The sequence below is a fragment of the Chiloscyllium punctatum genome, chromosome 26 (genome assembly GCF_047496795.1).
Source record: "Chiloscyllium punctatum isolate Juve2018m chromosome 26, sChiPun1.3, whole genome shotgun sequence".
In the NCBI taxonomy this organism is placed as follows: domain Eukaryota; kingdom Metazoa; phylum Chordata; class Chondrichthyes; order Orectolobiformes; family Hemiscylliidae; genus Chiloscyllium; species Chiloscyllium punctatum.
The window spans coordinates 2,553,937-2,698,115 of record NC_092764.1 but is presented as its reverse complement, the minus strand read 5'-3'; the positions used below and the strand labels follow the sequence as shown (position 1 = coordinate 2,698,115).

At 43.1% G+C, this 144,179-nt stretch overlaps 1 protein-coding gene across 2 annotated transcripts; it reads left to right on the top strand.

Annotated features, from left to right (window-relative positions):
- The first annotated feature begins 25,118 nt into the window (after positions 1–25,118).
- Positions 25,119–139,162, top strand: cdh15 (cadherin 15, type 1, M-cadherin (myotubule)). Of its 2 annotated transcripts, none has more exons than XM_072595758.1 (14): positions 25,119–25,300; positions 81,683–81,844; positions 84,245–84,397; positions 84,712–84,856; positions 102,857–103,014; positions 111,937–112,065; positions 113,529–113,714; positions 116,873–117,126; positions 117,370–117,512; positions 123,774–124,010; positions 125,143–125,382; positions 134,255–134,391; positions 138,010–138,177; positions 138,875–139,162. In XM_072595758.1, exons 1-14 carry the CDS (start codon positions 25,241–25,243, stop codon positions 139,073–139,075), a joined length of 2,373 nt encoding a protein of 790 aa, XP_072451859.1. In that variant the 5' UTR covers positions 25,119–25,240; the 3' UTR covers positions 139,076–139,162. The 2 variants fall into 2 exon arrangements, with proteins under 2 accessions (XP_072451859.1, XP_072451858.1); XM_072595757.1 differs by having other exon boundaries at positions 25,126–25,291.
- Positions 139,163–144,179: the final 5,017 nt, after the last annotated feature.

Below are 144,179 nucleotides of genomic sequence, written 5' to 3'. Positions count from 1 at the left end.
GGCTTCTTGTGTTAAAGGGACACCAATAAGTTACATAAACCTGAAATAGTGTAATGTGACAAAATAAATTAATTAACTTAGAGTTAAGGCACCCTAAGCCGCAGTGATCACAATATGATAGACCCAATCTTTTTCCCTTCAAAATTCAAAGTCTAATATTTTAATCCTATAAAACATCAACTATGTGGACTTAGGGGAAAAAACCCAAGAGGACTGCGGATGCTACAAAATTAAAGACGAAAAGAGAAATTGCTGGAAAACTCAGCAGGTCTGGCAGCATCTGTGGAGAGAAATCCGAATTAATATTTTGGCCTTCCTCAGAACTTGAAGCTGAGCTATCTGAAGGGAACTGGCTGACTAAGCTAGGGAAGAGATGAATAGATCAGTGGTAGATATTTAAGGGGACATTTCAGAATATATATATTCCTACTAATAAAGAAAAAATCTAAAGGGAGTGTCCACCATCTTGAAGTAATTAAAGAAGAAACAGAAAGTTTGAAACTTAAGGAAAAGGCAAAAAATTGCACAAAGGTGAATGGTAGGTTAGATAGAGTCATAAAGTCATGGAGCTATACAGCACAGAAACAGACCCTTCGGTACAACCCATCCATGTCGACCAGATATACCAACGCAATCTAGTCCCAACTGCCAGCACCCGGCCCATTTCCCTCCAAACCCTCCCTATTCATATACCCATCCAAATGTCTCTTAAATGTTGCAATTGCACCAGCCTCCTCCACTTTCTGTTGCAGCTCATTCCATACACGCACCACTCTCTGCATGAAAAATTGCCCTTTAGGTTCCTTTTAAATTTTTCCCCTCTCACCCTAAACTTATGCCCTCTAGTCTGGACTCCCCCATTCCAGGGAAAAGACCTTGACTATTTACCCTATCCATGCCCCACATGATTTATAAACCTCTAGAAGATCACCCCTCAGCCTTCAACACTTCAGCCCCAGCCTGTTCAGCCTCTCCCTATAGCTCAAATCCTGGCAACATCCTTGTAAATCTTTTCTGAACCCTTTCAAGTTCACAGCATCCTTCCGATAGCAAGGCAACAAGAATTGCACAAAATATTCCAAAAGTGGCCTAACCAATATCCTGTATACCCACAACATGACCTCCAAACTCCTATTGTCAATACTCTGACAAATAAAGAAAAACATACCAAACTCCTTCTTCACTATCCTATCTACCTGCGACTCCACTTTCAAGGAGCTATGAACCCGTACTCCAAGGTCTCTTTGTTCAGCAACACTCCCTAGGACCTTACCATTAAGTGTACAAGTCCTGCTCTGATTTGCCTTTCCAAAATACAGCACCTCACATTTATCTAAATTAAACTCCATCTGCCACTTCTCAGCCCACTGGCTCATCTGATCAAGATCCCGTTGTAATCTGAGGTAACCCTCTTCGTTGTCCAATGTTGGTGACTTCTGCAAACTTACTAACTATACCTCCTATGTCCACCTCCAAATCATTTATGTAAATGATGAAAAGCAGTGGACCCAGCAGCGATCCATGTAACACACCATTATCTGTATTCTATCTGTTTCTCTTGCAGAGAGGTGTTGTGACAATGGTGTGAAAATGTCTCCTTCAGAAAGGCATACAGTTGATATACAGCTTTTGAGTTCACCCTGGCTGTATTTCATTTAAATGAGACAAAAGAATCATGAGTGCATGGGGTCAGGGCTCATATAGACTGAGGAAGGCTTTTAGCTTTACTTGCAGTTTGATAAAGGTTTTCTGCCAGCTGCTGAACTAAAAGCTTGAATTCGCTGCTGCTACAGTGAAGTCTGAGATAGTAAGGCTTCCCCTTCAGAATCAAAAGGGACAAGTTGTTTATTTATTCTGGACTGGAGAGATGAACCACATGAGAACCATAACTGTTTTACTTAATTACATTTTTTGTCAAAGGATGTGTTTATGGGATGCTGCCTATATTGCAACAGTTGATAGTTAATGGTTAGATAATACATCATCTTGTAACAGAGTTAAAGTTATGCAATTTTTTGTATTTTAAGATGTGTATTTGTGATGTAAAAATAAAATGTATTTTTTTTAAAAGCTAAATGGTGGACCAGTCAAATCACATCTGGAACACAACAACTTATACTTGCCTTTAAATAAATATAAAAGTTAGGGTCTAGGCTAACTTCTCACAATACTTTGGTAGGGAAGGGAGGGGGTGGTGGTGCTGTGGGAGTGCCTGGTCTGGTCAGTAACAAATTAGAGGCTCTCAAATTCAAGGTTAGGTTTAGGATTATTGGATTCAGTGAGTGGTGAGTGTTGGTGTTCTGTCTTCAGGCATTGCATTCAGTTGGTTTATATATGATGTGAAGGTGCCATTGTTGGGCTGGGGTGGACCAAGTTAAAAATCTCACAACACCAAGTTAAGTTCAACGGGTTTATTTGGAAGCACTAGCTTTCGGAGCGCTGGTCCTTCAGGTAGTTGTGGAGAATGAGACCATAAGAACAGAATTTATAGCAAAATCGTTTGGAATTGGTAACCAAGTTGAAGTTAGTGTTGCCTGTGTCCATGAGGAATGGGGAGGTAATTGCAGCAATCGCTCAGCACCTACAATTGCCAGAAATGCAATTGGAATAACTGGAAATGACTAAAATGTGATTGAAAATGCAGCAGCTTCAATTAGAGGCAAAAGAACAAGAGAAGCCAAAGCAAAAAAGAGAGAGATATAATTGCAATGGAACAAAGAGCAAAAAATTAAAACAGCTTGAACATGAAAAGGAAATGAAACAGCTTGAATTATGATTAAAAGCAGAAGAAAGGGATAAAGCGAGGAAAGGAAGCAATAAAAGAATTTGAACTTCATGGGTTGGCACTGAAAAGTGAAGGTTGACCTGAAATGGCTGAGGTAAAGGTAAATGGTGGGAGTAGTGATAAGGACAGCGATAAAGAGGAAACCTATCAAACCCAAAGATCTGGTGAGGATCAGTTTAAATATGTCCAAGCATTACCAAAGTTTGATGAGAGCGACATAGAAGCCTTTTTCATATCATTTGAGAACGTGTATAGACAGATAAAATAGCCATGGAATACCCACACTGACCGTGTGGATATTGTTGATTAAAACAAAGTCGGTATGTGGAGCTAATGAAGTGTTGACATAATTATTCGAGGGGTCTCTGGGAAGTATGATGAGGGGAATAAAGCCATTTTAAGAACATATGAACTAGTGCCAGAAGCCTACAGGCAGTGTTTCAGGAATCTAAGAAAGGAACGTGGGGAAAAGTACACAGAATGTGAAAGGATCAAACAAAGTAACATATATGTGGATAAAGGCATTGAAAATAGATCCAACATAACACACTCTTAGGAAGACTGTTCTTTTGGAGGAGTTCAAAAATTCCGAAGCATTGAGAACTCGTGTGGAAAAGTAGAGAGTTATAACTACAAGTGTAGCAACTGAGATGGCAGATGATTATGAGTTAATTAATAAATCAAATATTGGTTTCCAACATCAATTTCATTCTATAAGGAATAGAAATTAGAAAGAAGAGAAATCCTCAGGTGGTAAGGAAAAATAAAGATCTCATTGAAGATAGTGACGATAGTTTACCACAGGATTAAAAAAGAAACCCACGAAGGGGGGAGGAGGAGTAAAACAAAACTAGATACTTTCACTGTAATAAAGCAGGACAGACGAAGTCACAGTGTTGCTGTTTTTTACAAAAAAGCACTGGGGCGACGGAGGTTGTGAGACAGAGTAGGCCAATGGGGTTGGTTAAGGTGGGAACAAAACAACTGCAAAAGAATGTACAGCCTGGTTAGGGGTTGGTTAGTAAGAATTTATCAACCAACCTCTAACCAGATCTCTTTAAAGAATTTATTTGTGGGTAAAGTCAACTTATGTGTACCAAAAGGAGTAGGTAAATAAATTAAGATTTTAAGAGATACAGGAGCAAGTCAATCTTTGATAGTGAGTGATGAGGAGATATAGAAAACTCAGAAGGAGTATTGCCAGAAAAGATGGTAATATGTGGAATTCAATGTGAGAAGAGTGGTATTCTATTGTATAACATCTGATGAAAAGTGGTGAGAGGAGTAATTGAGAAATTCCTTCCCCCAGTACAGTTTGTACTTTGTATTGATATAGCGAAATCACAGATGGGAGTGATGCTTACTGTAATGGAAAAGCCAGTGGAAAATCAGGAAGGCTTTCCGAGGATACTTCCTGACTATGTGGTAACAAGGTCACAAAGCTACAGGTTGAAACCGGATATAAAATCAAAGAGTAAAAGTAAGGGGGGCAAAGTTCATTTATAAGAAACAATTTTATTGAGTCACGGAGCTGTACAGCATGGAAACAAACCCTTCGGTCCAACTTGTTCATGCTGACCAGATATCCTAAATTAATCTCATCCCATTTGCCAGCACTTGGCCCATATCCCTCTAAACCCTTCCTATTCATATACCCATCTAAATGTCTTTTAAATGTTGTAATTGTACCAGCCTCCACCACTTTCGCTGGTAGCTCATGCCATACACATACCATCCTTTGCGTGAAAACATTGTCCCTTAGGTCCCTTTTATATCTTTTCCTTCTCACCTTAAACCGAAGCTGTCTGGTTTTGGACTCCCCTATTCTGGGAATGAGATATTGGTCACTCACCCTAACCATGGCTGAGAAAAAAAGAACCAGTGCAGGACAAAGTGGATATTTTTAGTTCAGAGATGTTAGCTGAATTACAACAGAAATATGGAAAGATAAAGCAATTGTATCAGGAAACATACATAGAAGACGAACCTGAGTAAATCCCACAATTTTACGACCTTAAAAATGAAGGCTTGATGACGAAGTGGAGACCATTACATATTCAAGCAGATGAAAAATAGGCAGAAGTTCATCAAGTTGTATTACCGGTGGGTTATAGAAAGAAGGTTTGGAGAGAGCACATGCATGAGGCACCAGTCAGGAATATGGAAATCCCAAGCCAAAGTACAAGAATATTTTTATTGGCCTGGACTGCAAAATGAGATGTTTGAATTTTGATGGACTTCTCACATATCAGGTAATAGGAAAACCTCAGGCAGTGCTAAAATCAGCACTCTTAATACCCATTACGGTATTTGAGGAACCTTTTACAAGAACATAGAACACAATATAGAACAGTATAGCACAGTACAGGCCCCTCGTCCCTCACGCCTTAATGTTGTGCCGGCCTTATCCTAATCTAAGCTCAGACGAACCTACATACCTTTCATTGTACTATCTTCCATGTCCCTATCCAAGAGTCATTTAGTCATAGAGTCATAGAGATGTACAGCACAGAAACAGACCCTTCGGTCCAACCTGTCCGTGCCAACCAGATATCCCAACCCAATCTAGTCCCACCTACCATCACCCGGCCCATATCCCTCCAAACCCTTCCTATTCATATACCCATTCAAATGCCTCTTAAATGTTGCAGTTGTACCAGCCTCCACCACTTCCTCTGGCACCTCATTCCACACACACACCACCCTCTGCATGAAAACGTTGCCCCATAGGTCTCTTTTATATCTTTCCCCTCTCCCATTAAACCTATGCCCTCTAGTTCTGGACTCCCCGATCCCAGGGAAAAGACTTTGTCTATTTATCTGATCCATGCCCCTCATAATTTTGTAAACCTCTATAAGGTCACCTCTCAGCCTCCGACGCTCCAGGGAAAACAGCCCCAGCCTGTTCAGCCTCTCCCTATAGCTCAAATCCTCCAACCCTGGCAACACCCTTGTAAATCTTTTCTGAACCCTTTCAAGTATCACAACATATTTCCGAATGGAAAGAGACCAGAATTGCACGCAATATTCCAACAGTGGCCTCATCAATGTCCTGTACAGCCGCAACATGACCTCCCAACTCCTGTACTCAACACTCTGACCAATAAAGGAAAGCATATCAAATGCCTTCTTCACTATCCTATCTACCTGCGACTCCACTTTCAAGGAGCTATGAACCTGCACTCCAAAGTCTCTTTGTTCAGCAACACTCCCGAGGACCTTATAATTAAGTGTACAAGTCCTGCTAAGATTTGCTTTCCCAAAATGCTGCACCTCGCATTTATCTGAATTAAACTCCATCTGCCACTTCTTAGCCAATTGGCCCATCTGGTCAAGATCCTGTTGTAATCTAAGGTAACCCTCTTCGCTGTCCACTACACCTCCAATTTTGGTGTCATCTGCAAACTTACTAACTGTACCTCTTATGATCGCATCCAAATCATTTATGTAAATGACAAAAAGTAGAAGGCCCAGTACTGATCCTTGTGGCACACCACTGGTCACAGGCCTCCAGTCTGAAAACAACCCTCCACCACCACCCTCTGTTTTTAACCTTTGAGCTAATTCTGTATCCAAATTGATAGTTCTCTCTGTATTCCATGAGATCTAACCTTGCAAATCAGTCTCCCATGTGGTACCTTGTTGAACGCCTTACTGAAGTCCAAACAGATCACATCTACTGCTCTGCCCTCATCAATCATTTTTGTTAATTCTTCAAAAAACTCAATCAAGTTTGTGAGACATGATTTCCCACGCACAAAGCCATGTTGACTATCCTTAAACAGTCCTTGCCTTTCCAAATACATGTACATCCTGTCCCTCAGGATTCCCTCCAACAACTTGCCCACCACCCACTGGTCTATAGTTCCCTGGCTTGTCCTTACCATCTTTCTTAAATAGTGGTGCCATGTTAGCCAAACTCCAGTCTTCTGGCACCTCACCTGTGACTATCGATGACACAAATATCTTCAGCAAGGAGCTCAGCAATCACTTCCCTAGCCTCCCACAGAGTTCTAGGGTACACCTGATCGTTGAAGACTGCTGCACCTATCCAAACTTTATACATCACTGGTCCTGACCTTGCGTCTTACCATAGGTGTAAGTGAGGACAGTTGGTGCCAGAGATTAGAGTTGAGAGTGTGGTGCTGGGAAAGCAGGTCAGGCAACATAGAACATAGATCATAGAAACGCACAGCACAGAAAAGGCCCTTCGGCCCTTGATGTTGCGCAGACTGTCATACCAATCTGAAGCCCATCTAACCTACACTATTCCATGTACGTCCATATGCTTGTTCAATGACGACTTAAATGTACTTAAAGTTGGCGAATCTACTACCGTTGCAGGCAAAGCATTCCATACCCTTACTACTCTCTGAGTAAAGAAACTACCTCTGATATCTGTCCTATATCTATCACCCCTCAATTTAAAGCTATGCCCCCTCATACTCGCCGTCACCAAACATGGAAAAAGACTCTCCCTGTCCACCCTATCTAACCCTCTGATTATCTTATATGTCTCTATTAAGTCACCTCTCAACCTTCTTCTCTCCAACGAAAACAGCCTCAAGTCCCTCAGCCTTTCCTCGTAAGACCTTCCCTCCTTACCAGGCAACATCCTAGTAAATCTTCTCTGCACCCTCTCCAAAGCTTCCACATCCTTCTTATAATGCGGTAACCAGAACTGTACACAATACTCCAAGTGCAGCTGCACTAGAGTTTTGTACAGCTGTAGCATAAACTCATGGTTCCGGAACTCGATCCCTCTATTAATAAAAGCTAAAACACTGTCTGCCTTCTTAACAACCCTGTCAACCTGGGTGACAACTTTCAAGGATCTGTGTACCAGGACACCGAGATCTCTCTGCTCAACTACACTACCAAGAATCTTACCATTAGCCCAGTACTTTGCATTCCAGTTACTCTGACCAAAGTGAATCACCTCACACTTGTCCGCATTAAACTCCATTTGCCACCTCTCAGCCCAGCTCTGCAGCTTATCTATGTGTCTCTGTAACCTACAACATCTTTCCTCACTATCCACAACTCCCCGACCTTAGTGTCGTCTGTAAATTTACTAACCCACCCTTCTACACCCTCATCCAGGTTGTTTATAAAAATGACGAACAGCAGTGGACCCAACACCAACCCTTGTGGTACACCACTGGTAACTGGACTCCAGGATGAACATTTCCCAGCAACCACCACCCTCTGTCTTCTTTAAGCAAGCCAATTACTGATCCAAATTGCTATATCTCCCACAATCCCATTCCTCCGCAATTTGTACAATAGCCTACTGGGGGAACCTTATCGAATGCCTTGCTGAAATCCATATACACCACATCAACCAGTTTACTCTCATCTACCTGTTTGGTCACCTTCTCAAGAACCTCACAATAAGGTTTGTGAGGCACGACCCCTTCATAAAACCGTGCTGACTATCCCTAATCAAATTATTCTTTTCTAGATGATTAGAAATCCTATCTCTTATAACCTTTTCCAACACTTCACCAACAACTGAAGTAAGGCTCACTGGTCTATAATTACCAGGATTGTCTCCACTCCCCTTTTTGAACAGGGGAACCACATTTGCTATCCTTCTATTCTTGTAGACAATGACGATTTAAAGATTAATGCCAAAGACTCGGCAATCTCTTCCCTGGCTTCCCAGAGGATCATAGGATAAATCCCATCCGGTCCCAGGGGACTTATCTATTTTCACATTCTGCAGGATTTCTAATACCTCTTCCTTGTGAACCTCAATCCCACCTAGTCTAGTAGCCTGTATCTCAGTATTCTCCTCGATAACATTGTCGTTTTCTAGAGTGAATACTGTCAAAAAATATTCATTAAGTGCTTCCCCTATCTCCTCTGACACCACACACAACTTCCCACTATTATCCTTGATTGGCTCTAATCTTACTCTCGTCATTCTTTTATTCCTTAAATACCTATAGAAAGCTTTAGGGTTTACCCTGATCCTATCCGCCAACAACTTCTCATGTCTCCTCCTGGCTCTTCTGAGCTCTCTCTTTAGGTCTTTCCTGGCTACCTTGTAACCCTCAAGCGCCCTAACTGAGCCTTCACATCTCATCCTAACATAAGCCTTCTTCTTCCTCTTGACCAGAGATTCCACTTCCTTCGTAAACCACGGCTCCCGCGCTCTACAGCTTCCTCCCTGCCTGACAGGTACATACTTATCTGGGACACACAGGAGCTTTTCCTTGAATAAGCTCCACATTTTTAATGTGTCCATCCCCTGCAGTTTCCTTTCCCAACCCATGCTTCCTAAATCTTGCCTAATCGCATCGTAATTGCCTTTCCCCCAGCTGTAACTCTTGCCCAGTGGTCTACACCTATCCCTTTCTATCACGAAAGCAAACATAACAGAATTGTGATCGCTATCACCAAAGTGCTCACCTACTTCCAAGTCTAACACCTGGCCGGTCTCATTACCCAGTACTAAATCTAATGTGACTTCGTCCCTTGTTGGTCTGTCTACATACTGTGTCAGGAAGCCCTCCTGCACATACTGGACAAAAACTGACCCATCTATAGTACTCGTACTATAGTGTTCCCAGTCAATATTTGGAAAGTTGAAGTCCCCCATGACAACTACCCTGTCTCTCTCACTCCTATCGAGAATCATCTTTGCTATCCTTTCCTCTATATCTCTGGAACTATTCGGAGGCCTATAGAAAACTCCCAACAGGGTGACGTCTCCCTTCCTGTTTCTAATCTCAGCCCATACTACCTCAGTTGACGATTCCCCAAACATCCTTTCTGCAACCGTAATACTGTACTTGACCAACAATGCCACACCTCCCCCTCTTTTACCATCTTCTCTGTTCTTACTGAAGCATCTAAGTGCCTGAACCTGCAACAACCATTCCTCTCCCTGCTCTATCCATGTCTTCAAAATAGCCACAATGTCAAAATCTTAGGTACCATCCCATGCTGCAAGTTCACCCACCTTATTCCAGATGCTCCTGGTGTTGAAGTAGACACACTTCAAACCAACTTCTTGCTTGCCGATGCCATCTTGCGTCCCTGAACCATGATTTCGGACCTCCCTACTCTCAACCTTTTCTATACTCGAACTACAATTTTGGTTCCCATCCCCCTGCTGGATTAGTTTAAACCCACCCCAATAACCTTAGTGAATATCCCCCCCAGGATATTGGTACCCCTCTGGTTCAGATGAAGACCATCCTGCTTATAGAGGTCCCACCTACCCCAGAAAGAGCCCAGTTATCCAAGAATCCAAAACCCTCCCTCCTGCACCATCTCTGTAGCCACGTGTTCAACTCCTCTCTCTCCCTATTCCTTGCCTCAGTAGCACGTGGCATGGGCAACAAACCAGAGACAACAACTCAGTTTGTCCTAGCTCTAAGCTTCCATCCTAGCTCCCTGAATTTCTGCCTTAAATCCCCATCTCTCTTCCTACCTATGTCGTTGGTGCCTATGTGGACCACGACTTGGGGCTGCTCCCCCTCCCCCTTAAAGATCCCAAAAACACGATCAGAGACATCAGAAACCCTGGCACCTGGGAGGCAACACACCAACTGTGAGTCTTTGTCGCCCACACAGAACCTCCTATCTGTCCCCCTAACTATGGAGTACCCAATGACTACTGCTCTGCTCCTCTTCCCCCCCCACTTCCCTTCTGAGCAGCAGGGACAGACTCTGTGCCAGAGCCCTGTACCCCACTGCTTCCCCTCCCCCCTCCCAACAGTATCCAAAACGGTATATTTATTGTTGAAGGGAATGGCCACAGGTGACCCCTGCACTGCCTGCCGGTTCCGTTTCCATCTCCTGACTGTAACCCATTTGTCTTTTTCTTGTACCTGAGGAGTAACGACTTCCCTGTAACTCCTCTCAATAACCCCCTCTGCCTCCCAAATGACCCAGCTCTAGCTCCAGTTCCCTAACACGGTTTTCGAGGAGCTGGTCTTGGGTGCACTTCCCGCCGATGTAGTCAGCAGGGACATTAGTGGTGACCATTACCTCCCACATTCTGCAGGAGGAACATTCAGCTGCCCTCACTTCCATTCCCATGATACTAAATTCCCAAACAGACTGTTGAAAAAATAAGTTAAAAAAAACTTGTTACTTTACCAATCTGGTGCACAGGTCCTTTTCTTTGGTTAGAGGAGGAGGATGGTGGGAGACACTACCCAAGTAGTGTTTCGGGTAAAGCAACCACACAAATATATGACTAATGTAAAATATAGTAACTTAACCTACGCACCCCTCAACTCACTGCTATCCATGTGCATGTCCAGCAGTCACTTAAATGTCCCTAAATACTTCGCTTCCACCACCACCGCTGGCAATGCATTCCATACATTCACAACTCTCTGCATAAAGAACCTACCTCTGACATCTCCTTTATACCTTCCTCCTAATATCTTCAGACTATGACTTCTCATACCAGTCAATCCTGCCCTGGGGAAAAGTCTCTGGCTATTGACTCTATCTATTCCACTCATTATTTTGTACACCTCGATCAGGTCTCCTCTCTTCCTCCTTCTCTCCAGAGAGAAAAGTCTGAGCTTATTCAACCTTTCTTCATAAAGCAAACCCTCCAGTCCAGGCAGCATCCTGGTAAACCTTCTTTGCACACTCTCCAAAGCCTCTGTATCTTTCCTATAGTAGGGCGACCAGAATTGGACACAATATTCCAAGTATGGTCTCACCAGGGACTTGTAGAGCTGCAGCAAAGTCTCGTGGCTCTTAAACTTGATCCCCTTGTTAATGAAAGCCAAAACACCATATGCTTTCTTAAATGCCCTATCCACATGGGTGGCAACTTTGAGGGATCTATGTACCTGCACACCCAGATCCCTCTGTTCCTGCACACTGCCAAGAATCCTGTCTTTAATCCTATGTTCAGCATTTGAGTTCGACCTTCCAAAATGCATCACTTCACATTTATCCAGGTTGAACTCTATCTGCCATTTCTCAGCCCATCTCTGCATCCTGTCTATGTCATACTGCAGCCTGCAATAGCCCTCTATACAATTAACGGCACCTCCAACCTTTGTGTCATCTGCAAATTTACTAACCCACCCCTCAACCTCTTCATCCAAGTCATTTATAACAACTACAAAGAGCAGAGGTCCAAGACCAGAGCCCTGTGGGACCCCACCCAACATTGACCTGCAGGCAGAATACTTTCCATCTACAACCACTCTCTGCCTTCTGTCAGCCAGCCAATTCTGAATCCAGATTGCCAAATCTCCCTGATTTTATGAATGAGCCTACCATGGGGAGCCCTATCTAATGCCTTGCTGAAATCCATATACACCACATCCACTGCTTGACCATCGTCGACCTGTCTTGACACCTCCTCAAAGAACTCAATAAGATTTGTGAGGCATGACCTGTCCCTCACAAAGCCATGCTGGCTGCCTTTAATTACACTATGCTTTGTCAAATAGTCACAAATCCTATCCCTCAGAATTCTTTCCATAAGACCATAAGACATAGGAGTGGAAGTAAGGCCATTCGGCCCATCGGGTCCACTCCGCCATTTAATCATGGCTGATGGGCATTTCAACTCCGCTTACCAGCATTCTCCCCGTAGCCTTTAATTCCTCAAGACAACAAGAATCTATCAATCTCTGCCTTGAAGACATTTAGCGTCCCGGCCTCCACTGCACTCTGCGGCAATGAATTCCACAGGCCCACCACTCTCTGGCTGAAGAAATGTCTCTGCATTTCTGTTCTGAAATGACCCCCTCTAATTTTAAGGCTGTGTCCACGGGTCCTAGTCTCCTCGCCTAACGGAAATAATTTCCTATCATCCACCCTTTCCAAGCCATGTATTATCTTGTATGTCTCTATTGAGTCTCCCCTTAATCTTCTAAACTCCAATGAATACAATCCCAGGATCCTCAGCCGTTCCTCATATGTTAGACCAACCATTCCAGGGATCATCTGTGTGAATCTCCGCTGGACACGCTCCAGCGCCAGTATGTCCTTCCTGAGGTGTGGGACCAAAACTGGACATAGTACTCCAAATGGGGCCTAACCAGAGCTTTATAAAGTCTCAGTAGCACATCACTGCTTTTATATTCCAACCTTCTTGAGATAATTGACAACATTGCATTCGCTTTCTTAATCACGGACTCAACCTGCATGTTGACCTTTAGAGAATCCTCGATTAGCGCTCCCAGATCCCTTTGTACTTTGGCTTTACGAATTTTCTCACCGTTTAGAAAGTAGTCTATGCTTTTATTCTTTTTGCCAAAGTGCAAGACCTCGCATTTGTTCACATTGAATTCCATCAGCCATTTCCTGGACTACTCTCCCAAACTGTCGAGATCCTTCTGCAGCCTTCCCACTTCCTCAGTACTACCTGCCTGTCCACCTAACTTCGTATCATCTGCAAACTTCGCTAGAATGCCCCCAGTCCATTCATCCAGATCATTAATATATAATGCGAACAGCTGTGGCCCCAACACTGAACCCTGCGGGACACCGCTCGTCACTGGCTGCCATTCCGAAAAAGAACCTTTTATCCCAACTTTCTGCCTTCTGTCAGACAGCCAATCCTCAATCCATCCCAGCAGCTCACCTCGAACACCATGGGCCCTTAACTTCCTCAGCAGCCTCCCGTGTGGCACCTTATCAAAGGCCTTTTGGAAGTCTAGATAGACCACATCCACTGGGTTTCCCTGGTCTAACCTACTTGTCACCTCTTCAAAGAACTCCAACAGGGTTGTCAGGCACGACCTCCCCTTACTAAATCCATGTTGACTTGTTCTAATCAGACTCTGCTCTTCTAAGAATTTAGAAACCTCATTCTTAATGATGGATTCTAGAATTTTACCAACAACCGAGGTTAGGCTAATTGGCTTTGCTGACCAGAGACATGAGACTGACTGGTCTGTAATTGCCAGGGATTTCCCTACTCCCTTTCTTGAAAAGAGTAACAACATTTGCCTCATTCCAATCCTCCAGTATGACTCTCATGGTGAGTGAAGAGGCAAATATCCTTGCCAGCGGCTTAGCACCCTCCTTTCTCGCTTCCCGGAGCATCCTATGATAAATCTGGTCTGGCCCTGGTGGCTTATCAATCTTAATGTTTTCCAAAATTTCTAGCACATCAACTTCATCAATCTTGATCTGGTCAAGACTGTATCCCAGCTCCTCTAAGTTTTCATTTACAACAAAGTTCCTTTCCTTTGTGAAAACCAAAGCAAAAAACTCATTTAGGGCTTCCCCTTTCTGCTCAGACTCCACGCACAAGTTCCCTCCGCTATCCCTAATCAGCCCTACCTTCTTCCTGATCATTCTCTTATTCCTCACGTATGAGTAAAATGCCTTTGGATTCTCCTTAATCCTTCCTGCCAAGCCTTTTTTGTGCCCGCTCCTGGTTCTCCTCAGTCCATTTCTGAGCTCCTTTCTAGCAAACCAGACTGATCGGAGCCCGGTCGGGTTTATTGTCCCTCTGATAAAAATCAAGGACAGAGTTTCCTCAAGCCAATGAACAACATTTAGGAAACAGAGGGACTAGCTTTGTGTCAACAATTATTTTAAAATTTCACCTCTCTGCTGTAACTCAGTTAATTTATCTCAGCCAAAGATGTCTGCTTTGTCATCTATCTGCTCCTTGTTTCTGCTAATAACACTTCAAACTTGTAAACTTGTAAAAATGTTAAATTTCTAATAAAAATATCTATTAAAAAAAGAGGGTGTTGCTTAAATGGAACAGCATCCCCTATATCTACTGAACTGAACTTCAAGACTGAACTGCTCAGCTAGAGAGCTGATCACTCCCCTTTCCTTATACAGGTCACTTCTAAAACATGACCACTTGGCCTGAAGTCTCATCTGTTTACATATAAAGGCCTTTCAAAATCTTTTTCATCTCTGTACCAAACCAGACTGATCGGAGCCCGGCCGGGTTTATTGTCCCTCTGATAAAAATCAAGGACAGAGTTTCCTCAAGCCAATGAACAACATTGGTCTCTGCTAATAACACTTCAACTTTCTTTTCTTTACTCTTTGATCTCTCCTGTTTCAACTGGTGCCTTTGTGACCTCACTACCACACAGCTGGGAAAAGTCCCAGGATGTGTGTCCTGCAATAGTTCAGTTGCCTGAGTTTCCATTGGCTTTTCAACCACAGTAGGCAGCACTCTTACCTGTGAACCAGCTATATTGGTAGCAAGGACAAATTGTATTCCTGGAGCTGAGAGTTTGTCCAGTACTCTTACAACGACTTTTCCACTCTCTGCTCTAACCTGACTCTACATAATTGAGCACTTCTTGCCCCAATGTGAATTCCTGTTACTAGTACCTCATCTGGCAATAGTCCTTCAGAGATGCCTAACTCCTCATCTTTCAACATCAAAGATTGAGAGGATCCTGTAGTTCATAATATTTTAACCTCTTCACCCGCTACTCCTGGCCTGTGCGAGTAAACTTTACCGTCGCAGGTATATGGTTTAAGAAGATCTGGCACTTCCTCCTTAACCAACCTCTGACCAGCTTGTACATCCTGCTGCAACTTTCTAGCTTCCACTGTGCTTTCCATTACCACTCCAACAAAACTCACTGGCTTATCCTGTTTTCCTATTTATGGCTTCCCAGTGCTTTTCCTAACCCACCAACACGGTGATTTCATGTGGCCTGCTTTATTGCACTGAAAACACCAGAGCTTTTTAACTTCTCTTTCCCCTTTAATGGTTTCCTTTTAGCCCTGTGGCAAGATATCCTTATGAATCTCACCAAGATCTACATTCCCCTTTCCACGTGAGGATTTCTCTTTTTCCCACTTTCAGATTGAAATTGATATTGGAAGCCAAACTTTGATTTATGAACCAGCTCATACTCATCAGCCATTTCAGCTGCTGATCTTGCCTTTGTAACTCTCTGCTCTTCCACATGAGTTCTCACTACTTCAGGAAATGAATTTTTGAATTCCTCCAAAATAATTGTCTCTCTAAAAGCATCATAGGTTTCCCCTATTTTTAATGCCCTTATCCATTGTTCAAAGTTACTTTGTTTTATCCTTTAAAGCTCAGCGTAGGGGAGATCAGGTATCCCCCGCCTTAGATTCCTGAAACATTGTCTCTCAGCTTCTGGCACAGGCTCATATACACTGAAGGTGGCTTTCTTCAGCTCCTCATACTCCCCAGATACCTCCCTCTGATAGTGATGTAAATATCTCACTAGCTCTACCTACATGTTTTGTCTGGATTAACAAAACCCACAGGGTCACTACCTACTGCATTTGTTTAGCTACCTTTTCAAATGAAAAAGGCTTCTACATCCTTCTCCTCAAATTTAGGTAATGTGTGAATGTATTTACACAGATTCCCTCTCTCCCCCCCACCAGGCCTTTCGCTACCATGGATTTGCTCATCCTCACTAAGCTTCCCTTCAGCCTTCATCTCCATCCTTATAAGCTGACTTTCCTGTCTCAGTGACAATTTCCGCAATTCAAACTCCCTCTCTTTCTTTCTTTCCTCTCTTTTTTCCCTCTTTTCTCTCTTTTTCCTGTGCTTTTAATGGTAATTTAACACAGTACAAGCCCTTCGGTCCTCGATGTTGTGCTGACCTGTGGAACCAATCTGAAGCCCATCTATCAAAAGTGACCTAACCAATGTCTTATACAACCGCAACATGACCTCCCAAATGTACGCAATACTCCAAGTGTGGCAGCACCAGGGTTTTGTACAGCTGCAGCATGACCTTGTGGCTCCAAAACTCAATTCCTCTACCAATAAAATCTAACACACTATATGTCTTCTTAACAGCTCCTATCATTCTGGATGGCAACTTTCAGGGATCAATGTACATGGACACCAAGATCTCTCTGCTCATCTACACTCCCAAGAATCTTACCATTAGCCCAGTACTCTTTGTTCCTGTTGCTCCTTCCAAAGTGAATCACCTCACACTTTTCTGCATTAAACATCATTTACCACCTCTCAGCCCAGTTCTGCAGCCTATCTATGTCCTTCTGTAATCTGCAACATCCTTCAGCACTATCCACAACTCCACCAACCTTAGCATCATCCACAAATTTACTAACCCATTCTTCAATGTCCTCATCTAGGTCATTTACAAAAATGACAAACAGCAAGGCCCCAAAACAAATCCTTGTGGTACATCACTAGTAACTGAACTCCAGATGAACAATACACATCAACCACCACCTTCTGTCTTCTTTCAGCTAGCCAATATCTGATCCAAACCCCTAAATCACCCTCAATCCCATGTCTCCATACTTTGTGCAATAGCCTACCATGGGGAACCTTATCAAACACCTTACTGGAATCCATATACACTACATCAACGGCTTTACCCTCATCCATCTGTTTGGTCACCATCTCAAAGAACTCAATAATGTTTGTGAGTGTGATGGATTAATAGCCTGTGAGAGGATGCGTGCGTGGGTGTGAGTGCGGGAGGTGCATAAGGGAGAGCTTGTGTATGAGAGAGGGTCTGCAGAAGTGTGTAAGTATGTAGGAATGTGTGTGTGAGTATATAGGAGTGTATGGGTGTGTGTATGTGTCTGTGTGCATGCGCACATGCGTTTGTGTGTGAGTGAGTGTTTGTGTGTGTGAGTGAGTGAGTATATAGTGCAGTGGGGTCACCTGTAGTGTGATATGAACTCAAGGGCCCGGTTGAGGCCATCCCAATAGGTACTGAACGTGGCTCTCAGCCTCTGTTCAGCAACCTTACGTTGTTGCTTGTCCCGAAGTCCACCTTAGAGGACGGTCACCCGAGGGTCCAAGGCTCAATGTCCTGGACCGCTGAAGTGTTCCCTGACTGGGAGGGAACATTCCTGTCTGGTAATCGTTGCGCAGTGTCCATTTATCCATTTCCGTAGCCTCTGACACGTCTTGAAGTGGTTGCCATGACAGTGTTGTGGTCGATGTTGTCCTGAAGGCTGGGCAGTTTGCTGAGAACAATGGTCTGTTTAAGGTTTGGTGGTTGTTTAAAGGCAAGAAGTGGAGATGTGGGGAAGGATTTGGCAATGTGTTACAGGCTGCAAAGAACAAGGTGTAGTCTTTCAGCTCCCAGGAAGTACTGGACAATGAAAGGTACCCTATTGGTTGCAGCCCATATCTGTCTCCTGAGGAGGTAATTGCGGTTTCTTGCTGTGGCTCATCGGAACTGGCAGTCGATGAGTTGAGCATCATATACTGTTCTTAAGAGGGCATTCTTGACTATTTTCAGGTGTCTGTCACGTTCCTCCTCATCCAAACAGATCCTGTGTATGCATAGGGCTTGCCCATAGGGGATAGCTATTTTAATATGTTTCAGGTGGAAGCTGGAGAAGTGTAACATTGTGAGGTTATCTGTGGGTTGCGGTAGAGTGAGGTGCTGAGGTGTCCGTCCTTGATGGAGATGCATGTGTCCAAGAATGAGACAGATACTGAAGAGTAGTAGTCCATGGTAAGTCTGATGGTGGGATGAATCTCATTGATATCACTGTATAATTATTTCAGTGACTCCTCACCATGGGTCCAGAGGAAACAAAATGTCATCAATATACCTGGTGTATAGTGTTGGTTGGGGGACCCGTGCAGAAAAGAAATCTTGTTCGATCCTGTGCATAAAAATGTTGGCATATTAGGATGCAGATTTGGTCCCTATTGCTTTCTCTATGTGTCTGGATGAAGAACAGGTTGTCCAAGGTGAAAACATTGTGGTCTAGGATGAAGCAGATGAGTTGTAGGACGGTGCTCAGAGATTGGCAGTTGTTGGCATTGAGTACTGAGGCTGCTTCCCTGATGCCATCATTGTGGGGGATGTTGGTGCAGAGTGCGGAAACATCCATTGTGACGAGGAATACTCCCGGTTCGACTGGTCTGTGGGTGCTGAGTTTCTGTAAGAAATCCGTAGTGTCGCAACAGAAGCTGGGAGTCCCCCGTACAATGGGTTTCAAGATGCCTTTGACATAGCCAATGAGGTTCTCACACAGGGTCCCATTGCCAGATACAATGCAAGACGTGTCAGAGTATCGACACAGATACCAACATTACATGTGGGGACACCATACACCATGTACACCACAAGTACTCATGCAACTTGGTCAACGGTGTCTATCTAACATACTGTGGTAGGGATGTCCTGATGCATGGTACATTGGCGAAATCAAGTAGAGGCTACGTCAATGGATGAATGGACACTGCGCAACAATTACCAGACAGGAGTGTTCCCTCCCAGTCGGACAACACTTCAGCAGTCCTGGACATTCAGCCTTGGACCTTCAGGTGACCATCCTCTAAGGCAGACCTTCGGGACAAGCAACAACACAAGGTGGCCAAGCAGAGGCTGATAACTAGTGGGTGGCATGGTGGCACAGTGGTTAGCACTGCTGCCTCACAACGCCAGAGACCTGAGTTCAATTCCCGCCTCAGGCGACTGTCTGTGTGGAGTTTGCACATTCTCCGCGTGTCTGCGTGGGCCCCCCTCCGGGTGCACCGGTTTCCTCCCACAGTCCAAAATGTGCAGGTGAATTGGCCACACTAAATTGCCCCGTCGTGTTAGGTGAAGGGGTAAATGTAGGGGAATGGGTCTGGGTGGATTGCCCTTCAGCGGGTTGGTGTGGACTTGTTGGGCCGAAAGGCCTGTTTCCACACTGTAATTAATCTAATCTACATAATCTAATCTAAACTAAGTTCAGTACCCATTGGGATGCCTTAGCCTGGACCTTGGGTTCATGTCACATTATAGGTGACTCCACTGCACTATACATTCTCTCACACACACTCCTACATACTCTCACACACACACTCTCCTACACACTCATACACAAGCTCTTTCTCATGCATACATACATGCACCTCCCGCACTCACACCCACACACATATCCTCTCACAGGCTATTAACCCATCACACTCACACACATTCTTGACCAAGCTTACACACATATACATATGCTCTTTCACATTCACACACACTTACATACTCACACCCACTCTATCTCTCCTGCCTGCCCACACAAATAAATTTATGGGGTGGATCTGTAATTGATGAATTACAGTTTATTTTCCTCAAAAACTGCATAAATCCATGTAGGATTGTGAAAGTCCCACTTTAGAAATAAAACTGACTCAACATTGGGACAGACTTTAAGTTCACACCTTTAATACATTGTCTGAGCTATGATAACACCTATTGTTAGATAAACTGAAGCTACCTTGAGAAACCTAGTACTTCCAAATAAACCTGTTGGACTATAACCTGGTGTTATGTGATTTTTAACTTTGTCCTTGCCAGTCCAACACTGGTACCTCCACATCATTTAGCACGATGATAATGCCACACAATCTGATGGAGGGTATTCAAAATGTGAAGATGGAACTTCAACTCCAGATGGTCAGATATACATGCAGCAGGCAGATTGATATGAATGAGGACAAGTATGCTTTTCCCACTTGTTGGTTCCCTCATCACCTGCAGCACACCCAGTTTAGCAGCTATATCTTTTAGGACCCAACCAACTCCTATCAGTAGTGCTGCTGCCGAGCTATTCTTGCTTGTAGCGTTGAAATCCCCCACCCAGAGTACAATCTGTGCCCTTTCCACTGCAATGTGCTTCCTGCAAGTGTTGCTCAATATGGAGGCGTACTGATTCATCAGCTGAGGGAGGACAGAACCTGGTAATTGTAGTGATTGTAGTGGCAATGTGTTCTACAGATTCACCACCCTCCAACTGAAGAAATGCTTCCTCATCTCAGTTCTAAAGAATTGTCCCTCCACCCTGAGGTTGTGCCAGTCTCTCCTACTAGTGGAAACATCTTCTCCATGTCCACTCTAACCAGGCCTATAGTATTCTGTAAATTTCAATCCAATCATGCCTCATCCTTCTAAACTCCATCGTGTAGAGATCCAGAGTCCACAACCCTTCCTGATATGACAAACTTTTCATCTCTGGGATCATTCTTGTAAACATCCTCTGGACGGTCTCTATTGCCAGCATATCATTCCTGAGATACATTGTCCAAAGCTGCTCACAATATTTTGAATGCTGTCTACAGTCTCAGCAGTAAATCTGATATGATAGTTCTCTTGAAATCAATGCTTACATTACATTTGCCATCCTAACTGCCAACTCAACCTGTTGTGTTAACCTTAAGAGAATTCTAAACTAGGATTCCCAAGTTCCTTTGTGCTTCAGATTTCCAAAGCCTTTTCCCATTTATGAAATAGTCTGTGCTTCTATTCTTCCTAACAAAATATATAACCTCACACTTTCCCACATTGTAGTCCATCTGCTACTTCTCTGCCCACTCTCCAAGCCTTTCCAAGTCCCTCTGCAGTCTCCCCAGTTCCTCCACACTATCTGTCCCTTCACCTGTCCTTGTGTCATCTGCAAACATAGCAACAATGCCCTCAGTCGCTCCTTGCAGCGCATTAATGAGTAACCTAAATATTTGTGCTCCCAACATTGACTCATGTGGAACTCCACTGGTCAGCAACAGCCATCCTGAAAAAGACCCTTTAACCCCACTCTCTGCCTCCTGCCAGTCAACCAATCCTCTATCCATATCAGTACCTTGCCCCTAACACGATGGGCTCTTATCTTATTTAGCAGCCTCCCGTGCGACACCATGTCAATGGCCTTCTGGAAATCCAAATAGATCACATCCACTGACTCTCCTTTGTCTAAGTTGCTTGTTACCTCCGCAAAGAATTCCAACAGATTTGTGAGGCGTGACTACCCTTGATAAAGCCATGCTTATTCCCGAAACATCAATTCTCCTGCTCCTCGGATGCTGCCTGACTGGCTGCCTGACCTGTTGTGCTTTTCCAACACCACACTTTTCAACTCTGACTCTCCAGCAACTGCAGTCCTCACTTTCTCCTTGACAAAGCCATGCTGACCCAGCCCTATTTCCCATTCACATACTCCACAATCTCATCCTTAATAACGGACCCTAAAATCTTACTAGCAACTGAGATCAAGCTAAAAAGTCTGTAATTTTCTGAGTTCTGTCTTCTGCTTCCTTCCCTTCTTAAACAAAGATATTACATTAGCCATTTTCCAGTCATCTCGGATCCTCCCTAACTCCAGTGACTTCATGTTATCTGTAGTCAAAGTTGAGGATACTCAGGCACCTGTATACCACTGTGCTGCCAGCTCTGCTGGGTCTGTCTTTTCGGTGGGACAGGACATAACCAAGGGATGGTGACAGTGTTGTCTGGGACATTGTCTATAAGATAGGATTCTATGAGTATGACTTTGTCAGACTGTGACAGAGCTCTCCCAATTTTGGCACTAGCCCCCAGATACTAGTAAGGAAGACTTCGCAGGACTGCAAGTTTTGAGTTTCCTGTTGACTTTGCTGCTGCCTAAGTCAACACCAGTGGTCTGTCTGATTTCATTTCTTTATTTACACTCTTTAGCAGTTTGATACTACTGAGTGGCTTGCTTTTAACTAGCGAGCTTTTATTGAATTCATCATTTGCCATAGTGAGTCTCAAACTCATATTCCCAAAACATTAGGCTGGGACTCTGGATTACTAACCCAGTGACATTATAATATGCCAACACCTCCCCATTCCTTTCACCATTCCTTCAGTATCTACATAGAACATAGAATGGTACACGACAGTACAGGCCCTTCAGCCCACAATGCCCAGCATTTATCTTAACCTAAGATCACCCTAACCTACACACCCCTCTATTTGCTGCCATCCATGTGCTTGTCCAGCAGTCACTTAAATGCCCATAATGTCTCTGACTCTACTACCACCGCTGGCAGTGCATTCCACACACCCATCACTCTCTGTGTAAAGAACCTACCTCTGACATCTCCCTTGTACCTTCCTCCAATCATCTTAAAGTTATGACCCCTCGTGACAGCCATTTCTGCCCTGGGGAAAGGTCTCTGGCTATCCACTCTGTCTATGCTTCTCATTACCTTGTACACCTCTATCAAGTCACCTCTCTTCCTTCTCTCCAGTGTGAAAAGCCCGAACTCACTCAATCTCTCTTCACAAGACATGCCCTCCAATCCAGGCAGCATGCTGGTAAATCTCCTCTGCACCCTCTCTAAAGCATCTACATGTTCCTATAATGAGGTGACCAGAACTGGACACAATATTCCAAGTGTGGTCTAACCAGGGTTTTATAGAGCTGCAGCAAAAGCTCATGGCTCTTACACTCAATCCCCCTGTTAGTGAAAGCCAAAACATCACATGCCTTCTTAACAACCCTACCAACTCGGTTGGCAACCTTGAGGGATCCATGTACATGGACCCCAAGTTCCCATTGTTGCTCCACACTGCCAAGAATCCTGTCTTTAACCTATTCCTGTAGTAACCTTGGATGTATCTGGTCCAGCCCTGGGGACTTATCCATCATGATTCTCCCAGAATATCCAGCACATCCACTTTCTTAATATCCATCTGTTCAAGCCTATTAACCTAGTCCATGCTGTTCTCACTATCAACAAGTTCCCTCTCTCTAGTGAATACTGAAGCAAAAAACTCATTTAGGGGCTCCCCTACCTCATCAGAGTCCAGACACAAGTTCCGTCCACTATCCCTGATCAGCCCTACCCTCTCTGTGATGTCTAGGGCAAAATCCTTGAATACCCTCCCTAACAGTGTTGTGGTATCCCTGTACCAAATGGACTGTAGTGATTCAAGAAGTCAGCTCACTGCCCTCCCACTTTTAAATATTTGAATATCTGAACTCCTAATTGTCACTGCACCGTCACACCTTTTGAAGTTTATTATCTGATATCTGCTCCATCTCCTTATTCCTCTACCAAAATGTACCAGCTATATACTATCTGTCCTGCCTAAACTCCAAACCAGTCAATAATCTCCTGAAATGAAAGCAACAGATGCTGGAGATTACAGCAGGTAAGACAGCATCTGTCGAGACAGCGCAAACTAAGGTTTCAAATCCAGATGACTCACAACGTGAACTTGCTCTTTCTCCATGGATGCTGTCTGACCGTGGGCAGCACAGTGGCACAGTGGTTAGCACTGCTGCCTCACAGTGCTGGAGACCTGGGTTCATTTCCCGCCTCAGGTGACTGTCTGTGTGGAGTTTGCACGTTCTCCCTGTGTCTGCGTGGGTTTCCTCCGGGTGCTCCGGTTTCCTCCCACAGTCCAAAGATGTGCAGGTCAGGTGAATTGGCCATGCTAAATTGCCCGTAGTGTTAGGTAGGGGGTAGATGTAGATGTACATGTTGGGGTATGGGTGGGTTACGCTTCGGCGGGGCGGTGTGGACTTGTTGGGCCGAAGGGCCTGTTTCCACACTGTAAGTAATCTAATCTAATCTAATCTGATCTTCTCCAACATTTGTTGTTTTCAATACAGATTCCAGCATCTGCAGTAACATGCTCCTACATTGAGAATTATCTCCTCAAAACTTACACATAGTTATAAACACTCCTTGTTTTCGCCCTGTCTATGTTACAGTTATCGGTTGCTGGTCATTCTGGACAAGTACCATCTCAGTATGAAACCTGGCTTGATCCATCATATGTCTATTTTTTGCAGTTGGTTAAGGTTGTAGTTAGTCACTGAAACTAAAGCCCCTGGAGACAGTTAAGAGTGAACCACATGGCTGAGTCTGGAGTCACATGTAGACCTGGCCAAGTAAGAAGAGCAGATAAGTGCAGTATAGAAGAGTCACACTGACAGAACAGATTTTCAACAATGCCCGTGCAGCTTTATATAAACTCTCACCAGTTCAGCAATAATAGACTCAGTAAGCAGCGTCCTTTGGCTCCTAGTAAACAAACAGCCGAACATCCTTTAAATTGTTGCTTTTTGTTTCACTCTGGCATTGTGCTGAATCTGAGCTTTTTTACTTGAAGGACAAACTGTCTCTTTAGATTCTCTGTTTTAGTCACTATATATTTCCAGTTTTGTTTTGCTTCTAGATTTCATTTTAAATGTTTTCTTTATCTCAATTTTCGGAAGTTCCTTTTGGTTTGTGAAGCCTGATACTCATTTTGTAACATGCAGCAACATGTCCTTTCTATATATTAATTTACACATGATGATCGTGTATTTTACCCTCAGTCAACATTTGTACTCTGTGACAGTACAGTTAACCACCAGAAACCGTGTCACTATCAATTTGTGCATTAATAATTATTTATAATTTTGTTCACCTAGTCAAAATATCACAATGTGAGCGACTTTATCCTGAATTCAGTGGGGAGGTTAGAATTGGGGGAGGGTATGGATCGGGTCAGGGGCACTTTGATGAGAGCAGCTGTTTTCTGTCTATCTTTCTCTCCACAGTTGCTCTGTGTCAGGACACTAATATTTCAGTCCGCCTTTTCTCTCTCCTCAGCACATGTGCCGTCAGTCAATTGGTTTTCCAAGAGTCTGCTCGTCAGCTGTCAGTTAATTGGCATCACAGAGACAGCAGATCCCACGGAGCAGCTCCAACTCACTTTGTTTCTGTGGCGCTTTCTGTCGTATGCTTTACTGTTCTGTCTCTCTATTGCTGGGATGAGGATGGAGAACTACATTTTTCTCACAACAGTAGTGGCACTCGTTCAGGTATATGCTGTATGTGCGCTTAATTGTGTATTGGGGAGTATGTGTATTGAGGAATATGTGCCATCGAGTGTATGTCTGTGTTTCCCCAATACCCTCTATGCTCACTGACTTACATAGGCTCCTGGTCATGCAATGTCTTAAATATTAACATTCTCATCCTTGTCTTCAGACCCCTCCATGATCTCTCCCTCCCTATCTCTGCTTTCGCCTCCGAGTTACTGCGCTCCTTATTCGGGTCTTTTGAGCAGTCCCAGTTTTAATTGCCCCACAATTGGTGACCCTGCCTTCGGCTGCCTCAGTTCAAACCCGTGTAATTCCCTTCCTAAACCGTTCTGCTTCACTTTATTCCTTTAGACACTCCTTAAAACCTCTACTTACTTGACTCAGATTTTTGGTCATCTGTCATGTTTTGTTTTATATGACATCTGTAATTGCATTTAGATTTTTCACTATGTTAATGTGCAATTTAAATAGAAGTTGCTAGATGTGTGTGTACACACGCTTTGGGGGAATGTGGGTGTTTTCAGGATGGATGGGTACGTGTTTGAGGGGCAGGTGCTCTATAGGGAGCAGGCTTAGTTTAGACGACACAGACCAACATGTCTCTTGGGTGTGCCTGTGGTGGGAAGGGTTGCATGTGGTGTATATGAACTTGCATCAGAATATGTTGCTAGAGTTCATTGCAGAGTTTTTAATTATGATGATCAATCTATACCAACATATTTTATCTGTTCACGTCTTTGTTGAGTGGAAAATACTTTTGTACAATATTGCAAAATGGGAGATGGCCAGTCTGGTATTTTTCCATCTCTCCACAATTTTATTTCAGTTGCCATCAGTGAAACCAATAATCGAGAGATTCCTTTAGAGATGCTTTCAGGACACGGAAAAATGTAATATATTGAAGAAAGGTCAGACTCCTGAAGATATGAAAGTGAGAGGCCATGATCTCACTCCTTGTTACACAGCCCTGACAACGTTCCAGTGATAGTACTGATGTCTTGTGCTCCAGAATTTGCTGTTTCCCCAGCCGAGCTGCTCAAGTTTAGCTACAACACTAGTGTCTGCACCTATCTGGATGCATCACAGCTTGGTATGGCAACTGGTCTGCCCAAGACCACAATAAATTACAAAGAGTTATGAATACATCCCAGTCTATCAGACAAACTCGCCTGCTTTCCATTGACTCCGTCTACACTTCCTGATGTCTTGGGAAAGCAGCCATATTATCAGAGACCTCACCCACCCCAGTTTTATTCTCTTCCAACATCTTTCATTGGAAAGAACACATAAAAGTTTGAAAATATGTGCCACTTTATTGGTCAGTGCATTGAGTATAGAAGTTGGGAGGTAATGTTATGGTTGTACAGGACATTGGTTAGGCCACTTTGGAATACAGTGTTCAATTCTGGTCTCCTTGCTATAGGAAAGATATTGTTAAACTTTAAAGGGTACAGAAAAGATTTATAAAAATGTTGCCGGATTGGAGGGTTTGAGCTATAGGGAGAGGCTGAATAGGGTGGGGCTATTTTCCCTGAAGCATTGGAGGTTATGGGGTGACCTTATCAAGGCTTATAAAATCATGAGGGGTACGGATAGAGTGAATAGCTAAGGTCTATTTCTCAGGATAGGCAAGATAGGGGAGTCAACAACTAGAGGGCATAGGTATAAGGTGAGAGGGTAAAGATATAAAAGGACCTGAGGGGGAACTTTTTCATGCAGAGGGTGATGCGTGTATGAAATGAGCTGTCAGCAGAAGTGGTGGAGGCTGGTACAATTACATCATTTAAAAGGCATCTGGATGGGTATATGAATAGGAAGGGTTTAGAAGGATATGGGCCAAATGCTGGCAAATGGGACTAGATTAATTTAGGATATCTGGTCGACATGAATGAATTGAACCATGTTGGACAATTCTATGATAACAGATCTAAGAACAGCTTCTTCCCGTTGTTATTAGACTTATGAAGGGGCCTCTCACATATTAGAGGTAATCTTTCTCTGCACCTTCTCTGTAGCTGTAACACTATATCCTGCATTCTGTTCTATTACCCTGATGTACTAATGTAAAGTATGATTTGTCTGATTAGCACATAAAGTAATACTTTTTACTGTATCTCAGTACATGAGACAATCATAGATCACATCAAATCTCCCAGGCATGTCCTGAGCACAAAAAAGGACAAATCCAACACAGCCAATTATTGCCCTGTCAGTCTCTTCTCAATCATGGTAAAATGACGGAAAGTCAAGGGTGCTATCAAGCAGCACCTGCTAAGCAATAACCTGCCCTGTGACGCCCAGTTTGGGCTCTGCCAGCACCACTCAGCTTCTGATCTTCGTTCAAACATGGACAAAGGAGCTGAATTCCAGAGGTGAGGTGAGGGTGACCAGCCCTTCACATCAGGGCTGCATGAAGTGTAACATCAATGATCTGCTACAAAATCGGAATCAGTAGGTATCAGGGATAAACTTTCCATTGGTTAGAGTCATACCTGGCACATAGAAGGTGATTGTGGCTGTTGGAGGTCAGCCATTTCAACACTAGGATATCTCTGCAAGTCCATAGGGTAGTGTCCTAGGTCCAACCATCTTCAACCAACAATAATCTTTCCTTCATCATAAGATCACAAGTGGGGATGTGCAAACATTAGTGAACAATTTTCAGCACAAATCCCAATTCCTCAGATATTAAATCAGTTCATGTCCAAATGCAGCAAGACCTGACCAATATCCAGGTTTGGGCTTGCAAGTGGTAAGTAACATTTGTGCCACAGAACTGCCAGGCAATAACCATCTCCTTTGAGAGAATCTAACCATCACCTCTTAATATTAATGGCATTGCCATCACTGAATCCCCACTATCAACATCCTGAGGGTTACCATTGACCAGAAACTCAACTGGATTAGTGGTGCTGGAAGAGCACAGCAGTTCAGGCAGCATCCAAGGAGCAGCGAAATCGACGTTTTGGACAAAAGCCCTTCATCAGGAATAAAGCCTAGCCATGTAAGTTCTATCGCTACAAGAGCAGGTTAGATGCGAGTATCTCACCTTATGACTCCTCAAAACCTGTCCATCATCTTCATGGCACAAGTCAGGAATGTGATCGAAGACCATAAGGCCATAAGACACAGGAGTGGAAGTAAGGCCATTTGGCCCATCGAGTCCACTCCGCCATTCAATCATGGCTGATGGGCATTTCAACTCCGCTTACCAGCATTCTCCCCGTAGCCCTTAATTCCTTGAGACAACAAGAATCTATCAATCTCTGCCTTGAAGACATTTAGCGTCCCAGCCTCCACTGCAATCTGCGGCAATGAATTCCACAGGCCCACCACTCTCTGGCTGAAGAAATGTCTCCGCATTTCTGTTCTGAATTTACCCACTCTAATTCTAAGGCTGTGTCCACGGGTCCTAGCCTCCTCACCTAACGGAAACAATTTCCTTGCGTCCACCCTTTCCAAGCCATGTATTATCTTGTACGTCTCTATTAAGTCTTCCCTTAATCTTCTAAACTCCAATTAATACAATCCCAGGATCCTCAACCGTTCCTCATATGTTAGACCAACGATTCCAGGGATCTCCACTGGACACGTTCCAGTGCCAGTATGTCCTTCCTGAGGTGTGGGGACCAAAACTGGACACAGTACTCCAAATGGGGCCTAACCAGAGCTTTATAAAGTCTCAGTAGCACATCGCTGCTTTTATATTCCAACCCTCTTGAGATAAGTGACAACATTGCATTCACTTTCTTAATCACGGACTCAACCTGCATGTTGACCTTTAGAGAATCCTCGACTAGCACTCCCACATCCCGTTGTACTTTGGCTTTATGAATTTTCTCACCGTTTAGAAAGTAGTCTATGCTTTTATTCTTTTTGCCAAAGTGCAAGACCTCGCATTTGTTCATGTTGAATTCCATCAGCCATTTCCTGGACCACTCTCCCAAACTGTCTAGATCTTTCTGTAGCCTCCCCACATCCTCAGTACTACCTGCCTGTCCACCTAACTTCATATCATCTGCAAACTTCGCTAGAATGTTCCACTTGCCTAGATAAGCTAGCTCCAACAAACCTCAAGGCCTTGTCATCATTCAGGTCAAAGCATGTTTGACTAGTACCACAACCTCAACATTCAGTCCCTCCACCACCAACGCTCAACAGCAGCTGTGTGTACCATCTACAAGAAGTACTACAGGCATTTCTACAGTAGCTTCCAACGAGAAGAAGGGCAGCAGATATCTGGAAATACTATCCACTGCAAATTCCCCTCCAAGCCACACATCATTCCTGACTTGGAAATGTATAGCTGTTGTAGTATTTGTAACAAGATCAGCCCGTTGGATCTCATAGAATACGAGTTCCCTGATTGAGGCTGTTAATCTGCTTCAATCAGGGAGCCCTGGCTGACAGATTAAAAACAGGAGTATCAGACGCCCTGTTTGCATTGAGAGCTGGATCAGAGTGAAGGACTATCCATGTGTAAATAAAGGGTGACTTGATTACGGGATATCAGCCTCTGTGGAGTTATTTCAGCTATTTCCTTCAGTGTAGTTGGGTCAAAATCCTGACCTCCCTCCCTTAGGGCATTGTGTGTCTATATGCAGCACATGGACTCCAATGTTTTAAGAAGAAAGCTCATAATCACCTTCTTAATATTAATTGGAGATGAGCAATAAAATCTGGGACAGCCAGCAACACCCAAGTCCAATAATGAAAAGAAAATGTAGGGAGAGTTGGACAGTTGGATTCCTTTGTATCACTGCAGCCAAGAATAAGAGAAGATATGATGTTGCAAATGGTCTTTGCTATCCTGTAACATGATAATCCCTATCTCTAGAATCTCCTCTAATCCTGAGGCTGATGCATCCCAATCCTAACCACTCCACCATTGGCTGCTACACATCCTGACCTCTCTACTTCACTTTCTACCTTTGAAAGACTTCTTAAAACCTATTTCTTAGGCCAAATGTTTAGCCATCTGAAACAAAAGCAAAAATTGCTGGAAAAACTCAGCAAGTCTGGCATCATCTGTGGAAAGAAAGCAGAGTGAATATTTCAGGTCCAGTGATCCACCTTTAGAAACTGGTTTTTGTTTTTGTTTCTGATTTCCAGCATCTATAGTTCTTTGCTTTTTTGTTTAGTCATCTGCTCTGAATATCTCTTTATATAGCTTGCTGTAATGTTTTGTTCTATAATGCTCCTGTGAAACACCGTAGCATGTTTCATTGTGTTAAATATGCTATATGAATGTAAGGTACTGGTTGTTGTTTCTGAAGTTGGTTGATTTATTCATGTTTGCTTTCTTTGGCCACTGGTGCTGAGACTTAGTGGGTGCTTGATTTGTCTCAGGTGTGAATTGGGCTGAAAACATGATCTTTTGCAAACATGGTGCTGTTTGAGCATAATCAATACCTTACAATGGTCCCTGTCCTCCCAGCTCAATCCAACTGAATTTAATTGATTCCTTTAGACCCACGCCACCATGGTATCCAATCACTTGCACTAAATTTATCTTCTCAACACTCCTAACTCCTCTGCACAACATCACTTTATTAGCAAAAGTGAGGTTTACCCAGTGCCAAACAACTGACTCTGGCAGTGAAGGGCAGTGGTGAGGGTTGGTGATGAGGCATATTAGTAAAGATTAGCAATAATGAGTGCAAGTGAGGCTAGGCCATAAAGCAGACACGTGAGGGGCAACAGTGATGGGCAGCATTGAGGATTGCTGATGAATAAACCAATGAGTAGCATCAGTGAGGAATGTCAGTGAGGGTAGAAATGAGGGGTGCTAGTGAATAGTGTTGGTGAGTGTTGCTGGTGAGGAATGCTAATGAAGTACACTGGTGAAGAGTGCCAGTGAGGGGTAGCAGCGAGTAGTGCCAATGTTGGATGCCAGTAAGACTGGCCAGTGAGGGGCAACAGTGAGAGCCAGCATTGAGGGGTGCTGGTGAGGGCAGCAATGTCAGGTGCCATTGAGGGGCAATGGTAAGGGCAGCAATGCGGAATGTCAATGAGCACTGCCATTGAATGATGAAGATGAGGAGTCTGTCCACTGCTGTACTATTACTGTCTGCGCAAAGCCTCCAGTTTTGAGTGAAATGTTTAAATTTGAAGCTGTGTGAGGAAACAGCAGATACAGACCCGAGCTTTGCTCAAGGTAGAAACCCAACACTGAGTCTTTTGCAGAGGGTTAAATATTCTCAAACTTGAATGGAGTTAAGCACGTTAAATTGTGAGAGCAGACTGCATAAGTACTTAGACATCTGTTTTGTAGGTTACATCATCCATACTATACTGACATCTTTTTCTCAATCTGAGAATCATCCCCAAAGTGATTGACAGCTTGCCAGTGATCTCCCCATTTCCCACATTTCTGCTCTCCCCTCTTCCTCTTCCTCCCAGTACTGCATTGGGGATCCATCTTGTCCTCACTGGAGTAGTGCACTGGAAGACGGGTCCCATATTTCTGGAGTCATCAGAAATGAGAAAAGATTTAGAACCTCCATCAAATGGATTGCAATGGTTCAAGAACAAGCTCACCATCATCTTATAGAATCAAACAGTACAGAAGAGGTCCTTTGGCTCATCAAGTCTCTCAAGGGCAACTCAGGATGGACAATAAGCCCATCCAGCCAGTGATGCTCAGATCCAATGAATAACTTAAAAAGGCCTCATTTCTCCAGAGGGAACAGTCTGCAATCTCTTTTCATAATTATAGCTTCCCATTCTTGGTACCATCCTGATGAATCTGGAAAGGTAATTCCTTATGGCTTGACTATCATTTTTTACAAAGGAGCCATGTGGTTAAAGGGGATAATGGTACTGTACCATAGGATGCACTGTATGGAATGCTTGAGATACCTGGTGGAATGTCAAATTTGAAATGCCAGCATTATGCAAGTGAAATGTCATTTCACACCAGATTGACTTCAATAACTGAGGACAGCCTACACATGACTGAAGTAGTCAACATTGAAATCTCCACAGCACAGTACAGAAATGTGAAGAACTACATCTTCAGATTGCCATTGTAGCAAGGAGCATGTCCAGTAGCCTGTCCATAAATAATGGTGACCTATGATGTCCAGTGTAACCAACAATGCCTTGCTGAAACAGCACTGTGCTCCCAAATCAAAACTCATAAGGACGAGCAGCAGGTGAGAATCACAAATAATGTAAAACTAAAGAATGGGGCCTAGATCTGCACTCAGTCTCTAACTGTACCCTAACCGATGTTTTGTAAAGTTTATTATTGTAAATGTACTTCACAGGATGTGCTCTATTGTACCTTTTACTACCTTTAGCTCCCAGTACTCAAACTTTCAGAGACTTTGATATTTGAACAGCTAGGTCTTTGTTCATGTATGATCACCCAACTGACAGGCAGTGACAGACTTGAGGATTTTTGCTCAAGTAAACAGAAGTGGAAATAATTTGCTTGAGAACTGAAGGTACCATGGGATAGGACAGGAGGAGGAATGGTATGTGTGGTTTCCTGGATTATTCCACATTGCTATGATTCATTCTTTCTCTGCACTACTGTCACTTCTAACACTAGAATATAGACTTTACCTCTTGGAAAATCTCTGCCTTTATTAAATAGATTATACTTTGAACCAGTTTGTCTCAAAAACTGCTGACTACATAAACTAAGAGTGTGGAGTTTGTACTCCAGACCTTATCTTTGGCAGGAGATTCTGATTCTTCTGAATCTTTTCACAACAGCAAAATACTATCGCCATATTCCATGTACTGATTTGGTTGGGAATGAGTAACTTTCCTGCAAGACTTCTGGAATGCTCAGAACAATTTTAATTTCAGTGGCTATTGCTGAAAAGAGAGATCTGCTCTGAGAGAGTTTATGGCAAAAGAGGAAATTCTTGGCCCATCACTTCTGTCACAATCAAAACTGAGCCCCAGTCTAATCACACTTTCCAGCACTTGGTCCCACATTGGTGGTATGACACATCATGTGCATATCAAGAGATCTTTTAAATTATGACACAACCCTCTAGGATGATGCCCTGGAAATCAAACACCATATTCCCAGAGTCATCAGAAATGAGAAAAAATTTAGTAAAACTGCCCAAAATACCCATTTCCTTGACTGATGAACTCAAGTTAAAAGAAGACATCCATCAGGTTTCTATAAGGGTGTTTTATTCCTCCTTCAATAGGGGATTTGCAGGAAAACTGAATGCAAAATAGCTGGCTGCTATTAGAGACTTTCTGGTATCTCTACATGACAGAGAGGGAGAGAGAGAAAGACTAGGTGGTTTTCTGCTCGACTGACCCCACACAAGCCATGGTCCTGGTCAGGAGCCAAACAGAATGGTGTAGTCAAGCAGTTTTCCTTTACTTCAGAACCCGACGGCTCCATTGTGTCTGTTTTGCTCTCACCTTTCCAGGAAAACTCATCATTGAACACAACTCACAATGTGCTCCAGTAAACATGATTTTTAAAATTGTAACTGGTTTAAAGCAATATCTTCCTTTATTCAAGTTCACAGTCTAAAAACAAAGGCAAAAAAAAGGTGATTCTTACAGTGTGTTGAGGGTTTCTGCTTTCAGGTAGTGTGTTCTGGACCCTAATCACCATCCCAGAAGATAAAGAAATTTCCTCATCTCCCCTTTTAATCAATGATCCCTAGTCAGTGACCCTTCTAAATAGGTCATTCCCATCCACTCTATGTAAGCTACTCACCACCTTGTTTACCTTAATCAAATCTTTCATCACCCTCCTTAGTTGCAAGAAGAACAAGCCCAGCCTATCCAATCTTAATTTATAGTTGCATTTTTCCAGTCATTGCAACATCACTGTAAATCTGTTCTGCACCCTCTCTGGTGTGATTCCTTCCTTTTTATAGTACGGTCCCACAGGGAACTGTAGACAGTACTCAAATGTGGCCAAATTAGAACATAGAACATAGAACATTACAGCGCAGTACAGGCCCTTTGGCCCTCGATGTTGCCCCGCCGTCACACTAATCTGAAGCCCATTCCACCTACGCTATTCCATGTACGTCCATATGCCTGTCTAATGACGACTTAAATGCACTTAAACTTGGCAAATCTACTACCGATGCAGGCAAAGTATTCCATACCCTTACTACTCTCTGAGTAAAGAAACTTCCTCTGACATCTGTCTTATACCTATCTCCCCTCACTTTAAATTAGTGATTTATATAGCTCCAGTGAAACCTCCCAGCATTTGTATATTTTGGCTCATAAAGGAAAGTAGAATCATAGAACATTTTATAGTACAGAAGGAGGCTGTTTGACTTATCATGTCTGTACTGGCTCCCAAAAGACCTACCAAGCTCATCCCATTCTTCAGCCACATCTCTGGAGCCCTCTAACTTCATCACTTTCAAATTTATATTTACTCTCTTTTGCAACCACCTCTGGAATCACCTCCACCACTCTCCTAGGCTTCATATCCAGATCCTAACAACTTGCTGAGTAAAGAAGTTGCTCCTCACCTCCCTCCTAGCTCTCTTGCTAACAATCTTGAAATTGTGACCCCTAATTAGTGACATACCAACTACTGGAAATAGAGTATCCTTCTTTACCCTGTCAAAATTGTTCATAATTTTCATCACCTCAATAAACTCACTTCTTAATCTTCTCTAGCCCAAGGGGAATAAGCCTTTAATCTTTCTTTATATCTAAAATTCCTCATTCTAATTCTAGTAAATCTCCTTTGAAAACTCTGCAGAGGTTTCAATGTTCTTCCTTAAATAAGGTGCCCAGAACTGAATATAATACTGCAAATGTGGCCTGACCAATGATTTGTCGTGGTGTAGCATCACTTCCTTGCTTTTACACTCTAAGCCTGTATCTATAAATTCAAGGAGCAGATAAGCCACCTTAACAACTGTTTCAACTTGCATGGCCACCTTCAGAGGATGAGGTCCCTCTTCTCCTGTACTCCTCTCGACATTGTACCATTGAAAGTATTCCATATGCTTTCTTAACCATTTATCAATCTGTCCTACTATCATCACAGAGAAATCAGCAGTGGTCCTCAACCTCCCAGGAAATCCAGAAAATACACAAAACATGAACATATTCTTTAGTTTACAGAAGTGTGTATGAATACAAATACAAATGTGTATGAATTTATACCACTTCTAACAAACATAAATCAGCCACATTGCAAGCTTGACTGATGATCTTAAACTGGTTGTTAATGGAGTTATTAGCACATTCTGAATTTTTCATCAAATGCTGCTCATTCTGGGAATCATATCTAACAATAGACATTTTGTTTTGGATTTTGCAAATGCAGGTTGGTTGAATACAATGCACACTTTTCCTATTAAGAACATCAAAAAGAACATGATGTTTGGTTTCATCAGCTACTTGCTGGGCTGTTGCTGCCTCAAAGTGGGAGAGTACAGAACATAATCAACCTATCCATGGTTGTAATATCCAAACTAAACCATCTCTTGTCATGTGTGTTTCCATGATTGAGCAGCTCTGGCTGAATGATCCTGAATGTGTGAAAAACTAGCAACCAGTTTAATAGAATAATTCAGGTTCATAACATGGTTAATTTATATTTGCTGGAATCAACAAATGTTCAACACAGGGACCCAATATCTGTAAGCTAAAGGAATGCTTCTAGTTCTTATGTTCTTACTTGCTTCTAGTTCTTGTGAATATGTTGAAGCTGTGTGCACTTTTTGAAATATTCCTTCAAGTATTTGAAGCCCTTCATTCTCCCATTGCTTCGTCCATAGCAACACCTCTGCCAATCAGAGTCAACTTGCCAACCAATCAGTACTCTTTCCTCCAATAATATAAACTGTTGTGATTATTTGGAATTTGACATTCCTGTGTTTGTTCTGATGCATGTACAATGAAAGGCTTTAGCAACATTTCTCTCTTTTTACTAATATTCAAATTCTGTACAATCAGCCAACTGCTTATATTGTTTTCTTTGTTCTCAGTTATACGTTGCCAATTTTCTGACCTACCACTAATAAGCTCAGTATTATGTACAGTTTCTATCAATTAGTTTGCCAAGACTGGTTCATCCTTCAGATTAAGGTGAAGAATCCCCTCTATTGTCTTTTACTAAAATTAGGCAAATACTTTGCAGTGGGGTTGTATGACATGCAATACAAACACTGTGCATGAATCTTTCAAGGGAGGTGGAGGAGATCAATCTGTGACAGCTGCTGTCTTGTATTTCTTAGTGTGGAATTCGGCAAGAAATTCTTATATTACAGCCTGTGGGAGGTGGCCCGATTCCTCGTCTAAAAATACTGGACTCTGATCAAAATAAGTCATATTAAACTAAATTTAAATCATTTATTAGTGCTTCATGTTCAGAAAAATATTGCTCCTATTTCTAGTGAGTGTTAAACTCCCTCCTGTACATTGTTGAATTTCCCCAGTATTGAAACATGTCACTGACTGGCTTCACAGCTCTCATAGTAGCCATAATTTACCACAGCCATCTCCCAGATTGACAGAGTTCTGCTTCAACCTTCACCTTAGATTTAAAAATATTTAAACGTAGCAACTTAGATTTATATAACCCCTTCAACTTAGTAAAGGTGGAGAAATGCAGGGTTATAGGGTTAGGAGGGGTGAGTCTGATGCTCTTTGGAGAGTCGGTGAGGACTAGTTGGGCCGAATGGCTTGTTTCCCCGTTGTAGGGATTCTATAAACATTTGATACTGAAACCTACAAGGAGGTATTCAATCATATCACCAAAACCATGATCAAAAATTGGTTTTAAGGAACATCTTAAAGAAGGAAGTGAAGAAGAAAGCTGAAAAGATGTAGGGTAGGAATTCCAGAGATTGAGATGAAGGCAAGTGAAGGGACATTTGCAGCTGGTGGAGTGATGGAAATTGTGGAAATACAAGAGCATTTGATGTCACTTCCATGAAGCTCCCAGGGATATTTTACTTTACAAAAGATGCTATATAAATGCAGTTCACCAACTTGTCCAAGGAGCATGGGGGACTCAAAAGACTTGTAGCAAGGAGGACCATACAGATAGAGGATTTGACCAGAAGAAATTGGAAAACAAATTGGAGAAATTTGAAAACCGGAAAAGCTGTGGGTTCTGTAAATCAGAAACAAAAACAGAAATTGCTGGAAAAGCTCAGCAGGTCTGCCAGCCTCTGGAGAGAAATCAAAGTGAACACTTCGGGTCGAGTGACCCTTCTTCAGATGATAGCTCGGAAAATGTCTGTTTATATGCAGAAGATGGGGTGGGTGGTGAGGGGGTCAGGAGTAAATGATACATGGGGATGAAGGCCAAAGAGAGAGAACAGTTGGGTAGACAAAGGAGTGGATAACAATTTGGCTAGAAGGGTGAATAGCTGCTAATAGGGACTGTTCATGGCTAACAATGGGACTAACAGTACCCATTACTAGTTATTCACCCTTCTAGCCAGATCATTATCCACTCTGAGATAGTGAGAACTGCAGATGCAGGACGTCAGAGTCAGTAAATGTTGAGCAGGTCAGATAGCATTAGAGGAGCAGGAAACTCCACGTTTTAAGTCAGGACCCTTCATCAGGACTGGGGAGGGGAAAGGGAGCTCAGAAATAAATAGAGGGAGGTGTATGGGGCTGTGGGAAAAGTAGTTGGGATGGTGATAGGTGGATACAGGTGGGAGGGGATTGTGATTGGTAAGTGGGAAGGGTGGAGCAGATAGGTGACAAGGAAGATGGGCAGGTTAGGTTAGGTCAGGTCAAGGGGGCGGGGAGGAGAGGGAGGGCTGGATACGGGTTGACGTTGGGGTGGGGAGATTTTGAATGAACCTGGTGCACTCAATACTGAGGCCTTTGGGCTGTAAACTCCTGAGGTGGAGTACAACATGTTGTTTCTCCTGTTTGAGTGTGGCCTCATTTTGACAGTGGAGGAGGCCCAGGATGGACATGCCCACTCCTTTTTCTGCCCAACTGTTCTCCTCTTTCTTTGGGATCCATCCCAACCTTTCATTTACTGCTTACCCCCTCACCCCCACCTTCTGCATGTAAACTGACATTTTCCTAGTTACCATCAGTTCTGAGGAAGGATCACTCGACCCGAAATGTTAAATCTGATTTGTCTCCACAGATGCCTCCAGATCTCAATTTCTGTTTTTGTTGGAGAAATTTGAAATTTGGTCATTTTTGGGCTAGGAGTTGATATGAATTCAAGCAGGAGGATGCCATTTGCCCAATAAGCACAGGAATGATGAGTGCATGGGATTTGGCACAACAAAGAAATGAAGTTTTCTTTAATTCACTTATGGAACATCAGTGCCTCTGGCTAGCCAGCATTTCTTGCCCATCTCTAGCTGCACTTGAAAAGGTGGTGGTGAGCTGCCTTCATCAACCACTACAGTCCATATGTTTCTGGTAGACACACAATGCTCTGAGGGAAGGAACATGAGGATTTTGACCTAGCAACATGAAATAACAAGATGGTGAGTTGCTTTGAGAAAAATATGTAGGTGAAGGTGTTCCCATTTATCTGCTGCCTATGTCCTTTTGGATGGAAGTGGGTTTGGAAGGTGCTGTTCAAGGATATTTGGTGAATTTCTGCAGCACATCGTGCAATTAGTATATACTGCTGGTACTGAGTGTTGCTGGTGGAGGGAGCGGATGCTTGTGGATGTGGTGCTGATCAAATGGACTGCTTTGTCCTGAATGGTGTCAAGCTTTTTGAGAGTTGTTGGAGATGCACTCTCCAGACAAGTGGGGAGTATTCCATCACACTTCTGACTTGTGCCTTGGAGATTGTGGACAGGCTTTGGGGAGTCAGAAGGTGAGTTGCTTGCCATGGTATTCCTGCTCTTGTAGCCATTGTATTTATATGACAAGTTTAATTCAGTTTCTGGTTAATGGTATTCCCCAGGATGTTGAAAGTGAAGGATTCAATAATTCAACCACTGAATGTCAAGGGCAATGGTTAAATTGTCTCTTATTGGAAATTGTCATTACCTGGCATTTGTGTTACTTGCTACTTGTCAGCCCAAGCCAGGACACTGTCCAGATCATGTTACAATTAGCATGGACTGCTTTTGGATATGCTGAAATTTATGGAGGACAGAATAGAGGAGAATGGTCAAGAGAACTTTAGAATAGTTGTGTCTGGAGATAACAGAGGTGGAGCTAAGAGGTTCAGCAGCTGATGAGTTGAGACAGGGTCAAAGATGAGTAACATTGCAGAGTTGGAACCATACAATCTTAATGGTGGATCTCAAAATTCATATTTATTGAGAGCATTTAATTCTGGTGGATTTGAGCTGCCTATTGTTGAATAGAACAACAAAGAAAGAAATAAGGAGGGAGAAGATTAAATGTGAAGGTAAGCTAGCCAGTAATATTAGGGAACATTGCAAGATTTTCTTTAGATATATAAAGGGCAAAAGAGAGGCAAAAGTGGACGTTGGGCCGCTGGAAAATGATATTGGAGAACTGGTAATGGGGAACAAAGAAATATCTGAGGAATTAAATGAGTACTTTGAGTACTCTTCATGATGAAAGACATGAGTAATATTCCAAAACTTCAAGAGAGTTGGGGGGGCAGAAATGAGGCCAAGTCATTGAGTATATTTAAGACAGAGATAGATAAGTCCTTGATTGCCAAGTGGATCAAGCAGGGAGAAAGCAGGAAAATAGGTTTTACAACTCCATCAGTCATGATCAAATGGCAGAGTAGACTTGATGGGCTGAATGGCCTAATTTCTGCTCCTGTGATCCTATGGTCTTATTATATCAAAGTAATGGAAAATGTAACTTTGAAATAATTTAAATTTTATCACACAACAACAACCTGGTCGATAGCCAATATGAAGTGTTTATGTGGATTAAGGCCAGGTTTAATGACAGGAGGTTAATCTCATTTTAATTTGTTAGGTTGCTGTCAGGAGATTAGACTGTGGGAGGGACAGAGTGAATAGGAAGTCTTTGCGCCAAACCTACTCATCACTCAAAGAGAGAGAGAAATTAAAAGAGAAATCTATACTGCACAATAAAAATCAAATATTAACCCGGATGGTTGGAATCATGGGCATCTTTTCTCTTTTGTCTGTGCTCCCTCCCTATCGCTGAGGTTGTGAGCAGCAGCATTGCAGTTCTACACAATACAGTTCTGCAAGAAACTCATTAAACTAATAAAGGCAGGAAAGGCATATGGCCAAGCACCTTTTAATGGTATGAGACAAGGACTTTCAAAGGTTGATTGGAGTAGATTGTTTGCAGGTAAAGGGATGTCTGATAAGTGGGATGCTTTCAAAAATTTGATAACAAGAGTTCAGAGTCATTATGTTCCTATTAGTGTGAGAGTTAAGGCTGGTAGGATTAGGGAACAGTTGATGAATAAAGATTGAGGTTCTAGTCAAGAATAAAAAAGAATTATATATTAGATAGAGGGCATAGGTTTAGGGTGAGAAGGGAAAGGTATAAAAGAGACCTAAGGGGCAACCTTTTCATGCAGAAGGTGGTACGTGTATGGAATGAGCTGCCAGAGGAAGTGGTGGAAGCTGGTACAATTGCAACATTTAAGAGGCATTTGGATGGGTATATGAATAGGAAGGGTTTGGAAGGTTATGGGCCGGGTGCTGGCAGGTGGGGCTAGATTGGGTTGGGATGTCTGGTCGGCATGGACGGGTTGGACCGAAGAGTCTGTTTCCATGCTGTACAACTCTATGACTCTATCTATAACTACAGGTGAAGTGTCGGATGACTGGAGATTGGCTAATGTTGTACCTTTGAAAAGGATGTAAGCAGAAGCCTGGGAATTATCGACCTGTGTGCCTGATTTCAGGGGTGGGTAAGTTGTTGGAGGTGATTCTGAAAGACAGGATTTATATACATTTGGAGAGGCAAGGAATGATTAGGGATAGTCAGCATGGCTCTGTGCAAGGGAAATCATGTCTCACAAACTTTATTGAGTTTTTTTAAGCATAGAACATAGAACATAGAACAATACAGCACAGAACAGGCCCTTCGGCCCACGATGTTGTGCCGAACTTCTAACCTAGATTAAGCACCCATCCATGTACCTATCCAAATGCCGCTTAAAGGTCGCCAATGATTCTGACTCTACCACTCCCACGGGCAGCGCATTCAATGCCCCCACCACTGTCTGGGTAAAGAACCCACCCCTGACATCTCCCCTATACCTTCCACCCTTCACCTTAAATTTATGTCCCCTTGTAACACTCTGTTGTACCCGGGGAAAAAGTTTCTGACTGTCTACTCTATCTATTCCTCTGATCATCTTATAAACCTCTATCAAGTCACCCCTCATCCTTCGCCGTTCCAACGAGAACTCTCAACCTATCCTCGTACGAACTACTCTCCATTCCAGGCAACATTCTGGTAAATCTTCTCTGCACCCTCTCCAAAGCTTCCACATCTTTCCTAAAGTGAGGCGACCAGAACTGCACACAGTACTCCAACTGTGGACTAACCAATGTCCTGTACAGCTGCAACATCACTTCACGACTCTTGAATTCAATCCCTCTGCTAATGAACGATAATACTCCATAGGCCTTCTTACAAACTCTATCCACCTGAGTGGCAACCTTCAAAGATCGATGTACATAGACCCCAAGATCCCTCTGTTCCTCCACCTGACTAAGAACCCTACCATTAACCCTGTATTCCGCATTCTTATTTGTTCTTCCAAAATGGACAACCTCACACTTGGCAGGGTTGAACTCCATCTGCCACTCCTCAGCCCAGCGCTGCATCATATCTAAGTCCCTCTGCAGCCGACAATAGCCCTCCTCACTGTCCACAACTCCACCTATCTTCGTATCATCTGCAAATTTACTGACCCACCCTTCGACTCCCTCATCTAAGTCATTAATAAAAATTACAAACAGCAGAGGACCCAGAACTGATCCCTGCGGAACTCCACTTGTAACTGGGCTCCAGGCTGAATATTTACCATCTACCACTACTCTCTGCCTTCGACCGGTTAGCCAGTTTTCTATCCAATTGGCCAAATTTCCCTCTATCCCATGCCTCCTGACTTTCCGCATAAGCCTACCATGGGGAACCTTATCAAATGCCTTACTAAAATCCATGTACACTACATCCACTGCTCTACCCTCATCCACATGCTTGGTCACCTCCTCGAAGAATTCAATAAGACTTGTAAGGCAAGACCTACCCTTCACAAATCCGTGCTGGCTGTCCCTAATCAAGCAGTGTCTTTCCAGATACTCATAAATCCTATCCCTCAGTACCCTTTCCATTACTTTGCCTACCACAGAAGTAAGACTAACTGGCCTGTAATTCCCGGGGTTATCCCTATTCCCTTTTTTGAACAGGGGCACAACATTCGCTACTCTCCAGTCCCCTGGTACCACCCCCATTGCCAGTGAAGACGAGAAGATCATTGCCAACGGTACTGCAATTTCCTCTCTTGCTTCCCACATAATCCTAGGATATATCCCATCAGGCCCGGGGGACTTGTCCATCCTCAAGTTGTTCAAAATGTCCAACACATCTTCCTTCTTAACAGGTATCTCTTCTAGCTTAACAGTCCGTTTCACACTCTCCTCTTCAACAATACGGTCCCTCTCGTTCGTAAATACTGAAGAGAAGTACTTGTTCAAGACCTCTCCTATCTCTTCCGACTCAATACACAGTCTCCCACTACTGTCCTTGATCGGACCTACCCTCGTTCTCGTCATTCTCAGGTTTCTCACATACGCATAAAATGCCTTGGGGTTATCCTTGATCCTATCCGCCAAGGATTTTTCATGCCCTCTCTTAGCTCTCCTAATCCCTTTCTTCAGGTCCCTTCTGGCTATCCTGTATCCCTCCACTGCTCTGTCTGAACCCTGTTTCCTCAACCTTATGTAAGCCTCCTTCTTCCTCTTTACTAGACATTCAACCTCCCACGTCAACCAAGGCTCCCTCACACGACCATTTCTTTCCTGCCTGACAGGTACATACATATCATGGACACGTCGTATCTGCTCTTTGAAAAAGTTCCACATTTCCACCACATCCTTCCCTGACAGCCTATGCTCCCAACGTATGCTCCTCAAATCCTGTTTTACAGCATCGTAATTTCCCTTCCCCCAATTGTAAAATCTACCTTGTTGTGCGCAGCTATCTCTCTCCATAACCAAGGTGAAAGTCACAGAATTGTGGTCACCATCACCAAAATGTTCACCCACTAACAAGCCCACCACTTGTCCTGGTTCATTACCGAGTACCAAATCCAATATGGCCTCCCCTCTGGTTGGACAATCTACATACTGCGTTAGAAAAGCTTCCTGGACACACTGCACAAACACCGCCCCATCCAATCTACTTGATCTAAAGAGCTTCCAATCAATATTTGGGAAGTTGAAGTCGCCCATGACTACGACCCTGTGGCTTCTGCACCTTTCCAAAATCTGTTTCCCAATCTGTTTCTCCACATCTCTGCTGCTATTAGGGGGCCTATAGTAAACACCCAACAAGGTGACTGCACCTTTCCTATTTCTGACTTCAGCCCATACTACCTCCAGAGGCAGATCCCCCTCAAACTTCCTTTCTGCAGCCGTTATACCATTTCTAATTAGCAATGCCACCCCCCCTCCTTTTTTACCACCCTCCCTAATCTTACTGAAACATCTGTAACCAGGAACCTCCAACAGCCATTCCTGTCCCTCATCTATCCATGTTTCCGTGATGGCCACAACATCGTAGTCCCAGGTACCGATCCACGCCTTAAGTTCACCCACCTTATTTCTGATACTCATGTAACCAAGAAAATTGATGAGGGCAGAATGGTAGACCTTGTTTACTTGGACTTTAGTAAAGTCTTTGACAGTTCCGCAATGTAGCCTAATTAGTAAAGTTGGATGAAAATATAATAGGCACAGTTAGGTAAGTTTGCAATGACACCAAAATTGGTGGCATGGTGGACAGTGAAGAAGGTTAGCTAAGATGACAAAGAGGGGGACGATCCAAGATGGCGGTGATCTGAAAGGTCTGGCCCGCTGAGCTCTGTACCACAACTCAGATGAAGTGGTGCTTTTACCCTCCTCACCTAAGTTGTCTCAGAAAAATTTGATAATTAAACATTTGTGGACTTGTTATAAATCCTCTTTTTTTAGCAAGGGACAAAAAGTAAAGGTTTGAGTAAGTCCCAACACATGGGACACTCTCCGATGGCATTGGACATGACTGCAACCACGACTCTGTCCGCAGCAACAGCTTCCTTTGCAATTCCACTGGAGTCACTTACCGAACAGACCTTGACTGCAGAGTTTGTGAAGCTCCAGGAGATGATCGAGGCGTTGATCGAGGAGAGCCGTCCCAGGCTGGAACTGATCTTGGCCATGCTGCACAAACGCAATCAGGAGCTGGAAGGGCTCAGAAAGTGACTGGAGGAGGTTGAATGGTGGACTGCAGCATCGGAGACTGTGATCAGGTCCTCAACAGAATGGATTCAGGCCCTCAAGAAACAGGTCTGGGCCTTAATAGAGCAGGTAGTCTACCTCAATAAACAGAGGTTGGAGAAAGAATATCCGGGTCGTCGGGTTGCCAGGGGAGTGGAAGGTGAGTAGCCAGTAAGTTTTGTTTGAAGACTGGCTGCAGCGATTTCTTGGTTGGGAGGCTGAGGTGGGCCGGGTGAAGGTTGGCAGAGTTCACCAGGTTGAGGTGTGCAGGCCTGGTTCAGACTAGCTCGCCTGCCCTGTCCTCGTGTGGTTCCAATGCTACAGTTACATGGAGAGAGTAATGGAAGCTTCCAGAGTACAGAGGAAGGATCCACAGGGCTTGATTTACAAGGGATCCTGGATAATGTTCTTCCAGGACTTTTTTGTAGCTGTGATCCACTAAAGGAAGTCCTTTGATGAGGTGAAGAGAAAACTGAGGAACCTGGATATTCAACATTCTGTAAGGTACCCAGCGGTGCTTCGTTTTTCTCATGAGGGGTCTGTACAATCATTTGACTCTTCGGAAAAAACAAAAAAAACTTTCTGGACACTTTAAATAGACTAGATAGTCGAAAGAATATAGATAATAATGTTTTCTATTTTTTTTCGTACCTCTCTCCTTCCCTTAAAGAAAGTGTTGCTGGATGTTTTTCCTGCAGTTAATTGGGGGTAATGTACATTTGAGGGTAGACAGAGTGCTCACATTTAACTTATTTGTCAATATTACCTATTTGTCAATATTACCTATATTTTATTTCTTTTGCATGAGTTTGGAGTGCGGCTCAAGCTGGAAGGAGTTATGGAGGTGTATGGGAGCTATGGAGGTGTATGTGGCATTATGCAGGTGTATGGGTGTTATGGAGGTGTATGGGAGTTATGGAGTTTTGTGTGGGGGTTATGGAGGTGTATGGGGGTTAAGGATATGTATGGGTATTATGGAGGTGTATGTGGGGTTATGGAGGTGTATGGGGGTTATGGAGGTGTGTGGGGTTATGGAAGTGTGTGGGGTTATGGAGGTATATGGGGGTTATGGAGGCATGTGGGGTTATGGAGGTGTATGGGGGTTATGGAGGTGTATGGGGGTTATGGAGGTGTGTGGGAGTTATGGAGGTGTGTTGGGGTTATGAACGTGTATGGGGGTTATGGAGGTATATGGAGTTATGGAAGTGTATGGGAGTTAAGGAGGTGCATGTGGGGTTATGGAGGTGTATTTGGCGTCATGGAGGTGTATGGGAGTTATGGAGGTGTATGGGGGTTATGGAGGTGTATGGGGGTTGTGGAGGTATATGGAGGTTATGCAGGTGTATGGGAGTTATGGAGGTGTAAGGGGTTATGGTGGTGTACGGGGTTATGGAGGTGTATGGGAGTTATGGAGGTGTCTGGGGTTATGGAGGTGTATGTGGCGTTTTGGAGGTGTATGGGAGTTATGGAGGTGTATGGGGTTATTGAGGTGTATGTGAGGTTATGGAGGTGTGTGGGAGGTATGGAGGTGTGTGGGAGGTATGGAGGTGTATGGGGTTATGGAGGTGTATGTGGAGTTATGGAGGTGTGTGGGAGTAATGGAGATGTGTGGGAGTAATGGTGGTGTATGGGGTTATGGAGGTATATGGGGTTTTGGAGGTGTATGGGGTTATGGAGGTGTATGGGGCTTATGGAATGAGTGAGGTTATGGAGGTGACTGAGGTTATGGAGGTGAGTGGGGTTATGGAGATGAATGGGGTTATGGAGGAGTATGTGGGGATATGGAGGTATATGTGGGGTTATAGAGGTGTATGGGGTTATGGTGGTGTATGTACGGTTATGGAGGCGTATGGAAGTGTATGGAGGTTATGGAGGTGTATGTGGTGTTATGGAGGTGTATGTGGGGTTATGGAGGTGTATGTAGGATTGTGGAGGTGTATGGGGGTTATGGAGGTATATGGGAGTTATGGAGGTGTATGGGGTTATGGAGCTGTGTGGGAGTTATGGAGATGTGTGGGAGTTATGAAGGTGTATGTGGGGTTATGGACGTGTATGGGGGTTATGGTGGTGTATGGAAGTTATGAAGGGTCTGGGGTTATGGAGGTGTATGGGGGTTATGGAGGTGTATGTGGGGTTATGGAGGTGTATGTGGGGTTATGGAGGTGTATGTGTGTTATGGAGGTGTATGGGAGTTATGGAGGTGTATGTGGCGTTATGGAGATATGTGGCGTTATGGAGGTGTGCGGGGTTTATGGAAGTGAATGGGAGTTATGGAGGTATTTCGGGTTATGCAGGTGTATGGGGGTTATGGAGGTGTATGGAGGTTATGGAGTTGTATGGGAGTTATGGAGGTGTACGAGGTTATAGTGGTGTACGGGGTTATGGAGGTGTGTTGGAGTTATGGAGGTGTATCTGCCGATTTGGAGGTGTATGGAGTTATGGAGGTGTTTGGGGTTATGGAGGTGTATGTGGCGTCTTGGAGGTGTATGGGAGTTATGGAGGTGTATGGGAGTTATGGCGGTTATGGGGCTTATGGAGGCAAGTGGGTTGATGGAGGTATATGGGAGTTATGGAGATGTATGGGGTTATGGAGTTTGATGTGGGGTTATGGAGGTGTGTGGGAGTAATGGAGGTTTACGGGTTATGGAGGTAGGTGGGAGTTATTGAGGTGCATAGGGGTTATGGAGGTGTATGGGGTTATGGAGGTGAATGGGGATGTATGGGGCTTATGGATGTGAGTGCGGTTAGGAAGGTGACTGGGGTTATGGAGGTGTAGGTGGGGTTATGGAGGTGTATGGCAGTTATGGAGGTGTATGGGGGTTATGGAGGTGTATGTGGGGTTATGGAGGTGTATGTGGGGTTATGGAGATGTATGTGGGGTTATGGAGCTGTATGGGGGTTATGGAGGTGTATGGGAGTTATGGAGGTTTATGGGTTATGGAGGTAGGTGGGAGTTATTGAGGTGTATGGGAGTTATGGAGGTGTGTGGGAGTTATGGAGGTGTATGTGGGGATATGGAGCTGTATGGGGGTTATGGAGGTGTATGTGGGGTTATGGATGTGTATGTGGGGTTATGGAGGTGTATGTGACGTTATGGAGGTATATGGGGGTAATGGAGGTGTATGTGGGGTTATGGACATATATGTAGGGTTATGGAGGTGTATGGGGGTTATGGAGGTGTATGTGGGTTATGAAACTGTATGGGGGTTATGGAGGTGTATGTGGTGTTATGGAGCTGTATGGGGGCTATGGAGGTGTATGTGGGGTTATGGAGGTGTATGTGGGGTTATGGAGGTGTATGTGGGGTAATGGAGGTGCATGGGAGTTATGGAGGTTTATGGGGTTATGGAGGCTTGTGGGAGTTATGGAGGTGTGTGGGGGTTATGGAGGTGTGTGGGAGTTATGGAGGTGTATGTGGGGTTATGGAGGTGTATAGGGGTTATGGAGTTGTATGGGAGTTATGGAGGTGTCTGGGAGTTATGGAGGTGTATGGGAGTTATGGAGGGGTATGTGGGGCTATGGAGGTGTATGTGGGGTTATGGTGCAGTATGGAGGTTATGGAGATGTATGCGGTTATGGAGGTTTATGTGGAGTTATGGAGGTGTGTGGGAGTTATGGAGGTTTATGTGGAGTAATGGAGGTGTGTGGGAGTAATGGAGGCGTATGGGGTTATGGAGCTATATGGGGTTCTGGAGGTGTATTCGAGTTATGGAGGTGCATGGGGGTTATGGAGGTGTATGGGGTTATGGAGGTGTATGGGGGGTTACGGGGCTTATGGATGTGAGTGGGGTTATGGAGGTGACTGCGGTTATGGAGGTGTATGTGGGGTTATGGAGGAGAATGGGAGTTATGGAGGTTTATGGGGTTATGGAGCTGTGTGGGAGTTATGGAGGTGTATGGGAGTTATGGAGGTTTATGGGGATATGGAGGTGTGTGGGAGTTATGGAGGTGTGTGGGAGTTATGGAGGTGTATGTGGGGTTATGGAGGTGTATGGGAGTTATGGAGGTGTATGGGAGTCATGGAGCTGTATTTGGCCTTATGGAGGTCTATGGGAATTATGGAGGTGTATGGAGGTTATGGAGGTGTATGGGAGTTATGAAGGTGTATGGGAGTTATGGAGGGGTATGTGGGGCTATGGAGGTATATGTAGGGTTATGGAGTTGTATGGGGGTTATGGAGGTGTATGGGTTATGGAGGTTTATGTGGAGTTATGGAGGTGCGTGGGAGTTATGGAGGTGTGTGGGAGTTATGGAGGCGTATGGGGTTATGGAGGTGTATGTGGGGTTATGGAGGTGTATGGGAGTTATGGACGTTTATGGGGTTATGGAGGTGTGTGGGAGTTATGGAGGTGTATGTGGGGTTATGGAGGTGTATCGGGGTTATGAAGGTGTATGGGAGTTATGGAGATGTATGTGGTTATGGAGGTGTATGGGAGTTGTGGAGGTGTGTGGTGGCTATGGAGGTGTATGGGGGCTATGCAGCTATATGGAGTTCTGTAGGTGTATGGGAGTTATGGAGGTGCATGGGGGTTAATGCAGGTGAATGGGGTTATGGAGGTGTATGTGGGGTTATGGACGTGTATGTGGGGTTATAGAGGTGTATGGGAGTTATGGAGGTTTATGGGGTTATGGAGGTGTATGTGGCATTATGGAGGTCTGTGGGGGTTATGGAGGTGCATGGGAGTCATGGAGGTGTGTGGGAGTTATGGAGGTGTATGTGGGGTTATGGAGGTGTATCGGGGTTATGGAGGTGTATGTGGGGTTATGGAGGTTTATGGGGTTATGGAGGTGTATGTGGGGTTATGGAGGTGTATGGGAGTTATGGAGGGGTATGTGGGGCTATGGAGGTGTATGTGGGGTTATGTTGCAGTATGTGGGTTATGGAGATGTATGGGGGATATGGAGGTTTATGTGGAGTTATGGAGGTGTATGTGCGGTTATGGAGGTGTATGTGGGGTTATGGAGGTGTATGTGGGGTTATGGATGTGTATGTGGGGTTATGGAGGTGTATAGGGGTTATGGAGGTGTATGGGAGTTATGGAGGTCTATGTGGGAGTTATGGAGGTGTATGGGGTTATGGAGGTGTATGGGAGTTGTGGAGGTGTGTGGGGGCTATGGAGGTGTATGTGGGGTTATGGAGGTGTATGGGAGTTATGGAGGGGTATGTGGGGCTATGGAGGTGTATGTGGGGTTATGTTGCAGTATGTGGGTTATGGAGATGTATGGGGATATGGAGGTTTATGTGGAGTTATGGAGGTGTGTGGGAGTTATGGAGCTTATGGGAGTTATGGAGGCGAGTGGGTTTAAGGAGGTGTATGGGAGTTATGGAGGTGTATGGGGTTATGGAGGTTTGTGGGAGTTATGGAGATATATGGGGTTATGGAGATGTATGTGGAGTTATGGAACTGTGTGAGAGTTATGGATGTGTATGGGAGTTATGGAGGTTTATGGGGTTATGGAGGTATATGGGGGTTATGGAGGTGTATGTGGGGTTATGGAGGTGTATGTGGGGTTATGGAGGTGTATGTGTGTTATGGAGGTGTATGGGAGTTATGGAGGTGTATGTGGCGTTATAGAGATATGTGGCGTTATGGAGTTGTGTGGGAGTTATGGAGGTGTATGGGAGTCATGGAGCTGTATTTGGCCTTATGGAGGTCTATGGGAGTTATGAAGGTGTATGGGGGTTATGAAGGTGTATGGAGGGTATGGAGGTGCATGGGGGTTATGGAGGTGTATGGGGGTTATGGAGGTGCATGGGAGTTATGGAGGTGTATGTGGCATTATGGAGGTGTGTGGAGGTTATGGAGGTGTATGGGAGTTATGGAGGGGTATGTGGGGCTATGGAGGTGTATGTGGCATTATGGAGGTGTGTGGGAGTTATGGAGGGGTATGTCGGGCTATGGAGGTGTATGTGGGGTTACAGAGCTGTATGGGGGTTATGGAGGTTTATGGGTTATGGAGGTTTATGTGGAGTTATGGAGGTGTGAGGGAGTTATGGAGGTGTGTGTGAGTTATGGAGGCTGATGTGAAGTTATGGAGGTTTGTGGGAGTTATGGAGGTATATGGGGTTATGGAGATGTATGTGGAGTTATGGAGCTGTGTGGGAGTTATGGAGGTGTATGGGTTATGGAGGTTTATGTGGAGTTATGGATGTGTGAGGGAGTTATGGAGGTGTGTGGGAGTTATGGAGGCGTATAGGGTTATGGACCTATATGGGGTTCTGGAGGTGTATGGGAGTTATGGAGGTGTATGGGGTTATGGAGGCTGATGTGGGGTTATGGAGGTTTGTGGGAGTTAAGGAGGTATATGGGGTTATGGAGACGTATGTGGAGTTATGGAGCTGTGTGGGAGTTATGGAGGTGTGTGGGAGTTATGGAGGCGTGTGGGAGTTATGGAGGTGTATGTGGGGTTATGGAGGTGTATCGGGGTTATGGAGGTGTATGGGAGTTATGGAGATGTATGGGGTTATGAAGGTGTATGGGAGTTATGGAGGTGTGTGGTGGCTATGGAGGTGTATGGGGGCTATGCAGCTATATGGAGTTCTGTAGGTGTATGTGAGTTATGGAGGTGCATGGGGGTTATGGCGGTGTATGGGGTTATGGAGGTGTATGTGGGGTTATGGTGGTGTATGTGGGGTTATGGTGGTGTATGTGGTGTTATGGAGGTGTATGGGAGTTATGGAGGTTTATGGGGTTATGGAGGTGTATGTAGCATTATGGAGGTGTGTGGGGGTTATGGAGGTGTATGGGATTATGGAGGTTTGTGGGAGTTATAGAGGTGTATGTAGGGTTTTGGATGTGTATGGGGGTTATGGAGGTGTATGGGAGTTGTGGAGGTGTGTGTGGGGTTATGGATGTGTATGTGGGGTTATGGAGGTGTATGTGGGGTTATGGAGGTGTATGGGGGTAATGGAGGTGTATGTGGGGTTATGGAGCTGTATGGGGGTTATGGAGGTGTATGTGGTGCTATGGAGCTGTATGGGGGCTATGGAAGTGTATGTGGGGTTATGGAGGTGTATGTGGGGTTATGGATGTGTATGTGGGGTTATGTAGCTGTATGGGGGTTATAGAGGTGTATGTGGGGTTTTGGATGTACATGGGAGTTATGAAGGTTTATGGGGTTATGGAGGTGTGTGGGAGTTATGGAGGTGTGTGGGAGTTATGGAGGTGTATGTGGGGTTATGGAGGTGTATGGGGTTATGGAGGTGTATGGGCGTTGTGGAGGTGTGTGGGGGCTATGGAGGTGTATGGGGGCTATGCAGCTATATGGAGTTCTGTAGGTGTATGGGAGTTATGGAGGTGCATGGGGGTTAATGCAGGTGAATGGGGTTATGCAGGTGTATGTGGGGTTATGGTGGTGTATGTGGGGTTATGGACGTGTATGTGGGGTTATAGAGGTGTATGGGAGTTATGGAGGTTTATGGGGTTATGGAGGTGTATGTGGCATTATGGAGGTGTGTGGGGGTTATGGAGGTGCATGGGAGTTATGGAGGTGTGTGGGAGTTATGGAGGTGTATGTGGGGTTATGGAGGTGTATGTGTGGTTATGGAGGTGTATGTGGGGTTATGGAGCCGTAAGGGGGTTATGGAGGTGTATGTGGGGTTATGGATGTGTATGTGGGGTTATGGAGGTGTATGTGGGGTAATGGAGGTGCATGGGAGTTATGGAGGTTTATGGGGTTATGGAGGTGTATGGGAGTTATGGAGGTGTGTGGGAGTTATGGAGGTCTATGTGGGGTTATGGAGGTGTATAGGGGTTATGGAGGTGTATGGGAGTTGTGGAGGTGTGTGGGGGCTATGGAGGTGTATGTGGGATTATGGAGGTGTATATGGGGTTATGGAGGGGTATGTGGGGCTATGGAGGTGTATGTGGGGTTATGTTGCAGTATGTGGGTTATGGAGATGTATGGGGATATGGAGGTTTATGTGGAGTTATGGAGGTGTGTGGGGGTTATGGAGCTTATGGGAGTTATGGAGGCGAGTGGGTTTACGGAGGTGTATAGGGGTTATGGAGGTGTATGGGGTTATGGAGGCTGATGTGGGGTTCTGGAGGTGTATGTGGGGTTATGGAGGTGTATGTGTGTTATGGAGGTGTATGGGAGTTATGGAGTTGTATGTGGCGTTATAGAGATATGTGGCGTTATGGAGTTGTGTGGGAGTTATGGAGGTGTATGGGAGTCATGGAGCTGTATTTGGCCTTATGGAGGTCTATGGGAGTTATGAAGGTGTATGCGGGTTATGAAGGTGTATGGAGGGTATGGAGGTGTATGGTATGGACGTGTATGGGGGTTATGGAGGTGCATGGGAGTTATGGAGGTGTATGTGGCATTATGGAGGTGTGTGGAGGTTATGGAGGTGTATGGGAGTTATGGAGGGGTATGTGGGGCAATGGAGGTGTATGTGGGGTTATAGAGCTGTATGGGGGTTATGGAGGTTTATGTGGAGTTATGGAGGTGTGAGGGAGTTATGGAGGTGTGTGTGAGTTATGGAGGCTGATGTGGGGTTATGGAGGTTTGTGGGAGTTATGGAGGTATATGGGGTTATGGAGATGTATGTGGAGTTATGGAGCTGTGTGAGAGTTATGGAGGTGTATGGGTTATGAAGGTTTATGTGGAGTTATGGAGGTGTGAGGGAGTTATGGAGGTGTGTGGGAGTTATGGAGGCGTATAGGGTTATGGACCTATATGGGGTTCTGGAGGTGTATGGGAGTTATGGAGGTGTATGGGGTTATGGAGGCTGACGTGGGGTTATGGAGGTTTGTGGGAGTTAAGGAGGTATATAGGGTTATGGAGACGTATGTGGAGTTATGGAGCTGTGTGGGAGTTATGGAGGTGTGTGGGAGTTATGGAGGCATGTGGGAGTTATGGAGGTGCATGTGGGGTTATGGAGGTGTATGGGAGTTATGGAGGTGTATGGGAGTTATGGAGATGTATGGGGTTATGGAGGTGTATGGGAGTTATGGAGATGTATGGGGTTATGAAGGTGTATGGGAGTTGTGGAGGTGTGTGGTGGCTATGGAGGTGTATGGGGGCTATGCAGCTATATGGAGTTCTGTAGGTGTATGTGAGTTATGGAGGTGCATGGGGGTTATGGCGGTGTATGGGGTTATGGAGGTGTATGTGGGGTTATGGAGGTGTATGTGGGGTTATGGTGGTGTATGTGGTGTTATGGAGGTGAGTTATGGAGGTTTATGGGGTTATGGAGGTGTATGTGGCATTATGGAGGTGTGTGGGGGTTATGGAGGTGTATGGGAGTTATGGAGGTTTGTGGGAGTTATAGAGGTGTATGTAGGGTTTTGGATGTGTATAGGGGTTATGGAGGTGTATGGGAGTTATGGAGATGTATGGGGTTATGGAGGTGTATGGGCGTTATGGAGATGTATGGGGTTATGGAGGTGTATGGGAGTTGTGGAGGTGTGTGTGGGGTTATGGAGGTGTATGTGGGGTTATGGAGGTGTATGGGGGTAATGGAGGTGTATGTGGGGTTATGGACATATATGTGGGGTTATGGAGGTGTATGTGGGGTTATGGAGCTGTATGGGGGTTATGGAGGTGTATGTGGTGTTATGGAGCTGTATGGGGGCTATGGAAGTGTATGTGGGGTTATGGAGGTGTATGTGGGGTTATGGAGGTGTATGGGAGTTATGGAGGTGTATGTGGGGTTATGGAGGCGTATGGGGGTTATGGAGGTGTATGGGGTTATGGAGATGTATGTGGGGTTATGGATGTGTATGTGGGGTTATGGAGGTGTATGTGGGGTTATGGATGTGCATGGGAGTTATGGAGGTTTATGGGGTTATGGCAGTGTATGTGGGAGTTATGGAGGTGTGTGGGAGTTATGGAGGTGTGTGGGAGTTATGGAGGTCTATGTGGGGTTATGGAGGTGTATAGGGGTTATGGAGGTGTATGGGAGTTGTGGAGGTGCGTGGGGGCTATGGAGGTGTATGTGGGGTTATGGAGGTGTATGGGAGTTATGAAGGGGTATGTGGGGCTATGGAGGTGTATGTGGGGTTATGGTGCAGTATGTGGGTTATGGAGATGTATGGGGTTATGGAGGTTTATGTGGAGTTATGGAGGTGTGTGGGGGTTATGGAGCTTATGGGAGTTATGGAGGCGAGTGGGTTTATGGAGGTGTATAGGGGTTATGGAGGTGTATGGGGTTATGGAGGCTGATGTGGGGTTCTGGAGGTTTGTGGGAGTTATGGAGATATATGGGGTTATGGAGCTGTGTGGGAGTTATGGATGTGTATGGGAGTTATGGAGGTTTATGGGGTTAGGAGGTGTGTGGGAGTTATGGGGGTGTATGTGGGGTTGTGGAGGTGTGTGGGAGTTATGGAGGTGTATGTGGGGTTATGGAGGTGTATGTGGGGTTATGGAGGTGTATGTGTGTTATGGAGCTGTGTGGGAGTTATGGAGGTGTATGTGGCGATATAGAGATATGTGGCGTTATGGAGTTGTGTGGGAGTTATGGAGGTGTATGGGAGTCATGGAGCTGTATTTGGCCTTATGGAGGTCTATGGGAGTTATGAAGGTGTATGGAGGGTATGGAGGTGTATGGGGGTTATGAAGGTGTATGGAGGGTATGGAGGTGTATGGGGGTTATGGAGGTGTATGGGAGTTATGGAGGTGTATGTGGCATTATGGAGGTGTGTTGAGGTTATGGAGGTGTATGGGAGTTATGGAAGGGTATGTGGGGCTATGGAGGTGTATGGGGGTTATGAAGGTTTATGTGGAGTTATGGAGGTGTGACGGTGTTATGGAGGTGTGTGGGAGTTATGGAGGCTGATGTGGGGTTATGGAGGTTTGTGGGAGTTATGGAGGTATATGGGGTTATGGAGATGTATGTGGAGTTATGGAGCTGTGTGAGAGTTATGGAGGTGTATGGGTTATGGAGGTTTATGTGGAGTTATAGAGGTGTGAGGGAGTTATGGAGGTGTGTGGGAGTTATGGAGGTGTATGGGGTTATGGAGGTGTATGGGGTTATGGAGGCTGATGTGGGGTTATGGAGGTTTGTGGGAGTTAAGGAGATTATATGGGGTTATGGAGATGTATGTGGAGTTATGGAGCTGTGTGGGAGTTATGGAGGTGTGTGGGAGTTATGGAGGTGTGTGGGAGTTATAGAGGTGTATGTGGGGTTATGGAGGTGTATCGGGGTTATGGAGGTGTATGGGAGTTATGGAGATGTATGTGGTTATGAAGGTGTATGGGAGTTGTGGAGGTGTGTGGTGGCTATGGAGGTGTATGGGTGCTATGCAGCTATATGGAGTTCTGTAGGTGTATGTGAGTTATGGAGGTGCATGGGGGTTATGGCGGTGTATGGGGTTATGGAGGTGTGTGGGAGTTATGGAGGCGTGTGGGAGTTATGGAGGTGTATGTGGGAGTTATGGAGGTGTATGTGGGGTAATGGAGGTGTATGTGGGGTTATGGTGGTGTATGTGGTGTTATGGAGGTGTATGGGAGTTATGGAGGTTTATGGGGTTATGGAGGTGTATGTGGCATTATGGAGGTGTGTGGGGGTTATGGAGGTGTATGGGAGTTATGGAGGTTTGTGGGAGTTATAGAGGTGTATGTAGGGTTTTGGATGTGTATGGGGGTTATGGAGGTGTATGGGAGTTATGGAGATGTATGGGGTTATGGAGGTGTATGGGAGTTGTGGAGGTATGTGGGGTTATGGATGTGTATGTGGGGTTATGGAGGTTTATGTGGGGTTATGGACATATATGTGGGGTTATGGAGGTGTATGGGGGTTATGGAGGTGTATGTGTGTTATGGAGCTGTATGGGGGCTATGGAGGTGTATGTGTGTTATGGAGCTGTATGGGGGCTATGGAAGTGTATGTGGGGTTATGGAGGTGTATGTGGGGTTATGGAGCTGTATGTGGGGTTATGGAGGTGTATGTGGTGTTATGGAGCTGTATGGGTGTTATGGAGGTGTATGTGGTGTTATGGAGCTGTATGGGGGTTATGGAGGTGTATGTGGGGTTATGGAGCTGTATGGGTGTTATGGAGGTGTATGTGGTGTTATGGAGCTGTATGGGGGTTATGGAGGTGTATGTGGGGTTATGGAGGTGTATGGGGGTTATGGAGGTGTATGTGGGGTTATGGAGGTGTCTGGGGTTATGGAGGTGTATGGGAGTTGTGGAGGTGTGTGTGGGGTTATGGAGATATGTGGCGTTATGGAGTTGTGTGGGAGTTATGGAGGCGTATAGGAGTCATGAAGCTGTATTTGGCCTTACGGAGGTCTATGGGAGTTATGGAGGTGTATGGGGGTTATGAAGGTGTATGGAGGGTATGGAGGTGTATGGGGGTTATGGAGGTGTATGGAGGTTATGGAGGTGTATGCGAGTTATGGAGGTGTATGTGGCATTATGGAGGTGTGTGGGGGTTATGGAGGTGTATGGGAGTTATGGAGGGGTATGTGGGGCTATGGAGGTGTATGTGGGGTTATGGAGCTGTATGTGGTTATGGAGGTGCATGGGATATGGAGGTTTATGTGGAGTTATGGAGGTGTGTGGGGTTATGGAGCTATATGGGGTTCTGGAGGTGTATGGGAGTTATGGAGGTGTATGGGATTATGTAGGTGTGTGGGAGTTATGGAGGCGTGTGGGAGTTATGGAGGTGTATGTGGGAGTTATGGAGGTGTATGTGGGAGTTATGGAGGTGTATGTGGGTTTATGGAGGTGTATCGGGGTTCTGGAGGTGTATGGGAGTTATGGAGATATATGGGGTTATGAAGGTGTATGGGAGTTGTGGAGGTGTGTGGTGGCTATGGAGGTGTATGGAGTTATGGAGGTGCATGGGGGTTATGGAGGTGTATGGGGTTATGGTGGTGTATGTGGGGTTATGGACGTGTATGTGGGGTTACGGAGGTGTATGTGGGGTTATGGACGTGTATGTGGGGTTACGGAGGTGTATGGGCGTTATGGAGGTGTATGGGAGTTGTGGAGGTGTGTGGGAGTTGTGGAGGTGTGTGTGGGGTTATGGATGTGTATGTGGGGTTATGGAGGTGTATGTGGGGTTATGGACATATATGTGGTGTTATGGAGCTGTATGGGGGTTATGGAGGTGTATGTGGGGTTATGGAGCTGTATGGGGGTTATGGAGGTGTATGTGGGGTTATGGAGCTGTATGGGGGTTATGGAGGTGTATGTGGGGTTATGGATGTGTATGTGGGGTTATGGAGGTGTATGTGGGGTAATGGAGGTGCATGGGAGTTATGGAGGTTTATGGGGTTATGGAGGTGTGTGGGAGTTATGGAGGTGTGTGGGAGTTATGGAGGTTTATGGGGTTATGGAGGTGTATGGGAGTTATGGAGGTGTATGGGGTTATGGAGGTGTATGGGAGTTGTGGAGGTGTGTGGGGGCTATGGAGGCGTATGGGGTTTATGGAGGTGTATGTGGGGTTATGGAGGTGTATGTGGGGTTATGTTGCAGTATGGGGGTTATGGAGATGTATGGGGTTATGGAGGTTTATGTGGAGTTATGGAGGTGTGTGGGGTTATGGAGGCGAGTGGGTTTATGGAGGTGTATGGGAGTTATGGAGGTGTATGGTGTTATGGAGATGTATGTGAAGTTATGGAAGTGTGTGGGAGTAATGGAGGCGTTTGGGGTTCTGGAGGTGTATGCGAGTTATGGAGGTGCATGGGGGTTATGGAGGTGTATGGGGTTATGGAGGTGTATGGGAGTTATGGAGGTTTATGGGGTTATGGAGCTGTGTGGGAGTTATGGAGGTGTATGTGGGGTTATGGAGGTGTATGGGAGTTATGGAGGTGTATGTGGGGTTATGGAGGAGAATGGGAGTTATGGAGGTTTATAGGGTTATGGAGGTGTGTGGGAGTTATGGAGGTGTGTGGGAGTTATGGAGGTGTATGTGGGGTTATGGAGGTGTATGGGAGTTATGGAGGTGTCTGGGGTTATGGAGGTGTGAGGGTTATGGAGGTGTATGGGAGTTATAAAGGTGTATGGGAGTTAGGGAGGTGTATGTGGAGTTATGGAGGTGTATGGGGTTTATGGGGGTGTGTGAGGTTATAGAGGTGAGTGGGGTTATGGATGTGAGTGGGGTTATGGAGGTGACTGGGGTTATGGAGGTGTATGTGGGGTTATGGAGGAGAATGGGAGTTATGGAGGTTTATGGGGTTATGGAGCTGTGTGGGAGTTATGGAGGTGTATGGGAGTTATGGAGGTGTATGTGGGGTTATGGAGGTGTATGGGAGTTATGGAGGTGTCTGGGGTTATGGAGGAGTATGGGAGTTGTGGAGGTGTGTGTGGGGCTATGGAGGTGTATGTGGGGTTATGGACGTGTATGTGTGTTATGGAGGTGTATGGGAGTTATGGAGGTGTATGTGGCGTTATAGAGATATGTGGCATTATGGAGGTGTATGTGGGGTTATGGAGGTGTATGGGCTTATGGAGGTGAGTGGGGTTATGGAGGGGTGAGGGTTGTGGAGGTGTATGGGAGTTATGGAGGTGAGTGGGGTTATGGAGGGGTGACGGTTATGGAGGTGTATGGGAGTTATAAAGGTGTATGGGAGTTAGGGAAGTGTATGTGGAGTTATGGAGGTGTATGGGGTTTATGGGGGTGTGTGAGGTTATAGAGGTGAGTGGGGTTATGGAGGTGAGTGCGGTTATGGAGGCGTTTGGGGCTATGGAGGTGTGTGGGGTTTTGGAGGTGTCTGGGGGATATGGAGGTGTATGGGGGTTGTGGAGGTGTATGGGAGTGATGGAGGTGTGTGGCGGTTATGGGGCTTATGGAGGTGTTAGGGGTTATGGAGGTGAGTGGGTCTGTGGAGGTGTATGGAAGTTATGGAGGTGTATTGGGGTTATGGATATGTATGGGAGTTATGGAGATGTTTCAGGTTATGGAGGTGTATGTGGTGTTATGGAGGTGTATGTGGTGTTATGGAGGTGTATGGGGTAATGGAGGTTTGTGGGAGTTATGGAGGTGTGTGGGAGTTATGGAGGTGTATGGGGTTATGGAGATGTATGGTGTAATGGAGGTGTATTTGGTGTTATGGAGGTGTTTGGGAGTTATGGAGGTGTATGGGATATGGAGGTGTATGGGAGGTTATGGGGCTTATGGAGGTGAGTGGGGTTATGGAGGTGAGTGGGGTTATGGAGGTGTATGGGGCTATGGAGGTGTATTGGAGTTATGGATGTGTCTGGGAGTTATGGATGTGTATGGGAGTTATGGAGGCAAATGGGAGTTGTGGAGGTGTATGGGAGTTGTGGAGCTGTATGTGGAGTTATGGAGGTGTATGGGAGTTATGGAGGTGTATGTGGGGTTATGAAGGTGTATGGGAGGTATGGAGGTGTATGTGGGGTTATGGAGGTGTATGGGAGGTATGGAACTATATGATCAAGGAAAACCCTCAGGCATTCTATAGGTATATTAAGAAAAAAAAGAATGATTAGAGTAAGATTAGGGCCAATCAAAGATAGGAGTGAGAAGTTGTGTGTGGAACCTGAGGACATTGGGGAAATGCTTAATGAATACTTGTCATCAGTATTCATATTGGAAAAGGGTAATGTTAGTGAGAATATGGAGATACAGGCTACAAGATTAGATGGGTTTGAGGTTAACAAAGGAAGTTTTAGCAATTTTGGAAGATCTGAAAATAAATAAGAGTCCTGGGCCAGATGGGATTAATCTCAGATTCTCTGGGAAGTCACGGAGGAAGTTGCAGAGCCTTTGGCTTTGATCTTTATGTTATCATTGTCGACAGGAGTAGTGCCAGAAGACTGGAGGTTAGCAAATGTTGTTTTCTTGTTTAAGAAGGGGAGTCGGGACAACCCTGGTAATTATAGGCCAGTGAGCCTTGTTTTGGTTGTGGGTAAGGTGTTGGAAAAGGTTATTAGAGATAGGATTTATAATCATCTGGAAAGGAATAATTTGATTAGGGATAGTCAACACGGTTTTGTGAAGGGTAGGTTGTGCCTCACTAACCTTACTGAGTTCCTTGAGAAGGTGACAAAACAGGTGGATGAAGGTAAAGCGGTTGATGTGGTGTATATGGACATCAGTAAGGCATTTGGTAAGGTTCTACACGGTAGGCTATTGCACAAAATACGAGGTTTTGGGATTGAAGGTGATTTAATGGTTTGGATCAGAAATTGGCTAGCTGAAACAAGACAGAGGGTGGTGGTTGATGGAAAATGTTCATCCTGGACCTCAGTTACCAGAGTGGTGTGCCACTCTGTTTGGGGCCACTGCTGTTTGTCATTTTTATAAATGATCTGGATATGGGTGTAGAAGGATGGGTCAGTGAATTTGCGGATGACACTAAGGTAGGCAGAGTTGTGGATAGTGCCAAAGGATGTTGTGGGCTACAGAGGGACATAGATAAGATACAGATCTAGGCTGAGAAGTGGCAAAGGGAGTTTAATACCGAAAAGTGTGAGGTAGTTTATTTTGGAAGAAGTAACAGGAATGCAGAGTACTGGGCTAATGGTAAAATTCTTGGCAGTGTAGGTGAACAGAGCGATCTCGGTGTCCAGGTGCATAAATCCTGAAAGTTGCCACCCAGGTCGATAGGGTTGTTAAGAAGGCATACAGTGTGTTGGTGTTTATTGGTAAGGGGATTGAGTTTCGGAGCCACAAGGTCATGCTTCAGCTGTACAAGACACTGGTGCGGCCACACCTGGAGTATTGTGTACAGTTCTGGTCACTGCATTACAGGAAGGATGTAAAAGCTTTGGAAAGGATGCAGAGGAGATTTACTGGGATGTTGCCTGGTATGGAGGGAGGGTCTTATGAGAAAAGGCTGAGGGAACTGAGACTGTTTTCGTTGGAGAGAAGAAAGTTGAGAGGTGAGTTAGTCAAGATGTATAAGATAATCAGAGGGTTAGATAGGGTGGACAAAGAGAGCCTTTTTCCTCAGATGATGAAGGCTAACATGAGGGGACACAGCTTTAAATTGAGGGGTAATAGATTTAGGACAGATATCAGGGGTAGTTTCATCACTCAGAGAGTAGTAGGGGTGTGGAACAGCCTGCCTGCAACAATAGTAGACTCACCGACATTAAGGGCAATTAAATGGGCATTGGACATACATATGGATAATAATGAAAGGTTAGATGGGCATCAGATTATTTTTACAGGTCAGCGCAACATCAAGGGCCAAAAGGGCTGTACTGCGCTGTAACATTCTATGTCCTATACTCTGCGTTCTAAGGCATTTGATCAGGTGGAGTGGCAATATCTTTTTTATGCCTTGGAACGGTTTAGTCTCGGTGGAGTCTTTATTAGATGGGTCGGAACTCTTTATAGTGATCCTCTGGCTGCAATTCTCACCAACGGTGTGAGATCCAGTAATTTTAGTATCTGTAGGGGTAGTCAGCAAGGTTGTCTCCTCTCACCTCTAGCTTTTACATTGGTGAGAGAACCACTAGTAGAGGCTATCCGTAGGGTCCTAACATAACTGCCCCAGAAATGGATTAAAGACACATCCGAAAGCTAGTGCGCTTCCAATTAAACCTGTTGGACTATAAACTAGTGTTGTGTGATTTTTAACTAAAGACACATCAGATCACATTTTTATGCAGATGGTGTTCTTATCTTTTTTTCAAACCCAGTAGTTTCTGTACCCCATTTGATACAATGTATTAATTTATTTGGCTCCTTTTCGGGCTATAAGATTAATTTTTCCAAATCGGAGGCGATGTCAGCAGGGGTCTTGGGGGAATATTTGATATTGAGGGTGAGTCATGGTTTTGCATTAAGTGGTCACGGGGGGTTTTCTTTATTTAGGTATTTTCATTACTCCTGTCTTTGATCAGTTATTTAAGGCTAATTTTGGCCATTTGCTTGACAAGATTAAGCAAGATCCTCAAAGACGGGAGGCTCTTCCAATATCCTGGTTAGACCGAGTAGCCCTTATTAAAATGAATATCCTTCCTCGTTTGCTATACCCTATGCAAATGTTTCCCTTGATTTTTCCCAGATAAACGTTTAGGAGACTAAATGGCTGATTTAACTCTTTTATTTGGCACCACAGGCAGCCCCTTATTAAACTCGCCAAATTACAATTGCCCCAAGGGCTGGGAGGAGGGGACCTCCCAAATATTAAAAGATACCAATTAAGCTCATTTTATCTTTTGTGAGCGACTGGGCTTGTGAGGACCCAGCATCAATATGGTTGGATATTGAGGCCTCCCAGGTAAAGTGTCCCCCTACGAGCCTGTTGTTCTAAGATAAAATGAGGACTGTTGTAATCCAAGAGTTATTCATTCTGTCAAAGTGTGGAGGGCAACGCAGCAGAGTGAGGGTAATATATCTAAAACTTCTTTTATTATCCCTATAGTGGGATGCCAGGGTTCCGGTCAGGGATAATGGACCCCGGGTTTAAACACTGGGCAGCTAGGGGAGTTTCCTGTTTGGGTGACTTATTTGAGGGCGAAACATTGATGTCCTTTGACCAAATGAGCTGCAATAATGGATTATCTAGAAGAGACCTTTCTTGTTTTTTCCAGATTAAGGACTTTGTTCAATAATGAACTTTGCTCTTGACCGATTCCTATAGAAGAGGGTGCTTCATGCCAAAAACACTCTCTCAGTTAGTCTTCTTTATCATTTGTTGGGGCATGGTCCCTCAGATGATATTTAGCGACTACGTGAGGTCTGGGAGAGAGAGAGTTAGGAATTGAGATCCCTTCTGAGAAATGGGAGAATATCTGTGAAAATGCGAGAAAGATTTCAATCTATAATAGGACCCATGCCATGCAGTTAAAAATTCATCTGACCCCACACCGTGTCTTGAAATTTAAGGTGGGAATATCCTCGGTGTGCCCCAAATATAAAATAAACATTGTTACTCTCACTCACTATCTGTGGTCCTGTCACGGGCTTTGTACCTGGAGTGCTGTGGCGGGAGTAATAGTGAGGGTCTTTGAGACCAAAGTTAAGATGGACCTGATCTCTCTTCTCCTGGGCCTCCCCAACTTTATGTTCTGTAGACACATCATAGGAGAAAACTTTTTAACATCCTTTCTTTCTGCACGAGGAAAAACATTTTGATGTGTTGGTGCCTAAATAATTTCATATATAAAGTATGTAGTTGGTTTATTGTTGTTGTAATTTTGTAAACTTATATTAAAAATCAGAATTCAATCAAAATATTTTTAAAAAAAGATTATGAAGTGATCTTGATTAATTGGGTTAATAGACTAAGGAGTGGCAGGTGGAGTTTAATTTGGATAAATGTGAGATATTGCATTTTGGTAAAATAAACAAGGGTAGGACTTATACAATTAAGTAATATTGGCTAATGTTGTAGGACAGAGAGACCTGGGGTTCAGGGACGTAATTCTTCCAAGTTTCTGTCACATGTAGACAGGGTGGTTAAGAAGGTGTTTAGCAAGCTTGGCTTCACTGCTCAGACCTTTGAGGATAGGAGTTGGGACATCATGTTGAGGCTGTACAGAACATTGGTGAGGCCCCTTCTCCAGTAGAATCTTAGAATCAGCCATCTTGTCACATGTATTCATGAGTACACTAAAATGTTTACAAGTTGTCACTTACAAGGCACCATCTTGAGTACAAATTCTTAGGGAAAAGAAATAAAAAGTTCAAAATAGTGTTCCAACCCAGTCCACGCCAGCACCGAGCCTCTAGTCTGTGCGACTTTGACTCCAGACCACACTAGGCTTCACATCGAGGCTCTTGAGATTGGGAGACTGCTCTGGAATCATCTTTAAGTCTAAGGTCCATGCTGAGGCCACATGGGCTGAAAGAATGCTACACTGGGCCACTGAGTGACCATCACATAGGTTGAGAGAGACACACAATGAGCTGAGAGATTGACACACTGGGTCTGCACTGAGGCTGGGTGTTCAGGACATCGCTGAGGAGAAAGATGAAAAAACAAACATGAAAGAGAGTAAAGAGAGAAACAGATGAGCAGATGAGCTCTGGCTGAGGAATCCTACTCCAATGCCAACTTAAATCTGTGTCCAGTTCTGGTCGTTCTGTTATAAGAAGGATATTATTAAGCTGGAGAAGATTCAGCAAATATTTACCAGGATGTTGCTGGGAATGGAGGGTTTGAGTTATAAGGAGAGGCTGAATAGGCAGGGACTTTTCTCACTGGAGCGTAGGAGGATGAGGGGGGACCTTTATAGAGGTATACAAAATCATGAGAGAAAGTGATGGCAAGGGTCTTTTCCATAGAGTGGGGGTTTTCAAGACTAGGGTGCATATCTTTAAGGTGAGAGGAGAAAGATTTAAGAAGGTCATGAGGGGCGACATTTTTTACAGTGTGGTTTGTGTGTGGAATGAGGAAATGGTGGATATGGATACGGTTACAACATTTATAGAGTCATAGAGATGTATAGCATGGAAACAGACCCTTCAGTCCAATACATCCATGCCGGCCAGATATCGCAACCCAATCTAGTCCCACCTGCCAGCACCCAGCCCATATCCCTCCAAACCCTTCCTATTCATATACCCATCCAAATGCCTCTTAAATGTTGCAATTGTACCAGCCTCCACCACTTCCTCTGGCAGCTCATTCCATACATGTACCACCCTCTGTGTGAAAACGTTGCCCCTTAGGTCTCTTTTATATCTTTCCCCTCTCACTCTAAACCTATGCCCTCTAGTTCTGGACTCCCCGACCCCAGGGTAAAGACTTTTGCCTATTTATCCTATCCATGCCCCTCATAATTTTGTAAACCTCTATAAGGTCACCCCTCAGCCTCCGATGTTCCAGGGAAAACAGCCCCAGCCTGTTCAGCCTCTCCCTATAGCTCAAATCCTCCAACTTAAAAGATATTTGGATAAGTACATGAATAAGGAATGCTTGGTGGGATATGGTCCATGCAGGTGGGACTAATTTAGTTTGGGATTATGGTTGGCATGGATTGGTTGGACTGAAGGGTATGTTTCCATGTTTTATAACTCTATGACCTAGATGCCAACACTCAAATTGACTTCAGCATGACTCAGGAATCTTGGCATTTATTACAAAAGGCCTGGATTATAAAAGTCAACAAGTATTGTAACAATTATAAAAGGCATTGGTGAGACCACACCCAGAGAACTGTGTCGTTTTGGTCTCCTTACTTAAGGAAGGATGTGGTGGCACTGGACGTTTACCAGGTTGATTCCAGGGATGAAAGAGCCGCTCAATAGCTTGGGTTTATACTCGCTGGAGTTCAGAATGAGGAGGGATCTGATTGAATTAATTAAAACGCTAAAGGGAATTGATAAGGCGGAGGTTGAACAGGTATTCCCCTTTGTGAGACTGTCTAGAACAAGAGGTCAGAGATATAGATTGAGAGGAGGTAGATTCAAAACTGAAATGAGGAGAAAATACTTCTCTCAGAAGGTTGTGAATCTGTGGAACTCACTGCCTCAGAGTGCAGAGGAGGCAGAATCCATCAACGGATTCAAGAAAGAAATAGATATGTTTCCTGATGAAAAGTGGGATAAAGGGCTAAGGGGAGGAGATAGGAAAGTGGAGTTGAAACCAGGACAAAATGAGCCATGGTCATGTTAAATGGAAGAACGGGCTCATAGAGCTTAATTGTCTACTCCTGCTCCTAATTCCCGCAATCCTATTCTAAAGGAATGTAATAGCAGAGCATTTAGAAATACATAAGATGATCAAATAGAGTCAGTGTGGTTTCATGAAGAGAAAATCATGCCCAAAAAACATATTAAAATTCTTTGAGGAGGTAACCAGCAGGGTAGATAAAGGGGAAATAGAGGATATAATATGTTGGATGTTTAGAAGGAATTTGATAGATTACTACACATTGGGCTACTTAATAAAATAATAGCTCATGGAGTTGAAGGTAGTATATTAGTCTGGATAAAGGATTGGCTAACCTATAGAAGACAGAGTTGGGATAAGGGGCCATTTTCAAGATGGCAACCTGTAACTAGTTTGGTGCTGCAGGGATCATTGCTTGGGTCACAGATATTTACACTATATATGAATTACTTGGATGAGGGAAGTAAATGTACTATAACCAAGTTTGCAGATGTCAAAAATAAGATTGGAAAGCCAGTGGTGAGGATGGCACAAAGTGCCTGGAGAAGAATATAAACAATATAGACAATAGTATCCAAGTTCTGCAGGTAATGGGGAAGGCAAATAGAATGCTGGCCTTTATTTCAAAGGAGATAGAATAAAAATAGGGAAATATTGCAATACAAGGCACAAACTAGACTGCTGCTGGAATACTGTGAACTATTTTGGTTCCCTATATACTGGCATTGGAGGTAGTCTAGAAAAGATTCACTATGTTTATCCCACATTTGGAGAAACTGACTTATGAGGAGAGTTTGAGTAGTTTAAGGCGGTACTCACTGGAATTTAGAAGAATGAGAGGTGTTCTTATTGAAACATACAAAATTATTAAGGACCTTATGGACGATTCTAGGAACAAAGGGCATAATTTCAGAATAAGGGGTCACCCAGTTAATTCTGAGATGACAAAGAATTTCTTCTCTTAAAGGATAGTGAATGTGCAGAATTCTTTACCACAGATGGCTGTAGAGGTTGGGTTGTTAAGTATATTCAAAGCTAAGAATGACATTTTTAATCAGTAAAGAAATCAGGGTTGTGAAAAAGCAGGAAAGTGGAGTTGTGCATTATCAGCTCAGCCATGATCTTATTTAATGAGAGAGCAGGTTCTAGGGGGGCCAAATTTCCTACTTCTGCTCCTACATCTTATGGTTTGTAGACATCATCCCATGCTCTCTGGCAGCCAGAAGAGCAGCTTCAAGCCGCATAGCTACATTTGGTTCCTCCTCTTTCTCATTTCCTTCCTTTTCCTTTCCCCCTCTTTCCCTTTCCTCTTCTCTCCCTCCCCCTCTGTGATCTGCACCTTCCTTCTCCTGCAGTTTCAATCCTTCCTTAATTATTTGTTGTGCATTCTGGAGGATCTTGGTGAATTCTAATGGAGCCCCGAGCTCTCTGAAGGCACTTGAATCACTCTTGTGTTATCTTTGGTCGGGCTCCTCGTTGATGATATCAGTCAGATTATCAAAGCATAGTCCTTGTTTTAAAGAAGTCACCCATTCATGCTGCTGGGTGGGTATGAAAACCTGAGGGAAATCTGAAACCTGAGTGAATAAATCATGGCAACTTCCAGGATATTTTGCGCAGACAGATATGACAAACTTCTGGTGGACACAAACAGGCTAAACATTGAGTGAAGGGAATAGCTCTTAATTTATGGAAACTTATTTCTTACCTGAGGGTGCCTTGATTGCTGTGTGATATCAGTGATTCTCTGAACCTGTGAAAATATGATCATAGCATTAAATCTGATTGTAGTTATCAAAATGTCTTCATCACTGTCAAAATGGATCTGTAGAAGTTGCAGATTGTCAGATTCTAGGGATGTCACAAAGGGATCCATGACAAGTGATGAAGATGAAGAAATTCAGTGTTGACAACTGGCCTATTTAGAAAGAGGTCTTGTTCCAGTTGCTGCAAAATTCAGTAGCAGCCTGCTGTGAAAATCTAAGCCTTACAAGACACTGCTGTTGCTGTCCATATCGCCTTTTCTAGGAGCACAATTTCCTTCTAGCTGGAGTTAGAGTCAGAGTCATACAGCATGGAAACAGACCCTTCGGTCCAACCTGTCCATGCCGACCAGATATCCCAACCCAATCTAGTCCCACCTGCCAGCATCCGGCCCATATCCCTCTAAACCCTTCCTATTCATATACCCATCCAAATGCCTCTTAAATGTTGCAATTCTACCAGCCTCCACCACTTCCTCTGGCGGCTCATTCCATACACGTACCACCCTCTGTGTGGTAAAGTTGCCCGTAGGTTTCTATTATATCTTTCCCATCTCACCCTAAACCTATGCCCTCCAGTTCTGGACTCAGCGACCCCAGGGAAAAGACTTTGCCTATTTACCCTATCGATGCTCCTCATAGAGGTTTACAAAATTATGGTCATCCCTCAGCCAACATTCCAGGGAAAACAGCCCTAGTGGTTTCAGGTTAAACATGGGCAAGGAAGCCGCCTGCTGATTACACATGCTGTCCTCCCTCAGCTAATGAATCAGCATTCCTCAATATTGAACAACACTTGGAGGAAGCACCGAGGATAGCAAGAACACAAAATATACTGAGTGGGGCATTTGGAAGTCCACCACCAACAGTGGCTCGGCAGCAGCACTATTGATTGAGATGATCAGGTGCTAAAGGACATAGCTGCTAGACTGGCTCTGCGGCAGGTGGGGAGGAAACCAAAAAGGAAAAACATACTTCACCTCATCCTTACCAATCTGCCAGGTGCAAATGCATTTGTCCATGACAGGATCGGTAAGAGCGACTATTACACAGCCCTTGTGCAGAAGAAGTCTCACCTTCACATTGAGAATAACCTCCATCTTATTGTGTGGCACTATCACCATGCTAGGCGCTGTGGGCCATCTTATAAGGATGCCTCTCAACTGCCTACACTTCAGCCTTTATTTAAAACCCAGACCTTCTATACCCATCAACATCCTGGTAAATCTCTTCTGAGCCCTCTCCAGCTTAATAATATCCTTCCCACAACTGGGTGACCAGAACTGGACACTGTATTCCACAAGTGGCTAGATCTGGACAATATCCAGGCTTGAACTGACAAGTGGCAAGTGACATTTGCGTCACACAAATGCTAGGCTACGACCATCATCGATAAGAGACAATCTAATCACTACCCCTTGACATTCAACAGTGTTACCATAATCAACCTTCTGGGTGCTATCATCGACCTGAAACTCAGTTGTACTCACCAGAAAAACACAATTCTGTGGCTATTTGCCCTATCACTGCAGAGAATGTCACTGTTGGTGCACCTGTTGTTTCTGTTACTGGTGGACTTTTAAAAATTCACTCACAGGATATTGGAATCATTGGCTGGACCAGCATTTATTGCCCATCCCTAATTTCTCTTGAGAAGGACATGGTGAGTGCTCTCTTGAATCACTGAAGTTCATTTGGTGTAAGAATACCTACAATGCTGTTAGGGAGGGAGATTGAACATTTTGATTCAGGTGACACTGAAAGAACAGCGTTATATTTCCAAGCCAGGATGGTGAGTAGCTTGGAGGAGACCTTGCAGATCATGGTGTTCCCATATATCTGCTGCCCATGTCCTTCTGGATTGTAGCTGTTGTTGTAACTGATCCAGTTGTTGCTCTTTAGTGATCCATGCTAAAACAGTAAAGTGTTCCCATGCTGCAGTAAATGCTGACAGCGTGGAATTTCTCCAAATCTTGAAAATCAAAAGTACTGAAGAAACTCTGCAAGTTTGGCATCATCTGTGGACAGAAACTGAAGAAGGGTTATGTTGGATTCAAAATGTTAATTTTGTTTCCCTCTCCACAGAAAAACAGGAGAGAGAAACATTAGTAATGTTTTGAGTTTAATATTATGCTTCTTCAGTCACCCTGCACAGACCTGCTGAGTTTCACCAACATTTTATATTTTTATTCCAAATTAATAGCATTCACAGTATTTTGCTTTTACCAAAAACTTGGAAGTGTTTGAAATCAGTCTCGGAGAACATATGCAATGACTGAAAGCCTTTCACGTAGACAGGTCAGCAGCTAAGCAGTTTCAATATGTAAGGCTTTCCAGCTTGTCAGTTTCATTGATTATGGCCAGAATCCTGGGTTGAAGATTCAATTAGTTCATTATTTCATTAACTGATTGATGGCTCCACAGGACCCTCACCTCTCACATACATTAATAAAACAGAGACGTGAGCGTGATCATAGTGTGAATCCAACATGTCATACATTTATTTGAGAATTAACCCTCATAAACTTGAACCTAATCCCTAATGACCCATCTTGGCAGTAAAAATTAAATCTCTCGCTTTGTGCTTTTTTCTTTCCGTGTGCCTCCTCGATACCTCTTTGTTTCTCTCTCGTTCTCTCTTTCTGTCACACACTATCCATGTCTCTGTCTTTCTTTCTCTCTTTGCAACTCTCTCGGCTCCCTGATTTTTGGTCACTGTTCCTGCTCCTTGTCCTTCCCTCAAATTGCTGTTCTAAGGCTTGGTAATATGATACCTTCCTGCAGATTTGGATAATTTCCTCTGACAGGTGCTAGTATTTATTTAGACTGGGCTGTGTCTTAACCCAGACGCGGTTTGCTCCAGTAGCTAAGTCCATTTCTAGAATTCCTAGAGTTTCTGCAGGGTCTATGCAGCATTGTGCATATTTCAGCTTCCTCTCTAATTGGTGTAGTCTCTGGTCGCTCAGTATCTTAGCGTAAACTTCTCTCTCTTGTAAAAGAATTAAGAACTAGAGGGCACAGATTTCAAGCAATTTGCTAAAAAAAATGCAATGTGAGAAACTTTCAAGTGAATGGTTTAGCTCTGGAGAGTACTGTAAAGACAGATTCAAGGCATAGAAGAGGGTTTAGATGATTATTAAAATATAAATTCATAGAATCCTTATTGTGTGGAAACAGACCATTTGGCCCAACAAGTCCACACTAACGCTCTGATGAGTAACCCACCCAGACCCATTTCCCCTGGCTAATGCACCTAACCTATATACCCCTGAACAGTATGGGCAATTTAGCATGGGCATTTCAGCTAACCTGTGCTTCTTTGAACTGTGGGAGGAAATCCACGCAGATACAGGGAGAATGTGCAAACGCCACACACAGTTGCCTGAGGCTGAAATCAAACCTGGGTCCCTGGCGCTGTGAGGCAGCAGTGCTAACCACTGAGCCACCGTGCCTGTCTGTAAGGTTACAGGGAAAGAGTAGAAGAATGGTACCCCGTCATGTTGCTTTGTAAATAACTGGTTAAAACACGATGGATTAAATGGCCTCCATTTGCACTATTAGAATTCTGTGATTCTGAACTTTAGTTGAAAAAGTACAGAAATGTAATCACTGAGTGCTTGAAACCTATATCAGTTATTATAGGGCCAACTGTGAATTAGTGGAGAGCAGACTTACTTCTAGCTCAGAAGATTGTTTTCAAATCCCATTCCAGGAGGGTGTCACTAAGGCAGTGTGGCACTGTTTAAGATCGTGTCTTTTGGATTTGAGGCTTGACTGAAACTCTATACCCCACACAGACAGATTCCAGCACCACTCTAATCGAGACCCTGAAACCCCATATCCCTGCTGTAGTGGTTTTATGGCACTATTTCAAAGAAAAACAGAGGAATTTTCCCTGAATTCCTGACCAATATATAAGTCTCAAAAAACATCACAAAAATGGATGTTCTGCTTACTGTCATGTTGCTGTTTGTTGGAACCTGCTGTACACTGCTTGGTTGCCATAATCGTTACACAAAAATCTTCAAGAAAAAGTACTTAATTGCTCATAAAGTACTTTGTGGTGTCCAGTGCTTGTGAAAGTGTTTTGTTGATATATAAATGCAAATTATTTTTTATTCACAGCTGCACACTCTGTTGTAACAGCCTCTTGTCCTCTCTGAAAATAAGGTTGCTAAATAAGTTCGTGACACAATGATAAGTAGGGAAGTAAGTTGTTACAAAACATGATTCTACAAAGAGATTTACATAAGTTACAAAAGTGGGCAAAAATATGGCAGATGGAAGAGAATATGATAAGATTTGAACTCCTTTATTTCGGCAAAAAGAACAGAAGAGCAGTATAACATCTAGACGGAAAGAGGTTGCAGAACTCCAGGGTATTTGGGTATCTGGTGTATCAATCACAAAAGTGGCGTATGCAGGTATAATGAGTATTTTGGAAGACAAAGAGAATTTTGGCTGTTATTGCAAAAGAAATCAGGTTCAAAAGCATGGAAGTATTTCTACAGTTGTACATAGCATTTATGAGAACACATTGAGAATACTGTGCACAGTTTTGGTCTCCTTACTGATGAATGGATATAACTGTATTAGAAATAGTGCAAAGAAGATTCAGTTGATTGATTCCAGGAATGAAAGGATTATTTTGTGAGGAAAGTTGAGCAGCGTTGCATATATCCATTGGAGTTGTGGAGAATAAGATGTGTTCTTATTGGACTGAGAGGACTGGATAGTGTAGACATGGAGAGAATACTCCCCTTATAGTGGAATCTAGAACCAGAGGATACAGTTTAAAAATAAAAGGAGAAATGTTTCCTTTCAAAGATTGTTGGTCTGCTGAAGGCTGAAATGGAAAGATTTTTCTCAGCAAAGGAGTTAAACGATATCGGGGGTAGATGGGGACGTGGAGTTGAAACCACAACCAGATCAATCAGAATCTCATTGAAAAGCCGAGCAGGCTGGAGGAGCTGAATGGCCTCCTCCTGTTCTTAATTCTTGTAATCATAGAATTGTACTGTACAGAAGAGGCTCTTCAGCCCATCAAATTTGTGCTGCCAAAAATAAATTAATACCTATGCTAGTCCCACTTTCCCACATAAGGCCACAGCCTTCAATGTTAAGGCACTTCAACTGCTCATCCAAGTACTTTTTGAAAGGTTGTGAGGTTTTCCATCTCAACTACACTCCGAGTGCATTCCAGATGTGCACCACCCTCTGGGTGAAAAAGGCTTTCCTCAGTTAGAGGATTGGGTCCAATTCTGGGTATCACATTTTTGGGAGGATGACAGGATTGGAGAAAGTGCAAAGGAGATTGTTTGGAATAGTTCCAGGGATAAGGTTTTTCAGTTACATGTATAGAGTGCAGAAGCTGAGAGTATAATCCACAGAGCAGAAAAGGTTAACATTAAAATTAATAGAGGTGTTCAAAATCAAGAAGGGTTTTGATAAAATAAAAAAGAGAAAGCTGTTTCTAATGACCAGAGAATAAATTACCAACATACCAAGGTTTAAGGGGTTTGACAGTAGTACCAGCAAAGGTGGTAAGGAGAATATTCTTTACACAGTTAGTGTGATCAAGAATGTGTTCCCTCGAAGATGTAAACAGATTTAAAAATTACTTTCAGACACAAATTAAACAAGAAGTTTTCTGAAAATGAATTGCAGGGTGATGGAGTAAGAGCAGGGAGATTAGGACAAATCAAGCAGCCCTTTCTAATAGGTACAGTGAATTGAATAGCCTACTCTCCTATCAGGTTTCATTCTATGATTTAATGAACCCAGTAAAAATCTCTCTCTTGCCACTCTATCTTATTCTGATTTTCTCTCTTTCTATTTTTGTCACTTTTTCTTTTGTTTCTGTTTATCTCTGTCACTCTATTTTCCCCAGCTGTCTTTGAATGTATGTCTTCTCTTTCCATCTATTTTTCTCTCTCCCAGATGTGAACACAGGAGTATGGTAAGTAAGTTTGCAGACGGCATCAAAATTGGCAGTGTAGTGGACAGCAAAGAAGGTTACCTCTGGGTACAATGGGACATTGATCAGATGGGCCAATAGGCCAAGGAGTGACAAATGGAGTTTAATTTAGATAAATGTGAGGTGCTGCATTTTGGAATGGCAAATCAGGGCAGCACTTATACACTTAATGGTAAGGTCCTGAACAAAGAGACCTTGGAGTGCAGGTTCATAGTTCCTTGAAAGCAGAGTAACAGGTTAACAGGATAGTGAAGAAGGTGTTTGCTATGCTTGCTTTTATTGGTCAGTGTATTGAGTATACAAGTTGGGAGGTCATGTTGCGGCTGTACAGGACATTGGTTAGGCCACTGTTGGAATATTGTGCCCAATTCAGGTCTCTCGACTGTAGGAAGGATGTTGTAAAACTTGGAAAGGTTCAGAAAAGATTTACAAAAATGCTGCCAGGGTTGGAATACTTTAGCCAAAGGGAGAGGCTGAATAGGCTGGGGCTATTTTCCCTGGAGCTTCGGAGACTGAGGGGTGACCTTCTAGAGATTTATAAAATCATGAAGGACATGGATAAGGTAAATAGAAAGAGACGTTTCCCTGGGGTGGGGGGATCCAAAACTAGTAGATGTAGTTTTAGGGTGACAGGGGAAAGATTAAAAAGGGACCTAAGAGGCCACATTTTCACACAGAGAGTGGTGCGTGTATGGAATGAGCTGCCTTAGCAGGTAGTGCAGATCGGTACAATTACAGCATTTAAAAGGCATCTGGATGGGTATATGAATAGGAAGGCAAAAGTGAGGACTGCAGATGCTGGAAACCATAGTTTAGATCAGAGTGGTGCTGGAAAAGCACAGCAGGTCAGGCAGCATCTGAGGAGCAGGAAAATCGACATTTCGGGCAAAAGCCCTTGCCCGAAATGTCGATTTCCTGCTCCTTGGATGCTGCCTGACCTGCTGTGCTTTTCCAGCATCACTCTGATCTAAACATATGAATAGGAAGGGTTTGGAGGGATATGGGGCCAAATGCTGGCAAATGGGACTAAGTAAATATAGGATATTTGGTTGGCATAGATGAGTTGGACCAAAGGGGTCTGTTTCCATGCTGTACAGTTCTATGACTCGTTGGTCTCCCTGTCTGTTTGTCTGTCTGTCTGTCACACATACACACACACGCACACACACACATACTCATGTTCCTTGTCAATAGCCCTGTATTCTTCTCTCCCCCCAAATCGTTGGAAATTACAAGCTTGAAATAATGTGTGGAAAATTCTGCCCTGGCCAGATGGATATGCTGTGGGGTGGTCTATTGGCTGTTATTTTAAGTAAAGGTGACAAAACCACCCATGCTGGGAAAGGAAACCCTCAAGATGTAATTATTAATAAGTGATAAGAAAGAAATATGTCTTGTGTTAATAATCCGGGACATATTTGGATCATTTAAAGGCATAACTCAGTAACATCTGTCATTATTTCAGCTGCTACTTGTCAGTAACCCCTCCTCCACCAGCATTGTCTCTAATCCCACGGAGAATCAAAGCATGTTCCATTTAATTTTCAGCTTGTACTGCCTTCATTCCAAACACTGGATTCTCACTAAACTTCCTTTACAATTTCCCCAAATCTCCATCCCCTTACTCACAACTCCCTGAACTTCTCCTGCTCCAATGCATCCTGTCTGCTGACTCACCCCTTCACCATTCATCCCCCCCTAACCAACGCCCCCAGCTTCACTCTGCATTCCAGTATGCATTTGATGTCTGGCTTGCAAATAGCTCATGTACAATCTTTCTGTATAAGAGACAATGTGTTGCTCTGTATCCTTGACATAATAAGGAAGACATTCAGAAGAGGACATTCAACACTTCAAATCTGTTCCACAATCCAGATAGATTATGGCCAATCTCATAATAAATCCATATTCCAGCTTGAAGATTAATGATTAACATGCTTATGTAGCAAGAATTTATTTAACTCAGTATTGAAAAGTTTTAGTTGAACCCAACCTCAACAACTGTATGGGGAGGCTGAATTCCAAATTCCTACATTGACCTTGGTGCTTTTGCTTGAAGATCAGTTCCATTACACAGATAAGGTTTTAGCCTCGTTGACCAGGTCCTGATCTCCTGACGGTTCAGTATTATTATCGAAATATTAAAGTTCAGCTATCTCAGTAGAACAAACATTCTAAATAAACTGAGAATAGACAGCAACTAGTAAATTACTTGAGATAAAAACCTTCATGGAAATAACCCAAAACATGTGTCAACAGGTAATAGCCCACAATATAGCCCACACCAACCAAGAAATAACCCGAGAATAGAAAGCAGCTGGTAAGTAATCTGAGATTGACACCAGCTGGTAAATAGGGGAGGCAATGGCTTAATGATATTATTGCTAGACTATTACTCGAGGAACTCAGCTAATGTTCTGGAGACCTGGGTTCATGTCCTGCCTTGGCAGATGGTGGATTTTGAATTTAATAAAGAATCTGGAAGTAAGAGTCTAATGATAACCATGAAACCATTGTCAATTGTCAGAAAAACCCATCTAGTTCACTAATGTCCTTTAGGGAAAGAATCTGCCATCCTTATCTGGTCTGGCTTACATATGACTCCAGACTAACAGCAATGTGGTTGACTCTTAATTGCCCTGTGGGCAATTAGGGATGGACAATAAATGCTGGCCTATCTGGCAATTCCTTCAGGCTATGAGTGAATAAATATAACCTGTGATAGATACTAGCCATTAAATAGCCATCTCCAACAAGAGAGAATCTAACCATTGCCCCTTGGCATTAAATGGCACTGCTATTATTAAATCTCCTACTATCTACATCTGAGGCTTGCTAATGACCAGAAAATGAACCAGACAAGCCATATGAGTACTCTGGCTACAACAGCAGGTGAAAGACTCGGAATCCTGCAGTAAGTAACTCACCTCATCACTCGCCAAAGTCTGTCCACTATCTACAAGGCAAAAGTGGAATACTCCCCACTTGCCCGGATGAGTGTAACTCTAAAACACTCAAAAAGCTAGGACAAAGTAGCCTACTTGATTGGCACCGTATCCACAAATATTTACCCCCTGGTGCTTAGGAGTAGTCATATGTACCATCTGCAAGATGCACTGCAGAAATTCACCAAGACTTCTTAAATAGCAGCTTCCAAATCCATGACCATTACCACCTCGAAGGATAAGGGCAACAGATGTATGGAAACATCACCATCAGCAAGTTCCCTTCCAAGTCACTCACCATCTTGACTTGGAAATATATCACTGTTCCTTTAGTGCTGCAAGATGAAAATCTTGAAATCCTCTCCTTAATGGCATTGTGGTTGTCCCTACATCTGAAGAACTGCAGAGGTTCAAGAAGGCATCTCACCAGAATCTACTTCAGCACAATTACGATAGATAAAAAACACTGGTTTAGTTATTGATGTTCACATCACATGAATTAATCCAAAAATTCCTGTCCATAAATAACCTGAGATAATCACCTGTGCATAATTAATGTTCTGATTCTATTGAGTGTACTGGAAATTAACTTCACCAGTACTCCATGAGCTGTACCCAAAGTGTAATTGCCTTACTTATTCATCAAAATGGTCAATTTGTCTCTCCTATTTACTGTTACCCAGGAGGCGGCACAGCGGCTCAGTGGTTAGCACTGCAGCCTCACAACTCCAGGGACGGGGGTTCGATTCCAGCCTTGGGTGACTGTGTGGAGTTTGCACATTCTCCCCGTGTCTGCATGGGTTTCCTCTGGGTGCTCCGGTTTCCTCCCACAGTCCAAAGATGTGCATGTCAGGTGAATTGGCCATGCTAAATTGCCCATAGTGCATTAGTCAGAGGGAAATGGGTCTGGGTGGGTTACTCTTCGGAGGGTCGGTGTGCACTTGTTGGGCCAAATATTCCATACTGTAGGGAACCTATTCACAAAAAAAAGACTTTCTCCATATTTCTTCACTGACCTCAAATGATTATTAGAAGTAAAAAATGTATTCTTATATCATGTGACAAAAATCCAATTATCCAATTATCCTGCTGTTATGCAGGAATATATATCTAAAAAGAACAATGTCCCAGTAGTCCAGGGTTCAAATGCAAAAGATAGAGATAAAACCTATCTCATGGTTTCTTTGATTTCCTGTTGACAAGTCTAATTGCTGTCAGTTGCAGAGGGAAAAAAGACTCCCAGGCCAGGGGGGAGATCTGTTAGACTCCGGTTTTTGGATTGAGTTAACAGGTAACTTTTCAGAGTTCATGATAAAAAGAGAGATTTTAATTGTTTTTAGAGTTTCAAAAAAATGTTTCATTACAATGCAAACATGACGCCTATTCAAGAAAATACAAAAAATGTTCATTTATCTTCATTCACTTCTTGACACCTTTTTGTTAAATCTTCAAACTATTCCAGCATCATTAATTCTTGAGAGTGCATTTACAATTTTACTTTATTTTTCCAGCAATATGAACAACTCTCATAAGGTTGAATTACAAAGTTCCATCCAAACAGTCTAGCATTTTAAGTTTTAAATTTCTCTGTAAATACTAAGAACTTATGGTCAGTATATATTTGCATTTCTTTAGGTTGTGACAAATACAAATTCCAAAATGTCTAGGAGCTAGTGACAATCCCAGAGTTTCTTCTTCCAGTGCAGAATATTTATTTATTCTGTTGTTGATTTAGTTTTTAGAAAAGCCCTCTTCTGGTTTGTGTATACTTGATTCATCACCTGGCAATTAGGCTGCATTTACCCTCAAGTCACTAGCATTAATTTTAAAAGATTTAATGAACAGGCAGCATCAATTCAATAGTTAGAATTGCCTACAGCTCCTCAAATGCCATTTGGCATTCTTTTGAATGTGTCTCTTTTACACGTTTTCATAATAAATCTGTTAGAGATGCAGCTGTTGTACTGAGGCTTGGCACAAATTTCTCAAAGTCACCACAATACGTAAAAATCTCATATTGCCAACTAGCTTTAGGACTGGGGAATTCTATCAAAACCTTTACTTTCAGTGGGCAACATTTACCCTTGCCCTACAACGTGTTCTGGGTAAATTATCCATGCATTCATGAATTCACGTTTGACAAGACATATTACTAGCTTTGACTGTTGAAATAAGGTTTTTTTTGACATGCTGTTCTTAGTTGTTATTAAATATTAATGCATTATCTAAATAAACAGCACAATTAGAGATGCTAGTTACAACTTGGATCAAAAATCTTTAGATTGTAGCTGAAGCATTTTTGAACCCTTCTCAACATGCACTCAGTATGACTCAACATTTATAAATGCATTTGGTGTAACCAAAGCTAATATCTCTTTAACTCTTGATGTTGATGGCATTTGCCAGAACCCCTTCAATAAATAAAAGATGAGGCAATGACAGCCCTAGCCATACACAATGACTAAGGAATTAGGAATGAATCTGGTTTTATTGTGGTATTTGCATTCCTGTAAGTGATATAGAATCTAGTGGATCAATCAGGTTTAGGAACTTACACCACTGGAGAACTCCAACTGCTAAGTTCAATCAAGTGATCTTCTAAAAAGTATAAAGATCATATCTTTTTAGTTTCTTTAGTTTTGATTCTGGACTGAAATGGAAAATGGACTGTTTTAAAACCAAGGATTGTGGTAAAGGTACTACACCTTCTAAAAGCTGTTACCAACATTTATCTAAGCGCTGTTTACCATGAATGCTTTGTTCAACCAGTGGGGAGATTGGTTGCAGATGGGTTGGCACCAGGGAGTGCGTGCAAAGTGAGATTCATTCTGCAACTAGTAGCTAATTGGCTTGCGGAGTGGTAACTAGTTGTTAATGGCAAAAACCATCAGCCTACCAACGACTATATGACTGACACTTAGGTAGCTGAACAGCTTGTGAGGTGAAAAATATGGCTAGAAACATTTAGACTCCAAGAGAGGAGATAATGTCTTTCTCTCTCTGCAGTAAAAAACACCTAAAGCCTTCAGAAAGCCAGTTTATTTTGCCTCATGAATTGCCGTAAGCTACAGCTTTTATACAATAACTAAAAGATTTTATAACTTGCAGAAGGAAGCCATTTGACACAATGTATCTCTACTGGCTCTTCAACCGAGCATCATTACCAAGTACAAATCTGTTTCTTTCTCTTCATACCCTTGCACAATATTTCTGTCCAAGTAACTATCCAATGCCTTCTTGAATGGTTGAATTCAACCTGCCTCCATTACATTTCCAGGAAATGCATTCCGCACCCTAACTACCTCATTGAGTGAAAAAGTGTTTTTCTCATATCACCCTGTTTCGTTTGCATACAACTTTAAGTCTATGCCCTCACATTCTTATTCTTCTTGCAAGCAGGAACAGTTTCTCCCTATCAACTCTATCCCGCTTCTCATAATTTTGAAAAACTCTATCAGATCTCCTCTCAGCCTTCTCTCCAAGGAGAAGAGTATCAATGTCTTCAATCTATCCTTGTAACTGAAGTTTCTCATTCTCCAACCCATTCTTGTAAATCATTTCTGCATTCCCTCCAATCCATTCACATCTTTCCTATGATGTGGCACCTACAACTATACACAATACTCCAGCTGATGTCTAACAAGTGTCTTGTACAAGTTTGACGTCATCTCCCTGCTCTTGTACTCAATGCCTCTGTTAGTAAAGCCAAAAACTTTGGATGCTTATTAAGCACTCTCTCTGCCTATTCTGCCATTTCAATGACCTTTGCACAGATACACATTGGCCTTCTGCTTCTGCACCCCTTTCGAATTGTATCCCTTATTTTATGCTCCTCATCTGATGAAGGAGAGTACTCCAAAAGCTTGTAATTTCAAATAAACCTGTGACTATAACCTGGTGTCGTGTGGCTCCTGACTTTGTCCAGCCCAGTCTAACAACAGCACCTCCACATCATGCCTATTTTATATTGTCTCTCAATGTTCTTCCTACCAAACTACATCACCTCAGACTTCTCTACATTGAACCTCATCGGCCACCTATCCACCCACTCCACCGACTTGTGAATGTCCTTTTGGAGTTTCAAACTTTTGTCATCATAGTTTACAACTCTTCCAAGTTTAGTGTCATCTGCAAACCTTGAATCTGTCCCCTGCACACCAAGATGCAGATCATGAATATGTCAGGAAAACAAGAGTCCAAATATCGACCGCTGTGGAATTCCACAACAAGTGGATAAAGAGTGGAGCTGGAAAAAGCACAGCAGGTCAAGCAGCATCAGAGGAAAAAGGAAGTCTGCATTTCGGGTTGGAACCTCAAAGGTTCAGACCTGAAATGTTGACTCCCCTGTTCTACTCTGATTCTCCAGCATCTGCAGTCCTCAGTATCTCCAAGAACTCCACTGCAAACCTTCCCTCAGCCTGAAAAATATTCATTGAGTATTATTCTTTGTTTCCTATCACTCAACCAATTTTGTATCCATATTTTTACAGACCCTTTTATAACTTTCCTCACAAGTCTGTTGAGTAGCACTGCATCAAATACTATCTAGAAATCTATGTACATCACATCAACAAAGTTACTGTCATCAAGCCTTTCTGACACCTACTCAAACAAATTAATTTAATATGAATTTCTGTTTAGAGATCCATGCTGACTTTTGCTAATCAACTCATCTTTTTCCATTTGACTATTAATTCTATTCCCAAATAATTGTTTCTAGAAGTTTCCCCATCACAAAATTAAACTAACAGGTTTGCAATTGCAATCCTCCAGTTTTCTTTGCTTCTGTTGACAGGAAACTGCTGATTACTTAATTGTTGCATTTTTTTAATGATTCTTTCTAGATTTCCATGGTGGATAGAACCCAGTCAGAAAATGTCCAGGTTCTGTATCCATGGAGGCTGAAATCAGCAACTGAAGGCTTGACAAGAATCAGAAGAGCCTGGGTCATTCCTCCTATTGCAGTCTCTGAAAACAGCAGGAAGATCCCATTCCAGTTAGTTCAGGTAATGGGTGCATCATCTGTAAGGAATGTGAATAGAGCTGGGTGTGTATTGACTTTCCTATATTAGCTTTGTTTAGTTGACAGTATTTTCAGAATGGAAGAGTGCAGCATTGGAAAAGCACAGCAGGTCAGGCAGCATCAGAGGAGCAGGAGAATTGATGGTTCAGGTATAAGTCCTTCATCACACTTATCAACTCTGACCTCCAGCAGCTGCAGTCCTCACTTTCTCCTTTCAGAATGATCCCATGAATACCCTCAAAAGAAAAGTGAATGTATCATTAGTCTCATCTCTCACTCCCAGTGCAGCTTTGAACTGTCAGAAGATAAGTACTGAGGAAGTAACTTCTGCTGCACCGCCGGTAAGTCAGCACTGAAGCCATTCAGCAGGCTGAGGGAGGGATCTGATTGAGGTGTACAAAGGGTGGATAGAGAGCAATGTCTCCCCTTAGTAGAAGGATCCCAAACCAGCAGTCACAGTTTTAAGGTACTGAGCAGGAGGCTTAGAGGGATTTGAGGAAAAATGTTCTCACCCAGAGATTTGTGGATATCTGGAGATCACGAACTAGAAGGATGGTGGAGGCAGGAATCCTCATGACATTTATAAAGCATTTTGATGAACCCTTGAAACCATAAAATACAAGGCTACAGGCCAAGTGCTGAAAAATAGGATTAGAAGAGATGGATGTTTTTTGACTGGTGTGGACATGATGGGCTGAATGGCATTTTTCCTTGTTGCAAAATCTTAACTACTCCATGACTATTGAAGGGTCAGTGATGAGGGAACATCATATTAATAGTGGGACAGTACAGAGGGCACCCCGCACTAGCAGAGGGTCTGAACTGAGGGAGTGCAGCACTGTCAGAGGGTCAGAGCTGAGGGAGTGCCGCACTGTCAGAGGGTCAGTGCTGAGGGAGTATGACATTGTCAGAGGGTCAGTACTGAGGGAGCCCTGCAGTAGTGGAGGGTCAGTGCTGAGGGAGTGCAGCACTGTCAGAGGGTCAGTGCTGATGGAATGTTACTTTGTCAGAGGGTCAGTGCTGAGGGAACCCTGCACTAGTGGAGGGTCAGTACTGAGGTAGTGCTATGCAGTATTGCATTTACATAGCATTCTTTATATAGAGAATGGTATGGACCAGGCTCGATCCCTCACAACATTTTCAAGCAGGTAGCCCAGATCGTAACTTTGCTATTTATTTCAGGTAAGTGTACAGTAGATATTCCCAGAGTGAATTAGCTGGTCTGACTGCCAAGTTTTAAACAAACAGAATTTATTTTCAAAATTACGGAATGAAACACAACATACTGAAAAGATAATACCCGAATAACTTACCCTATCCAAAAACCCGACAGACTACCCTGACTTATTGATGCTGTTCCAAAATACTTGCAACAATCCCCATAAACAGACCCCTTAGCACAAAGAGTAAACATAACACAAAAAGCTTACAGGTTACATAGTCAGAAGGACAGGAGGAAGGGAGCTTCCAGTTTCAACTGTGAGCCTGACTCAACTGACCCCGAACTGAATTGACCTGCACAGCTAGAGAGCTGGCCACATCCCCTTGATTATACCAGTTTTATTATTAACACAAGAAAGCCTCAGGCTGGAGGTATTATCTATTAGTGGTAAACAAATAGGATCCCAATAAACCTTTCAAACCAGCCTAGTGCATAGATTCCCTACAGTGTGGAAACAGGCCCTTCAGCCCAACAAGACCACAGCTCCCTTCCAAAGAGTAACTCACCCAGCCCCCTTCCCCAACCTGATTATCCTATATTTACCCCCGACTAATGCACCTTACCTACATATCCCTGAACAGTATGGGCAATTTAACATGGCCAATTCACCTAATCTGCACATCTTTGGATTGTGGGAGGAAACCCACACAGACACAGGGAGAATGTGCAAACTCAACACAGACAGTGGCCTGATGTTGGAATAGAACCTGGGTCCCTGGCACTATGTAGCAGCAGTGCTAACCACTGAGGCACCATGCCACCAGTTGGAGCATGGACAATTACCCCCACTCTGAAAAAGATTCAAGGGCACAGTAACTTTGAGAAAAGGATCAACTTTGTGACAAAAAATGTTCCAGTGCATTTCCGAGAGACACAAGGAAAATTGAACAACAAACTAGATAAAGGGTGTTAGGAGTACGAACTGAAGCTCAGTGAAAGAGGTAGGTTTTTACAGGAAGAAAGGGAAGTAGAACAGAAAAAAGTTTCAGGAGAAGATTTTAGATTATGAGGCTCAGAGTTTGTAACTAGTCATTTGTGGACAATGTGCAAAGAATCAGTTTAACAGGAGGAAAGAGAATAGAATTGAGATTCCCATGGAGAAAATGAGAAAGATAAAAGCCTATTGTGGATGCAGGTAATTATACGGTGTTTTCTGAACAGATTAAATCAGACAAGCTTCCGAGTAAGGTGATCTACAGCATTAAGGGACCTGGGGTGGATGAAGAGCCAAAGGGAATCTTCACCATTGACCCTGACACTGGACTTGTCTTTCTGACCACAGTGCTGGACCGTGAAGAGAAGAGCAGTTACAAGGTAGGAAACCTGAGAAAATTAGCAGACACCACAAGAGATCTGAAAACCAAGGCTAATTGCTTGTGTTTGCTGAAAATGTATTGCTGGAAAAGCGCAGCAGGTCAGGCAGCATCCAAGAAGCAGGAGAATCGATGTTTCGGGCATGAGCCCTTCTTCAGGAATTCTGAAGAAGGACTCATACCCGAAACGTCGATTCTCCTGCTGCTTGGATGCTGCCTGACCTGCTGCGCTTTTCCAGCAACACATTTTCAGTTCTGATCTCCAGCATCTGCAGTCCACACTTTCTCCTAATTGCTTGTGTTTGTTTTACATAGATCAAAGCTTACGCTGTCAATGAGGCTGGAATGCCTTTGGAAGAGCCTACAGATCTAGAGATCATTGTTATTGATCAGAATGATAATAGACCGACCTTTGACCAACAATATTTCATTGGACATGTTCTTGAGGGATCACCTCCAGGTAAATACCATGGAATGGAAGCAGTTATTGTGTTGACATAAACTAAAGTGGTTCAAATGCATATTTTTTAAAAGTCTTGCATCTTGCCCATCTTTCGCACTTCAAAACAGAAAGCAGTCACTTCCTGCTTGTTGTTTTCTGACTGTGATATCCTCAGATAATAGGGACTTGGAAAGAATTACCAATTTACACAAACGTTTTCCAGCAACTAGTCTCTACATGATCTGATCATCAAGACAAAATGTGAGCTGCTCAGTTCTCCACACCTACCACAGTGCAGACTGTAACCCTCCCTGACCACTCTCTCATCAACAGCTGGGTGAGTGAGCACCGTTGAACATTCACAGTTTCGAACATGATGACTGCCACGTATCAGTATTCCTGCCACAAGCAATGATACCAAGACCCAGTGTTGTAGTGTTTCTCAAATAAATGCTATCTGTCAAATAAATGCTTGAAAGTCACTAAACTTGATCAATGAAGCAGCAGAAGCATCAGTTGGTAAAGGCAGAACCTGCAACAAACACTGAGTTCAGCTGTGATTATTTCTGTCATTGATGTAAAAAACAAAGCCTATATGATACACAACATAGACAGTTGAAAAACTATATGACTTGAAAGAAGCCAAGGCAATCATGCAAAAGATAGGTAGACATTGTGAAAACTGGCTGGATAATTTTAGCAGTCCTCTGAAAGGCAGAGCTACCAAATATGTTGTTCCTTGTTATCTGAGGTGGTTGGGCATGTCCACAGAAAATGGTCGCATAGCCAAGGATCATGTGTTAAAGTAGACATAGATGGATCAAGATGAACAATAGGATACCCAAAGCTCCACTTAACATTTCCAAATGTGACGTGAAGGTCCTAGAACTTGATTATTGCACACAAAGGTCCCTAGCTGATGATAGAGGAAAATGCCCTCCTGTGAGCTGGTGTGCATCACACAAAATATTAATCGCTACAGCAGCTTGGCAAATGTGGCAAATGCCGGAAATGTTCCACTACACAACATTCAACTGCTCCATGTGCGGTGCTTCTGTTAGAAACTGCCTCTATCAGATTGGCCCCTTGAGCCATCAGCAAAGATGTACCTAATTAAGACTTCCATCCTCAATCTGAAATGGACTTTTTACTGCACATCCGTTATCTTTGATAGATAATAGGATATTATTGGAGGAAGATGACAGTTATAGAGTCATAGAGATGTACAGCATGGAAACAGACCCTTCGGTCCAACCCGTCCATACCGACCAGATATCCCAACCCAATCTAATCCCACCTACCAGCAGCAAGCCCATTTCCCTCCAAACCCTTCCTATTCATATGCCCATCCAAATGACTTTTAAATGTTGCAATTGTACCAGCCTCCACCACTTCCTCTGGCAGCTCATTCCATATACGTACCACCCTCTGTGTGAAAACATTGCCCCTTAGGTCTCTTTTATATCTTTCCCCTCTCATCCTAAATCTATGCCCTCTAATTTTGGACTCTCCGACTCCATGGAAAAGAATTTGTCTATTTATCCTATCCTACCCTCAGAATTTTGTAAACCTCTATAAGGTCACCCCTCAGCCTCTGACACTCCAAGGAAAACAGCCCCAGCCTGTTCAGGCTCTCCCTATATCTCAAATCCTCCAACCCTGGCAACATCCTTGTAAATTTTTTCTGAACCCCTTCAAGTTTCACAACATCTTTCCGATAGGAAGGAGACCAGAATTGCGCGCAATATTCCAACAATGGCCTAACCAATGTCCTGCACAGCCGCAACATGACCTCCCAACTCCTGTACTCAATACTCTGACTGATAAAGGAAAGCATTCCAAATGCCTTCTTCACTATCCTATCTACCTGCGACTCTACTTTCAAGGAGCTATGAACCTGCACTCCAAGGTCTCTTTGTTCAGCAACACTCCCTAGGACCTTATCATTAAGTGTATAAGTCCTGCTAAGATTTGCTTTCACAAAATGCAGCACCTCGCATTTATCCGAATTAAACTCCATCTGCCACTTCTCAGCCCATTGGCCCACCTGGTCCAGATCCTGTTGTGATCTGAAGTAACCCTCTTCGCTATCCACTACACCTCCAACTATGGTGTCATCTGCTAACTTACTAACTGTACCTCTTATGCTCGCATCCAAATCATTTATGTAAATGACAAATAGTAGAGGACCCAGCACCGATCCTTGTGGCACTCCACTGGTCACAGGCCTCCAGTCTGAAAAACAACCCTCCACCACCACCCTCTGTCTTCTACCTTTGAGTCAGTTCTGTATCCAAATGGCTAGTTCTCCCTGTATTCCATGAGATCTAACCTTGCTAAACAGTTTCCCATGGGGAACCTTGTCAAACGCCTTACTGAAGTCGATATAGATCACATCTACCACTCTGTCCTCATCAATCCTCTTTGTTTCTTCTTCAGAAAACTCAATCAATTTTGTTAGACATGATTTCCCATGTACAAAGGCATATTGACTATCCCGAATCGGTCCTTGCCTTTCCAAATACATGTACATCCTGTTGACCAATCACCTAGCAGTTCATCTTGTATCCTGTCATCTAACTCTCTCCTTCCCAGTACACGATGGGATTAAAGTTTCATATCAGGTATATCTAATCTGAAGAATCATTGAGTCATAGCATCACAGAGTTTTTACAGCCCTTTGACCCATGGTGTCTGTGCCAGTCATTAAATATCCATCCACTCTACTTTGGTTGAACATAGAGTAAAATGTCTAATGATAAAAGGGAGAGCTTTGATCTCTCTCTCTCTCTCTCTCTCTCCCTCTTTCTCTCTCTCTCACACACATGAGGTATTTGAAAAACTAGGCCTGTGTCTCACTGAATTTTGAAGATTAAGCAATGATCTGATTACAGGGTTTAGAATAGCAAAAATACTATATGAATTCAAAGAGGAAATTATTCCCTCAGGTAGGAGGGCCCAGAACAGGGGAAAACTTAAAATTAATTAGGGTGATGTCAGGAAAGACTTCTTCACACAAAGGGGAGTGAAAATCTGCAACTCTCTTCCTGAAAAAAGCTGCCAGCCTGTGGGTGTCAATTGGGAACTGAGATTGCTAGTTTTTTTAATTGGATAACTGTATATAGAACCATGGCAGGTAAATGGAATTAAGATACAAATCAGCTATGGTCTAATTGAATGGCAGACGTCTCTTTAAAGGTTTGTGGAAACAAGTCAATTGGAGCTTCCAAGGCCAAATCACAATGGATATCGTCGTATACATTTCCAGAGTACATTTGCTAAGTGTCTTGACTAGAAGGCATCTTGGGAAATTCCAGAGAAAACTGTATGCTCTTCTAAAGCCTCATGCATAACTTCTTTTTCTTTTAAAAAGCAATCTTATTGGATTCTTAAAATGATTTGGGCTGATCATATATTCGTATTTCAAGAAACTTGTGATACCCTGGCTTGTATAGATAGTCAAACTAAAGCTCAGACAAATGAGCTGGAAACCATCTGCCTCCACCCAGTTCTGGATGGAGCAATGTTATGTTAAGTGAATGCTATTGCTTTTACAGTTCCTCATCACTATAATTATTTTAAACACCCTTTTCAACCTTGTTATAAAATACCTTTGGGACAAGTGGGACTTGAAACCAGACCTTGTGGTCCAGAGGTAGAGACATTATCAGTGCATCACAAGACCTTTGATTACCCTTAGTTCAATGAAATTCTAGTTAACCCACTGTGATGGGCCATCAAATTTGAAATTATTGTCCTGGTCACATGACTGAAATTAGAGCTTGTTGAATTCTCTAAATATGTAATTCTGAGATTCTAAAGTCAGTTGCTCCAGGGGGAGAATAGGACTCCAGCGTGAGTCGACAGCCTGACTCAAACTCTCCATCTCTGTCTCTGTCTCTGAGGTGCTAGCTGGAAAGAAACTGCAAGAACAAAAACTACTCGACCCAGCTCATTGAGGAATCTATTACTGACCTCTGGGATGTTGTAACTCATGTAAATTGATTTTCAATATCACATGTAATTTATAACCTCTCCCCTCTCCTGTCCTTTCTGCCTTTACTTCCTGTTTGTATGTGTGTGTGTCAGTCTGTGTGTGTGTGTGTGAGAGTGAGTGTGTGTGTGTGTGTCAGTCTGTGTGTGTGTGTGTGTGGGGTGTGCGTGTTTGTATGAGTGTGTGTGCGGTGTGTGTGAGTGGGGATGTGTGTGTGTGAGTGGGGGTGTGTGTGGGGGGTGTGTGTGTGGGGTGTGTCTGTGTCTGTATGAGTGTGTGTGTGTGCGCGCGCGCATGTGTGTGGGGTGTGTGTCTGTGTTTGTATGAGTGTGTGTGCGTGTGGGTGGGTGTGTGTGTGTGTGTGGAGTGACAAACCAAAAACCCTCCATTTTGAATGTTTTACTAATAAATCCTATTTTGGATTTCACCTTCAAGAATTTTTCTGTGGCTTAATTTGAAAAATTGAAATTTGAAAACCGAGGTTTGGGGCACACACTTTGGCCTACCTAAGGAAAGGGCAGGAGTGAAAAGGGAAAGGATTAAGTCAAACAGTCCCTCATTAATGTAATATCTCCAAGTCTGCAGATGACACAAAGCTAGGTGGGAGAATGAAGTCTTCACTTGGTTTGGAAAAGTTGAATGAGTGGACAGATGTATGCAGATGAAGTATAACATGGATAAATTAGAGGTTATCTACTTTAGTAGCCAAATCAGAAAAGCAGATTCATATCTGAATGGTGACAGATGGGAAAGGGGGAGGTGTAAATGAGACTTGGGTGTCCTTGTACGTCTGTACTGAAAGGCAGCATGCAAATGCAGCAGGTGGGGAAGGCTAATGGAATGAAACACAAACAACAGTTTCTAGCAGAACTCTTCATGTCTGGCAGCATGTGTGGGAAGAAAGCAGAGTTAACATTTTGAGTCTGAATCATCAGAACTAGATGAAGAATCATTAGATTTGAAAAGTTAACTCTGCTTTCTTTCTACAGTTGCTGCTGGACTTGCTGAGTTTCACTGGCAATTTCTGCTTTTTGTTTTAGATCTCCTGTATTCACCACTCTGTTTTACTCAAGGCAACTAGTATGTTGGCCTTCATAGTGAAAGGATTAAAGGACAAGAACAGTGATCTCTTATTACAGTTTTCCAGGACCTTTGTGAGACCACACCTAGAATTTGTGAGGAAGGATGTTCTGGCTGTAAAAGGAGTGCAGCAATGATTTACCAGATTGATTCTTGAGATGGTAGGACTGATGTATGAAGAGCGATTGGATTGACTAAGACTATATTCACTGGAGTTTGGAAGAATGAGAAGGGCTCTCATATAAAACCATAAAATTCTAACAGGCCTAGACAGGGTAAACCCAGGAAGGATGTTCCTGATGAGTGGGAATCCAGAACCAGGGATTACAGTCTAAGGATACACGGTAGGGCATTTAGAACTGAGATGAGCAAATATGTCTTCATCCAGATAGTGGAAAGCCTGTAGAACTCCCTGCCACAGATAGCAGTTGAGGGCAAAACATTGAATGTTTTCCAGAAGAGGTTAGATGTATTTCTTTGGGCAAAAGGGATCAAAGGGTATGGGGTGATAGAAATGTATGTAAAAGGGATGGAGGAGTCACCTTACTGGTAAAGGAATATCTCACAGCTTTAATGAGGGAGGATACATCAGAGGACTTGCACTGTCAGGTAATATGGGTAAAACTCAGGAATTGAAAAGATGAAATCACAATGCAAGGGCATTCCACTGGCCTCCGAACAGCCAGGGAGAGATAGAGGAAGAGAATATGTCGATAAATTTTGGAAAGATGTAAGAACAGCAGGTTGTTGTGATTTTAACTTCCCCTATATTGACTGGGCCACACTTTGTGCTAGGGACTTAGATGGGGCAGAATTCAGTGGTTCAGAAGTAAGGGAGGGCTAATAGGAGAGCAATAGTGGTAGGAGGAAGAGGAGATCGTGAGGGCTCCAGATATGTGGATCATTGGGAACCTTCTGGAGAAGGTGGGATCTGTACAAGAAAGACATGTTGCACCTGAAGTGGAGGGGCACCAATATCCTGGGCAGGAGGTTTGGTAGAGCTCTTTGAAAGATTTTAAACGAGATTGGCAGAGTTGGTGGGAACCTGAGCTACAGATCAGATGATGGAGGAGGTAGTGAACAGCCAGGTACAGCATGCAGAGAGTCTGTGAGGAGGGATAGGCACTTGCTAGGGCAAAGGTGCAGTCAGTGTGATGGGTTGAAGTGTGTCTATTTAATGCAATAAGTATCAGGAATAAGGGTGACAAACTCAGAGCATAGATCTGAACTTGGGACGATGGTGTTATGGCCATTACAGAGACTTGGATATCGCAGGGACAGGAATAGTTGTTGGATGTTCCAGGATTTAGATGTTTCAAAAGGAATAGGGGGGGGGGGAAGGTAAAAAAGGTGGAAGAATGGTTCTGCTAATCAGGGATAGGTAGAAAGGTAGATTGTTGTGGAGTGTTTGTCTACAGAGTCAGTGTGGGTGGAAGTCAGAAACAGGAAAGGAGGAGTCACTTTGTTGGGAGTTTTCTATAGACCCCCAATAGCAACAGACACACGGAGGAGCAGATTGGGAGGCAGATTTTGGAAATATGTAGAAGGTTGTTGTCATGGGTGAATTTAACTTCCTGAATATTGATTGGATCCAACTTATCAAATAGTTTGGATGAATCAATTTTTGTCAGGTGTATCCAGGAAAGGTTCCTGACACAATATATAGATAGGCCGACAACAGGGAAGCCAAATTGAATTGTTGCTTGGTAACGAACTATGGACATGGACCCCAAGATACCTCTATTCCTCCACACTGCCAGAAATCCTGCCTTTAACCCTGTAATCTGCATTGAAATTCAACCTTCCAAAGTGAATGACTTCACACTTTTCGAGGTTGAACTCAATCTGCCACTTATCAGCCCAGTTCTACATCCTGTCAATGTCTTGTTGCAAACTACAACGTCCCTCCACACTATTCACAACTCCACCAAGCCACGTGTCAGATCACTTGGTGGGAGAGTATTTCAGTGATAGTGATCACAACTCCATGATCTTTACTATACTCATGGAGAGGGACAGGAGCAGATAGTATGGGAGAGTATTTAATTGGGGGAAGGGGGAATTACAATACTATTAGACTGCAAATTGGGCATCTAAATTGGGAACAGATGTTCTCCAGGGAATGCGCAACAGAAATGTGGAGGTTGTTTAGGAAGCACCTGCTCATAGATTAATTAGATTAGATTAGATTAGATTAGATTACTTACAGTGTGGAAACAGGCCCTTCGGCCCAACAAGTCCACACCACCCCGCTGAAGCGTAACCCACCCATACCCCTACATCTACATCTACCCCTTACCTAACACTACGGGCAATTTAGCATGACCAATTCACCTGACCTGCACATCTTTTGACTGTGGGAGGAAACCGGAGGACCCGGAGGAAACCCACGCAGACACGGGGAGAACGTGCAAACTCCACACAGTCAGTCGCCTGAGGCGGGAATTGAACCCGGGTCTCTGGCGCTGTGAGGCAGCAGTGCTAACCACTGTGCCACCGTGCCGCTCATAGTGCTGGGCAGATTTGTCCCACTGAGACAGGAAGGGATGGTAGGTTGAAAGAACCTTGGGTGACAAGGGATGTGGAACATCTAGTCAAGAGGAAGAAAGAAGCTTGCTTAAGGATGAGGAGGCAAGGATCAGGTAGGGCTCTACAGGGTTACAAGGTAACCGGGAAGGAACTGAAGAATGGATTTAGGAGAGCTAGAACAGGGCGTGAGAAAGCTTTAGCGGGTAGGATTAAAGAAAACCCCAAGGTGTTCTTCACTTATGTGAGGAACAAGAGGATGGTCAGAGTGAGGGTAGGGCTGATCAGGGATAGTGGAGGGAACTTGTGCCTGGAGTTGGAGGAGGTAGGGGAGGTCCTTAATGAATACTTTGCTTCAGTATTCACTACTGAGAGGGACTCTGATGTTTCTGAGGACAGCGTGAAACAGGCTGATATAGTAGAACAAGTTGATGTTAGGAAGGAGGATGTTGTGAAACTTTTGAAAAACATAAGGATAGATAAATATCCTGGGTTTACCCTAGGTTACTATGGGAAGCGATGGAAGAGATTGCTGCACCTTTGGCGATGATCTTTGCGTCCTCACTGTCCACTGGAGTAGTACCAGGTGATTGGAAGGTGGCAAATGTTATCCCCTTGTTCAAGAAAGGGAATAGGAATAACCCTTGGAATTATAGAACAGTCAGTCTTACATCTGTGGTGTGCAAAGTAATGGAGAGGATTCTGAGAGACAGGATTTATGATTGCTTGGAAAACCATAGTTTGATTAGAGGTGGTCAGCCTAGCTTTGTGAGGGGCAGGTCATGCCTTACAAAACTTATTGAGTTCTTTGAGGATATGACAAAAAACATTGCTGAAAGTAGAACAGTGGATGTGGTGTACATGGACTTTAGCAAAGTGTTTGATAAGGTTCCCCATGGTAGGCTCATTCAGAAAGTAATGAGGCATGGGATACAAAGAAACCTGTCTGTTTGGATACAGAATTGCTGTCCATTAGAAGACAGAGGGTGGTAGTAGATGGAAAGTATTCAGCCTGGAGCTCGGTGACCAGTGGTGTTCCCCAGGGATCAGTTCCGGTATCACTGGTCTTTATGATTTTTCTAAATGACTTGGATGAGGAAGTGGAAGGGTGGGTTAGTAAGTTTGCCAATAAAATGAAGGTTGGTGGAGTTGTTGATAATGTGGAAGGCATTGACAGGATGCAGAACTGGGCTGATAAGTGGCAGATTGAGTTCAACCTGGAAAAGTGTGAAGTCATTGACTTTGGAAGGTTGAATTTGAATGCAGAATACAGCTTTAAAGGCAGTGGCAGTGTGGAGGAACAGAGGGATCTTGGCGTCCATGTCCATAGATCCATCAAAGTTGCCACCCAAGTTAATAGGGTTGTTTAGAAGGCATTTGGCATGTTGGCTTTCATTAACAGGGGAATTGACTTTAAGAGTAAGGTTATGTTGTAGCTGTATAGAGCCGGTTAGACCACATTTGGAACATTGTGTTCACTTCTGGTCACCTCATTATAGGAAAGATGTAGAAGCTTTAGAGACAGTGCAGAGGAGATTTACCAGGATGCTGGAGGGTATGTCTTATTAAGAAAGGTTGAGGGAGCTTGGCCTTTTCTCATTGGAGCGAAGAAGGATGAGAGGTGACTTGATAGAGTTGTACAAGATGTTTAGAGGCATAGATAGAATGGATAGCCAGAGACTTTTTCCCATAGTGGAAAGGTCTACCACGAGGGGGCATAATTTTAAGGTGATTGGAGGAAGGAATAGGGAAGATGTAGGTTCTTTAATCAGAGAGAGGTGGGGTGTGGAATGTGCTGCCAGCAGTGGTAGTAGAGTCATATACACTAGATACATTTAATCGACTCTTGGATAGGCACATGGAAGTTAGTGCAATGAAGGGTATGTAGGTTAATCTGATCTTAGAGTAGAAGGCCGGCACAACATTGAGGGCCAAAGGCCCTTTACTGTGCTGTACTGTTCTTTGTTCTAATTTGTAAGGACCATTCAGGAGGGATTCTTGACACAGTATGTAAACAGTCCAAGCAGGGAAGGGGTTATACTGGACCTGGTTTTATGAAATGGGCCAGGCCAGATGAGTGACGTTTCAGTGGGGGAGCATTTCGGGAGTAATGACAATTGTACTGTGAATTTTAAGATACACATGGATAGGGCTAACAATAATCCTCAAGTAAAGGTATTAAATTGGGGGAAGGAAAACTACAACAAGATTAGGCAGAAACTGGAGAATTTTAATTGGAGACAATTATTTGGGGGTAAATCCACACCAGACATGTGGCAGTATTTCAAATGGCAGTTGATAAGAGCTCAGGAACAGCACATTCCTGCGAGATTGAAGCATAAGTGTGGCAGGTTATGTGAACTTTGCATGACCAAGGATGTTATTCCCTTGGTCAAAAAGAAAAGGGAAGCACACATAAGGTCTGGGAGGATGGGAACTGATGAAGCCCTTGAAGTATTTAAGGAAAGTAGCAAAGAAATGAAACAAAGAACTAGAAGGGCAAAAAGGGGTCATGAAAAGTCATTAGCAAATACAATTAAGGAGATATCTATACAAAAATCAAGAGAGTAGCCAGGAAAAGAATTGGCTCACTCAAGGACAAAGGAAGGAATGTATGTTTGGATTAAGAATAGGTAGGAGAGGTCCTAAATGAATACTTTGTGTTGGTATTCACCAAAGAGAAGGACTGGGTGGACGATGGCCTCAAGGAAGGTAGTGTCAAATTTCTAAATCAAGTTACAACTAAAAAGGTAGTGGTGTTTTGTGTCTTAAAAAGTATTAAGGAAGATAAGTCCCCGGGTCCTGATGGAATCTATCCCAGAATATTGAGGGAGGCAAGAGAACAAATTGTTGGAGCATTGACATTCATCTTTATAAGTTCTTTGGCCACAGGTGAGATCCCAGAGGACTGGGGAATAGCTAATGTTGTCCCATAGTTTAAGAAGGGAAGCAGAGATCATCCAGGCCTGTGAGCCTCACATTGGTAGTAGGGAAACTATTGGAAAAAATTCTGAGGGAGAAATTTGATGCACATTTAGAGGCAAATGGGCTTATTAGTGATAGACAGCATGGTGTTGTGTAGTGGAGAGGTCATTCCTCACTAACTTAATCAAGTTATTTGAGGAGGTAGCAAAGATGATTGATGATGTAAAAGCAGTTGATGTCTACAATGACTTCAGTAAAGCTTTTGACAAGGTCCGTCATGGAGACTGGTACAGGGATAAGCTGGCAAGATGGATACAGACTGGTTCAGTTATAGGAGACAGAGAGAAGCAGTGAAAGGATGCTTTTTGGAATGGAGGGTTGTGACCAGTGGTGTTCCACAAGGATCGGTGCTGGGACCTCTGCAGTTCATGATCTACAAAAATTATTTGGAGGAAAACATAACTGCTTTAATTCTTAAGTTTGCGGGCAATACAGAGATTTTTGGAGTTGTGGATAGTGAGGAGGATTGTCAGAGGATACAGCAGGATATAGATCATTTGGAGGCATGGACAGAAAAGTGGCTGATGGAGTTTAATCTGGACAAATGTGAAGTGATGCATTTTGGAAGGTCAAGTACAAGTGGAAATTATACAGTGAATGGCAGAACCTTAGGGGTATTGATATACAGAGGGATCTGGATGTGCAGGTCCACAGATCACTGCAGGTGACAGTGCAGGTAGATAAGGGAGTAAAAAAGGTATAAGGCATGCTTGTCTTCATTGGAAGGGGCGTTGAGTTTAAGGATAGAGTAGTTAGGGTTCAGGATTATAAAACTTTAGTTTGATCACACTTTGAATATTGCATACAGTTCTGGTCACTACACTACCAGAAGGATGTGGATGCTTTGGAGAGGGTACAGAAAGATTTACAGGATGTTGCCTGGTAGGGGGGATTTTAGCTACGAGAAAGGTTAGATAGACTGGGCTTGTTTTTCTGGCACGCAGGAGGTTGAGAGGTAACCTGATAGAAGTTTATAAGAATGTGAATGGCGTGGATAGAGAGGAAAATATAAGGCTTTTTTCCAGGGTGAGGGGTCAATTATCAGGGAACACATGTTCAAGGTTTGGGAAGGGATGCTTAAAGGGAAGAGATGTACAAAGCAGGTTTCTCACACAAAGGCTGCCAGAGAAGATGGTGGAAGCAGGCACAAAAGCAGCATTCAAGAGATACCTGGATGAATACGTGAACAGGAAGGGAATAGCGGGATACAAATCTTGTAAGTAAAGATAATTTTAGAATGGAAAGGCAAAAAGTGTTGGTACAGCCTTAGAGTGCTGAAGGGCCTGTTCATGTCCTGTATTTTATTTTGTTCATTGGGAGAAAGTGGGAGCAGGATCCTGAGTTAGATGATCAGCCATTATCATATTGAATGCTCCTGTTTTCTCTCTTTCAATGCGATTTTAAGATGTAAGTTAGGGGAGGTGATCATAATTTAAATGTACTTCTATTACTCTCTGTAAGTGATCAGAAGTCATACCTTCACCTGACAAGGAGCAGCACTTCAAAAGCTTGAGATTTTGAATAATCTGTTGGACTATATCCTGGTGTTCTGTGACTTTTGACTTTGTCCACCCCAGTCCAACACCAGCACCTCCACATCTTTGTATGTGAAATAAGATTCCACACGTGAGACTGTTAACAAATATGACCACTCATGGAATTGGAAATAACTAATTAGATTGTGTCGTGGTTCTGTTTGCCGAGCTGGGAATTTGTGTTGCAGACCTTTCGTCCCCTGTCTAGGTGACATCCTCAGTGCTTGGGTGCCTCCTGTGAAGCGCTTCTGTGACCTTTCCTCCAGCACTTGTCTTTAACAAAACACTATAAATGCCGGAGGAAAGATCACAGAAGCACTTCACAGGAGGCTCCCAAGCACTGAGGATGTCACCTAGACAGGGGACGAAACGTCTGCAACACAAATTCCCAGCTCGGCGAACAGAACCACAACAACCAGCACCTGAGCTACAAATCTTCTCACAAACTTTAATTAGATTGTGTAAGAAATTGTTTAGGAAATAGGAACAACAATTTGCAGGAAATAATGGATTTGTTCTGGATCTCACTATATTTTATTGATGATTTGAAGATGCTGATGTTGGATTGGGGTGTACAAAGTTAAAAATCACACAACACCAGGTTATAATCCAACAGGTTTAATTGGAAGCACACTAGCTTTCAGAGCGCTGCTCCTTCGTCAGGCAGTTGTGGAATACTCCACATACTCCATTTAGCTGATGATGGAGCAGTGCTCCAAAAGCTAGTGCTTCCAATTAAACCTGTTGGACTATAACCTGGTGTTGTGTGATTTTTAATTTTTGTTTTATTGATGACTTAGATGAAGAAATACAAATTTATATATCCAATTTTGCTGATGGCACCAGGAAATTGTAAAGGGATATTGATTGATTAAATGAGTGAGTAAAACAGTGGTAGATGGAATTTAAGTTGAGGAAATGTGAGCTGTTCCACTTTAAACTCAAGAAAGACAGCCCAGAGCATTTCTATGGGGAACTGAGAGATTTAGGTGCTTACACACAGCTAACATTTAAAGGCCCTATCATCTCATAGGGTCTGGCAGGGGTGCTGAGAACTAGATTTACATTGGATTGAGAAGCTATTGGAGGTTTCAGGAGCTTAAAAGTGGATAAATGTCCGGGTCTAAATGAACTGCATCTCAGACTGCTGTGAGAGATGAGGCGACCTGGATTGGGTGAAAGGGCCCTTCCATACTGTATGATTCTAACGATAACTAGGGAACAAGTGATAGTTACATACTAATTAAGGTTAAATAAGGGAATTGTGGGTAAGACCATACATATATGAAATATGTGAATGTGAGTGTGTGTGTAAATGTAAAGAAGTAAGTAATCAATGTGACAGTGATTTGAAATAAAATACTTATTAGTAAAGTATATGCCCAGATTCTGTCAAACCAACATTTAACTTCTGTTATCAATGTGACAGGTACAAAAACTGTTTTCAAAGGCTATTGAAATTTTGGCTTTAAGCCGAAAGGGCTGAGAGTGTGTTGCAGATATATATTGCTCTGTCTAGTTGTAGGCATCACACTCAGCGAGGAAATACTGGGCTGGAGCCTTCTATCTCAGAGTAAAGGAAATTGGAAGCAGGGGTGGGAGCTGACATGTTGGGGCAGCATCTGGGGAGGCAATGGCCTAGTGGTATTATCACTGGACTAGTAACTCAGAGATCCTCGTAACATTCTGGGGGCCTGGCTTCAAATCTCACTATGGCAGAATTTAATTCAAAAGGAATCTAACTTAAAAGTCTAATGATGACATGCCAAATATCAGGAAAAGAGTCAAAAGGTATGGTGCTGCAAAAGCACAGCTGGTCAGACAGCATCCAAGGAGCAGGAGAGTCGACGTTTCACGCATAAGTTCTTCATCAGGAGATCGAAACATTGACTCTGCTGCTCCTCAGAAGCTACCTGACCGGCTGTGCTTGTCCAGCACCACACTTTTCAAATCTGATCTCCAGCATCTGCAGTCCTCACTTTCTCCAAATATTAGGAAGTACCAATCATCTACAGTCCTCAATTTCTCCAAATATTAGGAAGAACCAATCTGATTCACTAATATCCTATAGTGAAGCAACCTGCCACCTCTTGCTTACATATGGCCCCAGACTCACAGCAATATAGCTGACTCTTAACTGAGAAATTAGGAATGGGCAATAAATGTGTTCCTTGCCAGCAACACCCACATCCCATGACTTTTTTCTGAAAAATTAGGAAGCATTCTGGGACAGCTCCCTGATACATGGTCCCTTCAGTGTTATGAAGGTAAGGGGTACTGTAGCTTTAAGACAGTGGAAATGTTAGCAAGGACTTAGAGAGGCACACAGAGTCCGGAACAAGGTAACAATGTAATGCTTGGTCAAAACGGCTAGCATTGGCTGGATTGCTATGAAACTAAAACAAATTCAAATTCAGCATATCAGTTTAAATTATGCCCCAAAATACCAAACTCCAATCAAGTTTGAATTTAGTATTTTGACAATATTAAGATCAATGAAATGATCCAATGCTTTGGGGCACATGACCAGGAAAAATTGAACAGTTGGAGAAGAACTGCCAAGCCACCAACATCTGCAGACTACCTAGAGAATTGCTCTCTTAAAGGTACCTTTATCTAACAATGACCTATGAAACAGAAATCCCTAAGAAGAGGAAAAGAAGATAGAGGCAGATACAAAGAGGAGATTCGATAGGGGGCTAGTTTTGATTTTTGAATTTTTTGGCAAATCTTATTCAGGGGTTTTATCGGGCTAGTATTGTAGAAGGGGAGATAAAAAAAAGTTAGAGAAAGGAGTTATAACTAATTGTTAATGAATTATTCTCTGTTAGATTTTTAAAAATAAAGTTGTTAATTTTTACTTTAAATAGTGACTTTTGGGAAAGTTTTTTGCCTCTCGAATTTTCACAGATTACCGCGTGGGGAAATTTTTTTTCTATGTTCCTGCTTTAAATTAGTGGGGGTGGGGGTTTACCCTATGTTGTAACAAGAGTAATTTTCTAGGAAAGACCAACTGCATTATTTACTGCTGCACATAGGTGAACAGTGAGTTAGGGCTGGGTTTAAGGGCCATTTTCAGCTAACACTGGTGTGTTACCAATATCAGAGTCAACCTCTGCCAATTACGCACAATTTTGGTCTCCTTACTTGAGGAAGGATATACTGAAAGGGCTGCAGAGGAGGTTCACCAGGTTGATTCTGGAATTGCAAAGGTTGGCTTATGAGGACAGATTGAGTAGCCTGGAACTATACTCATTGGAACTTAGAAGAATGAGAGGGGATCTTCTAGAAATATAGAAAATTATGAAAGGAATACATAAGAAAGAACCAGGGAATTTATTTCCAAAGTGGATGAAACTAGAACTAGGGGGTATAGGCTCAAAATAAAGGGGAGCAGATTTAGGATTGAGGTGAGGAGGAACTTCTTCACCCAAAGGGTTGTGAATAGAACATAGAACATGGAAAGGTACTGCACAGAACAAGCCCTTAGGCCCACGATGTTGTGCCAAGGTTTAATTCTAATGTAAAATATAATAACTTAACCTACGCACCCCTCAACTCACTGCTATCCATGTACACGTCCAGCAGTCGCATAAATGTCCCTAATAATTTCACTTCCACCAACATCACTGGCAATGCATTCCATGCATTCACAACTCTCTGCGTAAAGAGCCTAACTCTGACGTCCCCTCAATACCGTTCTCCTAATATCTTAAAACTATGACCCCTTGTACCAGTCAATCCTGCCCTGGTGAAAAGTCTCTGGCTATTGACTCTATCTATTCCTCTCATTATCTTGGATACCTCAATCAGGTCTCCTCTCTTCCTCCTTCTCTCCAGTGAGAAAAGTCCAAGCTTATTCAACCTTTCTTCATAAGGCAAACCCTCCAGTCCAGGCAGCATGCTGGCAAACCTTCTTTGCACTATCTTCAAAGCTTCTGTATCTTTCCTATAGTAGGACGACCAGAACTAGACACAGTGTGGTCTCACCAGGGACTTGTAGAGCTGCAGCAAAACCTCGCAGCTCTTAAACTTGATCCCCCTGTTAATGAAAGCCAAAACACCATATGCTTTCTTAACAACCTTATCCACTTGGCAACTTTGAGGGATTTATGTACTCGCACACCCAGATCCCTCTGTTCCTCCACACTGCCAAGAATCCTGTCTTTAATCCTATATTCAGCATTCGAGTTCGACCTTCCAAAATGCATCACTTCGCATTTATCCAGGTTGAACTCCATCTGCCATTTCTCAGCTCAGCTCTGCATCCTGTCTATGTCACGCTGCAGCCTGCAGTAGCCCTCTATACTATTGATGACACCTCCGACCTTTGTGTCATCTGCAAATTTACTAACCCACCCCTCAACCTCCTCATTCAAGTCATAAAAACTACAAAGAGCAGAGGCCCAAGAACAGAGCCCTGCGGGACTCCACTCAACACTGTCTTCCAGGCAGAATACTTTCCATCTACAACCAATCGCCGGACACTGACCACACGATGTCTGGAGGAGGAGTGCCTCATCTTCTGCCTAGGAACCCTCCAACCACACGGGATGAATGCAGATTTCTCCAGCTTCCTCATTTTCCCTCTCCCCACCTTATCTCCATCCCAACCCCCGGATTCAACACCACCCTCTTGACCTGCAATCTTCTTCCCAACCTCTCCACCCCCAACTCCTCTCCGGCCTATCACCCTCATCCTCACCTCCTTCCACCTATCGTATTCCCAGCGCCCCTCCCCTAGATTCCATTCCCCCTACCTTTCACCTCAGCCCGCTTGGCACACCAGCCTCATTCCTGAAGAAGGGCTTATGCCCAAAACGTCAATTCTCCTGCTCCTCGGATGCTGCCTGGCCTGCTGTGTTTTTCCAGCACCACATTTTTCAACTCTGCCTTCTGTCAGCCAACCAATTCTGAATCCAGACAGCCAAATCTCCAAGTATCCCATACTTCCTGACTTTATGAATAAGCCTAACATGGGGAACCTTATCAATCTGTGGAATTCTCTGCCAGTGAAACAGTTGAGGCTACCTCATTGAATATTTTTAATCTATCCAGAAATAGATAGACTTTTGAACAATAAAGGAATTAAGTGTTATGGTAAGCAGGCAGGTAAGTGGAGCTGAGTCCATGAAAAGATCAGCCATGACCTAACTGAATGGCTGAGCAGGTTCGACAGGCCAGTTGGCCTACTCCTGGTCCAATTCTTATGTTCTTATCAGTTGAGGCAGCCAGCTGAACTGGCAGGCAAAGGGCTCATTTTCCAGTGGTAGAACCTCAGGGATTAAAGCCACAGCCCAGAGTAAACAGGCCTATAGAGGGTTTCCATTCCAATGTCTCTAGCAGCTTTAGACATCATCAACTCTTCTGCATTGACCAGCAAGAATACTTCAATGTTCAAATCTCCTCTCAATTTGCTACCAGCTTCAGCAATGCCTAGCTTTCCTGGAGGGGCAGGCAGGATTTCCAGCCCTTTAGATGAACTTCTAATGTTTCCAATATAATCAATGTCTTACACAGAAGCGGTCAATTGGCTGAACACTTTCCGGTCAATTGCATCAATAATCTCGGTGCTCGCAAGGGACTCAGATTCCCAATTGATCCCCAAGGACAGTGGAGCAAAAGTGAATAGATGGATGTCCAGAAATACAAATCTTTCAATTAATACTGTCTCAGATTGATATAATTTAATAATGGCGGCTAAGGGGTCTCCTCCTGTTCCTGTGGCCAGTTAATTCAGGGTGATTGAGGTGGGCTACAGTAGAACATACATCAGATATTTTCAGGTGTGCAATACCTGTCTCACCTCCTGCACACCCAGGTATTGGCCTCAGATTGACCATGTTTGGGCAAAATCAGAATGTTAACACTGGCTGATCTCAGTGTGGAATGTTCCAGGGACGCTGGTAATGCGAGTGACTGCTTCTGATGCTGATGACCCTCAGACTGATAATGCGGCTCTAGGCTACTCAATAGTGGGTGATGGAAGAGGAATTTTCCGAATTGATCCTGCGACTGGAGAGATTCGAACTGTTGGAGTGGGTCTGGATCGGGAGGTAAGAAAGAGTTAATAGAATCCGACTGCAGTGAGAGTGCAGTGAAGACACCGGCATATTATTGACATCAATGATGGAGGTGCACCAGCAGGGTTTAATGTAGAAATGTTCTTTGATGCCTCAGTGTAAATTGCCTTCTTATTTGTATCACATAAAGCAAGGAAGCTTGCAATAAATAGCAGGCATAGAATCAATCTCAAAAATGTTAAGTATTTGGAAAAACTTGCAGCTGTGAATTTAGGAATGATGCTTAGAAATAGCAGCATGATGTTTGGCAAACATGATATTTCAGGTCACTTGTGAAAAAATCAGAATATGATGGTAGTTGCAATGGGAATGTTCCATGTTGGAAAGAATGTGATCTAGTTTGTCCCAAGTGTCAATTTATTGCAAGTCTTAAATCTGTGTGGGGCATAGAAACAGGAATAGGCCTTTCAACCCCTTGAGCCTGTTCTGCAATTCTAGATCATAGCTGATCATCTACCTCTTTGCCATATTCACTCATTAATTTACTCAGTGGCTGAACTTCCACAATCTTCTGGAATTCCAAAGATTCCCCACTCTGAGTGAAGAAGGGGGCGGCCGGTGACTCAGTGGTTAACACCACATTCTCACAGCACCAGGGACCCGGGTTCGATTCCAGCCTCGGGCAATTAACTAGGTGGAGTTTCCACATTCTCCCCGTGTCTGTGTGGGTTTCTTCCAGGTGCTCTGGTTTCCTCCCACAGTCCAAAGATGTGCAGACCAGGTGGACTGGTCATGCTAAATTGTCCATAGGCTCAGGTGCATTAGAAACAGACCCTTCAGTCCAACTCGTACATGCAGATCACGTTTTCCAAATTAAACTAGTCCCACTTGCCTGCATTAGGCCCAACTACTCCTCAACCTCCTACGCTCCATTGAGGAAAGTCCCAGCTTCTAGTTCCAGCAAAATCCTGGTGAATCTTTTCTGAATGCTTTCCAATTTAATAATATTCTTCCTACAGCAGGGAAACCAGAACTGTACATAGTACACCAAAAGTGGCCTCACTAACATCCTGCACAACCTTAACATGACTCAGTGGTCTGAGCAATGAAGGTAAGCATGCTAAATGCCTTCTTAACCTCCCTGTCTACCTGTGATGCAGCTTTCAAAGAGCTATGTACCTGAGCCCCTCAGTCGCTCTGTTTGACAACATTACCCAGGGCCTTACCATTAACTGTATAAGTCATAGAACATTAGAACAGCACAGCACAGGAATGGGCCCTTTGGCCCATGATGTTGAGCCGAACATGCTGCCAAATGGAACTAATTCTTTCTGCCTGCCTTTGGTCCATATCCCTCCATTCCTTGTATATTCATGTACTTATCTAAAAGTCTCTTAAATGCTCCTATCATATCTGCCTTTACCACCACCCAGCAGCACATTCCAGGCTCCTACCACTGTCTGTGTAAAAACAAATTACCCCTCCTATATTCTTTGAACTTTCCCTCTCTCACCTTAAATGCATGCCCACTAGTATTAGACAGTTCAACTCTGGGGGAAAAAGGTTCTGACCGTCAACCCTATTTATGCACCTCAATTTTATGGACTTATTTCGAAAGGCAAGGTCTGTTTAGGGATAGTCAACATGGCTTTGTGCATGGGAAATCATGTCTCACAAAATTGTTTGAGTTTTTTGAAGAAGTAACAAAGAGGATTGATGAGGGCAGAGCAGTCGATGTGATCTATATGGACTTCAGTAAGGTGTTCGACAAGATTCCCCATGGGAGACTGGTTAGCAAGGTTAGATCTCATGGAATACAGGAGAACTAGCCATATCGATACAGAACTGGCTCAAAGGTAGAAGACAGAGGGTGGTGGTGGAGGGTTGTTTTCAGACTGGAAGCCTGTGACCAGTGGAGTGCCACAAGGATCGGTGCTGGGCCCTCTACTTTTTGTCATTTACATAAATGATTTGGATGCGAGCATAAGAGGTACAGTCAGTAAGTTTGTAGATGACACCAAAATTGGAGGTGTAGTGGACAGCGAAGAGGGTTGCTTCAGATTACAACAGGATCTTGACCAGATGGGCCAATGGGCTGAGAAGTGGCAGATGGAGTTTTAATTCAGATAAATGCGAGGTGTTGCATTTTGGGAAAGCAAATCTTAGCAGGACTTATGCACATAATGGTAAGGTCCTGGGAGTTGTGCTGAACAAAGAGACCTTGGAGTGCAGGTTCATAGCTCCTTGAAAGTGGAGTCGCAGATAGATAGGATAGCGAAGAAGGTGTTTGGTATGCTTTCTTTTATTGGAAAGAGTATTGAGTACAAGAGCTGGGAGGTCAAGGTGCGGCTGTACAGGACATTGGTAGGCCACTGTTGGAATATTGCATGCCATTCTGGTCTCCTTCCTATCGGAAAGATGTTGTGAAACTTGAAAGGGTTCAGAAAAGATTTACAAGGATGTTGCCAGGGTTGGAGGATTTGAGCTATAGGGAGAGGCTGAACAGACTGGGGATATTTTCCCTGGAGCGTTGGAGGCTGAGGGGTGACCTTATAGATGTTTACAAAATTATGAGGGGCATGGATAGGATAAATAGACAAAGTCTTTTCCCTGGGGTCGGGGAATTCCAGAACTAGAGGGCATAGGTTTAGGGTGAGAGGGGAAAGAGACCTAAGGGGCAACTTTTACATGCAGGCGGTGGTACGTGTATGGAATGAGCTGCCAGAGGAAGTGGTGGAGGCTGGTACAATTGCAACATTTAAGAGGCATTTGGATGGGTATATGAATAGGAAGGGTTTGGAGGGATATGGGCTGGATGCTGGCAGGTGGGACTAGATTGGTTTGGGATATCTGGTCGGCATGGACGGGTTGGACCGAAGGATCTGTTTCCATGCTGCACATCTCTATGAGTATATGACTCTAAGTCTCCCCTCAGCCTCCGCACTCCAAAGAAAACAACCCAAGTTTTTCTAGCCTCCCCTTATAACTCATACACTCTAATCCGGGCAGCATCCTGCTAAACCTCCTCTGCATCCACTTCAAAACCTCCACTACACCCACTTCAAAATCTCCACATCCTTCCTGTATTGTGGTGACCAGAATTGAACTAAGGATGGCCTAACCAAAGTATTATAATGTTGCAACATGACACCCTGACTGTTGCACTCCAGTCCTACTTGTTTATTTTACCAAAATGCAATACTACGCATTTATCCAAATTAAATTCCATCTGCCACCTCAGCCCATTCACCCAACTGATCAAGCAAGATCCCTTTGTAATCTTGGATAACCTTTTGCACTGTTGACAATACCACCAATTTTGATGTCATCCCCAAACCTACTAAACATGCCTCTGAAATTATCATCCAAATTGTTTATGTAAGTGACAAACAAAAGTGGACCCTGCACTAATCCCTGCAGAACACCCCTGATCACAGGCTTCCAGCTCATACCTAATAAACCTTCTCCACATTCACACCAATGGCAGGATATCTTTCCTGAGATAATGGGACCAAAACTGTTCACAGTATTCCAGCTGTGGTTTAATTCATACATTGTAGAGCTTTCGGCAAGACCTCCCTATTTTTATATTCCATTCCCTTTGAAATAAAGGCAATATTCCCATTTGCCTTACCTATTAATCATTGAACTTGAACGCTAGCATTTTGTGATTTATGCATGAGAATTCCTCTGTGCTGTAGTTTTCTGCAGTCTTTCTCCATGTAAATAATATTTAGCTGCTCTATTCTGCCTGTCAAAGTGTATAACTTCACACTTTCTCACAGTATATTCCCTCTGCTAAGTTTTCACCCACTCGCTTAATCTGTCCAAAACTCTCTGTTGACTCTTTTATCATATCATCATCATTAGCCTTCCTGTCTATCCTTGTGTCATCTGCAAATTTGGCTAAAGGACATTGACTTAAACTCATCCAAGTCATTAATATATTTTAGAAGTAATTGTGGCCCCAGCACTGATCCCTGCTGCACTAAAGGAGTTACAGGTTTTCATCCTGAAAATGCCCCCTCATCCTAACTCTCTATCTTCTACTAGTTCATCAATCATCTATCCATGCTTATATACTACCTCCAACACTTTAGGCTCTTACCTTATTAAGTAGCCTAAAGTGTGGTGCTTTATCAAATATCTTCTGGAAATCCAAATATATTATATCCACTGCTTCCCCTTCTCCTTCCCCCTTTATCTATCCTGCCTGTTACTTCCTATTCTAATAAATGTTTCCTACATGAAGCCATGCTGACTCTGCCTGATTATGTTATATATTTCTAAATGTTCTGTCTTAATAGATTCTAACATTTCCTCAGTAATAGATGTCACGTGAACTGGTCCGTAGCTACCTATTTTCTATCTCCTTTTTTTTATAAATAAACATGTTACCTGGCACTTTACTATCTTCCAGCACTTTCTATTCACTGTTTACTTGAAACCTGTCTCAGGTGCACACCTCATGTTAATAGTCTCTCTCTCTCTCTTACTTCCAGCACCTATTGCCATCTCCCACCCTTCACCAGATCTGAGCATTGAGGAGGTGACATTAGTTAAAACCAAAACAAATTCAAGCTGAACTAAAATACTGATGCTGGAAATCTGAAATAAAGAAAAGTGCTGATAATGCTCAGCAGGTCAGACAGCATCTTTATTTAAGAATTCATTCACAGCATGTTGACAGTCCAGTGACTGTCTCAGCTACATCTCCCCTTTCTGCATAGAGGAACAGCTCATATTTCACAGCTGTAGTCTTTCATCAGAAGTGGAAAGTGTGGTCACTCAGTCTCTCCTGCCCTCCAGCCTAACACAGTTCTTTCCTTTGGTTCTTCGCATCTTCTCAATTGCTTACAACCTGTCACATCTCTAACTTGAAATGTGAACTCTGATTCTCGCTCCACATATGCTACCTGATCATCATTTTTTGTCTGCTTTAAGAGTCTCGTTAAAAAATGCGGGGACCCAAAGTTATGCATATAGAAAGTTTTGAGGTTGACAGGATAGGGTGAGAATGCTGCTTAAAAACTTACGGGAGCCTTGATTTTATTAATAGTGGAATAGAACTTAAAAAACAAACCTTTGACAAGAGTTGGAATCATACCAAGGATGAGTGATCAGTTATTGGAGAAGACTCGAAAAGCTGCCGTTCAGTTTTGTGAAAAGGAAAGTTGACAGATATGTTCAAAATATTGAAGGGTTTTGATGCAGAAAATAACAGAAACTAATTAGGAAACAGACTTAAATGGATTCTCAAGTATCCTGATGTGACCTGATTGAATATATTTTTACTTAATAAGTTGCGATCTGGAACACACTTTCTGAATGGATGGTGGAAGCAGATTCAATAATAACTTTCAAAGGGAATTTGTTAAAAATTGAAACAAACATTTGGAGAATTATGGAAAAAGAGCAGGAGAGTAGGAAGTTAAAAATCACACAACAACAGATTATAATCCAACAGGTTATTTTGGAAGCACTAACTTTGGGCACACTGCTCCTTCATCAGGTGGTTGTGGAGTATAAGATCATAAGACGCAGAATTTATAGCAAAAGTTTACAGTGTGATGCAACTGAGATCATATATTTTAAAAAGAACTGGATTGTTTGCTAAGTCTCTCATCTTTTAGAATGATCATGTTGGTTTCAGTTCTTTCATATGCAAATTCAAGAGAATTTTTTTAAAGTTACATTCTCAAGTGAATTTAACAATCAGTGCCATGTCAGCTGAGATAAGGCATTGAAGGTGTGAGGTGCCCTGTGTGAGGCTGTCTGTGCCCCAATGTTCAGTTCAATGATTCTATTCCTAAAAAAGGGATTTACAGAATCTTACATGGATTCAATGCGTTATCTGAGCTGACATGGCACCTATTGTTGAAGTTCATTTGAGAATGTAACATTTAAAAAAATTTTTGGGATTTACATATGAAAAAACTGAAACCAATATGGTCATTCTAAAAGATGAGAGACTTAACAAACAATCCAATATATAATTTCAGTTACATAGAACATAGAACACAGAACAATACAGCACCCTCGATGTTGCGCTGACCTGTGAACTATTCTCAGCTCGTCCCCCAACACTATCCCATCATCATCCATGTGCTTATCCAAGGATTGTTTAAATCTCCCTCATGTGGCTGACTTAACTACATTGGCAGGTAGGGCATTCCACGCCCTTACCACTCTCTGCGTAAAGAACCTGCCTCTGACATCTGTCGTAAATCTATCACTCCTCAATTTGCAGTTATGCCCCCTCGTACATGCTGACATCCTCATCCTCGAAAAAATTGTTGCTTGCTAGATGATTATAAATCTTATCTCTTATAATCCTTTCCAAAACTTTTCCTACAACAGAAGTAAGGCTCACTGGTCTATAATTACCTGGATCATCTCTACTGATCTTCTTGAACAGGGCACAACATTTGCAATCCTCCAGTCCTCTGGTACCAAACCTGTAGACAATGATGACTCAAATATCAAAGCCAAAGGCTCTGCTATCTCCTCCCTAGCTTCCCAGAGAATCCTCAGATAAATCCCATCCGGCTCAGGGGACTTGTCTCTTTTCACTCCTTCTAGAATTGATAACACCTGTTCATAAGTAACCTTGATCCTTTCTAGTCTAATATCTCGTACCTCATTCTTCTCCTCAACAATATTCTCCTTTTCCTGAGTGAAAACCAATGAGAAATGTTCGTTTAGCGCTTTTCCGATCTCCACAGGGTCCACACTCAACTTCCCACTTCTGTCTTTGATTGTCCCTATTCCTACCCTAATCATCCTTTTATTCCTCACATACCTTCACAATGCCAGAGACCCCGGTTCAATTCCCGCCTCAGGCAACCATCTGTTTGGAGTTTGCATATTCTCCCCGTGTCTGCATGGATTTCCTCCTGGTGCTCTGGTTTCCTCCCACAGTCCAAAAATGTGCCGGTTAGGTGAATTGGCCATGCTAAATTGCCCATAGTGTTAGGGGAAGGGGTAAATGTAGGGGAATGGGTCTGGGTGGGTTGCTGTTTGGAAGGTCGGTGTGGACTTGTTGGGCTGAAGGGCCTGTTTCCACAATGTAAGTAATCTAATCTAATCTAATCATACCTATAGAAAGCTTTAGGGTTCTCCTTTATTCTATTTGCTAAAGACTGCTCGTGTCTTCTCTTTGCTCTTCTTAACTCTCTCTTTAAATCCTTCCTAGCTGATCTGTAACTCTCCATCGCCTCATCTGAACCATCTTGTCTCATCAACACATAAGCCTCCTTCTTCCGCTTAACAAGAGATGCAATTTCTGTTGTAAACCACGGTTCCCTTACCTTATCGCTTCCTCCCTGCCTGACAGGGACATACCTATCAAGGACATGCAATATGTGTTCCTTTAACCTGCACCACATTTCCATTGTCTGCATTCCCTGCATTTTGCTACCCCATTCTATGCATCCTAATTCTTGCCTAATCGCATTAGAATTGCCCTTGCCCCATCAATAACTTTTGGCCTGTGTCATGTACCTGACCCTTTCCATTGCTAAACTAAACGTAACTGAATTATGGTCACTCTCTCCAAAGTGCTCACCTACAACTAAATCAAACACCTAGCTTGATACATTACCAAGCACCAGATCCAGTGTGGCCTCGCCTCTTGTCGGCACTTTGACATAATATGTCAGGAAACCCTCCTGCACACATTGGACAAAAACTGATCGATCCGATGTACTGGAGTTATAGCATTTCCAGTCATTGTTGGGGAAGTTAAAGTCCCCCATAATGACCACCCTGTTCCTTTCACTCCTAACCAGAATAATTTTGCTAATCCTCTCTTCCACCTCCCTGGAACTCTGCAGAGGCCTATAAAAAAAATTCCCAGCAGTGTGACCTCTCCTCTCCGGATTCTAACCTCAGCCCACACTACCTCAGTAGACGAGTCCTCATCAAAAGTTCTTTCAGCCACCTTTATACTATCCTTGACTAACCAGGCTACACCTCCCCCTCTTTTACTGCCTTGCCTGTTCTTAATAAAAGATCTAAACCCTGGAACCTGCAACATCCATTCCTCACCCTGCTCTATCCATGTGTCAGAAATGACCACAACATTGAAGTCCCAGGTACCTATCCATGCTGCAAGCTCAACTACCTTATTTCGGATATTTCTAGCGTTGAAGTAGACATACTTCAAACCAGTTTGCTGTCTGCCAGCATATGCCTATGACCCTGAAATCCTGTCCCTGTCCTTCCTACTTTCATCCTCCTGTGCACTGCAACTATACCTCAGGTTCCCATCTTCCTGCTGAGCTAGTTTAAACCCACCCGAATAGCACCAGCAAATTTCCCACCAGGATATTAGTACCCCTCTGGATCAAGTGAAGACTGTCCTGTTTGTAAACTTTTGCTACAAATTCCATGTCTTATGATCTGGTACTCCACAACCACTTGATGAAGGAACAGCGCTCCGAAAGCTATTGCTTCAAAGTAAACCTGTTGGACTATAACCTGGTGATATGTGAATTTTAACTTTGTGCACCCCAGTACAACAGGAAAGTAGGAGTAATTGGACACTAAAAACCAGCATGGATGCAATAGATCAAATGACCTCCACCATTACTATGCGATTCTATGATAGCTAATGTGAAATAATTATGGTCACATCCATTCCTAAAATGAGTCATGGAGAGATGGGATTGGGAAGTTGGAGAAATGAGATCAAGGCGTACAGAGAAATGGAATTAGGGATTTTGGAGAGACTTGATCAAGGTGTTTGGAGAGATAGAAAATGAAGAGACAGGGTCAGGGAATATGGAGAGAGACTGGATTGAGGATTATGGACAGATGGTGGAGATATCTAAAGACTTTCTCAGCCTGTTATGTTATCCAGCTCCTTACATTTTACTGTTTGTTCCAATACAGTGTGCACAGTAACACGAGTGAGTGATTATTCTTCCTTGAATGTTCCTTTTGTATTTGCAGAATATTTCTGTGTATAATTTGACTCTACAAGTAGCAGATCTGTCAGGTGAAGGACTCTCCACCACCGCCACTGCAGTTATCTTCATTGATGACATCAATGACAATGCCCCAGAGTTTATTGCCAACGAGGTTTGTAATATAATTCTGCCTGTCAATCACATCAATTATTGAGAACTTAGGGAAAAGTTCAAACTCATCATTTAGTGCAGGATATAATCAAGATGAAGGGTCAGAATTAACAATGTGGTGCTGGAAAAGCATAGCAGGTCAGGCAGCATCCGAGCAGCAAGAGAATCAACATTTCAAGCATAAACCCTTTATTCCTGATGAAGAGCTTATGCCCAAAAAGTCGATTTTCCTGCTCCTCAGATGTTGCTTGACCTGCTGTGCTTTTCCAGCACCACTCTAATCTAGACTCTGATCTCCAGCATCTGCAGTCCTCATTTTCTCCTTGCTGAAGGATCAAAGTGCAAGACATTATCAAAGGTAAAGGATCAAGGTCTGTAATGTAGAGTTTCAACAGGGATATACATAAAGAGCAGTTTAGGATAACCTGAATAAGGAATGCCTGCAGTGTGGTACTTTGAAGTGTTATTACTAAGATAAAGACAACCTCAGCATCCATTGTTAACCCTGCCAAACTTCACAGAATTGGAGGTGCTCCCAGGATTTAAATGCCTTTAGTGAACCTGAGAGGTTCTCCCAATGAAGAAACCTGGACAAGTATTTGTTTGAACTACCAGACGCAACCTTCAGTTTCTTCCAATGGCCTGTTACACAAAATGGCTGTTTTCAGAGGTCTGTATCTTCATCCAACAGTAGACTCCATCTTGGCTTCCATTTCTTTCTCTTGGTTCTATGGATATGCCTGATTAGAAATGCAGGTCTGTTTTGAGTTCCTAGCTCTGCCAATAGACAATAGACAATAGGTGCAGGAGTAGGCCATTCTGCCCTTCGAGCCTGCACCACCATTCAATACGATCATGGCTGATCATCCTTAATCAGTATCCTGTTCCTGCCTTATCTCCATAACCCTTGATTCCACAATCCTTGAGAGCGGAATGAATCCAGAGACTGGGCCTCCACTGCCCTCTGGGGCAGAGCATTCCACACAGCCACCACTCTCTGGGTGAAGAAGTTTTTCCTCATCTCTGTCTGAAATGGTCTCATCTGTATTTTTAAGCTGTGTCCTCTGGTTCGGCACTCACCCGTCAGCGGAAACATGTTTCCTGCCTCCAGAGTGTCCAATCCTTTAATAATCTTATATGTCTCAATCAGATCCCCTCTCAGTCTTCTAAACCCAAGGGTATACACTCCAGTCTTTCAGCGTAAGATAGTCCCGTTATTCCAGGAATTGTCCTGTCATTACGATGAAAATGTCAACCATGAGGTTGAGATTAGTTTGGTGTAACTAATGTCAGCTTAATTCTGAATAATCTGTTTTACTTCCACCAAACACACTGCAGGTTTTTGGGGTCAAGGCATTTAGCAGACTTTGCTCAGACTCAGTTCTCCATGAAATGGGAAAATATAACATTTTTAAATAACTGTTAATTACAATTTCCAATAATCTCTGAATTTGGTCCTTGCAGTTCACTATTGAAGTATCAGAGGACATGGTGGGAGCAGAGATTGGCCACATCAGTGTGGTGGACAAGGATCAACCTGGAACACTGAACTGGCTTGTAGACTACACGATTATTGATGGCAATGACAGTGGACTTTTCAGCATCAAGACTGAGCCGGACACCAACAGAGGCATCTTATTTGTTGAAAAAGTAAAGGGATACAACCAATCAAAAAGCAATTTAGCAATTAGATTTATGTTTAGAAAACTGAACCTTCTTTTTCAGAAAACTCTCCAAACCCAATCCAGGATTATGAGAGGGGAGATGGTCTCTTTTCTCTCTCTTAGCAGCAAAAGGATGCTGTCAAGAAAGATCAATGGGGAGACTGAATGGTTAAATGTGCTCCCAACTGGAGATAATTCTTCAGCTGGGGTCTGGCCATTCGATCTTGATCTCCCAACAGCTAACCAGCTGTCAGTGAAATGGTTAGGTTAGCCAGCATCTGGTTTCAGGAATCTGATTGCCTCAGTCCTGTTGAATGTTCAAATTGATAAAAATCTGTTGAAACTTCTCCCAAGGACATGAACCAATCCTTACCCTCTCAGTTTCTGCTTGATCTGTTGAGTAGTGCCAACATTTTGTTTTGGTTTTATTACTACATTATTCCTCATTGACACTGAGAACTATACAAAACACTAGTGCAGCCAGACTTGGAATATTGTGTAGAGTTCTGGTCACCATATTTCAGGAAGGATGTGGAGCATTGGAAAAGGTGCAGAGGAGATTTACCAGGATATTGCCTGGTCTGGAGGGAAGGTCTTATGAGGAAAGGCTGAGAGACTTGGGTGTGTTCTCAGTGGAAAAAAGAAGGCTAAGAGGTGATTTGATAGAGACATATAAGATGATCAGAGAATTAGATAGGGTAGACAGTGAAAGTCTTTTTCCTAGGATGATGACTTCAGCTTGTACTGGAGGGGGCATAGCTACAAATTGAAGGGTGATAGATTTAAGACAGATGTCAGAGGCAGGTTCTTTATGCAGAGAGTGGTAAGGGCGTGGAATGCCCTACCTGCCAATATAGTTAAATCAGCCACATTAGGGAGATTTAAACAATCCTTGGATAAGCACATGGATGATGATGGGATAGCGTTGGGGGACGAGCTGAGAATAGTTCACGGGTCGGCGCAACGTTGAGGGCCGAAGGGCCTGTTCTGCGCTGTATTATTCTACGTTCTATGTTCTAGAAGATCTTAGCAGAACCATTGCTCATACTGCAATGTCAGAGAGAATGTTAAGCCTGAGCTTTGGGCTTGTAATTCATATCCCTTATTTAGCAAATCTCTCTGGGTCTCACCCCTTTCCTATCTCCTCCAACCCCACAACACTCCTACACTCCTGCACTCTTACAGTTTTGCTGTTTATCATAGCCTCAACTTTTTAATCTGTCTACTGTTGGTGGTACTGATGGAAATCCTGGTCCTTAATGTTATAATCCTATAGAGGCCTTTTTTTTAAAAGAGAGCAATTCCCATGACATCAATGGAAAGAAATTTGCTCAATATGATTTAACTTTTATAAACATTTATTATAACAAACCAAATCAAATTAACATACTTTAAACAATGAGTAACTGGTGAAGGTTATTTCAAATAAATCAATAAATTTCATGCCTCACATTGTTCTAATCACTTCCATCACATCCTGCACAAATGTAGTACTGTATTTCCAATTCAATCTTTGTTTTGTAGGATCTCTCACTGCTCATTCAATCATTTTGGTCTAAGATCACATTCACCAGCAGTAGTATTCCATGCAATGTCCCCAGACACAGATTACCACCAAGAAGGCGCACATCTGTAAACCTCCTCTCATATGTGTCCCAATATTCAAGATAACACAGACTCCTCAGAAACTCCCCTCTCAAGCCCCTTCAGAGAGGAAATGGTAGCATAGTGTTAATATTACTGAACTTGTAAGCCAGAAGCCTAACTACTGCTCAGTCAAATTCCAAAAGCACTAATTCTTGTTTTATAAGCTGTTGCATTGTTTTGGAACTTTGGGTGGAAAAAAGATCAAAACAACAATATTTTAAAAAGGAGAAAGAGATACAAAGGCAGGACCACATGGTCAGTGAGAGAGTGAGAGAGAGAGGGAGCAAGACAGAAAGAAACCTACATTGCTGTTTGAGTTCAAGTATTTCTGGACATCGGAGTGCATCTAAGACAACATTTTAAAAGGCATCTGGATGGGTATATGAATAGGAAGGGTTTAGAGGGATATGGGCCAAATGCTGGCAAATGAGACTAGATCAATTTAGGATATCAAGTCAACATGGATGGGTTGGATCGAAGGGTCTGTTTCCGTGCTGAGCATCTCTCTGACTCTATGACACAAACTCCAATCCTACCACCGCAGTTGGTGGAATTTAAGTATATCTTGACTAACAGCAGAGCCACAAGTTAACACAAGTGAGAATGCAGAGTTGAAACCATAATCTGACCAACTATAATGATCTGATCCAGGTGGAACAGGCTCAAAGATTAAGTGGCCTATTCCTGCAACTAAATTCCTATAAATGGACTGTTGGACTCTGGCAACATTGAAACAGTGGGGAAGTGAATTGTCCCCTGCCCTTCCCACCCTTTCTAACTGTTTAACCCACTAACATCACATAGTCTCTGCTCAGAAACTTCACACCAGGATGGGATTTAAAACTGTCACGTAGAAAACTTACATTTGGAAGCTATTGAAGCCACTTTTGTTTCCTCTCACTGGAATTTTTAGGATGTTTTGGACTGCCACAAAACAAAGGCTGAAACCTAACTGTCTGTTTGCTCTTTGTTTCTGAGCTGTTCATCCACATGACAACCTGCGGTCACATAAATATTTCTTAGAACCTAATTATATTATCATCAGGAAAACAATTATCCCTCTTTCACAATACTCCCAAGCCTACTTTGGTCTTAAAGGGACAACGGACAAAGTGAAAGTACAATATTCCCAGAACATAAGGGTCATCACGCTAAATACAAGAATTCTCTCCAAACTTGTATCCCCGCACCTTTCTCCCCTCCTTTAAGATGCTCCTTATAGTATTTGTCAAGCTTTTCATAATGTATCCTGATATTCCTTATGTGACTCAGTATCATGTTTGGCTTTGTAAAGCTCCCATGGGGCGTAATGGGGTATTTTGCTTGGTTAAAGATAATATATAAATGTAAGTTGTCGTTCAGTGTATTTTAGACACAGGCTGGGACAATGGTCACATTACTAGTGTACAAGGGAAGAAAAGTTGAGGCAAAGGAAAAATAAAATGGAGAAACCAAGGAGTTATCCATCAGGGTTTATTGTGCTGCCACCTATTTCAGAGTCTGGATTATGAGAAGGTCGACAAACATATCCTGACTATAGAAGTGAAGAACAGGGAAGCCGTCAGTCCTGGCGCACCTCAAACTCTCCGTTCCTCAGCTAAAGTCATTGTGACAGTTACAGATGTGAATGAAGCTCCTAGGTTTGTGGAAGACCCCCGAGAACTGAATGTGCCAGAAGGTTTAACAGCGGGAAGCTTTCTAACAGTCTATACTGTCACTGATCCTGACACCAAACAACAACAAAATATCAGGTGAGGATGACAGTTAATTGTTCAATTCTTAGTCTGATCATGTATTTCTGTTTTTCGGTTTGGGTTTATTACCCCTCTTGCCTGGCTATTCCCCCATCCTTGTTTGGATGTTTGCCTGTTGTGTCTGGGATGTTTACCCTCACAGCCTGTGTAGCCCTGGTGTTAGGGGTGTTTACTGTCTGCACTTTTTCCTCTGGGTCTTTACCTCCTGGGCCATTAACCCCACCCTCTCCTGTATTCCAGTTACGGGATTCAGTATGATCCTGCCGATTGGTTAATGGTGGACGTGAATACAGGGGAGATATTTATTCAGCAGAAGATTCAGCGTGGCTCTCCATTCCTGCTCAAACATCGGTATATAGCTGTTATCACAGCCACGGACAATGGTAAGCAATGAATACTGAGGTACAGACTGATGGGAATGACAGAGTTAAAGAACAGTATAAATTGAAATAATAATTAGTGTCGTCCATATAAATAAGGTAGTAAATGGAGTCCATGCTCATGATTGGTAGAAAGACAGCAGGAATAGAGCAATAAAACTGAAAAATAAAGAGAGTTCACATTGCAAATTCTATTGCATCTTAGACTTGGGACCTCCTCTCTGCATTTCAATGTGTTAGTTTTACTGCTTTTGAACACAGACTAGTTGCAATAGTTGCAGCAGGCAAGAGGAGGAGACCACTCATCTCACCCTTGTCTACGCCAGCACATGCTGAAGCAATTCACATTCTGACATTGTCCTGCCTTTTCCCTGCAGACTGCAATATTTTTTCAGATGGATAGTTAGCGGATGAATTTCAATGTGAAGTGAAGCAATAAAAAAAACAGTATCGCTTTAAAGGGTATGCAGAAGCAGTGATATCTGGATGTACATGTGCATAATCCATTGAAGATGACAGCTCAGGTAGAGAGTGCTGATAATAAAACACTCAGAGTTAGAACATAGAACAATACAGCGCAGAACAGGCCCTTCGGGCCTCGATATTGCACCATGAACTATTCTCAGCTTGTCCCCCTACACTATCCCATCATCCATGTGCTCATTCAAGAATTGTTTAAATCTCCCTAATGTGGCTGAGTTAACTACATTGGCAGGTAGGGCATTCCATGCCCTTACCACTCTCTGAGTAAAGAACCTGCCTCTGACATCTGTCTTAAATCTATCACCCCTCAATTTGTAGTTATGCCCCCTCGTACAAGCTGATGTAATCATCCCAGGAAAAAGACTTTCACCCTATCTAATCCTCTGATCATCTTGTATGTCTCTATCAAATCCCCTCTTAGCCTTCTTCTTTCCAGTGAGAACAGACCCAAGTCTCTCAGCCTTTCCCCATAAGACCTTCACGTCAGACCAGGCAACATCCTCATAAATCTCCTCTGCACTTTTTCCAATGCTCCCACATCCTTCCCGAAATATGGCAACCAGAACTATACACAATATTCCAAGTGTAGCCACACTAGCGTTTTGTATAGTTGCAGCATAATATTGCAGCTCCGGAACTCAATCCCTCTACCAATGAAATCTAACACACCGTATGTCTTCTTGACAGTACGATCAACCTGGGTGGCAACTTTCAGGGATCTATGTATATGGACTCCAAGATCCCTCTGCATATCCACACTACCAAGAATCTTTCCATTGACTCAGTATTCTGCCTTCCTGTTATTCTTCCCAAAGTGCATTACCTCACATTTAGCTGCTTTGAACTGCACTTGCTACCTCTCAGCCCAATCCTGCAGTTTATCTAAGTCCCCCTGCAATCTGTAACACTCTTCCAAACTGTCCACTACTCCACTGACTTTTGTGTCATCTGCAAATTTACTAATCCATCCACCAATACCTGCGTCTAAGTCACTTATAAAAATGACAAACAGCGGTGGTCCCAAAACATATCGTTGTGCCACACCACTAGTAACCAGACTCCAGGCTGAATACTTTCCATCAACCACCACTTGCTGCCTTCTTTCAGAAAGCCAGTTTCTAATCCAAACTTCTAAATTACCTTCAATTCCATGCTTCTGCATTTTGTCCGACAGCCTACCATGTGGAACCTTATCTAAGGCTTTACTGAAGTCCATTTATAACACGTCAACTGGTCTACCCTCATCTACGGGCTTGGTCACCTTCTCAAAAAACTCAATGAGGTTTATGAGACACAACCTGCCCTTGACGAAACCATGTTGACTCTCTGAAATCAAATTGTTGCTTGCTAGATGATTGTTAATCTCAACTCTTATATTCCTTTCCAAAACCTTTCCTACAACAGAAGTAAGGCTCACTGGTCTATAATTACCTGGGTCATCTCTGCTGCCCTTCTTGAACAAGGGCACAACATTTACAATCCTCCAGTCCTCTGGTACTAAACCTGTAGATAATGATGACTCAAATATCAAAGCCAAAAGCTCTGCTATCTACTCCCTAGCTTCCCAGAGAATCCTCAGATAAATCCCATCTGGCCCAGGGGACTTGCCTACTTTCACTCCTTCTAGAATTGATAACACCTGTTTATAACTAACCTCGAACATTTCTAGTCTAATATCTCGTACCTCATTCTTCTCCTCTATAATATTCTTCTTTTCCTGAGTGAAAACCGATGAGAATTGTCCATTTAGCACCACTCCAATCTCCATAGGGTCCACACTCAACTTACCACTTCTGTCTTTGACTGGCCCTATTCCCACCCTAATCATCCTTTTATTCCTCACATACCTATAGAAAGCTTTAGGGTTCTCCTTTATTCTACCTGCTAAAGACTGCTCATGTCCTCTCTTTGCTCTTCTTAACTCTCTCTTTAAATCCTTCCTAGCTGATCTGTAACTCTCCATTGCCTCATCTGAACCATCTCATCTCACCGTCACATAAGCCTCCTTCTTCTGCTTAACAAGAGATGCAATTTCTGTTGTAAACCAGAGTTCCCTTACCTTATCACTTCCTCCCTGCTTGACAGGGACATACCTATCAAGGACACGTAATATCTGTTCCTTAAACCATCTCCACATTTCCATTGTCTGCATCACCTGCATTTTGCTACCCCATTCTATACATCCTAATTCTTGCCAAATCGCATTATAATTGCCCTTGCCCCATCGGTAACCCTTGACCTATGGCATGTACCTATCCCTGTCCCTTGCTAAACTAAACATAACTGAATTATGATCACTCTCTCCAAAGTGCTTACCTACAACTAAATTAAATACCTGGCCTGGTTCATTACCAAGCACTTTTAACTTTGTACACTCCAGTCCAACACTGGCATCTCCAAATGTAGATTTTGACTTATTATCAAACTCCAGTCATTTCCCCATAACCCTGCAAGTTGTTTCTATTTCAATAACCATCCATAGCACTCTTGAATTCCTCAATTGAACCTTCCTCCACTACGTGCGAGGCTTAATTTATAGGGCACACATTACAATAGGAGGGAGATAACATTGCTTAGACTTTGGCAGAAAATATTATGTATAAAATTCTGAGTACCACATATTAGGAAGGATGAGAATGCATTGGCGTGAGTACAGAAAAGATTTACACGAATAGCTCTAAGAATGAGAAACCTCAGTATGAAAGTAGATCAGGGAAGTTGGGATTTCTTTGGAGAGGTAAAGTTCAGGAGAAGATTTGATAGAAGTTTTCAAAATCATGTGACGTTTGGACGGAGTGGATAGGGAGAAACTGTTCCTGCTTATAAAATTTCAGGAACTAGAGGGCATAGGGTTTTGCAGAAGAAGCAAATGTGACGTGAGAAAAAAAACCTTTTTACACAGCAAATAGTTTGGGTTTGGAATGCATGGTCTGGAGCATGTAGTGGAGGAAGGTTCAGTTGAGGCATTCAAGAGTGCTATGGATGGTTATTTAAATAGAACCAACTTGCAGGGTTATGGGGAAATGACTGGAGTTTGGTAGTGAGTCAAAATCTACATTTGGAGATGCCAGTGTTGGACTGGGGTGTACAAAGTTAAAAATCACACAACACCAGGTTATAGTCCAACAGGTTTAATTGGAAGCACTAGCTTTCAGAGTGCTGGTCCTTCATCAGGTGGTTGCGGAGTACACAGTTGTAAGACACAGAACTTATAGCAAACATTTGCAGTGTGATGTAACTGAAATTATACATTGAAAAATACCTTGATTGTTTGTTAAGTCTCTCATCTGTTAGAATGACCATGTTAGTTTCAGTTCTTTCATATGTAAATCGCAAAACATTTTTAAAAAGTTTCATTCTCAAGTGAACATTAGTTTTGCGATTTACATATGAAAGAACTGAAACTAACATGGTCATTCTAACAGATGAGAGACTTAACAAACAATCAAGGTATTTTTCAATGTATAATTTCAGTTACATCACACTGCAAATGTTTGCTATAAGTTCTGTGTCTTACAACTGTGTACTCCGCAACCACCTGATGAAGGACCAGCACTCTGAAAGCTAGTGCTTCCAATTAAACCTGTTGGACTATAACCTGGTGTTGTGTGATTTTTAACTTCAAAATCTACGGAGCGTCAATTCAGACATGATGAGCTAAATGACCTAATGCTGAGCCATAACAATTCTGTAATACTGATCTAATTGCCTTTTGAAAGCCTTGATTGAACTGCACTCTCTCGAAGTGAATTTCCAATCCTAACCACTTTCTACATTAAAAAAATGTTTTCCTCATGACTCCATTACTTATTTTGCAACTATATTAAGTTGATGCCCTCTGACGATCCATCCAACAATGGGGAAGAGCTTTTCCTTATCCATTATATCCCGACCCATCAAGATTTGGAACTTCTCTATCAAATCTGTTCTCAACATTCTCTTCTCCAGGGAGAAATGCCCTAACTTCTCTCATCGATCCACATAACTGAAGTTCCTCATCCCTGGAACTATTTTTGTGAATTTTTCCCTCCCAAATATATTCACATTCTTTACAATGTGTGTTGCACAGAACTGGATTCAATACTCCGGTTGAGACTGAATACGGTATTATACAGATTTTACATAATTAATAAAATGAGTGGAAAATGCTGCTAATGCACTGGTGAGTGCATTTCCCCCTTCGGTGAGTTTGGGGATATTTGTGAAATCTGTTCCTCCAGTGAGTTGTTTAATTGTTTTTGTTTTATTCATTCACAGGATGAGGGTCAGCATTTATTGCCTATCTGTAATTGCTCAGAGGGCAGTTAAGAATCAGTGACATTGACCTTTTTTGCTAACAAAATGGATAATCTCCCATTTATCCATATTATATTTCATTTGTCATACATGTGCCCACTCACTCAACTCGTCCAAATCACACTGAAGCATCTCTGCATCCTTTTCATAGTTCACCTTCCCACCCAGCTTTGTCATCTACAAACTTAGAGATATTACAGTTAGTTACCTCATCTAAATAATTTATATTGTGAACAGCTGGAGTCCAAGCACTGATCACTGTGGTACTAGTCATTGCTTGTCAATCAAAAAGAGGCCTGCTTATTTTGCTCTTTGTTTCCTGTCTGGCAAACAGTTCCCAATGCATGGCAGTTCACTATCACCAAGCCGTAAGACTTAGCCCAACCTTCTGGTTTACTATCAATCCCCAAATTTTACTTAACACTGGCAATTAAATAAAAAATTGGAAGTTTTAATTTTCCCAGTCCTAAGGCTAATTTTGGAGAAAGGGAAACAGCACCTTGTACTCACCAGGCAACCGACTCGCATCCACCTTCTCTTTCATTTCAGTGATCCTGACCTACTTTATTGTAATTCTAGCTCACATTCCTCCTCATCTGCTTCACAATGATCTTGACCTGTTCATTGATTCTTATTTACTTCACATTCTTTTCAGTCGATTTCACACTCATCCTGATCATTTCACATTCCTCCCAATATTTTATCTGTATTATTGCAAATCTTTGGCTCCACAATAGCTGCGAAGTGGGACATATAATGGCTCTCAGTTATACTTGGCTTATCTACTTTTCCCATTTGCACCAATTTGAGATGCACTTACTTCCCAGAATGAGAAGTATGGCATTTAGGGAATTGCATTGGATAATGACATATAAGTCGCATGGTGATGATTTACAGTGAAGAAATGGGCAGCTAACATTATTAAACTAGTGATCAGGTTCCAAACTGGATCTCATTAAAAAACAATCCTCTCCTCTCCTACACGTTTCTTTTCCCACTTATTTTACCCTCTCCATTCCATCTTTTCTTGTCCTTTATTATTTCACTCTGTTCATTCTTCTACTCTCCCCTCCCTGTCAGTCACCTCCCCTATCCTTTCTTCTCCTGTCCATTCCATCTCACTCCCCCACTTCTTATTTTTCTCTCTCCCTTCTGCCCCTCTGCTAATGGATGGTGACCACTCTCTGCTCTGGCATCTGTTCAATGTATTTCCTCCTCAACCATCACTTAACTCCACAATCCAGGGAATCTATTCTCATTGTATCCCTTGTGGAAGAATGGGGGTACACTTTCAGTGCTACATTATTTCAATGGTATAGAATATCAGTATTGAAGGAGAATTAAAATAAAAACAAATTCCTGCAGATGCTGGAATCTGAAAACAAAAGAGAAAATGCTGGAAAATTTCAGCAGGTCTGGCAGCAGGAGAATTATGCTTGTTTAGGATTCTTCTAATTCTTTAACTTGTGATGTTTGTAATAACAGGAGAGCCACCACATACAGCAACAGGAACCCTGGAGATTCATGTGACTGAGGTCAACGATTTCCCTCCTGTTCTATACCCACAACAAGGCTTTTTGTGCAGTCAGTGGGACAAGGATGATGGAGTCCTCCTCTGGGCACTGGATGGAGACCTTGAGCCTCATGCTGAACCCTTTCATTTTGAGATTGTTCCCGATGACTCTGAATATTCCCAGAACTGGACAATCAGTCACTTAAATGGTGGGTGTAGTCTGAGGGTGAAATGTGTCAGGAAACATCAGATACAATAAGAATGGCCCATTGCCAGTCATTGTTCATAGAGAGAAACTTTACTCTGTATTTAATCCTGTGCTGTACTAGTCCTGCAAGTGATTTACCAAGGACAGTGTAGAGGGAACTTACTCTGTGTCTAATTCCAAACTATACCTGCCCTGAGAGTATTTCGCAGAGATGGCATAGGGGGAGCATTTCTCTGTACTGAACCCTATGATGTACCAGTCTTGGGAATGTTTGATGGGAACAGTGTCGAGGGAGCTTAGCTCTGTATCTAACCCCATGCTGTCCCTGTTCTGGTTTTTTTTTGTTGCGGGCAGTGTAGAGAGAGCTTAACTTTCATTTTGACATAGTACAGGAAGGTTTATTTTGTATCTAAACTGAGTACGTCCACATAGACAAAATCATAGAATTCCTACTGTGTGGAAACAGGCCATTTGCCCATCAAGTCTATATGGTTCCTTCGAACAGCATCCCACCTCCCTATCCTGTCCCTGTAACCCTACATTTCCCATGGCTAATCCACCTAGCCTGCATATCCCTGGACACAATGGCCAATTTAACATGGTCAATCCACCTAATCTGCACATCTTTAGACTGAGGGAGGAAACAGGAACACCTGGAGGAAACCCACGCAGACACAGGGAGAATGTGCAAACTCCACACAAATAGTTACCCAAGGCTGGAATTGAACCCAGGTCACTGTTGCTGTAAGGCAGTAGTGCTATCACTGAGCCACTCCATATTACTAAACATATATAAATAAAACCATCAATACTAAGAGTTATATGAGCCCATGCCTGAAGCAAGAGGTATACTTCATTTGCAAATAACATCTCAATATTAGCCTGATGAAGCCATTGGAATTTATTTACCAGCAGCCCCTAAAGAATTGGATTGATCCTGTCCATCCCCATTCAGAACCCACCATGTCCCAGACTTTGAATCTGTGCGTTTCCAGAATTTTTACTTTTGTTTCTGGATTTTATGATAATAAGTTTGGAATAATGAAAGTTATCAAGGGAATGTTGCTGATGGAGTGCAGAATTTGGCAATTCATATTACAGACAGATTTCAATTTTTCTGTTCTCACCGACAGACACACATTCTCAGCTGAGAGCTCGGCAGGATGTCAGTGAAGGAACTTATAGCCTCCAGATTCGTGTGAGTGACTCAGGGCAGCCACGTCTAAGCCAGGACCACACCCTGAATGTGACCATTTGTTTCTGCAGTGTGAAAGGAGATTGTACACCTGGAGCAGCTGCAATTCTTGGTACCCACGTGGGTCTGAGCTTTGGAGCTGCAATGGTTATTCTCACCAGCGTCCTGCTCTTACTTTGTGAGTATCAGTTTCCCCTTGCCTTTCCAATGATTCTTTCCCCTAACATCTGTTTCACATATAGTCAGTCCATGGTATTGTGCCTTCCAGTTATACAGTCTGGCCAAAACAAATCAGAAGATGGAGGAACAGAAGTAGGCCATTCAGCCCATCAAGTCTGCTCCTGCCATTCTATGAGATCATGACTGACCTGATAATCCTCAATTTCACTTTCATGCCTTTTCCCTACAGCCCTCAATTCCCTTACCAATTAAAAATTGAATATACTGAATGATCAGTATCTATAGGTAAGGAAGTCCATACACTCACTATTCTTACAGAGGATAGCTTCATCTCTGTCCTAATTGGGCAACCTTTACTCAGATTGTGCCCTCTTGACCTAGAAGCTTCCTTGGGAACCACCTCCCAAAATCTAGTTTTCAAGGATCAAATGACTGCAGATGCTGGAAGCTGTACTGAAAACAACAAATGCTGGAGATCACAGTGAGTCAGGCAGCATCCATGGAGAGACAGCATGCTAATGTTTCGAATCTACGTGACTCTTCATTAGAGCTGATGTGACCTGTGGAGGGGGAAGCATTTGTACTATAGCTGGTGGGACATGGAAGAGTGCAGACTGCTGGGGAGAAAGGATGTTGAAATCTCCTCAGAACCTCACATGTTTCAATAAGGCCACCTCTTATTCTTCTAAATTCCAATCAGAACGAATTTTGAGAAGATTTGTAGCTCAGTTTGAGGTTTTCCAATCAGAACAGGCTGAACCGACTCAAACACTCCTCATAATAAAATTCCTCCATACCTAGGATTAATTTTATCTGGACTGTCTCTAATGTCAGTAATATCTTTTAAATAAGGGGACCAAAACTGCTCACAGGTATTCAAGATGAGGCCTAACTTATATCTTAGCAAGGCTTCCCTACGTTTAAATAAAAGGCATTCCAATTGACTTCCCTATTGCCTACAAGCAAGTTAGTTTTTTGTGGTTTATGCACTAGGACTCCCAAATCCCTCTGCATTGCAGGTTTTCACAGTCTTTCTTCATTGAAGTAATATTCAGCTCCATTATTCTGCTTGCCAAAGTGTATTACCTCATATTTTTACATTATATTCAAAGGAGTCAATGGCATAGCGGTATTGTCATTAGAGTTCAATAAATATGTTTTGAGAAGATTTGTAGCTCAGGTTGAGATTCTGGATGTAAGTTTGCTCACTGAGCCGGAAGGTTTTGTCACCATACTCGGTAACATCTTCAGTGAGCCTTCAGATGAAGCACTGGTGGTGTAGCCCGCTTTCTATTTATATGTTTATATATAACACTACATTGGACAAACAGGCAGAAAACTAGCCACCGGGATACATGAACATCATCTAGCCACAAAAAGACATGACCCACTCTCACTAGTATCCTTACATATGGATGAGGAAGGACACCACTTCAACTGAGCCAACAGCCAAACTCAGACACACACAAGAATTCCTAGAAGCATGGCATTCCAACTGGCAGTCTATCAACAAACACATAGACTTGCATCCCATTTACCACCTCCTGAGAAAAAGAACAGGAAATGACATCACCACAGGAAATGATGTCACCACGGGAAATTACATCACCAACCCAAGGAAACCCAAACATATAAATAGAAAGTGGGCTACACCACCAGTGCTTTTTCCAGAGGCTCACTGAAGATGTTACCTAGTATGGTGATGAAACATCTGAAAACAAACCTTCCAGCTCAGTGAGCAAACCTACACCCAGAATTCAATTAACAATCTGGAAATAAAAATCTGATGATGACCATGAAACTATTGTTGACCTTCGTAAAAATCCAACTGGTTCACTAACGTCCATCAGGAATGGAAAAATGACATCCTTACCTCGTCTGGTCTATATCCGTCTCCAGACTCACAGCAAAGTGATGGTTGACTCTTAACTGCCCTCTGAAATGGCTTAGCAAGCCAATCAGTTTGAGGGCAACTTGTGGTGGGGAAACCAGTGCTGGTCAATGAATGAATAAAGTATAAATTCCACCTGTCAAGTTTTTGCCCACTCATTTGACCTGTATAAATAACCCTCGTTACTTAATTGTATTTTTATATTGCCCACAAACATGGGTATAGTATATTCACTTTCCTTATCCAAGTCCTTAATATGCATTCTAAATAATTATGACCCCAGCAGTGATCTCTGTGGCACCCCACTAGTTACAGGTTGCCATCCTAAAAATGTACCTCACATCCCAATTGTCTGTTTCTATTCGTAAGCAAATCCTCTGTCCATACAAATAGACTATATCCAACTCCATGGGCTCTTATTCACTGCCTGATATGTGGTACCTTGTTAAATACCCTTTGGAAATCCAAAGCTATGACATCCACTAGTTCCCCTTTACTATCATACTTGTTATCTTCTCAAAGTATTCTAATAAATTTGTCAGGCATGATTTCCCCAACATGAACCCGTGCTGACTCTGCTTTATTATGTTTTGCATTTCTAAATGGTCTGGTATTTCATCTTTTAACATTTAGTCTACCATTTCCCAATAATAGGTGTTAAGCTAACTGGTCTCTTGTTATTTGGATTTTTTTTGTCTCCCCATTTTGCATAAGAGTCTTAAATTGGCAGTTTTCCAATCCTCTAGAACTTTTTCCTGAATCCAGGAATTCTTGCAAGATTACTACTCGTGCATCCATTATCTCTGTAGCTGCTTCTTTTAATATTATATGGTTTATACAGCTCATCAAGTCTAGGGGTTGTGTTGTTTTTTAGCCCATTAGTTTCCCTAATACATTTTCTCTGTTGATGGTATTTATTTCCTCTTGCCTTCTTTTGCTCCATGATTATTTAGCATTCCTAGAATGCTATTTGTCTTTTATATGATGAATATTGATGCAAAGTGTTTATTCAACTCCTCTGTCTTTTCCTGTTTCCCCATTATTATTTCCAGCCTCATTCTCTGCGGTATCAATGTCCACTTTGGCCTCTCTTTTCTATGTATTTAAAGAAGCCTTTTTTTTAGCCTCAAAAGTCTATTTTCACCTTTTTTTGATCATTTTTTGATGTTTTCTAAAGCTTTTGCAAACCTCTGGCTGAACACTATTTTCTTAAATATCCACTACTATTCCTCGACCATCTTTTCTGCTCAACATTTTTCTCAGACCACTCTAGCTAATTCTACTCTTATTCTTTCATAATTATCCTAATTTAAGTTTGCAACAGTTGTTTCTGACTAAGCTTTCTTACTGTTAAATTGATGATTAAATTCTACCATGTTATGGTCAATGCTTCCTTGGGGATCCTTTACTCTGTGATCATTTGTTAAACCAGCCTCATTAGATATTACTCGATCCAAAATAGCCAGACTGGATCCACAGCATATTTTACTAAAGAACTGCCCTAAATATACTCTATGGGTAAAGTCTTATAGTGGTCTGAGTGACTGAGACAATCTACCAGTGGATGGTGGCAGAATCAGGTGAGGAGTCCGGTGAGGCCAATATCAATGTTGGGAGCATTTCACTGCGACTTTCATGCATTTACTGAGTGATGAGGTATGTTTTTCATTATGTTGCCAAATAAGGGGCATTATAACTTGTTAAATGCCTTAGTAATAACTCAACTTGTCTCACTAATATTCAGTTTCCTATCTTACCAAATACATCAAACAAGCTGGAATTCAAGAAAACTCAAAATGGAAATCAGAACAGGTACCCAGTGACTTTAGCTTGTCACTGACTACAAAGAGTTTCCATGTCGTTGAGAATTAAACAGCGTCTCAGAGCATGATCTCTGGCCACCATAGATGTCCCTCGCCCATGAACATTTGTATTTGCATCTGCCAAACCCTCATGATTGTCGTGGCACCTCTCCAATACCTCTGTCTTAGACAGCATGACTTGCGTTGCTGGGCAGATCAGCAAGTAACATTGAAAGGCTGTAGCAGGGACACTGGCATGTAGGGTCAAACATCCAGGTCATGGATAAGATCAGGCTGCGTCTCAAGTATGCTTACTTGCTCTCTTTGAGCTTATTCACTTTATGCCGGCCTGCATGCCTTGCATTGCCACATAACCAGCAGCTTGTCTTGCTGCTCAGTAATCCTCAGTCAAACTGGAGGACATCTTGCTCTATGTCAATCTCCCACCTGCACTGTGTGACAGCAACTTTCGGCAGACACATAGAGACATTGCATGTGCAACAAGCAAGTAACCAAGTGTTGGAAAACTGCTCAGACACAGTAGGTCAAGGATAGCCTTCAAAACCAGTCCAGTGGATTTGCTACAGTCAGACATCTGGCTGAATGATCTAGATCAGAGGATCCATATTTTTGCAGTTTAGGGAAAGTGTCACAGTTAGTCATATGCTGCCACAGAATCCAGTCTGGCTTCTAGGGCTAATGAGATTGGGGTGATGTGTGACCACCAGAATAGGGTCTGGGCACTTTTCAACTGGGGTTGTCCAGTTAGATTGCAGTTAGTAGGATGGGCCATGGAAAATATGGTTGTCCACAGAAGGGTGGGACAAGGGAGGCTGTTGCTGTGGAAAAATGAATCAGAAACCAATTCTTCAGGATTGGAGGCTACAGGCCAAGAGGCAAAAGAGGTGATATTTTGTGAAAGAGGACAACAGTATCTGCACAAATGTTAAAAAGGGAAAGCATCATTGGGAAAAAGGTCATGTGGGAGTGGAAGTTCACCAGAGTTAGGCATATTCTGGCTTTAAGGGATGGGCAGTGTATGACCATAAGGGGTATGGGAAGAGGGGAAGATAGAAAGCTGCAGACTCATGTAGATGGAGTGGGTGGGGACCTGGGGATGTGCGAAGTCTAAGTAATTCACAGGAAGGGTATCTGGTTGCTCAGAGTCTCGTTAACACGATAGAGGTTCAGGCTGGAAGTCACCAGCTGAAGAGTGCTTATTGTAGCCTTCCATCATGTTGAAAATTGAAAGTACACAATGAGAAAGAAATGGTTTCAACCATACTTGGAGTGGTTGGGTAAAGTGTATCAACCTATGAGAGAGAGGAGGCTGCAGGCTACAATTAAACAGGCTCATGCACTGTATAAGACACAGATCTGCATGGTCCCTAGTCCTTGGCCATTTTAATGCATTGGCTCCCTGTAGGCTGTACACCTCCCTGACCATCTCATCCACATCAACACTTTTGGACACTGAAGCCAGGGAAAGAATTAGAAGAAATAGAATCGGGTTTATTGTCACATCTACTCAAGTACAGAAGTATAGGAGTATGGTGAAAAGTTTACATTGTTGCTCCATGTTGTACCATCTTATGCACAAAGTACCTCAGTACAAATCTTAGATACAAAACAGAGAAATAAAGAAAAAAAATGTAACTTACCTTACAGTTATTCTTGGTATAAGTTATATAAAATAAAGTTAATAAGATAAACAATGCAATCGTTCCATAAAGGGCCTTCAGTAGATCAATGCAGGGGACTTCCACGTGTGGTCTGACTGGACTTACAAGCTGCTGACCACTCACATCCATCCAACAAATGTCCCCATTCTGCTCTGGGCACACTGGCTGTCCCCACTTCACTCGGGCCTCTAGCTTACTTTGCTTTGGCCCTCAGCTGATGTCACCGCTACTCCAAGTTAATTTTCATTCCAAAAAAAGCCTATAAGGAAAGTAAGAAGAACAATGAGGAATGAACAGAAAAAGAAGGTCAGAATGGATGAGCCCTGGGTGAGGAGCCTGAATGCTGTCTACCCCGCTGCCCCGCTGCTGCCATCTTGAACTTCAACCAGAATAGTAATGTGGTAGAATTAGGGGCAATGATGTCAGCAGAAAATTAATTGTTCATCTTGCTTCTACATGTTGCAGAAAGTTTTCAACACAGACACTGACTCATGGTACATCCTATGTGGCCACTGAAGTTTGGTATTGCACTGGCACTTACATTTGGGGCTACACAGAGAGACAAACAGCTAAATGTAAGGTTGAAAATGCAGTTTATAGAAACATTCCAAATAATGAACCATTATTATCATCCGTGCCACTAAAATGTCCTCAATACTTTCCTCTTCTTCTTCCTCCCAAACATCTCAGTGTAGTCCCTGGTTCTGCAGTTAAAGTGAGAATGCCTACTTGGCAGTTGAGTCCATTGGCCCTGGCGGTTTGGTCATGCGACCCTGGGGCTGTTTAGGTTAGGATGGGTCAGACATGCCATGAGTTATCTTGGCAGAGGCAAGCGGACCCTCTTCATCTTGAATTTTCAAAGCTCGAAGGGGGTCCAGTAAGGAGGAGATGGAGAGCCCTGCCGCCTCAGGAGTGTTTGGAGAGGAAAATTCTGAAGGCCCTGTGTATGGCTCCTCCTTTAGCTGTCCCCTTCGGAGGAATGGGCATCTGGCACACACGTCAGGTTCGTAGTTCCTGTTGCCAGGTCATTGGTCCTGAAGATGCACCTGAAGTTACTGGATGCTGACCCCACAGGGTACTATTTCTTCTGGGGCTCAGCCTGTCTCCAGCAATCCTCCAAGTGTCAGTGGTTTGCTGTGTTCTTCTACCACTCAGCCAGCTACAAAGTTGCTGCAGTTGCTCATCAGATTGCGCTAACGTTCCCATAAGGTGTCAGTATCTGAGCCGAACGGTTTGTTCTCAGAGATTGAGAAGATGCCTTCTAGGTAAAAACAATGAATGCAGATGCTGGAAACCAGAGTTTAGATTAGAGTGGTGCTGGAAAAGCAGAGCAGTTCAGGCAGCATCCGAGGAGCAGTAAAATCAGATGGCTTCTGACTTGGTGGGAGATTGGTGCAATAGCTGAGATAGAGTATTGTAAGGTAACAGAAGAATCTGGCATGCACCCTGGTGGAGCAGAAAATATCATCGACCCTCTTGTGACAGTTTTGGCTGCAAGGGCAAGATGTCACGACTCAAAAGATGACCTGGTCTTACCTCCTCAGGAACCATGTTTGCAGACTGAGTGAATTGTGACTGAAGAAAGCACTTACTTTTTTGTGGTTGTAATATGCTAGGAATGGAGAGCAGAAGTAAGAGATTTGAGTTTAGTGACCAGTTGATATGTTGCGTAGTCAGTTCCTGGATTATTGTCTGTCATCACTTTAGCAGATAAAGTTTGAAATGGTAGATCTCCGCCTCATGAAATGCTCCACCTGCAATATGTGGGAAATCAGGGACACTTCCAGTGTCCATGGTAAGGGTGTCTGTCTTTTGGTAGATATTCAGTGAGTGCAGAGGTATACTGGGACTTGGTAAGTGGTAAGATGTGGATAGAATTAAACTTGAGGAATGTCAGAGGTGGTAGGAAGTTTGTGCAGTGCATTTGATAAGATATGGCAAGACATCTTGTTGGGCATTATATCAAGACTCCCTCCAAAAAACTCATCGCAACTCATACTTTGTCAACAAAAAAAACAAAAAAAAAGATTCAGCCCTATGAGTTCCTCCTGTGGCTACCTCTGCCAATTTGATTTTCCCAATCTATACAAAGATTAAAGTCACCCACGATTAATGTACTACCATTTCTATATGCCTTGATTTTCTCTAGGTATATTCTCTGTCCTACAGTATAGCTACTGATCAGGGGCTAATAGACTACTTTTACTAATGTCTTCTTTCTCCTTGTTATTCCTTACCTCCGCTTATACAGGTTTAACATCTTCCAATCCAAGATCATTACTTGCAGGTATATATATTCCACCCTTTACTTCCTGCCTATCCTTTCAAAAAGTCACATATTCCTGAATATTTAGTCCCATCTTTAATCTCCATGCAAACAATTTCTCCATAATAGCTAAAACTGCATATCCAATGTATATCATTATCCAAATAGCTGCCCTGCAATGTTGCAATATCCTTTTACTTCATAAGGCTACATTCTCTCTCTCTCTGAAATCCCATCTCTAAGCCTGGTTAGTCAATTCACCAGGACAGTGATCCCAGCACTGTTCAAGCAAAACATGTCCAACTAGAATTTCCTTTCTACCAGTGCTGATGCCAGTACCAATGAAATGAAACTTATGCCAGCCGCACCAAGCTTTGAGTCATGCAATTAATTTATTGACTTTATTTACCCCATGCTAGTTTGCCCATTGCTCAGTATTGGTTCACTTGCGCTCAGTGTCCTGAAGCAGAATTCTGACAAATTGGTAAATTCCATTGTATAATCCTGTAGACTATTCCAGATTTGCCAATGGAGATGGAGCTCTGGGTGAGCTGGGCTGGGATGAGCAGGGATGGTCCAGGAAGAAATGAAGAGTGTTCTTGGCTGCAATGAATGGAGGAGGATCTTGGCTGATTCGGGCCAGATGTTAGATCCTATCATCACAAGGAGGGCACTCAATTTTTGCTCAGGAGGTATTTTAACTCCCAAAACAGTAGCTTTTTTGTTGGATGTAAATGTTGCTGGTCAAATCTCCATTTATATATAGTCCCATGGCTCCAGCTCACCTATAACTAGGCTTTTCCCATTGCATAAACCATCTGTTAACAGCACTTACAATGAGTATCAGGTAACTTGATTTTAAAAAGTGCTGTAATCCTTCAACAATCCTTTGCTTTTCAACTAGCCCTTTTCTCTTGCAGTCCACAATTGGAGATACAAAAAAAATGAAAAATGCCATCTTTACAGCATCTCTACACCAAATGAACTGCAGGGTTCAAGAAGGCAGCACATCATCACTTTTTCAAAGGAATTAAGATGGGCAACAAATGCTGGCCCAACTAGCAACACATAGATCATGTGAACAATGAAATCTTCATCTGGTTAGAACTTCAAACAGAAAGAGAGTAACTCTTTCCTGAGACCCACAGTTCCTAACTCTGTGTTGAGGTCCATTTTGATGATCATACTGACGTATACTCTCTCTCTCTTTCACACTGTCACTATACCAGTTCTCATTCTGCTTGTGGCAGTTTCTGACTGTCTTCACCGCCGTCTCCACCACAAGGGACTCCTGGCTGCTTCTGAAGATGACATTCGGGACAACATTTTAAACTACAACGAGCAGGGAGGAGGAGAGGAAGATCAGGTCAGTGAGCAATTCACAAATTATAGTAAATAATGTCCTAAGCAACATCAACATATGCAGGACAACTGCAGACTACATTTATCTGTGAATATAATCTGCACCCCTCTATGTCCCTACATCCCCCCCAAATATAATCCTCATCTCTCCATACACAATCCCTACCCCATCTGTATATCATTCCTAGTCCTTTTGCATATAAACCCTAATCTCTTTACATAATCTCCCTTTCTCATAAATATTCCACATATAATTCTTATTATATATAATCCCCACTTTATGTAAACTTTCTCTAATCCCATATATAATCCCTGTTCCTATATAATACACATTCACCATATGTAATCCTCATCCTCCATATTCAACAGAATTTAAAATTTGAGATTGATTTGTTTTATTAACAATGGTATTAAGGAATATGTGAAAAATGCAGGTGAATGGAGTAAGGTCACAAATCAGCCATGATTTCAGTGTATGCATGCATCTCCTCCTCTTGCTGTGATTCCACAAGTGATCAGAGTACCAGTGAAAGCAAGAATCAGAGAGAGGGAGAGGGAGAGACTGAGGCCAAGAGAAAGAGGGAGGTAAATGCTGAGAGTGCACCTGGGAGGTTGAGATTAGACAGAGAGACAGAATGAGGAGCTGGAGAACAGGGTGTTACTAGCTTTCTAGTTGTGAGCTAACCTACAGTCCCTCTGGTCAGGACATGTCCTGAGTGAGGCTGTACAACTGCCTGCACTCAAGTGATGTTCTATAAATTCAGCCAGATTAGTGAGGGTGTCCACTTCCATCGAAATACCCTGCAACTCATATTTTCCACTGCAGCATTTTTCAATGATAAAGCCAGTTGTAGTGTCTGTTTGAAGTCCAGTTGGGCTTCAGCTAGTAGGCACTTTTGTTGGTACACCATTAATGCCACATACCAAACACTCTCTCAGCATCTAATAAAGGGTTAAATCAAAGTCACATGCCTCTGCTAGTCTTCTTAATTTAGTCAAAAATCCAGATAAGGATTCCTTGGTTCCCAAATTGCCAAGTAAAACCCACAGCATCTCAGAATTAGGGGAGGTTTGGGGTCACAACATTCCTTAACTAAATCCATCAACTCTTGAAAGACTTTAGTATCTGATGCCTCAGGGAAAGTTAGGCTCTTAATAACTAATAAAGCTGTGGTCTTCAACTGTTAGGAGAATTACTTGTTGCTTTTCATCTACCCGCCCACCCCCAATGTCATTTGCTCAAAAAAACCCCAGTCTTCGATGGCAGGATCAAATGAATAAAGCTTTCAAAATAACAGCATGATGCCAGAAATGCTGACCTCAACTCAAAGTTAACTATTGCAAGTGAATGTCTTCAGGAGCATGCTTTTCTTTCATCACCACTGAAATAACTCCACAGAGGCCAGTATCCTGTCACCAAGTCACCTTTTATTTACATTTGGAAAGTCGTTGACACTGATTTGGCTTCACCAGAGCCAGCTCTCAGACTGAAGGTGACCTTGCAGCATGGATAGGTACCTGGAACTTCGATGCTGTGGCCATTTCGGAGACATGGATAGAGCAGGGTGAGGAATGGATGTTGAAGTTTCCAGGGTTTAGATCTTTCATTAAGAACAGCAAGGCGGTAAAAGAGGGGGAAGGCGTGGCCTTGTTATTCGAAGATAGTATAACGGTGGCTGAGAGAAATTTTGATGGGGACTTGTCTACTGAGGTAGTGTGGGCTGAGGTTAGAAACAGGAAGGAGAGGGCACACTGCTTGGAGTTTTTATAGGCCTCTGCAGAGTTCCAGGGAGGTGGAAGAGAGGATTAGCAAAATTATTCTGAGTAGGAGTGAAAGGAACAGGGTGGTCATTATGGGGGCTTTAACTTCCTCAACATTGACTGGAAATGTTTTAGGGTAGGAATAGGGGCAATCAAAGACAGAAGTGGGAAGTTGAGTGTGGATCCTGTGGAGATCAGAGAGGTGCTAAATGAACATTTCTCATCGGTTTTCACTCAGGAAAAAGAGAATATTGTAGAGGAGAAGAATAAGGTACGAGATATTAGACTAGAAAGGATCGAGGTAGTTATGAACAGGTGTTATCAAATCTAGAAGGAGTGAAAGTAGACAAGTCCCCTGGGCCGGATGGGATTTATTGGAGGATTCTCTGGGAAGCTGCGGAGGAGATAGCAGAGCCTTTGGCTTTGATATTTGAGTCATCATTGTCTACAGGTTTAGTACCTGAGGACTGGAGGATTGCAAGTGTTGTGCCTTTGTTCAAGAAGGGCAGCAGAGATGATCCAGGTAATTATAGACCAGTGAGCCTTACTTCTGTTGTAGGAAATATTTTGGAAAGGAATATAAGAGTTGAGATTAACAATCATCTAGCAAGCAACAATTTGATTTCAGAGAGTCAACATGGTTTCGTCAAGGGCAGGTTGTGTCTCATAAACCTCATTTAATTTTTTTGCGAAGGTGACCAAGCATGTAGATGAGGATAGGGCAGTTGATGTGGTATACATGGACTTCAGTTAAGCCTCTGATAAGGTTCCACATGGTAGGCTGATGGAGAAAATGCAGAGGAATGGAACAGAGGGTGATTTAGCAGTTTGGATTAGAAACTGGCTTTCTGAAAGAAGACAGCGAGTGGTGGTTGATGGAGAATATTCAGTCTGGAGTTCAGTTGCTAGTGGTGTGCCACAATGATCTGTTCTGGGACCACTGCTGTTTGTCATTTTTATATATGACTTAGACGCAGGCATAGGTGGATGGATTAGTAAATTTGTAGACGACACTAAAGTCGGTGGAGGACTGGACAGTTTGGAAGAATGTTACAGGTTGCAGGGAGACTTGAATAAACTGCAGAATTGGCTGAGATGTGGCAAATGGAGTTCAATGCAGCTAAATGTGAGATAATGCACTTTGGGAAAAATAACAGGAAGGCAGAATACTGAATTAATGGAAAGATTCTTGGTAGTGTGGATGTGCAGAGGGATCTTGGAGTCCATGTACCTAGATCCCTGAAAGTTGCCACACAGGTGGATAGCGCTATTAAGAAGGCATATGGTTTGTTAGGTTTCATTGGTAGAGGGATTGATTTTCGGAACTGCAATATCCTGCTGCAACTATACAAAACGCTGGTGTGGCCACACTTGGAACATTGTGTACAGTTCTGGTCACTCCATTACAAAAAGGATGTGGAAGCATTGGAAAAGATGCAGAGGAGATTTACCAAGATGTTTCTGGTCTGGAGGGAAGGTCTTATGAGGAAAGGCTGAGAGACTTGGGTCTGTTTTCATTAGGGCTCTCTGATTGGACCAAATTAACAGTCCCAATCAGGGAACTTATATTTTATGATGTCCACCTGGCTGACCTCGTTCCAATCTCTACGCTGCTACATATCTTGTGTGATTCTTCTATCACTTGTGTGTTATTAATTTTCTGGTCAGTTATTCATTGAATAGTTTTTTTTCCCTGAAGTCAAGGAAGATTGTTGGGTAACGTGCAAAATAACATCATCAAAACACCATTAGAAAGAGTTCCTGTTCAATTCCTGTCTTTAATACATTTTGCAAATCGATTTTGAAATTTCCACACACCACTGCAATGCCACTTGCTCATGGTTGATTTTTGTCCCCCAAGGATGCCTATAACATTGACCAATTAAGGAATCCAGATGAGGTCTTGCCCTCAACCCCAATCAGAGGAAAGCAGCCAATCAGAAGAGATGCACCATTTAATTATGGGCAACCACATTATCCAAAAAGACCCCCTGCTAACCCCAACGACATCAAGGATTTCATCAATGAGGTGGGTTTCCACAGAGGCAACTCAGGGCAATGGAATCACTGCAGTTATTTACAGATTTTGTATGAGTAATTATAACGTTATGGGTGAAGTTATTATAGTCAGTCACACACTGTTAAGGGAGTCATACTGCTCACGTTAGCCCAACAGAGAAAGACCTTGTTAAGTAAATGTTTGTGGCTCATTAACTGTATTTATTGCAGATGTATTTTAGCTACTGGATCATTATAGGTGCAAGCAGTTTTCTTCTCACCGTGTCAGAAGAGAGATCTATAAGTGGCGACAACTAGTATTCAGAAAGATTGATCCACCTACGTGGAGGACAGAACTGGGTTTCTTTGTCCCCCACAATTTGTGAGGTGATATTGGTGTAATCTCCATTTGATGAGTATTATTGCAGGCACCATACACTTAAAAATATGCAACACTTAATTCCAACAGCTAGAACAATGATTTCAAAACAAGATGCAGTAAACATCTAATCATAAATACAAGCCATTCTCTAATAGTAATTTCTATACAAGCATACCCTGCTCTGTGTGCTGATATTAAAGTTACCAGTATAGAGCTACATTAAATATACATCAATAGTGTCTTGTGCTCTGGTGTCTCTCTTCCCAAGTAAGCACCATGTGCTCTTTTTGGTGCTGTGTGCCCTGTCATTGTGCTCTCCAATAACCCTTTTTAATCTGTTTTGCAGGGATTGGATGCAGCTGATAACGACCCAAATGCACCCCCGTATGACACTGCTCTGATCTACGATTATGAGGGTGAGGGCTCTCTGGCTGAGACTCTGAGTTCCATCACATCCAGGGCTTCTGACTCAGATCAGGATTATGACTACCTTAGTGATTGGGGCCCTCGTTTCAAGAAGCTAGCTGATATGTATGGAGATCACTAATTGTCAGCCCAACTGATATCTCCAAAACTTCAATCTGAGGAAATGTATTATTCCAACTGAATCACTAAATGTCTGAAATTATTCTCATTCTTTGCCAATAACTTGTACAGTTTCTCATCTGAATTCTGATCCATGACTCTGTGATATGGAACACAACTGTCAAACTTTTATCTTAAGGGTCAGTGGGTAAGGATGATATCATATTGTAAACTCAGTCTGTCACACAGGCATTCCATACCATGCTAATAATGAAAACACGGGGAGATTAAAAGGGTAAGAGGTGAATGAGAGTAAGAGAGAAAGGGAAAAAGAGAGGGAATGAGCAAGGGAATCAGACAAAGACAAAATGGGATGTGGAACGGTGACCCAGCAAGACAGGAAAAGCAAATAAGATAAGGAGAGAGACAGTGGATGGAGAACACTGTGTGTCAAACACTGCAAAGTAACATGCAATACAATGCCAGTGTCTAACTAGTTGCCAAATTGGATGGGGTTCTGTGTGTTTGAGAGAGGGTGGGAAGTTGGATGGGGGAGAAGGTGGGGAGGAGGTAGATGGAGTACTGTGTGTCAATGCAGCTAATGCCAGGTGGGACAGATCTTGACCTGTTATTTTTGTTGCTTTGTTTATGGATCAACATTAAAATGTTAAGTATTGAGCTGACTGACTCAATAAGTTTCCATTGTACCTGTAGCTATTTCGGCAACCCTTTTGGTGAGCATCAGTTTTCCCAGTTTTCTATCCTGTGAGCTATCCTTTATATTTCCAGTATTAAATTTCATTGGCCTTTTGTTTTGCCAACTGTTAAACTTTGTGTAACTTATCTTTTTTTAAGCCTTGATTTTGCTGTGTCTGGTTTGGAATTTCTGCAAATCTAACAATGCATCTTTGGTTTCTGAATCCATATAGGTTCATACAGCACAGAAATAGGCTCTTCAGCTCAACTCATCCATGCCAGCAAATGTCCTAAATTTAACTCGTCCCATTTGCTTGCATTTGGCCCATTCCTATTCACGTACCCATTCAAGTGTCTTTTAAATGTTGTAATTGTACACGCCTCTACCACTTCCATTGGCAGCTCATTTCATATACATACCATCCTCTGTGTGAAAAAGTTACCCGCGATTTCCATAATTTAGAAACTGCACTAGTTCAAACACAGAACCTTCAACCCTAAGATATCCCATTCATTATTTTCTTGTCCTAGTGTGATGCTTCTATCCTTCCCATAAATTTTGATCATTTCCTGGCAGAAACAAGGTGAGACAATACTTAAGCAGGAAGAATAAAAAAGACATATTATTGAAATGAAAAGACATTGCTGAGCTCCGAGATGCAGAAGAACTTGAGTGTCCTAGTGCATGAATCACGAAATGTTAGCCTGCACATACGTGTAATTAGTAAAGTTAACAGAATATTATTATTTATTGTAAGGGGAGTTGAATACAAAAATAGGGAGGTTATGTTTCAGTCATATATGGCACTGGTGAAACTACACCTGGATTACACCAAATTCTCTTTATTTGCTGCGAATGGGAGCACAGATTTTTTGTGGATAACAGAAAATATGGATATCGCTACCACGTAACTCTCCTAACGCAAAGGACCATGAGATCAGACTGGAGAAGTCTATATTAAAAAGGGGGAGTCTGGGCTGACCTTGCGAGTGCACGGAGCAGCAGGTAGCAAATCTGTGGATAATGAAGAGTTGGTGTACGTTATACAGTGATGGCCACCTTTTTAAAGGAAGGATGTCAATACATGGGAAGCAGTTCGGAGAAGGTTTATCTGGAATCGATTAGAAATGTATTGGGATGAAAGGACAGAGAGATTTGATTTGACTTCACTTATTATTGTCATATGTACCAAGATATATGAAAGGCATTGTTTTACGTGCTATCCAGGCAAATCATACATCACAGTCATAGAACAGAATGTAGAATAAAGTGTTATAACTACAGAGAAGGTGCAGAGGAAGATCAAGTCTAATATAGGAGAGGTCCGTTCATAAGTCTAATAACAGCAGGAAAGAAGCTGAGCTTGAATCTGGTATGTATTTTTAAATTTTCGTAACCTCTACCAGTTGGAAGAAATAATAACCAGGGTGGGAGGGTCTTTTTTATGATGCTGGCTGCTTTCCCGATACATCAGGAAGTATAGATAGAGTCAATGGAAAAAGCTAGTTTTCATGATTGACTGGGTTGCATTCACAACTCTCTGTAAATTCTTGTGGTCTTTGGCAAAGCAGTTGCCACATGAAGCAGCATTGCATGCAGATAGGATGTTTTCCACATGCATCTCTGAAATTGTAGACATGCTGAATTTCCTTTGCCTTCTAAGGAATTAGAGGTGTTGGGATGCTTTATTGACCAAGGCGTCAACATGGATGAACCAGGACAGATTGTTGATTATGTTTACTCCTGGAACTTGAAACTTTCAACCATCTCCACCTCAGGCAGCCTCCAGCGAGTGGGAGAGTCAAGGTTTCGAGCATGAGTTCTTCATCAGATTCCTGAGCATAAGCTCTTCACCAGGATTCCTGATGAAGAGCTTATGCTCGAAACATCGACTGTCCTGCTCCTTGGATGTTGCCTGACTGGCTGTACTTTTCAAGTACCACACTTTTTGACTCTCATCGCCAGCATCTGCAGTCCTCACTTTCTCCATCTCCACTTCAGCACCATTGATGCAAACAGAGGTATGTCCTCCACTCTACTTCCTGAACTTGATGTCCAGCTCCTTCATTTTGCTGATAATAAGGGAGAGATTGTTGTCTTTACATCACATCACTAACCTATCCTCCATGATTTTCGCTTCCCCAGTCCCCAACGCCTTATCTTCACCATGGACATCCAGTCCCTGTACACCTCCATCCACCATCACAAAGGACTTAAAGCCCTCCGCTTCTTCCTTTTCCACCATACCAACCAGTACCCTTCCACCGACACCCTCCTTCAACTGACTGAACTGGTCCTCACCCTGAACAACTTCTCTTTCCAATCCTCCCACTTCCTCCAAACCAAAGGAGTAGCCATGGGCACCCTCATGGGCCCCAGCTATGCCTGCCTCTTCGTAGGTTATGTGGAACAGTCCATCTTCCACAGCTACACTGGCCCCCCCCCCCCCCACCACCTTTTCTTCCGCTACATCGATGACTGTATCGGCGCTGCCTCTTGCTCCCACGAGGAGGTTGAACAGTTCATCCACTTTACCAACACTTTCCACCCCGACCTCAAATTCACCTGGACCGTCTCAGACTCCTCCCTCCCCTTCCTAGACCTTTCTATTTCCATCTCGGGTGACTGAATTGACACGGACATTTATTATAAACCAACCAACTCCCACAGCTACCTAGACTACACCTCCTCCCACCCTGCCCCCTGTAAAAACGCCATCCCATATTCCCAATTCCTTCGTCTCCGCTGCATCTGCTCCCAGGAGTCCCAGTTCCAAAACCGTACCACCCAGACGGCCTCCTTCTTCAAGGACCGCATCTCTTCCACTTCCCGCTTCTCCACCCTTGAGCCCCGCCCCTCCAACTGCCACCAGGACAGAACCCCACTGGTCCTCACCTACCACCCCACCAATCTCCATGTCCAACGTATCATCCGCCGTCATTTCCGCCACCTTCAAACGGACCCAACCACCAGGGACATATTTCCCTCCCCTCCCCTATCAGCGTTCCGAAAAGACCACTCCCTCCGTGACTCCCTCGTCAGGTCCACACCCCCCACCAACCCAACCTCCACTCCCGGCACCTTCCCCTGCAACCACAAGAAATGCAAAACTTGCGCCCACACCTCCCCCCTTACCTCCCTCCAAGGCCCCAAGGGACACTTCCATATCCGCCACAAATTCACCTGCACCTCCACACACATCATCTATTGCATCCGCTGCACCCGATGTGGCCTCCTCTATATTGGGGACACAGGCTGCCTACTTGCGGAACATTTCAGAGAACACCTCTGGGACACCCAGACCAACCAACCCAACTACCCCATAGCCCAACACTTCAACTCCCCCTCCCACTCCACCAAGGACATGCAGGTTCTTAGACTCCTCCATCGTTAGACCATGGCAACACGACGGTTGTAGGAAGAGTGCCTCATCTTCCGCCTGGGAACTCTCCAACCACAAGGGGTGAACTCAGATTTCTCCAGTTTCCTCATTTCCCCTCCCCCCACCTTGTCTCAGTCAAATCCCTCGAACTCAGCACCATCTTCCTAACCTGCAAGCTTCTTCCTGACCTCTCCGCCCCACCCCACTCCAGCCTATCACCCTCACCTTGACTTCCCTCCACACCTATCGCATTCCCAATGCCCCTCCCCCAAGTCCCTCCTCCCTACCTTTTATCTTAGCCTGCTGGACACACTTTCCTCATTCCTGAAGAAGGGCTGATGCCCAAAACGTTGATTTTCCTGTTCCTTGGATGCAGCCTGACCTGCTGCGCTTTTCCAGCAACACATTTTCAGCTCTGATCTCCAGCATCTGCAGTCCTCACTTTCTCCTATCTCTTCGCTGTACTCTGTCTCGTCTTTGTTTAAGATTCAACTTACTAAAGTGATATCATGAACAAATTGTAAATGGAGTTAAAGCTGAATTTGGCCACACAATCTTGAGTGTATAAGGAGTATAGTAAGAGGCTGAGTATGCAGCCTTGCGGGTCACTGGTGTTGAGGATTATCATGGAAGAGTAGCTGTCACCTATGCTTACTGATTGTGATTGCGGGGTCAGGAAGTCAAGGATTCACTTGTAGAGGATGGAGCAGTCGTAGGTCTTTGAGTTAGGAGACAGGTTTGGTTGGAATTATGGTGTTGAAGGTGGAGCTAAACAATAAACAGGAGTCTGACGTAGGTGTCCTTATTTCAAGATGTTCCAGGAATGAGTGTAGGGCCAGACAGGTGGCATCTGCGGTGGGCCTATTGAGCTGGTAGGGGAATTGTAGTGGATCAAGGTGATCTGGGAGGTTGGAGCTGATGTGTACCATTACTAACCTTTCAAAGCACTTCATACTGATGGATGTCAGAGCCATTGGGCAGTCGTCATTAGGGCAAGTTGCCTGATTTTCCTTTAGCAATGGGATGACAGTGGTCTTCTTGAAGCAG

Excerpts from the sequence above, each read along its gene's own strand:
- cdh15 (XM_072595758.1), top strand. The coding sequence starts at position 25,241 with ATGAGGATGGAGAACTACATTTTTCTCACAACAGTAGTGGCACTCGTT. Across the intron at positions 81,845-84,244 it reads TCCCATTCCAGTTAGTTCAG|ATTAAATCAGACAAGCTTCC; the intron begins GTAATGGGTGCA and ends TTTTCTGAACAG. Across the intron at positions 113,715-116,872 it reads GCATCTTATTTGTTGAAAAA|AGTCTGGATTATGAGAAGGT; the intron begins GTAAAGGGATAC and ends CACCTATTTCAG.